The sequence below is a fragment of the Columba livia genome, chromosome 4 (assembly GCF_036013475.1).
Source record: "Columba livia isolate bColLiv1 breed racing homer chromosome 4, bColLiv1.pat.W.v2, whole genome shotgun sequence".
Lineage (NCBI taxonomy): Eukaryota > Metazoa > Chordata > Aves > Columbiformes > Columbidae > Columba > Columba livia.
In genome coordinates this window covers 55,213,054-55,330,962 of record NC_088605.1, presented here as the reverse complement: position 1 = coordinate 55,330,962, position 117,909 = coordinate 55,213,054, and the positions used below count along the sequence as shown (strand labels likewise).

The 117,909-nt window shown below is 44.7% G+C and overlaps 2 protein-coding genes across 4 annotated transcripts; one reads left to right on the top strand and one right to left on the bottom strand.

The window, feature by feature from the left end:
* Positions 1 to 2,316: 2,316 nt before the first annotated feature.
* CDS1 (CDP-diacylglycerol synthase 1) lies at positions 2,317 to 115,630 on the bottom strand. Of its 3 annotated transcripts, none has more exons than XM_065061869.1 (13): positions 115,385 to 115,630; positions 31,268 to 31,395; positions 28,431 to 28,527; positions 25,699 to 25,796; positions 23,294 to 23,433; positions 21,662 to 21,720; positions 19,437 to 19,519; positions 17,882 to 17,969; positions 17,059 to 17,127; positions 16,103 to 16,255; positions 8,142 to 8,261; positions 6,120 to 6,223; positions 2,317 to 4,959 (listed from the first exon to the last, which is right to left on the bottom strand). In XM_065061869.1, exons 3-13 carry the CDS (start codon positions 28,485 to 28,487, stop codon positions 4,830 to 4,832), a joined length of 1,101 nt encoding a protein of 366 aa, XP_064917941.1. In that variant the 5' UTR covers positions 28,488 to 28,527; positions 31,268 to 31,395; positions 115,385 to 115,630; the 3' UTR covers positions 2,317 to 4,829. The 3 variants fall into 3 exon arrangements, with proteins under 3 accessions (XP_064917941.1, XP_064917939.1, XP_064917940.1); XM_065061867.1 differs by lacking the exon at positions 115,385 to 115,630 and adding an exon at positions 40,576 to 40,891; XM_065061868.1 differs by lacking the exon at positions 115,385 to 115,630 and adding an exon at positions 39,571 to 39,750.
* Positions 57,107 to 62,110, top strand: NKX6-1 (NK6 homeobox 1). Its single transcript, XM_065061866.1, has 3 exons — positions 57,107 to 58,356; positions 59,014 to 59,186; positions 60,219 to 62,110. The coding sequence occupies exons 1-3, from the start codon at positions 57,753 to 57,755 to the stop codon at positions 60,468 to 60,470; spliced, it is 1,029 nt and encodes a 342-aa protein (XP_064917938.1). The 5' UTR covers positions 57,107 to 57,752; the 3' UTR covers positions 60,471 to 62,110.
* Positions 115,631 to 117,909: the final 2,279 nt, after the last annotated feature.

The following is a 117,909-nucleotide window of genomic DNA, read 5'->3' as shown; positions in this document are numbered from 1 at the left end:
AGCAGTTAAATGGGACTGAAACTTCACAGCTTGGCTTCCCTATGAGAATGTGTTGCCTTTTCATATTCGCTTGCAAAGGTTGTGTCTGTGCTAATGAAATCCTAATAATACCAGTCTTTCTCACCTCTTCCTCTAGAGGTCAAAATGTGCCCTGTAATTCACATAACAAGCACCAGTAGTGGGAAGTCAGGGTGTGATACATACGCAGTGGACAATCGTCATGTCTGTAGTATTCGGCAGTACACGCTTATGGGTGACACATTGCCGCCTGTTTCTGGAATCCTATCAGATACATGACTTGCGTCTAAGTTTATGCACTTTGAAATTGCTAAACCATGGAATTAAATTTCTGTTTGATAACTTGAGAAACTATTTGCAAGATACAGAGCAAATTGGACCTTAGTTATGTGCAGGTTCTACCCTCTTTTCCTGAAAATAACACAGAGTCTTATATTAATTTTTGCTCCAAAAGATGCGTTAGGACTTCTTTTCAGTGGATGTCTTATTTTTCCATGAATAAAAATCTATATTAATTCTTGAACAAAAAATCAACATTTATTCAAATACAGTCATGTCATCACATTCTGTCACATGTCACGTCTGTCTTGCTGCATTCTATTGCCAAATAATTTTACTTTTTTACAAGTACAGCTACCTGGAGACTATTTAAACTGACTTTTTAATGAACTATAACCAGGGCTTATTTTTGGAGTAGGGCTTATATTTTGAGCATCCTCAAAAATCCTGAAAAGTCATGCTAGGGCTTATTTTCAGGGTAGGTCTTATTTTGGGGGAAAATAAGGGTAGTACAAGCTGGACAAAAGGACTCTGCACAGTGTGGCTCAAATGTTATGTAGGACAATTTAAGTCAATGATTTAAAAAAAAAAAAAACAAACAACCAAACAACCAAACCACTATTCTCTCTGCCACAACTACACAAACAAGGATTACGTGGCTGTCAGGCCAGTTCACCACCCTACCAGTATCCCTGAAAGCAGCTCCCTCCAACTGCCTCAGCAAGCATTACTTGAGAGGGTTTTGCCTGTTGAAAGTAAAAGTTTACTGTTTCTGTGCAAGTAGGAGTCCAAACCATTATCTGTCTAGCAGGAGAAAACTCACCACTGACTTTCCCGTTCCTTTTCCCAGAACAGAATCAGGAAGCAGATGCTGGCCATGGGAAAGCTCCCTCTGTGCTGCTTCTTTAGTTTCCTAAGGTTCAAGGAGGTGTGTGGTACAGACACGATCTGCTGATGGTGAGTGCTTAACAGATGTTACAGTCTTTTTTATAATTCAGAAAAAAGATGCATTTGTTACCTGGTTTGTATGAGGCTACAGGAGATGAAGAGCCTCAGATGCAAGATTTACAAGGGAAGGAACAGGAAAACATGGTAGAGACAGCTGCCAGCTACTGCCCCACCGTCCCCACACACGGTGAATACTGACAGGCCTGGGCCAGCAGTGTGGGGAACAATGAACAGGAAATGGGGTTCCAAAATGAGAAAATTTCACAATGTCCTGACACCAAGAAAATGGAAAGATCACTTGTGTTTCTAGAGGCAGAACTTGGCAGGATGGGAACAGCTGTCAGTGAGTTCTCCCTGAGCAAGAGCTTTGGTCTCAGCATTGTTCACCCTCTGCTCTCTGCCATTTCTTTGCAGATACCTGCAGTGGAAGCAGGAGGGACAGGTGGTGGCCGGGAGCAGTGGTGCCATCCTTGTGACACAGCAGAGGCCCAGGCACTGGAGGATGTCCTGTCCCCAGGAGTGGCCCTACAGCCGGAGCTCGGCCACTGAGCAAGCGCTGCGCTCACCGCGGCACCTCTAGCTGTTCGGTCCAGATAAGTGACCTCTCAGTGGTTGTGAGCCACAGGGCAACAAGAGAGCCGGGATCAGGCCTTGGTGCCTGTGGCAGCCTCTTACAGTATGTCAGTGGAGTGCTGTAGTGGCCACAGGCAGCAGTGTTTTCTACACGGAGGAAAGTCATTGCAGAAGGCAACAAAAATGTCATTTTTCCACTCTGAGAGCTACAGGTGACCGCAGTGGCCAGACAGCATCACAGGCTGTGCGGAAGGGGAAGCACACGATGCTGAAGTGAGCACCTTTTGGAAAAGATGACAAGTTTGCACGTCTTTGAGGATGGCACATGTCGTACAAATTGCAGCAACAGTGGAGGACAGCCTGACATCTTGAGGGGAGGAAATTAATAGCAGCCTTTGCTATTAGGAATGCAGCTTCAAGGAGTAATATGAGAGTATAAATTCTTGTTAAGAAATCTCCACCCACTGTGCCTGCTATAGGAAATACAAGACAGGAGGATTTCTGTCCCAGTTTTATTTTTTTTTTTTTTACAACACCTGCTTCAATGAAAGATTGAAACAGTCAAGCTAAAATAGACATTATATGAGCATACCATTTACAACATTTACATAATATACATACTTTTTTTTGCTTAATGGGTAGTTATAGCAACTTGGAACAAAAGTGCAAGTGAAAAGAATCACTGGTGTAGAAGTTGAACTTTCTTGTTGATCATGTTGCGATGCTTGAACTAATGGAAGTAACAAGTGGGGTAAATGCGCTTCATAGTAAGCAAGTGTAGTTGTCACTTCACAGTGACTTGTCCTGCTGAGCTTTATTTACACCAAAGCCTAAGCCAGCAGGAAGCTATTACCTGTCCAGAAAAACTGGTAAGTGAGTTCACAAGCGATCCCTTCTTCATTTTAACATTAAACAGTAGAATCGCAGCATTGTACCTTCTATTGTGCAAATAGTCATTAACTTCAAATGCTCTGTTGTATTAAATGCTAAAATATATTTTCACTTCCTTATTATACATGCTATAAAATTACACTAAAAAGTTCAAGTTTCCAAAGTAGCAATTACCTTTCTATAAATATATTTTTTTTAATACCCAGGATAAGGATATACCAGCTCCAATACAGCTGTGTTTTTTCATAAAGGATCTACCGAAGTCCTGTACATAACCAAAGCCCCATTTCCAAGTCAGTTTTCCAGGTATGCTACTTTAGTCACCCTCTCATTTTCCCTTCCCCTATGTCACACTTCCTGGCAGGGCTACCTTTCAACCTCTGCAACGACTGAAAATTGGTTCCCTCCAATTGACAGCACAAGTCACACGGCTACCATTGGAAACGCAGCTGGGGACATTTTTCACCTCTTCAAGTGTTCCTTCAATACATTACCGCAGTCTCCAGGTCAGCTGTAGGAAGTGCCACAGGTAATTTAATTCTATCAAATACCTGACATGAACAAGAATTACTTTAGACCTGGATTTTGTTTCCTGTACAGGGATGTTTTTTCATACACGAGCTGTACACTTGCTACTGTGTCCTAAGTGCAAAACAGTGCATGGGGCTCTCAGCTGCATGACATGCCACAAAAGCAGTCTGAATTTTACAGATCTGGCCTATCACCCACCCTAGTGATTTTCTCCATGGTTTTATCCTCAATTAGCACCACCCATTCAAAATTTTCACCTTTAATATATCTATACATACAACTTTTAATATTTATATCTATATATACACACATATGTGGCATATAGTACCTTCACCGCAGGAGAAACTTATTTACAATTGATTGGAAAAATTAAATTGTATCAAGTTACAGTATATCAAAACAAAATTGGCTTTTGTGCTTTCCATTTGTACAGGAATCATTTTCATAATTTCAGAAAAAGATATTATTTTTATTTGCATCAAGACGTGTCCCATGATGAAAAAAGTCAGAAAACAGCTAGAACTGAGAATTACAGAACATCAGCTTTCCTCATATGGCCCACTAAGTCTACAGAATAGCTGCTTCCTATAAACATTCTCCATTCAAATGCCTATGTGGTTGCCCAAGCTTGCATGAGGATCCTCTTAATAAATAATAACAGGCAGCAGAAGAACCATGTGTCCTGTCTTGCACTGTGCACATTCATGAGATTAAAATTTCTGCCTTCACTGAGTAACATGTTAATAACAAAGCACTTAAACTTCACTTTTTACTCAGGACCTCAAAGTGCTTTTAAAAAGAAGGAAACACCCCCAATTCTACACTGTAGTTAAGAGGCACAAGGAATAAGGCTTGAGTGTCTTCAGACACTGACCATGCTGTGGAAACCAAGGGCTTAAACTCCAGATTCCCCCCAATCTGTTTACTGGGTTGGAGAATCCCATTTTGAACATGAATTAAAAAAAAATAGCAGCCGCACAGCCCAGCTATACTTCAGTAAAGGTACTTCTCTCTTGAAAGCATGAAATAATTTTGTAAGAAAGCTGTTTAATTAAAAACAGAGCTATGTTTCACCTTCATAGTGATTTAGTAAATACAGGTAGTCTGATACAGCAGGCTCTAAGTACCTCTTTGACTGGGCTAAGAAGTATTTGCTGGCCAATTGTAATTTCTGCACTGGGCTACATAAAAGACTGACTACTTGCCTCATCTGTTTATGCTCCAGTAACCACTGGAGACCTAAATAGTATTGCTAAGACATAAAATATTAAATAACTAATTAAAAACTATCAGTGATTTTTTTTCTTTTAATACAAAACCTGTGAGGCTGGGTGTTGAAGGCAGACGGCTGCCACCCACTTCAGGAACTAAAATATACAGCACGTGTACTGTTATTTTGCAAGCATTTTAATTATGTTAGGAGTAAGGGATTTTCTGTGTCCCAATAGGAAATCACAGCATTCACGTTCATTTTGGCAAACGTTCACCTCTTCCAGACCACGAACTACTCTTCCTCTATGCATATTTGCAATGCTTTTCCACAGGCTTCTTGTAAATAGAGGTTTCTTCTCATCCTCTGTTCTGACAAACTACACCCTCAGAGATGGCTGCAGGATCCCTTTTTCAACAAGGTGAGATTTCAGTATTTTATACACACTTAGCTGTTGCTCTGGCTGAAGTATCAACAGTTGTTTCAGTAATTTGCTGGGATTCGGACCCCTGTCAATGAAAAAATAATATTTTTTTTGTGAGCAACAGCTCAAAAAACTTTTGACAGCTTTCTGTTTTCCTCTTGCTGCACAAGCAATGCTTTCCCTTTTTTTGGGGACACAAAGATTTGGATTTCTCCAAGTCTGTCCCCTCAGGATGTGTGGATGAGTATTACTGGCAAAGTATTCTCCTTAGCTCAGTCTGAACGGAAACTAAAAAGCATTTTTTGTATTTGCTATCAAATGTGGATATTATAATAAGAAGGCTTATGACAAATAAGATTAATTGATTAGCCTTAATCACTGTAATCACATTCTTCAACAACAGTTCTCTTTTATTTGATTATCTGTTTCCAGATAAGCTGTGTACTATTGAACTAAATGGAAAGTTGGCCAAGTTGGAAAAGAAAACCACAAATTAAACCAAGCTTTTCTAATAAGAGTCTCATTTTTAGCTAGTCAGTTATTTACAGTCTGCTTTTAAGATGGACCAAATATGAGGCAAAGAATCTGTTGCTGATTAGGCACCTAGTAATTATTTAGCCATATGCATTTACAAAACTAAGGGCGTGCATCAGTTTGGGCACCTACGGTCCCTTACCTTGATCCCCCCTGCCCCAGGAACTGAAATGACTGACTGTTAAGAGAATTGTCATTCCCATTGTTTCTTCTTGAAAGCTGGTGTGGTTCAGGAAAAATGGGCAGTATTTTTAAGAAGTTGCCTCTTCTCTCTAAACACAGTGTTTTATGTTAAGCAGAAAATCCCAAGCCAAGTGACCGAGAAATACTGAAACTTATGAGAGGAACTGCAGTCTCGTAACCTACATGCTCTTCAGGAAGGTAAGCAAATGCTGCAGAAACCCTCCTGTAATTAGTAAATTCCAGAAAAACTCCCAAGAGGCTGCTACACAAAACTTTCTGGTATTTAGGTTACACAGGTTACCTTTAACAGCAGTCACAGAAACATTAAGGTGTAGCTTGAACCTTACACAAATCCTAGGTGGTGACATATGTTTCCTTGATATTTCTGTATTTGAAATATTTGTGTAAATCAGATTTAGAAACCTGCAACCTCTGCCATGCTAATGGTACAGAACATAACTAGTAGGAAGTAACTATGGTATAGCTCCCATGGAGGCTTAAGTAGTGAATATTTTTAAAAGCCCATACCTTATGAAACTGGTGATATAGACATGAACAAAAGTGGCCATCAAGTATTGACAATCAAAGCGATCCATTATCCCACCATGCCCAGGGATTGTGTCTGCAAAATCCTTTTGGGTGTGAAGGACAGGAGCAAAAACAAACAAACAAAAAGACACATTAAAAAAATCATGATCAGTAATTCAGATGGAACACACTAATGATGTATCACTTGACAGCAGCACATTAAGGCCTCAATTAATCTACAGTGATGCACTGAGCCAAAAGTTATTAAGACCCTACTTTGTTAAAGAAGTTTTTAAACTGCAAAGGTGAGTCAAGCGGTAAGGAGAAAAAGAAGAGATGAAGCTATGTGTCCACAGTCACACCCCAGAGGACAGCAGTAGATCAGGTGCAGGTTTGCCAGTACTGAGTACACTTGTGTGCGTTCGTTCCATTTTTCAGCAAGGCTCTGGAGCTAATGGCTGCCATTTTCTGCCTCTGCAGGATCCAGTTCTCTTTAACACTTTATTGCTCTATCCTCTACTGGTAGCAGCTGCTGCTGAAGCACTTGCTAGCAGGGAATATATATTTGCTACAAGAGATGCAGTAACCTGCAGACTCTTTCCACTGTCTAACACTGGCTTTGCAAGTTGTACTGCCCATTCGCCATTCTTTTTTGCTGGCTTCTTGGTAACCTAGTTAAAAAGCCATAATGTGTGCATACCATGTAAATATATTTAACAGAATCAAAAAGCCCTGAGGTGAAAAAAATTATTATCGCTACTTAAAATATTTCTGATGCAAACAAGGCTCAATACGCTACCTTTGTGTCACCCAATCTTGTCTGTAGAACAGCTTTGTCAGTCAAACCACCCTTATACATCCTTTTTGTCATCCCTACTCACTTGTGTACTTGCTGGGTAAAAACTCTGACCTTAGTCACACGAGTTAAATCAGTTCTGTGCTGATGCCACTCCAGCCCTCCAGTGATGGGTCTAACCTCACCTATGCGCCTTAGGTCACCACCTTGAGGCCCAGAGTATTATAAAAACATCTACTTTTTTATGTTCTACTTTAAGTCCTACTTTTCAGAAGCTTTTTTTTTCTCCCTCAAAAGCCCTTCTTTACACAGTCTTTTGCTACCTAGACATACAGGTTTGACAGTGCAGGGGCTGTATCTAGCAAAGTGCCAGACAAGCTGCTCAGACCGGCATAAGACAGGAAAGTACAGGCATGTGTACGGGAGTTCAGCACAAACAGAGCAGTTTGTATCCTTCTGTGAAAAGCACATGCCCAAACCAGTGGACATAGGGAGCAAGACCAACAACAAGCAACAGGATAAGAATCGCAGCAGTCCTACCAAGACACACAGGAGGTTGGGAGAAAATTTGGGGCTGTCCTCTTCCCATACTCCTGCTGCCACTTAATGCCAGCCAGCGACAACACTTGCACCAGTGACAGTGCACACCTTGCAATAAACAGAAGGCAGCATGTCATGTCATTCGCCAGGGCACGCTCTGCTTATAAGGCGGCACTGTGTTGTTAAAGGCAGACAAATGTCTCATGCCGTGGGGAACCTGACACGTCAGCAGTTGTGTATGACACAAATACTGTTGGTAAAATGCAGCCAGCCACAATCTGAAGGGTAAAACGCTGTCAGTGCTTCCTAGGCATGTACAGATTGCATGTACTTGCCTTTCATGGCAAGTGTAGCATCTGACACCTTGCTTGTCTATACCACCTCAGCAACAGGACTCGGAAGAGTAATTATCCACCAGAATATGAAAACAAATTATTCTTAGATTTCCAACACTAAAGGCACACGTTGATTACACAAAGTTTTAACAATAAGACATACATATATCTCATAAAACTAAGTACTGCTGCTGATACTAATAAATAGCTCAAACATTATTAGAAACACTAGGTACTACAATCAACAATTAAAAACAAACAAAAAAAGCCAGAACACACACCTAACCCACCAATTTACCTAAATCAAAGACAAAACTACACCAAAACCAGCTCACAGGAGTGATTACCCACCTTGATTTTGAAAGCTCTTTTAAATCCACTGGCAAAGAATCCTCCAAATGGCCCAATTAATGAGGCAAATGTTGACAGTGCAATGCTGTGCATCTGAAATGGGTACATATTCACTGTCTCCTACAAGAAAAGTAATCAGCACTGTATTCAATATGTTTGATTGTAAGCATTTTAAGCTTAAATATTTTACAATTGGGCTGTTACACAGCAAATTTCTACAAGGCTCCAGTTTTCCCAGCATAAAGTAATACTGTAAAGAAAGAAAAAGTAGATATACTGTAGAAAGCTGCTGAAAGGTCTACTCACATGAACAGGAGCAAGTATTTGGGGTTGCTAGAGCAGTTAACTTTAACAAATGATGTGGTTTTCAGCCAATCCCTTAGTTGATCATAAGGTATACAACTACTAATCCCATAATGAACGATAGGACCCTCCAGTCTTTCCTGGCTCTGCTTTTGGAGCTCCATTTTCTGTAAACAAAGGAGGTTTCCACAAATTCCCAGTACTGCTCTAGAAAGTGGCCCAATGCTCACCACAAATGTGTCACCTTCACACAATTAATTCAATGTCACTTCTTTCAAGTGCTCTCACGAGATAGATATTAATTTTGCCCTAGTCCACCATACTGTCACCTTTGTGTACATATAGCAATAACGGGAGATAAAAGGTTTACCTCCATTGATACTTCTTGGCTTGCATTTAAATATATATTGTTCCCCTCAGCATGTTCAGACTTGTAATTTGTTTTGAGCCATTCAAATTCTTACAGATAAAAGACATTTCACTGGCAACAGGTGCCTGTTATCCTTTCCAGCTGAGATTAGAAATAAAGGTGTTATTTTGGTTGGGGTGTTTTGGGTTTTTTGTGGATTTTTTTGTTTGTTGGAGGGAGGGGGGGTGGAGGTGCACATGTAGTTTTTTCGTGTTTAGTTTGGTTTTGTTTGGTTGTGTGTGTTTTGTTTCTTCAGTGGGGTTTTGGCACTTGTGTTTTTTTGGGGGGGTGCATTTATTGTGACTCAGCTTGGAGCACTTTCAAGTCAATGGCGCAAGCTCCAGCCTTTGAGGGAATGCAACGCTGGCTGCCTTCCTGAGAGCAGAACACACCTCTCCAGCAAGTCTTGATAAACACTGTCTGTAGCTGAAAAATCCTGTACCCTGCATTTCTGATTTGCGTCACAGCTGGCCAACACCAATTAACTTCTTAACTGCTTTGTGCAGTTATTTTAAAACACCTTTCATTTAGGCTAAACTATGCAGTTGGTCAAACAGGAAAGTTGTTGAGTTGGAACTGTTAAGTCAATTTTGTCGGGAGAATACAATGCTTGACATCTTTTGACACTAAGCCAAATGTCTTGTGAACATAACATCTGGTCATATTTCTGAGAGAGAACATCAGGAATCAAGTAACAGAGGGAGGAAAACAAACCTCAAAACAGGCTGCTGCCCAAATAAGCAGATTCAATTTGACTTTCTATAAAGTGTTTTAAAACTAATTGTCTCCTTAAGGCTTGTCGGAGCCTGTCAAAAGTACTCCAGAAGTGCACGTGGAACTACCAACTCTTTTTAGGGTTAACTGATAGCTCTCTATTAGACTGGCCTTCTCCTTGTCCTTTACCAAAATACATAATGTAAGATTTCTCTCTGCTCAGTCCACATTGTTTTTGTGCAGAAAAGTACTTATTAAATTTGCAATCAACTCCGCAGACCCTGAAGCAACAGTATGTGCATTTGGTATGAAAATACCAGAGCTCCTCCTAGATATAATCTTGCTTTTCAACATACCAACTGTAGTCATTAATTGCTTTTAGTCTTAGGTTTCACTGCTGCAGTTGCCAGTTTGTGTCTTCTTCTTGTAACTATATCAGCTTGCCCCTTGGGTGTTATACCCACATAACCCCAGGTAAAGCCCACTGCCTTAGTACTGTGCAACCAATATGTGCTGGGCCACTGCGCAGGCAAGGGGACCAATGCAGAACCCACTTGTTCTGTGTTTATCCCGGTCACCTCCTCTTTGCCCTAAAGGAAAGCCAATGACAGACTGCTTGGTTTCTATCTGGTATTCTCTTCCCGTTGGAGTGCCTCTGGAAGCTCTGATTTTTACAGTAGGGTAATTGATAACCTGTTTTCTGACAGGTAAATATGTAACAGCTCACTTAAAAGAATTTGCAGGCTGGGTGTGAGGAAAAGGGTCAGTGACTGCATTACATGGCACTAGTACCATTACTCCTTTTTCACTCAACACTAACACACAAGATGCTATGTGATGAATCGCAGAATCACAGAATGGTTGTGGTTGGACGGGACCTCTGGAGATCACCTAGTCCAACCCACCTGCTAAAGCAGGTTCACCTAGAATAGTTTGCACACAAATGTGTCCAGGTGCGTCTTGAATGTCTCCAGAGAAGGAGACTTTACAACATCTCTGGACAGCCTGATCCACTGATCTGGGACCCTCAAAGGAAAGAAGTTTCTCCTCATATTCAGATGGAACCATCTGTGCTTCAGCTGGTGCCCACTGCCCCTCATCCTGTCATTGGGCATCACTGAAGGAGTCTGGTCCATCCTCTTGACACCCACCCTTGAGATATTTATAAACACTGATGAGATCCCCTCTCAGCTTTCTCCAGACTGAAAAGACCCAGCTCTCTCAGTCTCTCCTCATAAGAAATGAATAGACTGCAATATCAGCAAGTTTGCTGATGACACCAAGCTGGGAGAAGTAGCTGACACTCCAGGAGGCTGTGCTGCCATCCAGTGAGGCCTGGACAGGCTGTAGAGTTGGGTGGGGAAAAATTTAATGAAATATAACAAGGCCAAGTGTAGAGTCTTGCATCTGGGCAGGAACAACCCCAGGTTCCAGTATAAGTTGGGGAACAACCTGTTAGAGAGCAGCGCAGGGGAAAGGGACCTGGGGGTCCTGGTGCACAGCAGGATGACCATGAGCCAGCACTGTGCCCTTATTGCCAAGAAGGCCAATGGCATCCTGGGGTGTATTAGAAGGGGGGTGGTTAGCAGGTCCAGAGAGGTTCTCCTGCCCCTCTACTCTGCCCTGGTGAGACCACACTTGGAATATTATGTCCAGTTCTGGGCCCCTCAGTTCAAGAAGGACAGGGAACTGCTGGAGAGAGTCCAGCACAGGGCAAAGATGATTAAGGGAGTGAACTCCAGTTCTAATATCCAGCCTAAATTTCCCCTGGCAGAGTTTAAGCCCATGCTCCCTTGTCCTATTGCTAACTGCCTGGGAGAAGAGACCAATCCCCACCTGGCTATAACTTCCCTTCAGGTAGTTATAGAGAGTGATGAGGTCACCTCTAAGCCTCCTCTTCTCCAGACTAAACAACCCCAGCTCCCTCAGCCTCTCCCCATAGGTTTTGTGTTCAAGTCCCTTCACCAGTCGTGTTGCTCCTCTCTGGACCCGCTCCAGCACTTCAATGTCTTTCCTGAACTGAGGGGCCCAGAACTGAACACAATACTCCAGGTGTGGCCTCACCAATGCAGAGTACAGGGGAAGGATCACTTCCCTTGTCCTGCTGACCACGCTGTTTTTGATACAGGACAGGATACCGTTGGCCTTCTTGGCCACCTGGGCACACTGTTGGCTCATGTTGAGGTTCCTGTCAATTGGTACCCCCAGGTCCCTTTCTGTCTGACTTCTCTCCAGCCACTCTGCGCCCAGCCTGTAGCGCTGCAGGGGGTTGTTGTGGCCAAAGTGCAGGACCTAGCACTTGGTCTTATTGAACTTCATCCCATTGGAATCAGCCCATTTTTCCAGCCTATCCAGATCCCTCTGCAGAGCCCTCCTGCCTTCCAGCAGGTCGACACTCCCTCCCAACTTGGTGTCATCAGCAAATTTGCGGATGATGGTCTCAATCCCCTCATCTAAATCATCAATAAAGACGTTAAACAGGACTGGACCCAACACTGACCCCTGGGGAACACCACTAGTGACTGGCCGCCAGCTGGATGCAGCCCCATTCACCAGCACTCTCTGGGCCCGGCCCTCCAGCCAGTTCTTAACGTAGCAGAGAGTGCACTTGTCCAAGCCATGGGCTACCAGCTTTTGCAGGAGTATATTATGGGAGACAGTCTCAAAGGCTTTGCTGAAGTCTAGATAGACCACATCTACAGCTTTCCCCTCATCCCCATCATCAGGTGGGTCACCTGATCATAAAAGGAGATCAGGTTGGTCAGACAGGACCTGCCCCTCCTAAACCCATGCTGGCTGGATCTGATCCCTTGTCCATCCTGAAGGTGCTGTGTGATTCCGTTCAGGATGATCTGCTCCATAACCCTGCCAGGCACCGAGGTCAGGCTGACAGGCCTGTAGATGCCAGGGTCAGCTCTGCAGCCCTTTTTGTGGATTGGGGTAACATTCACCAATTTCCAATCATATGGGACCTCCCCAGTGAGCCAGGACTGTTGGAAGATGATGGAGAGCGGCCTGGCAAGTTCTTCTGCTAGCTCCCTCATCACCCTAGGATGGATCTCATCTGGTCCCATACACTTGTGAGGATCCAGATGGCTCAGTAAGTCACCAACTATTTCCTCCTGGAATACAAGGGGGCTATTTGGCTTCCTATCTCTGTCAACCACCTCCAGAGGCCAGCTGTCCTGAGGGCCACCTGTCTTACTGGTAAAAACTGAGGGAAAATAGGTATTAAGTACCTCAGCTTTCTCCTCATCTTTGTTAACTATATTTCCCTCAAAGTCCAACAGAGAATGGAGGTTTTCCTTGCCCCTCCTTTTGTTATTAACGTATTTAAATAAGGACTTTTTATTATCCCTGACAGAATTGGCCAAATTAACTTCAAATTGCACTTTTGTTTCCCTGATTTTTTTTCTGCATGATCTAGCTATTTCCATAAATTCTTCATAAGTAGCCAGCCCTTTTTTCCACAGTCGGTAAAGTCTCTTTTTATTTCTGATTTCATTCAGAATCTCCCTGTTTAGCCAAGCCGGTTGTCTTCCCCGCCGGCTAGCCTTTCGGCACACTGGTATAGCCTGTTCCTGTGCACTCAAAACCACCTGCTTGAAGCATGTCCAACCCTCCTGGGCCCCCTTGTTTTTAAGCATTGTTTCCCAGGGTATGCTCTGAACTAGACTTCTGAATAGGCAAAAATCTGCCCTCCAGAAGTCCAGTGTAGAGCTTTTATTAATGGCTCTCCTTGCATCTCTGAGTATTGAAAATTCTATTATTTCATGGTCGCTATGCCCCAGGCGGCCTCCAACCACTACATCTCCCACCAGCCCTTCTCTGTTTGTAAACAGTAGGTCTAGCGGGGTCTTGCCCCTGGTGGGCTCATTTACCAGCTGATGAAGGAAATTGTCCTCTATACACTCTAGGAACTTCCTAGACTGCCTCTTCTGTGCAGTATTGAGCTCCCAGCAGATATCCGGCAGGTTAAAGTCACCCACAAGAACAAGGGCTGTCGATTTTGAGACATCTGCCAGCTGCTTGTAGAATAATTCATCTCCTTCATCATCCCGGTTGGGTGGTCTATAACAGACACCCAGGAGGATGTCAGCCGTGTTGGACTTCCCCCTGATTCTGATCCACAGGCACTCAACCTTGTCACTGCTGACCTCAAGTTTAACAGAGTCAAGAGACTATCATATAAAGCCACCCCTCCACCTCTCCTACCCTGCCTATCTTTTCTGAAGAGCTTGTAGCCACACATAGCAGCACTCCAGTCATATGAGTCATCCCACCATGTTTCTGTGATGGCAACTATGTCATAGCTTTCCTGCTGCACGATGGCTTCCAGCTCCTCTTGTTTGTTGCCCATACTGCGTGCATTAGTGTACATGCACTTCAAGTGGGCTGCTGATTTCACTCTTAATTCAGGCTTTCCATCCTTAGGCTGATCTTTGGAGAGCCCAGTTTCAATCCCTTCCCCCTTCAAACCTAGTTTAAAGCCCTCCTGATCAGCCCCACCAACTTATGGGCTATAGTCCTCTTGCTCTCCCTAGAAGGATGAAGCCCATCTGATTTGAGGAGACTAGGTACCATGGAGTTTGCCCCATGGTCAAAAAAACCAAAATTTTGATGGTGACACCAATCCTTTAGCCACCTGTTGATGAGATGGGCTTTTCTGCTCCTCTCTTTATTTAGCTCCTCATCCATCCCAGATAGCACAGGAACTGAGGCAAATATCACTTGTGCTCCCGTCCCATGAACTGACTGACCCTGTGCTTTAAAGTCTTTTTTTAATTATCTTGGCACTTCTTCTATTAATGTCCTCACTGGCAGCTTGGACTACTAACAGGGGATAATAGTCTGAGGGCTGAATTAGCTCCGGAAGTCTTCTATTAATGTCCCTCACCCTGGCCCCAGGAAGGCAGCAGACCTCCCTGTGGGATGGGTCTGGGCGACATACAGGGCCCTCTGTTCCCCTCAAAAGGGAGTCGCCGACTACTACCACCCTTCTTTGTTTTTTTCTTATAGCTGCAGTGTAATCTGTTTTGTAGATGAGGTCCATCCAGGAGGCTTTCCAGGCAGATTTTCTTGGCTGTTCTCTGCCTGATTTTCAGGGTCCAGGGCCTCATATCTATTTGTTAAGTGCACCAAGGCTGGTGATGGGGTTCAAGAGAGGGTTCTTTTACCTCTCCGATCAGGGACCTGTTTCCATTCCCCCCCATCAATTAGGTCTGCTCTATCTGCCTTATGGCAGGAGGGAGAGGGCTTCGCCATCTCCTGTTGCAAAAGGGTTTGACTCCACCAGTCAATTTCCTCTTCACTCTACCTAATGCACCTTAGTCTCTCCACCTCTTCTTTAAGCTCTGCCACTGGGCACAGTAAGTCATTGACCTGGTCACATCGTACACAGGTGCCTCCCATACCATTCTCTGGTACTAATGCCAGGCACAGACACTCTGCGCAGCCAGAAGCCTGGGTGGCTGCATCCTTCTTGGCAGGTAGTGTCTGTGTAGACACACTCTTTGTATTAACAGCAGCAACAGCTTTCCTTTTTCTAGAAACCCTTACTGCCTTTAGTTAAATTGGGGAGAGAAAACAAAACAAAACAAAACACACACACCCAAACAAAAACCCTGACAAGAAAAGGAGTAATGGGTGCAAACTAGAACACAGGAAACTCCACTTAAATATGAGAAGAAAGTTCTTCTCAGTGAGGGTGACAGAGCACTGGAACAGGCTGCCCAGGGGGGCTGTGGAGTCTCCTTCTCTGGAGACATTCAAAACCCACCTGGACACATTCCTGTGTAACCTCATCTGGGTGTTCCTGCTCCAGCAGGGGGATTGGACTAGATGATCTTTTGAGGTCCATTCCAATCCCTAACGTTCTGTGGTTCTGTGATAGGTGCTCTAGGCCCCTAATAATCTTCATAGCCTGCTGCTGGACTCCCTCCAGTAATTCTTTGTCCTTCTTAAACTGGGGAGCCCAGAACTGGACACAGCACTCCAGATGTGGCCTCACCAGGACAGAGTAGAGGGGAAGAAGAACCTCCCTCAACCTTCTGGTCACACTCTTCTTCATGCACCCCAGGCACCACTGGCTTTCTTGGCCACAAGGGCACATGGCCATGAAGAAAGCACAAGTCCCATCCTAACAGCAGTTACACACTAGGTGAAAATGGCGTGAAGTTCTACAAACAAGAATACTCAAGCTTACTGATAATTTGGGCCATAGCAAGCCTTTCCCCGCTTTCCACAAAAAATGTAGATGTTGCTCTTCAAAACCAGGTTTGTCTGCAAAATGCTTAAGTGACATCCATTCCCAGGACAAAGAGAACACAGGCAGGTTTCCGCGGGTGACTCCAGCAACACATTTCAATTCTGCTCAGGTGACCAGCTCCCCCATCTGAGCAACAGGGAGGCTCAGGGTATCAATTCAGATCTCACTCTTCAAACGTTCATGGACCTTTCTAAAAAAGGTTCAGAAAGCCATTCAAGCTGGGAAGTACAAATTCAGTTTTAACCAAAGCCTTGTTGTTCTCCTTACCCATCCCAACACAGCTTGAAGCAATGGTGGCACAGAGTACTTCTTCATCTGAAAGAGTTCTGAAGGTTCACACTCTGTCACAAATCTGTTAGTTTCGCTGTTATATTCCACAGGGCAGACAAAGTACTGATGTTGAGCCAAAAAATAGGAGAACTGAAAAGCAAAACAAAGGCTCCTGAAATAGGCATTTGTTGTTACAGTCAAAAAGCATACCATAATGGATGGCTTTGTCATTGTAAGCTGAGGATAATGAAAATGACTTTAATAACAGAGACCCAGAATTGAGTAAAATTGGGCTGTTAAGTTGGAAGATGCCTCAATGAGGGCAGACAAATGTGGATGTTAATTGTGCTTACTGATGATTTCCCAACTTGCTTTCCTTTTCATATCTCTCAGATTCATCTCTCTTCATGTTTCCACTTTATAAAATCCCAGAGTGTTAGCCACTCATCATTTCTTTGCAGTTCACTTCCCATTAAAACTTGAACTATCACTTTTACCAAGTTCTGCTGACCTTGGTGATTAATTTCTTGTCAGAACAGTTACTGTATGCTGTTACTGTGTTGTATGCATATTGTCAGTGTAACCTACCTGTGGGCATTGTCTCAGGAGAAATGTCATTATGAAGTATATAATACAAAAGTACTACTTTACAAAGCATAAATAATGCTATCAATAAACTTCCATTTCAAAATAAGGATGCAATTAATAGATTAAAAAAATTCCAGATGTAGTAACAGTAGTGGCAAAAATGGTCCTTATAACCTGTTCAGAAGTACAAGGCTTGCCTGGCTTTTCCAGCTAGTTATGAATCAGCTGAATTCTCTAGCCAAAAAAACCTTATCTCTCAGGCTTTCAGCAGTATGACATGACCCAATTTGTCAGTAATTTTACTTCAAATTAAAACAGGAAGTTGAACACTGAATGAGCACAAGGAAAGTCCTGTGGTTACTTACAATAAATCCAAATATAACTGTGGAAAAGAAGCCTCCAATGAACCCTTCCCAAGTCTTTTTGGGAGACAGCTAGGCACAAAAGAGAGAGCATTAGCTTCATCAACTGCATCAGTGAACCCTTTTTTACTATATTTCTGGACCTCATTTGTAAAAACTAAGCTCCTACTTGGGTTTTCAAACTTATGTGTGAAATACTGAATGTCAGCAGCTGCAGGGGATGCTCCTTGGGAGACATGAGCTTCCTACGTACAGGCTGGCAAACTAACACAGCAAATAACTGCAGGCCGAGAGAGACCAGCGTAGGAAACTATTTTCTTCATCAAATTCTACCACATTTTTAATTCAGGAGCCGTTGAATACCAAAACCAACTAAATACCCAAAAGTTAACGTGGCAACATTATGAAAATTATAATTCATGGCTTTCTGTAGGATCTTGCATATTCTTTTGGAACTGGAAGATTACTACTTGAGCCCTTCTCAGTGCTACGTCAACAAGACCAAATGAGGAAAAGGTATATATGACATAGTAGTTTATTTCAGATAACAGTTTCTGTATAGTAAGCATACAGTTAAATCTGCATATGAAATCCAAACAGTATGCAATTATAAACAAAGATGTAATAGGCTCAAACTATATTACACTGTGATATCAATATTACATTCATGTTAATCCCAGTTTCCACTTATACATCTTCAGAAACAGGATAGTCAATTTGGTTTTTTTAGCAGAAAGTATGTTTTCCATAAACATATTTTTGAACAAGTATTGAACACACTATGAACTGTAACAGCTTGTTAGTAAGGAAATGCCTAAGTACATACCTTAATTAATGGAGTTCTGCCAAAGAAGAACCCAAAAATGTAAGCGGTAATATCATTGCAGATGACACTTGAAATTGGAACCAGAAACCTAGAGAAAGACATAAAAAGTTTCATGGAAAAAATCAGCCTGAGCCTAAACACAGGACAGAAAATGAAACAGCAGCATTTCTTTCTGGAAAACTTTTCTAAACTATTTAGAAGGAATTATCTTTCATAACATGTTCAGCTAGTTCCCCCATGAGCAGCATGTTTAGCTATACTGATTTCAGTCTTCAGCCAATCAAGACCATTACAGATTTGTATCCGTTCAAGTTAAAATGATTTTTGGCACGTGAGCCTGAAACAGGAAAAAGCCGGCCTGCTCACATCAGGCTTGAAGACTGGTACTACAGTTAAGAATAAATCAACAGATATAAACATGTTAATGTTATTAGTAACATCAAAGCAAGCAAATTCCTTATAAAGTTTAATGATACCTGAATTAAAAAAAAAAGTTTTCCTTTTCTTCCTCTTGTCAGTTGGGAGCAGCCTGTGTTATAATAGCTAAGTGTTCTTTGCATGCAGACAGCTGCTGAATTTGTTATCCAAACCCTTTTCAAAGAAGTGATGTATTAATGAGCTAAAAGTCCTCTCTTGTGACCATCTGCCACATTGCCCAGTGCAATTAGCACCAGTGGAACTAAGAAATAGTAGGCTAGCAAGACAACTAGGTTCAGTTTTTGGCACGTGAACACAACTGCTATGAAAGAGGTTTGTTTATACAAACTCTGTCAGGAGCTTTGGGTTTTCTTTACAGCTACAAGCACATCTATTCTGCAATCATCTCCCCAGCTGTACAGATATCAGGAAAAGGAGAGCATGCAGTTTTACGTTCTTGGAAGAACACAAATCATCTTCCATGTGCTTCTTCCTTCTTTCCCAATTTGTTATTTACCCTCTCCCTAAAGAGGTGTGAGGTGAGAAAACACAGTCTCTCTTTGAGGAGCAGTTTTAAGTAATGGAGTTTAACTGCATCATTAGAATTTAATATGTCACTGGAAATGGAGCATTAAGATGACCCAACAACATCCAAGATTTCAACTCTTAATGTATTTTAAACAATCTGAATTTATCTAAACAGGGGAGGCATCAGGAAAAGTGGCCAGATTTGGGATTTCAGATTAAATGGTCCAACTTCAATAGCTCTGAGCAACCTGAAGATCCCATGTAATTGAAAAAGAATTGCTGAATGTTCATCTATTCAGTAGAACACTGTGGAAACTATTTCACCAAGCACACAAGTAATCCTATTCCATGCAAGTAAAGGAAGTGGTTGTTCAAAATCATCATAATTCTGGCTGCCAATCTAGTTAAAGAAGTTTCTGCTCCCTCTCCTGTATCCTTTACCTCATTGCTCCCAACTCCTCCGACTCCCCTTCCAGCTGGACCTTACTGCTGCTTTAATTTGTGCTGCTTTAACTGTTCTCACAATTATTCCCTAACCAGATCTGCTATGTAAAAGAACTAACCTTCCAGTGCAATAGAGTTACAAATCAGTTTATTACTGTCCCCTTACCAGATCATGCCTTCAAAGAGATTTTGGATGACAAGATGAGATTGAGTTACAGTGATCAGCAAAGTGACATGAGTCCATGCGAACTGTTAACAATGCAACAACACAACAGTTAGTGAAAACACCGATCCATACACCTTGATAAATACCGGCATGTCAGCTAGAGGAGCTACTTAGGAGCTCGCAGGAAAGACCAGTTCTAGTGATAATGCAAGAGATGTGTGCATACAGTATATCACACGTTAGCTCACTTTCTGAAGCAAGTATTGAGACTTTTAACAGGTGTCCCCATCACTTACCTCCACCCAATAATTTTTTAACATGCAGCTTAACATCTGATTTGATAAGACATACACCTTCAGCATGAAAGCAGCAAAGAAATGTAAGCAATGTGATATTCTGTATATACATATATAACAGACATGTTAGAGCTGTAACAATAAAATGGCGGTGAACAGCTCATGAGAGAGTCATGTTACACAGATGTGGATGTCTCATAACAGAATACCAGTCCTCTTATGGAAATGAAAATTCTCAGGATTAGTGAAAACAAAGTGTTAATTTTTATGTGCATGGTCATTTAAACAGTCATTTTCCTCAATATCACTTGGTTATTATTCTGTAGCACCAGTATACAATAAAGTGGTTTCCAAACAGTTTACCAGTAAAAATTCTACAATAGATTGCATTTTCCAAAAACTTTTAAATCAAGAACTGGTAGTTTCTCTATGAAACACCAAATTTAAGCACTCCAAATGTCTGGGCAATTTAATACTCAGAATGTCCTACATCTTTAATTCTATTATTGTATGTGTTTTCCTACGGCAGCCAGAATCTACTTCCAGTCAAGACAACTCAAGAAGGCTGAAAGTGGGGGTACAAGAACTGACTCAAGGTTTCTGAAATTATTACCTGCTGGTTAATTAAAGCATCTCTAACATTTTTAGTATTTGTACAGTGGAACAGCAGCTGAAACCAAATGGCTACTCTCCTTGTCTGTCCAAACCCTCTGTTGCCACACAGCGGATACATGACTTTCCTGTTTTACTGCAATTCTTAGGTAGTCACACCTTAATGTTTTCTGGGTGGGCTCCAAGTCAGATGTCTGACATATTTTTTTCTGCCTTCTTTCCACAAGGGAAAAAACAAAACAAAACAAAAACCATGTAAAATAAATATATTTACCTTGTGCCAGTCTGAAAATGAGTACTTTGTGGATTAGAGGATAAAGACCACCTCTCCAAAAAAGCTACATCTCCCAGTCAGGCACGTTATCCCACAAACAGACTAAATTCTTTCGAGTAGAAGATTTTTTTCATGCTCATACAGGGCTCAGCTCAGTCCTAGTCCAGAACTAGGGATCCTCACTGGCAAAGTGCTACCTAAAGCACTGTAGAAACAGAGGGGTTAAACTGCAGCTCCGAAGCTTTAGGAAACCTTTAAGGTTGTGCAATGCCCCAGGCTGTTCAAGTTCTTCAAAGACAGGAGCTGTGCTGCAATGCTGCTTTACTGCATTGCTGCTTTACCGCATTGCTTCTAATCATTCCTATGTAGAATGAGGCAGGGGGGCTGGTGGGGTTTTTTTGGGTTTTGGGTTGGGGTTTTTTTGGTGTTTGTTTTTTTGTTTTTAGCTGTGATGGTAAAAAAACAATTAGTTTTCAACCTACAAGATACATAAAAGTTGTTTATATTGTTTATTAGGTTGATAAATACAAGAGATGAAAACACCCGTTTCTTCTAATAGACTGATGATCTATTGAGGCACAGCAGAGCACAAGACCAGAACTGCTATTAAGTGTCACAGAATAAAGCTTCCATGTAAGGGTTAAGACCAACTTCCCTTCACAGCACTTGAGTGGGGCCTCTGCAAAGTAACACTTGAGTCACAAGAGCCACTTCCCAGCTGTGCTGAAGGTGTTTGGCTTCAGCCCTGGGAGGTAGATGCACACCCCTTTCACCAGGAATCTAAAGGAAACACAGGACATCGTATACGCACAGGGCCTCACCAAAGACAGCATGAATTGACTGAAAGACCACATCCTGTGTTATAATAATAATAAGCTACAAGCTGAAGAGATACTGAGCAGCCCAGCACCATTTTCATATTAATGTCCGTTTAAGCACATTTTCTACACCCCTCTTCCAAGCTATTTCAGGAACACAGGGAGATGACTGTTTCTAGTGACATTCATAACGTGAGTGACCACAGCAAAGTGGGTAATACACACCATGTAAAACTGCAGACGATAATGTTTCTTCACTAAACTCAAAACAAACATGCAGAAGCCTGTAAAACAAAGCAAGTGTAGTTTGTACCATCTTATATGTACTTACAACTGAACTGTGATGTAATTCTCTTAAAGCAGTTTTTAATTCCTCTGCTGCTAGGAGCGTTTGCTTGTATTCAGTCAGTGTATATATCGAATTATTCTCATTAGAGCATGAGATGTAGTTAACATCAGTAAAGAGCATCCATTTCATTACTTACAAGATCCCATCACAGGCATCAATTTTTAGGGGAGGAGACCATCGCCTTTAAAAAACATCTCAAGAATCAGGTTGACAAGGTTGTTTTGAATAATTATCAGAAATAATTAAAAGGAAAACGCCAGCCTGGCCCTCTCCTCCAGACAGACATACGGCTGCACGCCACGCAAGGGTGAAGAGCAGCGCTCTTCATGCATGCAGCGCTGGAGAATTCAACTGCCTGAAAGAAACGCAATGGCCCTCAGTTCTGGGGGACTATCAGACCACCTTTTCTGCCCTAGGGCAACCTTCTGCACCAGGAGGGGTCAGAGACCCTCGAAAGACCCTTAATCCTGGGGGCAGTCCCTCAGTGTCCCCACAATCCCAGCGTGACAGCCGCCAAGGGGCTCTGCTGTGCTCTGTGCCCGCTTTTGCTCACAACTGGCTTGTCTCATCTCCCCCCTCTCTGCCCTCTGGCAGTCACAAGGCTTTAGTTAAGTTGGTTTTCTCAGGGCAAAAACAGCTGAAAAAGGTCAAGTTTTGCAAAGCTGATTTCTACTTTGTGATCTCAGCACTGAGGAGAATTTTTATCTGGTTTAAAAAAACAAATAAAACCAAGCACAAAACAGTAGACAGACTGACAGTTCTTCATTAAGATCATGTTTCTTAATATATTTTACAAGTATTTGTAGTATAGCAGTCTTATGTCCCTTAGACAAGCCTGAGTTTTCTACTGATTTAATTTTAGGCTAGAGTAATATTAACCATGTTCCTGAAACCACTGCAGACTATATTTACATGTTCACAAAGCAGTACCCCACCAGACTGCCAGCATATGTTTCTTATTCCTAGAGAACAGGCTTTTAAAAACCCTCTTTCTCTGGATAGGGAGGAAAATCTATCCATGATGCAAGCATCTGAATATCTTGCAGACAAAATAAAGCCACGTGCATTTTGAATAATCATTTTAAAATATATCAGTAAATCTTATTGCTGTAGACCTAGCAGAACACTTGCACAATAAAGCACCAATCCAGCACAGCAATTACACTTACAAATCATCTCCACAGACAGCCAAAATAACATTCCTATATTCAAGTACTGAGCTCCAGTCCTTCAGCCATCAAAATTAATTCATAACAACTTCTCTTGAGCACTATTAGCTCAGTTTCCTCCAGATTATCTACTTGTTTAGGCTTCTTCTCAGTGAATGCAAAATTTGTATTAATCTTTTCACAAGAAAAAAAGAACTGCAAACACCAAATCTCTTCAAATACTAAGAGGAAAAAATAACTGAAAGTGCATATAGCTGGGGAACATATTTTTAGAAACAAATAAGCATAGATACCAACAAAGCACAAAGTTCTTTCATTTTTGCAATTTCCTAAACTCACCTGCTAAATACAGTGCAAAAGATATAAACCTGTGGTAACGAATTAGGAACTGAAGCTGTTCTCTTCTTTGAACAAATGTAGCGAAGTAATCAGCTACAGTCTCTCCATAAAAGAAGTAGTTCACACACAGCAAAAAGTACCTACAACACACAACAGTTAGCAGTTATTTTAACAATATATATTTGTCATTCTTAAAAACAAAACAAGCAAACAAAACACATCAAAAACACCACACAAAAGGAAAACCAGAGAAGTAGAAAAGATGTGTGACATGATTCAACTATAAAAATTCAGTCCTAAACTTCTGGGTCAGAGTCTTCTCTGACAAGTCATTTTTTGTAATTTATTTTTTCTAAAACAACCTCACTAGAAAAAAAACAAACCCATTTTGCATTATGATACAGTTGGAAAATCCATTTCATCCTTAACTATAGTACCAAACCCTCCACGCCTAGGTGAATCCTTTTCAGGTATTCTAGAAATACAGAATAAGTAACTGCTGTCATCAACAATGACATGAGTAGTTCTGCATATTCTTTTCCTATATCCTAACAGGAGTAGTTTGTGATTTCTGCATTACAAACAGGAAAAAACAGGTACTTGCATAATGAATCCTCTGAGGTTATAGGACAGTGAACGTGACACGGGGCTTGAGGATTTGAACATAACCATACTTTTGCCATCTGGCCTGAAGATTCTCGTCTGGAAGAGTTACTGCTACATCTGCTCACTACACACTTCACCTTTTAGCTGTCTTGACCAAATAATCTTACAGGATTAAATCCATCAGCTAATTAGTAAATACAGCTATTACTACAACTTTTTCAAAACGATTTTGTGGGAGTATGTCCACACCCAAGGTTCAACTGAGGTGAAATGTCACCTTCAGCCATCTCTTTTTGAAGGATCTTCAAAGAAATTCCTTTCAGTCAAAATGGTCAGTAGGCAAGTAATTCTGTGACAGGTTTTCATACAAGCTACTCAGCTTTCTTGAGTTAAGTCACAAAAAGATCCTCAAATTCCAAGGCAGCACTCAAAAAAACCCAATAAATAGCACTAAGAGATGCACCTCTCTAGGCAACATGCTCTTCAGCTTATTCCCAGTCAGCCACGAAAGATAAAAAGCTTGTAATTCAAGACTGGCTCCCGAGATACTCTCAGAGCAATCAGTACTCATTCTCCTCTAACAGATGTTAACGCTCACCTTGCGAGGCTTCAGATCTCTAAATAAACCAAACAGGTGATGTTCAGGCTACCAACAGGATTCTCATCTCACCGAAATGTCTTAATGCAATAGGTTGGACTGAAAGGAGCTTTGATGTGAACTAGTGTGGCAATGCAAGAGAGTTGATTTTGAGCTCCACATGTGAAAGTGGCGGTGGTCAACTGCCCAAGTAGACTAAGTGGTAGATTGCACACCTCCTCCTCCCAGCATTTTGGCAAGACTGTAGAATCATTCACATATGAGTCTGCTCTAACTGTATATCCAGAAGCCATGGGGTAAAGCACAGAATAGATCAGTTCCCTGGATAATCCAGGAGTGAGCAGGGGTGAACTGATTAGCATTTACAGAGAGCCAACAGCAGGTATCCACCACATTACACAGAAAAGTTTCTTCTAGAAGTGAATAAGCAATGTGACAAAGGCATTTCGATTCCTTAAAAATCCAATCCCAAACCAAAATAACATAGGTCACGTCTGAAGAACTATCTCCTTAAGCACTTAGAGACTACATGTGCCCAACACCTTTCTATAACACTGACTCTAATCAAAAAGCCTTTCTTTTTCCTCACAGAAAACAGAAGAATCCATTTCTCCTGTTCTGTCCAGCCCTATGTAAGCTGGACATCGTCACAAGTATACGTTATTTGCCAGAAAAATTAATCTTATCTTTGGCTTTCAGAAGATTCCCCAACACTATATTTACACAGTCCTATGATTAAGTGCACCACTGGGAAGGATTTAAAACTTGTATGTGATTATTTTAAATCTGTGTGTGAAGAAGAGACTTTAAGGTACCTGTTCTATTTATTTATTGTGCAAGGTTAACAGCCAAAAAAAGCCCAAACTAAACAACAAAGCAGTTCAGGTAATACAGCTTAGGCGATTGCTTGGCTATGCACATTTTTAGATAGCTTATACATGCTCAGTTCTGACTTAAAGCATATATGCATGCATACATATATGTATACATATATAAATATTTATAACAAGGAAAAAAATGGAATTGTTTTGTCCAAGTTCACAGGTGGAAGACAAATACAGGATCTTGTATTAGAGACAGATGTCAAGTTTTATGGCTGCACACGACCTACAAAGCTATCATTCCACCATGACAGGATCTGAAGAACATGAAGACCGAAGTTTCATGTCTCTACTTATTGATGTTCTTGATTGCTACTCACCAGCTGAGGGATCTAAACCATGGTAAATCATACGAGTGGTACACTCTGTAACCTATAGTAATGATTTCGTGGTAACACTTCACTTGGATGCTTAAGACCTAAAATTAAGAGAAATAAACACTATGTAAACATGCTGCAATTGTTTCTTAAAGGCAGTTAAGTGCTACTACAACCTGCATTAAAGGGAAAAGTTATTCTGGATTCAAATTCCACGCAAAAACCAGACAGCTTTAAAGCAAGTCCAAGGAAAACTAAAGCTCTGTTTAAACCCCTCAAAAAACTCAAAACTACTCAGCATGCTGAGAAAAAAGCACATTGGGCTGACTACAAGAATACACTAATAAAACAAAGAAAAGCCCCTGACTTTTCTTCATTAAAACAGTTTGCCAGCAGCAGGTCAAAAGTACTTCCTAGAAAGAAAGCTCTTCTGTCTCTTTTGGCTAATTTTGATCTTTAAATTTACTTTAAGAAATACTGTCTAGATCCAATGGAAGAAATCAGCTGTGCAACACAGCTTGGACACCCAGATCTTCCAATTAGCAGGTGTCTCATTAAGGGGAAGTCTACACTGCTAATTTAGCATTGATGATTAGAAGCAAAGCTTGTCTAACCCAGGTCTGAATGTCACGCCCTCCATAGCCTTTTGTTTTGTTTTGTTTTGCTGATCTCACCACTTCAGTGCTTGCCCGTGCAAGCCTGGGAGTACGTCCCATCAGTCTTGGGGCTCCCAAGGACTCTCTGCCAGTTTTGCCGAACACAGTCAGCAGGCAGCTCGCCCTGCCCCGATATCAAGCGTTGCCAACCACTGCTAAGGCCACTGCTAATCCTGCACAGAGGCAGGAGTAAGGCCCTGGCTGTGCTGACTGTGCATGTCGGCACACTGGGCTTTGCGGTATTCTCTGACTGCTTGCGTTCACAAATACGTTTCATCTTCCTCAACACACAAACGCAGGTTAAGCAATATTACACCACCTCAGTGGTTTCATTTTGAAGTCACCCTACATCATGCTGTTTCTTCTGCTTGACCTACGTTATAAAACTTAAACGCTACGTGCAAGAGTAACATTAAGGGACTGCACCTTAGAGTGGAAAAGGACAATGGGGTCCAAAGGCATTGAAGCTCATGCCTGTTACCTTAGTAGCAGGCAACCATAAAATGTGACTCCAAACACTTCAGAGCAGTCTTAGGGCTCATCCTCCAAACTTCACTGGATTACCCTTCCTACAAGTTTCTGGTCATTTACAGTCTCAGTATTAAGATTTGGTTTGATATGAAAATTCTTGTCTAAATGTAAGCTATTTGATTCCAGTGAAATGAAATAATTTGTTAACAAAACGGTTTCTTCCTTTCATTGTTATTTTTTATATAGTCCCACGTCAACTTGATATACAGTTTATTACATTAGAAGATTGAGTTATTATGGCACAACAGAGGAAGAATTCTATTCCAATTCTGTACTAACTTCAATTACTTTTTGGTTCATCTCTTGATAGCTTTGCCTGTGACTGCAATCTCCAAGTATGTCGTGAATATACTGAATCACACCGCAAGCTGCTTGGTTTATTTTTGTTCCGGTCATCATCATCATTGTCAAGTGTAACAGGCTATAAAAAAAAAATCTCTCCACAATGACCTGCACTTTAAAGTTGTTTTGTTTTGGTTTTTGTGTGGTTTTTTTTGTTTGGTTGGTTGGTTGGTTTTTTTTTTTACACACACACAAATCTTCCACTAGTGAAACAATGAATTACTAGTTTGCTATGTCATTCACCTGAAAACAGTAAATATAAACCAGACTAATTCAGATGTGGAGAATGTAATGCAGACCATAATACTGGTGAAACAACATTCCAGTCTGTTGAGACAATATAATCCAAAAGGAGGCCATGAAAAATGAAATTTTTAAAAAATTAAAATCACATTTTGACAGACAAACTTACAGTCAAAAATCAAAGCAGTTACCCAAAAGTACTAAATTCAGCCATAACCCTGCCTGTTATTTGCCATGACTAGGAAAGATAATTAAAACATTATTCAGTAAAAATACGAGCAATAAAAATGATGGAAAGAAGCAGTAAAGGCTGACTGAGTATGTAGGATATATAAACATTATTATTATGATAGCTGTTCACCTCATGACCTAAAAATGCACTTAATCTCTGTACCTCGGAAGAGATCTCGCTCCTTTCTACAGATAAACCCAAGGCCACAAGGCAGCCCTGCAGTGAATTAACGGAGTAGGCCCGAGCAAAGTGACACTCACAGACAGCAGACAAGAGCTGCCCACTTGCCTCAGCCTCAAAAACTAAATTCTTGTGTATTTTTGTTGCTGTTTGTTTGTGTTCATTCTTGTTTAAAAAAAAAAATGAAGAAAAAAGAAAAGAAAAAAATAAAGAAGCAGCATAAACCACAAAGAATTTAGCAGTAGGTGGTATGATGAGAACTGGACAAGCAAATGGACAACAGTAGTTTCATAAACTTCAAGGTAACAATTTTTCAACTTACAGTTACTTTAATTCCTACTTTAAAAATATATTAATTACAGTATATAAGGAGTCCTTAATCCACAAGGCCCAATTGTGAACCTGTCCAGTGTCCTTCAAAAGTATTTACATTCACACAAATGCGAGACAAATTGCTCTGAATTGTCTGTGCAGTTTGCTCCCAGCTGCCTTATGCATGATAAGGAGATGAAGTAAATCTTCCACACCAGAACTCTTTTAAACAAACTTACCAGAAGCATCAGCATAAATGACCCCAGGTATATGATCAGAAAAAACCCAGAAATCATAGCTAGAGTGAGAATTCCACGAATCCACCAATTTTTCCATCTATTAAAAAAAAGAGAATAAAAAGCAACCAGTTATAAATGCAAATCAATGCCACTTCCTTTGCTAACTATAGATTAAAGTGTATTAGAAACAGTGAGAGTTCCAGAAATTTTCGTGCTTAATAAAACACATAACAAGAAACATAGAATCAACCAAATATCCAACTAAACAGGACACACAGTAAAAGAAATTAAAGTTACCACCTTCCTTCTCCCATGCTCCTCCCTGCCAAACATCATTTGCAACTAAATGGATCAACTCCATATTGAAGCTGCTATGAAAACTCATCAGGACCCTCAAAAAGCATTGCAGGATCAGCAAGACCGATGGGGGCCCAGCCAGGTACAGGCTTGTGCATGCAAGAAAGGCTGCCAGGGAAAAAGCACACAATTCTTTGAGGACTAACAGCCACAAAATGGGTGATCACCGACTGTCCGTATTTGCCAGGCAGAGGGTGACCTATTGCAAGTGTCCTGTGCTCTTGCGAGCACTAGAGCCAGGACAGGGAAAGAAGTGACAATGAGGGGTGATGGGCCAAACTAGTTGTACTCATCTGCCCTCGTATAGCTTTGCAGCTGCTTGTGGCTACCTAAGGAAAGCAGAATAGAAACTCCTGTTACCAGGAATGTCTTCAAATGTCTTTCAAAGAATAAGAGTCTCTAAACCAAAACAAAACAACACAACAATAACCAAACAAGAAAACCCCAAACCAAAACAAACAAACAAAAAGGGGGTGTGTGCGGGGGGAAACCCCAAACCAAAGCAAACAAGAAACCCTCACAACACCGCAACTGGAAGGTCTTTTGTTAATCCCCCTTTCTCTAATTTGTACAATAATCAAAAATGTTATTTCCCACCTCTCCCCCCACAGAGGCCAATATCAGGGTGGGGGGGAGGAGAAAAAAAGAGCCCAATTCATTAAAAAAAAAAAAACAAAAAAACCAAAACCCTCATCATACCCACTTTCCCAAGAAACTTTTTTTTGCTATCAGTTGTCTTTATTTTATTATTCATATTACTTTTCAGTAAGTTTTTCTCCTCTTTTGCCTGTGTCTTTCACTTCAAGAATTTTGCCTCTAGAAGTAAACTGAATCAACTAACCATGAGTTACAGTTAAACACAAAAACACCCTAGTGTGGCTTAAAGAAATTATTTCTAATGTTTTGCTTATATATCAGTCTTATGCTTCATTGCTGTATCGGAAGATACACCTCATTCAGGGGACACTATTAGTTTTGCTTCATACTCCAGTTTTAATGTAAACATTAATTAAACTTCAATGTAACTTTAATTTTCAAGGATGTTATTCATTGGGAGGTTAATGGCAGCTAAAGCTGCTAATTGGATTTGCCTTAAGCATCAGAACAAAGGCACAACAGACTTTATCGCAACAGATGCTTTAAGTTCCTCTGTGACGGGTGCTGTAGAGTAGCAGCTTACTCCTATGGGCATATCTATTGTAAGCAAGGCTCCTTTAGCAAGAATTCAACTTCCCTTAAGAATAAGGTTAAAAAACAATGCAGCATCTTGAGGGTGTTGACCAGCACAGCCCTGGAAAAACAGCTTGGGTCAGACAGACAACAAGCTCTAGCATCTAGGAAGGGCACCTGACAAGTTTATTGTATCCTAACTCTCCGCTGAGAAGTTAGACATACTGTTTCCTCCAAAGGCCAAATACAAAGAGACACAATATTTTTGGTAGTTACAGTGCAACTGTGCAACTCACTGGTGTTGCACATTATGACAACAGCTCTGGTAGGGCTGCCAGTGGGTCATTTTGAATGCAGCATTCATACAGCAGTAAGAATTTACTTTTGCACTCAAAGCACATTTGTGCAAACACTCCAATAAAGAATTTCAAGCATGTGAAACAGGAAAGGCTTCGCCTGAACCTCTTAGTTGCAGGCTTGGAGGTATCACCATGCAAGTGCCCTTTGAAACAAGCCTGATTTGGAGAACTAAGTCTTCCACAACATTTAACATGGTAAGCGAACTCAGAGAGAGACAGTAATTAGTTACTCCTTGCAGTGTGATGGCAGGAGAGAACATCACATTCTGCTCACCAATTATGCAGTTTTGAAACATTCTTTTTGAAACCTGGGAACAATAAGTTTGTTTATAGCTACCAGACATCACAACAGAAACAGACAACAGAAGGAGCAAGTCAAAAATCTGGAGTTTCACATTGTTATTGGAGATTCAATTTTTTTTCCAAGGACTTGGTAGTTTTTAATCACGGTCTGGATCAGAGGTCCTTTTCCTGTCCCTTGAAAGACCTAAGTTGCGACTAAAATATACACTGTATATTGCTCCATTTGTTATGCTGAGCATAAGGTATATATGATACACACACTCATTTTACTACATAGTTTTATTGGTATGTGATTTATCCCACACCTAAATGCTCTTTCATCACACTAGTGAAAAATATGTAATGCAAATCCCCATCTCCAAAAGGATTGGACTGATCAAGTGTTGTAAAGGGACTGTATAAAAATAACATTATATCAGGAATTTATTTGTTAGCCTCCATGAACACGCAGGTCCCCATGATTATCTGTCTACCTGTACACATGCACACACCCTCGCACTTGCAAGCCCTAAAGCTCCGGTGAACAGGGCGTGGAAGCAGAAACAAAGGTTTGAACAGAGACAGCAGGAAAAAAAAAAAAAACATTACTATAAAAGGTAAGGAAAAAAAACAAAACTGTGTTGTATTTAACTGTTTGTTTCACTATACCTGGCAGACAAGCCAGACAAAGCCCTTTTGAGGATTTCTGGAGTGCTGTCTGTTGGTGGAGGAACATCGGAAACATCTGAATCATTTCTAAGATCCAAATCCACAAGTCTTTCTTCCAAATCCACTTCCTAAGACCAAAAAAATATATTAGAATATTAGTTATTATTAATATTAGTTATTATGTCAGCAAACAGTATTCGAAGTCACAAACATTACTTTAGGAACTGATAATATCTGCATTACCTTCCAAAAAATAACATAACAATGGTGTACTAGTGAAACTGTAGCTTTTGTAGGAAGCAAATGTACCACAATAAATGTTTATAAGACTAGTACTCACATGTTGTGATATTACCTGTTGTGCTCAAGAAACTTCACATTCTAGGCACTTTTTTGACCCACATACAGTAACTTTTAATGAAATTAGAAGGGTCTTCTGGTGGCTTACTGTCACATTAAGGAAAAAATAATAAATAGACTGCATGAAAACACCGTCTTTTTGTACAGTGAAAAGGTCACCGGCACAGGCTCGTACATGTGTATACCAGGACTTGAACCTCCCAGCTTGAAAAGAACAATCCAAGAACAAACTTAGAATTGACCACATGTCCTATGGACATGGTATTATTCAGAATAATTTCCTGTATGACTCAAGACTGCAGTTGTTCCTTCAGCACTCACTAACAACCGCTCAGGAAGACACCATCCACACAGACTGTGTGTCTAACCCAAATGCAAAACAGGCAGTACACACTTTGGTGACAACACACAAACTGTCACCAACAGTCAGAGTAAACCATCAAGACTATTTTTCCTTCAGTTAAGGCTAACGCAAAAGGTGCTGATAAGTTACTTCACTCATTCTGATGTTACAAACCCTGCACCTCTGGGGATTCAGAAGGTTGTGAGGTGTCCTAGCTCAGTGTCCTGCTCTCTGACCTTCCTCCCGACCTTCTTGACTTGCCTCACCTCCTTACAACCTCAGACGGCTCGCAACCTGCGCTGACACCTCAAGTTCATTAGTGCTTAATGATTCTGGGGACTGTGAAGCAACTGTGCTCCAAAGCATTTCTCACCACCGCTATACTGCCATGTCCCAGTCTCCTCCTCTTTCCAATTTCCCCATCACAGGTCTTGGTTGTTTCTCCTTGATCAATTTCCACGAACGAGACTGCTTTTCTTTCCTACTTTCCGTAATGATTATATTGTCTGCCCTTGTTCTGAGTATTTTTGGAAGACGGCAGAGGCGTATATTTCCTCTCACTCCCTCCACAAGACACCACGGAAATCAGCAGGCTAACAACGCCCAGCCATCGCCTGGTTACTCTGTCTACAGCCCACCGCCTTTTCCCCTCGTCTGCTGGCCTCTTGCAGGAAGTTGCACTCGTGTGTAAGCCCCGCTGCCCCGCCTGAGCCCTGTGAGCAGCACCGGCGGAGCACACAGGGCTCGGCAGACCCCGCCGCGCCCGCCCCCGCCCCGGAGCTGACCAGGGTGCTGCACCGCCGCTCCCGCAGCCCGCCCGCTCACCTCACCCCGCTCCCCGCCGGACGCGGCTTTACGCCCAGGGAACGCACCGGCTTTTGCATTCTTATCTTTTTAGAGACCGGGACTGTGAGCTGGCACGATACAGAAGCGCAAGGGAAACGGGGGACAACAGTAATTTTCGGGTTTAATATATTAGGCCTTTATTTTTCTCAATCACTTTAGGTCCCACACACATGCCCAAGAGGAAATTCTTGAATAGATTTCACATCATTTACTTCTTTGAAACTCATGATTAATGCTTCTCCTAGTCTTTGAAACCACACAGTTGCATAGTTATTAGACATTGTCTACAATTAACAGAAGTAAAAAAATCTAATACTCTAATAGCAGTCCAAACTTCGCAAAGTCTGTCAAACACCCGAAAAAGCACATAAATAAACAAAAGTTACTGTGCTTGCAACCTTGTTTCTTATAGTTTGCACCACACTGTAGGAAATGAACTCTAGATGTGACAGTGGGAGGACAACAAGTCTTCCCCAAAGCCATGTCCCGCCCTGTGACCTGCACTGGAGCACAGCAAGCTATCCGCACATCTCCAGAAGATGCCACTCCCTGTGCAGATGATGAGCAGTAATCCTGGCCATAAAACCATGACTTACTGTCTTTAATATTAATCCCTGTTTGCACATGGCAGAAATGTTATCTCTTGTAAGCACTCAGAACTAGGAATACCCCCAAACATTTCTGGTGCCATTTTCAGGCTTTTGATATTACAGAAAAATTATTCCTTAATCAATCAGTGTTTAAACATTAAAAACAAACAAACAAACAAACAAACAAACAAACCACACTTAATTTTATCCCTCTGACATTTAACACACAACTGTTGTGCACCTCATTAGAAACAATGTTTTACATTTTCTGTTTCCAACATATGATATCACAGGTGCATGGCATTTTTCAGAGTATCTGAACACCTTGAAGGCGTCTGTGATTATCCAATGTGTTTTTCTGTAGTTTATGCTTGATACTGCTGCAACTGGGAGCCTGGCTGGTGCAACCTCAAAGTTGTATAGCACTTGGTGCATTTGGTCATTTTTTAGCTACACTAACCTGTTGGAGACCAACCACCAACTATAACCGCACAGAACCACAGAACGTTAGGGATTGGAAGGGAGCTCTAAAGATCATCCAGTCCAACCCCCCTGCCGGAGCAGGAACACCCAGATGAGGCTACACAGGAATGTGTCCAGGTGGGTTTTGAATGTCTCCAGAGAAAGAGACTCCACAATCCCCCTGGGCAGCCTGTTCCAGTGTTCTGGCACCCTTACTGAGAAGAACTTTCTTCTCATATTTAAGTGGAACCTCCTGTGTTCCAGTTTGTACCCATTGCCCCTTGTCCTATCATTGTTTGTCACTGAGAAGAGCCTGGCTCCATCCTCATGACACTCACCCTTTACATATTTATAAACATTAATGAGGTCTCCCCTCAGTCTCCACCAAGCTAAAGAGACCCAGCTCCCTCAGCCTTTCCTCATAAGGGAGATGCTCCACTCCCTTAATCATCTTTGTTGCCCTGCGCTGGAATCTCTCCAGCAGTTTCCTGTCCTTCTTGAACTGAGGGGCTCAGAACTGGACACAGTATTCCAGATGTGGGCTCACCAGGGCAGAGTAGAGGGGAAGGAGGACCTCTCTCGATCTACTAACCACCCCCCTTCTAATACACCCCAGGATGCCATTGGCCTTCCTGGCCACAAGTGCACAGTGCTGGCTCATGGTCATCCTGCTGTCCACCAGAACACTTCCTTCAACTTCAACTTCCTTTTGTAACATACCTTAAAAATGACCTTTAGTATTTAATTTTCCAGTTAATTGCTATAATGGCCACAACCATTTCCTGGACAAGGCATTTAATTTGCAAAGTCAGAAGTCAAGGAGGAAGTTGTTCACTAAAAGCTGGCAAATTGTCTTCTGCAGCATGAAGTGCTTAGAGAACCCCACCACTGGGGGACAAGACTTTCTTGTTAATCATTTTCTTAATTATTTTACACGACTGATTGTAAACATTCCAGGTTATAGCTACAAACAACAACAATCTTTAGGGAAGGAAACACTAAGTTAACCATTACAAAAGCCCTCAAAAACCCAAACAAACAAAACCCAAGAGTGTTTCTACTTTGCTACTTCAGCTTGAACTTGTAGATGCAGTTTTGGAGTTCAGTATAAAACCAACCAGCCCTTCCTTCTCCTGCTCTTCAGGCTTGGGATTTGGCCAAGCTGAACACACAGTAACAACAAGGACCTGTGAGGGGTATTAACTGAAATGCCCTGAGTTTCATACCATGAGCAGATATTTACAAGGTTTTCAAAGATTAATTGAAAACAGAAACGGAAATTGAAAGCAGGAGTGACTAAGACACCTCTCAACTACAACTCCAAATGAAATGTTTGATTCGAGGTGTTTTCATTTTTTTCTGGGGTTCTCAAACTGCAGGTGCCAGAACCTCTTACATGCATGACACGTGCCCCTCCTGCCTCTTTGGTTCACATCCCAAGTGTCTGTAGCAGGTAGACGGTGCAATGTCACTGCCTTGCTGCTCTTCATCTGAAGACACAAGTTCCTCAAGGGAACCTGTCTGATCAGCTCATAGAATACAAGCTGAGATGGTGCAGGACTAACAAGTACAGGGAAGAAGGCAAACATGACAGTTATTCACACATTACAAACAGCTCAGTACACAATAAATGTGCTTATCTGACACACTACAAGACTCAGGTTTCTTTTTTCATTTCCAAAGTACCTTGAGACAAAGGTTTATTTAGTTGTAGGGTTTTGTTTTGTTTTAATTTTGATCTTGTAAAAGACTTCCATTCTTAAGCTAAATCTTCTATACAAGACTATGTACACTTGGACATACAAGGAGGAACTAAAACAGTCAGAAGCCTGAGTCTCCCTAACAAGAGTTCAAAACGTGTAACATCTTGCCACAAATGGAGCTTCCGTGTGGATTTCTGCTTGCTGCCTACTTCGCAACAGCTACCAGAATACAGCTGTGTCACGCAGAAAAACTAGACATGTCAACCTTTCATCATCTAAAAGGCCATAGACATCTGAATTGCTGTTTTGTACCATACGCTCTCCACTACAATTAACACGCGCTGAGTGAGCCACGCACAAGAATCACTCTAGTTACAAAGGCACTTGCAGTGTTTTGCTTGCACTGCATTTTTTCAGGACACAATAAGGAACTCCCAAGTAGACCACAAATATGCTTTTCTTAGAGAATGCAGCCTCATCTACACAAATAGCAACTGAGAAAATGAAGATGTTTTCCAATAGCTAATGTAAAAAAAAAAGGGGGGGGGGGGGGGGGAAGCATGCTGGTTTGACTGAAAATGAGTTAATTTTCTTCATGCACTTAGAAACTTTTCTTTTTCGTAGCTAGCATGATCATTGTTTCAATTTAGTTTGAGAACAAGAAGATAACATCCTGGGATAGAGTTAATGTTTTTCTTCAAGTAACTGTCCAGTGGTTTTTTGAGTTGAAACATAGAGAATGTAAGAGCTTGCTGTTATCTAAGTCGATGTCTGGGAGCCAAGGCCTTTCCGAGCGCTCTGCCCGCAGGTGTGAGGCAGCTGGGAAGGGGGGCAGAGATGGGGCAGAGCTTGATCCAGACTGATCATGGAGAATATTCTATGCCACAGGCATAATGTGTAAGGAGAGTCGGGATTTACCAGCTAGGGAGATAGAGATCCATTCTGTTTCTGCTCTGTTTCGGTTATGTTCAGGAGTTCTCTTAGTTCAGCCTTTTGCCACCCTGCCCTTTTGCAGAGGCCTCTGGGCCTTTCTGCCTTTTTGACTTTTTCTCTCTCTTTCCCCAGGATCAGCTGCTTGGGACCGGGGTGCTCTCTTACTGGGACTGGCTGCTCGGTGCAGACCAAGTTTGTGAGGAATTGCATTGAGTATCTTTTACTTTATATTCTATTTTCCGTTTTTATATATATTAGCAATAGCAGTGGTATATTAGTATTATTTTATTAAACTGTACTTATCTCAGTCCATGAGTTTCTCCCTTCCCTTTTGTTTCTCTCTCCTATGGAAAGGTAAGCAGGGGTAAAGGAGTGAGTGAGCAGCTATTGTAGTTTAGATTGCCAGCTCAGGTTAAACCTCAACAGCAAGGAAAACTATTTCATTATTGTCATTTTACTGGTATATGTGCTACTTGAAGTAAGTTTTTTCCTCTAGCTCTACCCTTTCTGTAGTGTCTTTCACAAGTTTTACACACAAGTCAGTAGTTCAGTTAGGCAACATTAGTAGCATATTTAATTAGATGTACCTTGATATCTTCCTTGTAATTCTAGATATCAAAGTATCAGAAGATCCTGCATAATGAAACCCTTTTTTCCAAACTGTTGAGGCCTGACATATGCAGAAACACAAGCAAGAGAACTGCACATTCCGAATCAAAGATAGAAACCTATAGATCCTTTATCACCAGCATTAGGACTAATTCACCACCACTTCCAAGAAAACAGATTTGGAAATAGCCAGCCCTTCGGCTACTACCACACTTATAGCAGACAGCACAGAGGTCAGACTTCTCTGTGAAAATTAAATACATCCATTTTCTGGATATTCCAAAAGAAGTAAGTAAAATGAAGTAACTACATGAGCCGTGACAGACTCTAATGTTTCACCACAACCCATACAGCCATCAGGACTTTTCTTTATCTCCAAGCAGGTTTGGGAGGTTTTGGGCATCAAAGACCCACATCTCAAACCCAGCTTCACAGGTCTGAGTAACTTACTGATTCCCTGGAAGGGCTGTCTCACAGAACAGAAACGTTTTTTTCAATGCTGTAGGAGAAACAGTGGTCAGTGATTCCAGGCTTGGTTTAGTTACAAATAATTAACGAATACAGGCACTTGTTCCCACAGCACAGCTAGCAATAAAACACAATTCCACTACCCCCCCCATGTCCTGCTCTGACAACTCTGCACAGTACAAAGAGGAACAACTGTGTGATTACTTTCAGGATATGATAATTTCCTTGAAGCATTTGAAAGCAGTGTAACTTGCATTTTATTATAGTAATGAATACAAACAACCGGTATTTCAAAAGAAGCACGAACACATGAAGAAGATCAGCCTGTAAAACTTTAACTGACTTATACATATTAAGTATTTTAATGCCAAATGGTTCCTCTTACTCCCAAGGCCAGCAGAGTATTTTGACACAACATTCTTAGGACAAGAGCATCTAGGGCAGACAGCAGCAAATAAGAAAGGGACAACTGAAAGATCACTTCTGCATGCCACAGGACAACACGAAGAAACAACAAACTTGTGAAATTGTGAAGACCTATGGAGAAAAGGTATGTTCACAGGAATTTTACAAAACGTCATCAGCTCGACAAGCTAGTGAGCAACTGAAGGAAATCAAACTTGCCGAGCTTGTGAACTTCAGGGCATACCACGTTTCTCCATACAACACCAAGGAAGTTAACTTTTACTTGAAATTCTAGGGACATAGGAATGGCTATCAGTAATTTTTAGTTACTGGTAAAGAACCATGCAAATAAAAGGGAAAAAAAGCTTCACATAGACATATTTAGCATTCGTGGAGTTCTTCAGCAAACAGAGTGCTTCTCTACTTTGGCAAACAAGGTGCTTTAAAGCATGTCCCCTTTATGTACCTGGAAGTCTGAATTAATTGGGTCAACAAGAGTCGAAGCAGAACAATGCAGTTTCCATATGAAAGGAGACAACCAAGTTTTCTCCTTCACTACAAATGAGGAAGAGGGCGATGTTTCTGAGCTGCACGCTAGGAAGCAGTGGAAACCCATTGCATAATGGCTATCCTGAGTAGTTATGAATAAGTTTGGGGTCCAAATATGTAATTACCACACCAAATAGGTCATCCCAAAATAGCCAAAGGACAAGAAGCTATTAACTTTTTGCAGAGGTCAGGCAAGAGATAGAGCAGAAAGATAACCATCTGAGAAGGTGTATAACGTGGCATCTGTGAATCCAAATGACCAGGTGCTTCCCATCAAATCACCAACAGCAGACACTACCTGTGTACTCACGTTCACAACCCAGAACCAAACTGTATTCCACTAAGCGAAAACTTAGTACAAAATGCTGGCTTACAGTTACCAACCACACTCAAAACAGCTTAATATGTAAAATTAATCCTTAATATCACTTGCGAGCCATGACAAGGGTCACTTATGCTGTGCACATTGCAGACAGGTTTAACAACTCTAATGGGAACCAGGAGAGCCTCCAAAAAAAATTAATCAAAAAGTCTTCTGAAGTGTGGAGAAGGCTTTCAGCATCTAACAATTCAAGCAACCATCACAAACATAAGCATATTGAAATTAATCTCCTGGAACCAACATCCTAGTGACATACACAGGAGCAGAGTCCTTTCTGTTCAACACTACCTGAAATTAAATGAAATGCTCCTTTTTGCCAAGACTGTAGAGCAGCTAAAGTAAAAACACAGCAGGCCCACCAGCAAAATCAGCCTTTTCCTCTCTGCAAGTCACATATGTAAACCAAAAAAATATAAGCAAGTTCTAGGTGCACCCTTTTGAGGTCCAGAGAGCAGAGGTTCTGAACAGGAAGAATTCTTTGAAGGCAGCTTGCTATGCACCTCAGAAATGAACCTAGCCTACAAAATAAAGCAAACCAGAATAGCTCCATAGAAAAACAGCTTTTTGTGTAAATTTTTACAAGAAATCATGTTTAAAAGTTAATTCTCCTCTACAGAGAAATACTCTCTGCACAACTACCGTTTAAATATTACCTTATTCCATCGCAGCCCTCAGTGTGGCAAATTTTCAAGTTAATTTGCTTTGAGCTCATGCAACCAAAGCACAGAATAAAATCTATCAAGTTTCACTTTCCAGTTCCTCGCCACAACGCCTAAGGCAGAGTGCACGCTGCGCAGCTTCGACATCATGCAGGCTTAAACAGCCACCGATTTGAGAGTCCTCCACCACATACTGCAAACTCAGTTCAGCTATCAGAAAGCTTTTTTTTTTTTTTTTTAAATTCTGGTTACCAAAATGAAAACATCTCTTTTGTTTTACTCAGAGAATTAGCAACGGTGGTGTGCTTAGCTTTTGTAGAGTTAAGCCCTAACTCCAGAGCGAACAAAAGACCAGCTCTGTGGCTGTTCTGCCGCTATAAAGAACCTGATGCGTAGACTTAGCATTTAAAAAACCTCTTGCCTTAGCAGAAATGCCATACTGTAAGTCCTTTCCGGGCCAGAGGTGAATGCCTATCGCTTAAAAGGCCATAAAGCAGAAACAGTCGCCGGCGAAGTGCTGACACAGCCTTTGCCCGGCGCATATCGCCGCTCCGTGCTTGTCTCGCCGCTGCCACCCCGGCCCAGCCACGCTCTTCCCCTGTCCCGGCCGCATCGGTCTGGGGGTGAACTCCAAAACCCCTCAGCCTGACAGCCCGGCGCCGCTCGGCTTGTGGTGCGGGCCCGGCCGGAGACCCGCCGCTCCCATTTCAGCCTCGCCAAGGGCCGTGGAGGGCGGGACAGTGGGACAGGACACGCGTGGGCCCCTGGCCCCCGCGCACCGCTCGGCACGCCGCCCCGCAGCACCCACGCGGTTCGGCAGCGCGGGGAGGGGTCGGGGAGGGTTTCTCCCGCGGGCAGCGGACACGGCGTGGGGCCGCAGTCACGGCCCGACCATCCCGGGTGCGGAGGGCGGGCCAGTGCCGCTTCCCGGGCTCCGCCCCGACTCCCCCCGCGCACCTGCCCCAACGGCCGCCAACGGCCCCGGCCGTGGGCGCTCACCTTCTCGCTGCCCTCCTCCGCCGCCTCCTCCTCTTCCTCCTCTTGGGCGGCCGCCCGCCGCCGTCGCCGCGCCGACATCGCGCCGCGGGAGCCCAACGTCCGCCCGGCAGCGGGCGGGCGCAGGCGGCGCCGGGCCGATTGGGACAGGGAGGGTGCGGAGGCCGCGCCGCGGAGGCCAACGGCCACCTCCTCCTCCGCTGGGGAGCCTGGCGTTACACCCCCCCGCGGAGGAGGGCGCTCTCACCGCGAACGCCGCCGCCACAGCTCGGAGGCGCGGCCGAACCCACCGCCCCGGCAGCGGAGAAGCCACCGCGTCCCCGCGGCGGCGGCTGGGCCGAAGGGGCGGGGCGGTGTCGCCCAGGTGCGCCCGGAGCTCCGCCCCCCGGGCTGGCCCCGCCCCCTGCGCCGCTCGGTCCGGCGGGGGCGGGAGCGCCCGGCCCGGTGCGCGGTTCCCGCCCTCGATGAGGAGGGACCCGAGCGGGTCATGCTGTCGGGCAGGGGCTCGGTGGCCGGCGGGGGGGTACCTGCAACCGCAGCGCACGCCGGGGCCGCCACCCCCTGGCGTGCCTCCGCCGGTGCCTCCCCGCCAACCCCTCTGCCGCGGACATGGGCCTCAGGGTTGTTCTGTTTCCTGGGTGTTCGAATGGCCCCGGGGTGCTGCGTGCCTGCGGTCCGGCGGAGAGATCCCCAGGAGACGGGGGCAGGCATTTCTACACAGCCCTGGTGTTCACTCCGTGTGGACACCCATGAACAGTGGTGCTGCAGCCCCCGCGGGCACCGCTGTTTGTCTGTGGAGCCCCCACGGGCATTCCCGGTGGCCTATGCAGCGCTTTGCTTTCCTCTGGGATGCTTATGCCCACCCACCGTGTGTCCATTTAAAAAGGCAGATTGGGTGCTTGCCTGGTTCCTGCCCCACCGTGCCATGCACTGGCCCCCTCATGCCAGGGCACCTGCCTAAGGCTTCACAGTCAAGAAGAATGCTCTGCAAGGGCAGTCATGCACACCTCATAACTGATGCTACACCATCAGCTCTATCTTCCTCTCAAAATAGCCACCACTCACTGCTGTCTCAGGAGCTGTGCAGAGGATGGGTGTGAAAGGCACACAGAGCCCTCTTCACCCAAGCTGCAGCCGTGTGGGATACAAAGGGGTCAGGCTGGAGCAAAGCCTCCCTGTCCAGAGACAAACAAGTCCTGCTAAACACCCTGACCTGATGTGGAAACCACACCTGTCTGCTGAGACTTGGTGTCATCCCAGCCCTCTGATCCCATTCAGGTGACTGAGACAGAGTACCTCTCAGCTCTGGCAAGCTGCTGTCAGGTGATCCAGAGAGCAAATGCCAGCTTTGCATCCCAAAGCCTGCTAAATTCCTCTGGCTGCCCCATCGCAGTCCCTGGCCTGCTCCCATGTGTTTGTGCGGCTGCTGACAGTCTGGTCACAGCAACAGCTGGCTGCACCAGAATGTTCCTATGAAGACAGTCTAGATGTCACCTCCGTGTCCACATGCTGGCTTGCTGTGTCTGCAAACATGGGCCAACGCCTCTTGCAAACACAGCGTCTAGCCATGTCTGCTGTCATTTATGTTAGCCCTCTGGTGACTGGTTTCACCAAGTTTATTTCATGATATAGGCTCATTACGTAAACAACACTATTTATTATGTACCTCTGAAGATATGCCCGGCATGTTTTCAATGGTGGCTCCGCAGCTCTGGAAGTTGGAGTGACCTGCTGTGAGTGGACATGGATTATGGTGTGGACAACCCAACCCTGACCTTGCCACCAAGAAGCATAGAGCCTCCGGTGTTCAGGAAGACCATCCATTTCTGTGAAATGCTTTACCTGAGGGCTGCTGACAGTGCCAGGAGGCAGCGTTCCTGCAGTGTTCCCAAGCACATGCAAAAACCTGGTGTGCTAGGAGAAGGACGGCTTCAGCAGAAGGCAAACCAGAGACCCAACACCAGACCAGACAGGCCGCAGAGGCACAGCTCCTGCCACCGGGTCCTTTACAGACAAAGGTGACAGTGGCAGCCCACCACTGACCAGCAATATGGCCATATGGCCTGCATCCTCCAACACTTCAGTCTTACTAAGTGTAATTTTAAATGTAATTCTCCATAAGTGAAATACTACGGGTGGAAATGGGGTCAAAACTCATGTCTCCTTTTGCAGCAGAAACCTAAACCATACGGGGTAAGTTGGGCACAGAGCAGATCCCAATGGGTAACAAGGCATCCTTTCCGCTATCTCCTCTTTCAGTAGGTTTCTACTATTGAGTTTTCCCTTGCAAGCATTTCTCCAGCAAAGCTTTCAGAAGAAGCCACGGTGTCCCCTACTTCAAGCACAAGATGTGCATTTATTCTGTTGGCTCTGCAATGGGACTGGCTGTCTAGAGGAAAGAATAATAATTTCTTTTTTCTGCACAGAGAAACTAAAAAGTAGCTTGCCTGGTCTCCTCTGCTTTGCCACCCGTGGTGGTGTGACACTTGGAGCAGATATGCAGGCTGTTTCCCCTGGCATGCAGATCCCACATGGGAGTCAGCAGCCCCAGGTAGGGTGGACACCAACTACCCTACAGCCACCACAGAGCAGCTGGGTCTAGCTAAAGAAGTATATAGTCCTTCCTGGTAAACCAGACATAACAAATGCAGGTCTGAGAAGGACTAGATGCCGCCCCTCTGCCACAGAAAAAGCCCTTCTGTGGTTGACAAGACAGAGACAATGCTTCAATACCTGCATAAAGATCATTAAGCAGATCTTTATGTCCTGTCTGGCAGAGGAGAAAGACCTGGCATTTTTCCTACATCTTCACTCCTTAACCTAAACAGTGAAGGGGAAAAGAATTCACTTAGAAAAACTTGGAGGAAAAAATATTTGTTCAGCAAAAGGTGTGATGGGAGAAACTAACAATAATGGCAAAGGAGGAAAAGGTGAAGTTACTTGAAACATATTAATGAGCAGAGAGAAGCACAAGAAAATGAGTCACTGCATTTTGGGAATAAGGAAGCAAGCAGTGGATGACTGGTGACAGTGGGGTGAGGGAATGAGAAATCTTCTGGGCAGGGCCACCAGGAGAGAGAGAATGAAAAACAAGGACCAGGCTTTGGCAGGATCAGGTGGGAACCCAGCCCTGGCCTTGCTTGCCTTCTCTTTCCCAGCCGGGTGCTCTTGCTGCTGCCACACACCTTTTCACCCACAGGAAAGAGAGGAGGGCCGGTGAAACAGCTGTAGCACAGCAAAGTGTTTCAGGCCTCTCTTGCCCAGAAGATCTAAGTGGCAGGGGGCTTAGAGAACAGGCAGAGCATGAGAGCAGGCTGTCCTACTTCTCCGTTGCAGCCCCTTGCAGTCATTGGAGCCCAGCATGTCTCCTGAGTCGCAAGCTGGTTAGACTGGTCGGGTGGGAATTTTCCGAGTCGACACCCTGTTACTCAGGTTCCTCTGAGGTAAGTAACTATGCTGGCTGGAATGCACCATCACTTTTCCCAACTCCGTGACCCCACGTGGTTTCACAATGTGTTACAGAAACCTCCATGTTCTCTGCACACAAAGGTATTAGCATGTCAGCCACCGACTTTTCTGATATGCAAGTATTAATATTATTACCTCTCTTGTATACAGGTTCAGTATCCTGATCTGTAAGACCTCAGAGGCTTTTGTTGCTCTGGCTTCCCTTTTGCCTTCTCCTTGTATTCCCACATGTATTTAATAGCCCAAAGCTGCCAGCAAACAAACCAAACCTTGGTGACCAGGCTCAATGTTTTCTGCAGCACAGAGAAGCCCCTAAAAAGCACATCCCTGCCCTTCGCCCCAGTGCCCAGAGCTAAGGAGCACTGCAGGTACCCGCAGCAGGCAGATCTGCATTGCTTGCTTAGCCAGGAGCTGCCTGCCCTCCGTCTGCCTCGACCTACCTACAGAAGTGGGAGTTCTCTGCTGGCAGATGCAAAATTAAAGCCCTGACGTTAAAACAGTTATATAAGCCCTGTGTTAAAGCACTTACACAAGCTGCATGCAGCCTCCCAACAGCCAGCCAGCCGGCTGGGGGCTGCTGCTCTCTCTGCTGAGCAACAAAAAGCCCCTTTGCATGAGAGAAACAGAGCAGGGCTGCTTCGTTGCTGCTGCAGCAAGAGCAAATGGAAGGAATGGTCCCTTGTTCACTCTGAAGTTGAGGAACATAGGGTACACAGCTCAAAACACATGCTGGCAAGAACAGCACGTCTGCAGACACAGCACTGAGGAGCCCTATTTGTTGGCGGTCTTGGAAACAGAAGTTTTTTGCAGCTTTGGGGTTTTTAAAGTTGATTCCTACATATGCACAGAACAAGTGAGACAAGTGGAAAATGTCAATACCTACTGGTCACAGACAACAATGTCCAACGATGTCAACAATGGCTCGGTATCCCCTCAGATAATATTAATTAAGAAAAATATTTTAATGTGCTGCAGTTAATCTATTTATAAATTTTTTGCATCCCTAGATTATTATAAAGAGGATAACCCCAAGCCAGAAAGAAGTAGAAAGAACATCAATACATCAGCCTCAGATCATGTTGAGTGGTTTTTTTCCAAAGCACAAGGCAAACTATTAATATCCTGCGCTCCCCTGACAAAACTGAGAGCTGCAAAGCACTGTCTGGCACTCACTGCCTTGAGACTGCACGTGGGAGCGGGATGCGGGAACCCAGGTGCTCGGGATATGCTTGAGGCTGAAATTCCAGGTCAGAAGCTTGATTAAACAGTCGGTGCACTCTGCAATGAATCCTCCTGCAGCTCTGAGCAGTAGACCCAGGTGCAAAAAAAAAAGGAAAGCCCTACTGGAATATAAGAAGGGTAAAGTCAACTGAGAGGCTGCTTTTCCCCCTCTAAATGGATACAGCATTAGCTCTAACACTGTCTTGCAGGGTTTAACCTGAGTCAAAAGCTAATGATGCTTTGTCAAGACATCCTGAATAAAGCATAAATATCTATATTTTATTAATTTAAGTTCACTGACAGCGCTGAATTGTTATTCTGTGTGTAGTTAATATGTCAAGTAATCTGTTTACATGTGCTGCTCTGGCATAAAAACTTCATAGTCCCTGGTATTCGTAGTCGAGAATTATTTGCTTAGTACTTGCACGCTTGAACTTTATAAAGTAGGCCGCTCATATGCCAGAAAAAAAAAACCCTCAAAACAACAAAACAAACTGGCCTCATTATTTACGAATTAAGTACCAAAGTCTGAGGAACATAATTTAGTGACCACTGTGAAAGGTTTGGCTGCAGAAATCTTTGCCCCAGGCAGCTGTCACCTTCTGTTTGGTCCAGGTGGCTTAGTATTGCACATCCACTGAGCTATTCTTGATCCTTCCTCCCTACCATAATCCCTGGCATGCTCTTGCTTTTTCCCAAAAAAACGGTTCATACGTGGTGGGTGTTTGGCCACTGTTTTCATGTAAAATGTGAAATTAGTTCTTGAACTTGCTTATTGCAGCTGTCTGAACATGCCATGAATCTGCAACACGCCCTTCTTGTGCTATTTCACACACGCTCTACGTTAGATTATCCACGCAAATCCTTTCTTTTAATGCAAATCTCTGTTCAGAATACCACAATTTATCAGTTTGCAACTCTTCACTGCTGGCAGGGCTACCTTTTCCAAGGAGCGTGTGGGCATGAAAAAAGGTGGCAAGAAGCCTGTTTTTGGACAGGACTGAAGAGCAAACCACTCTCCATAAAGTTGCATAAGATACTTTGAAAAAGGCCTCACTAAATACAGAACAGCTCCTTCAGGCAACCCCCCAGCCGGGGCTTTCACATGGCAGTTCACGAGCATCTTCAGAGTGCTACAAGCCTGGCGAACACTCGGGGTGCAGGTACACCTGGTCCCTAAGAGGACAAGGTGGGGAACCCAAAACCCGAGCCTGCAGCAGGCAGGGCAGAAGGGAGGAAGAGAAGACCTGTTGCCTCCTGCAGAGCCCTAACACTCTATTTGGCAAAACCACCTTGGCAGGAGAAACTTGGCCAAGCAAACTTCTTGCACCCAGAGCACTTCTCAGCAATTTCACTGGACGCAGAGACCATTTATGTTAAACATGGATGGCACCAGCTTTAATACCACACGCACTTGCCTCTAGCTGCCAACTATCTTCATCTGCAAGAGATAATCCCTTCTGCATGATCTCAAGGGGACTGTGCTAGTACTCAAGCTTTATTTTTTCAGTGTCAGGCCATTCTGGTTCTTTCTAAGTAACTGGGCAGACCACAAAGCTCCCTGTTGGCTGCAGTCTCAGGGAAGGGACATGCTACTGCACAACCAGCAATACCCCATTACATCCCATTGCAACAGACATGTGCTCCTCCACGTGCCAGATGTGAAGACAAGCCCCCGTTCCATCAGTGGGCATTTTGCCATCTTCTCCCTCCAAGGCAAAAGCCATTCTGCAGTTTCAGCAACATCTTTTCCCATCCTCAGGTCAGAGTAATGTTTCCAAGTGAAGTATTTACTATTTACTTGATTTGTGGTCCACGGAGCATGGCTTGCATTTCTCTCTGCTTTCTGTCACTGGATTTGCCCCCCTCTTTTTTATACTGCTTTCAAGGAGTCTTACGTCATTTAATTTAATCGAACTCTAGTATTATCCACCCTATTACTCTCCAGTTCATAAGAAAAGTGCATCTAAGGTATGAGTAGGCATATAAGCATTGATTTTTAGAAGTTTATGAAATATTACTGTGTTTTGCCAGCAATACCATCTTACTATCTTATCTTAAGGGACAGGCAGAGCATTATGGCAGGCTCAGAGTGTATTTTTTAAGTGGCAAGCAGTCAGCAGGATGCAATTAGGCCAAGTATTACAGTCACGATCTGGAAATTTTGCCCTGTAGAGTCCTGGTTTGCTGCCATTTTATTGTGGTTGTCTTCAGACTGAAGTACATCTTGTGCTTTACAAACGTGCTTCTACATATTCACTTTGGTGAATTCTCTGGGAGTTGTCTTCTAATGATGCAATCATAAAAATACATTAGAAATTATTAACCAGTTATACCTTCAGTATCTTTGCCATCTTTCTCCAAACCTGTGAACTGGAACTGTGTTACAAAAGACCCTGAGGTCTTTACTAGTAAGACACACAGGTCAAGGTGTCTTCCCCTAAAAAGAGCCAAGAAAACGCAAGCTAGAAAAGACAGTGACTCAAGGCTTCTTCTCTTTTTTTTTAAAAAAAAAAAGTTTTTAGGAATGTAGTCGAAAGCTCCTCAGCAAATCTTGGCTAGTGACTTCTGGATGTAGGCCACAGCACTCCTGTGCCTGGTCTCACTCCTAGTTGCCAGCACATGTGGGCAGATGTCGGCAAAGTGGTTATTTTGCCTCTTTTTCTTACCTGGAGGTGCCAGATTTGTGGGAAAAACACTTCATCCTCAACAGACAGCTTCTTCTAGAGACATACTCTGTGTGCCAAATGAAGTTGGGGAAGCTGGGGTCAATCGCTTGTTACCTGTCCCAAAAAGCCCTCATTGGCTGCTTGTCTCATGCTGAGATCATGATGAAGGAGGGATCCACAACAGCAGAAGGATTGGGTACCAGCTGCCCAAAAGAGGTGCCAGTCCTACCTTTCATCCTTTTTAGCTCCCTCTGGGGCTCTGACCAAACTGGTTGGCCCTCAGCCATGTACAACTGGAAAAGCAAGAGCCAAAATGGGAATGGAGAACAACCACAGCAAGTGGCTTTCCACCACTACTTCTACTGTTGAACCAGTTGGCTGCCTGCTTATCTGAAGCCTGCAGTGCAAAGCCAAAACAAGAGAAAGAAGTCCCAAACTGTATCTTTAGGCTCACTCTCTCTCTGATCCAGGTTTTCTTCATGCAATTGCAAACTACGGAATTTCTCCACTTGCCAATGCAAGAAGACGGACCATCAGCCAGCTGCTCTATCCACATGCGCGAAAGGTACTTTCTGAACAGCACCCTTCATGCCACCATGACAGCTAACCAAAGCCAAAGTACTGGCAGAAGTTATTTCAAAATAGCAAATCATCAGTAAAACATCTGGAAGCAGAAGAGACAAAAAGCCTGGGTACCTTACTGCAGTCCAGCATTCCCTGCTGCCCTGTCTCAAGTACCACTAGAAGCTCGTGCAAGTGGCAGAACATGACTCCTATTGGCATTACTGGTTACGACAGATGAGAAGGAAAGCAAGAATGTGACCCGGAGCAGGAGCTGGAAGAGATAACTGAGAAACCTGTAGAAAAACGAGTGTTTTCTCTGTGGGGCAAGAAATGGTGGCATGCTTTACCCCAGGAGTGTTTGGCAATGCCACTGCAAACTGAGGTGGAAAGTTGGATTCAAACACTCACAGTAGGAAATTGGCCCTTCTGGGTGCAGGATTTTTAGCAGTCTTCATCTCCTATCCTTCTCTAAAGAGGGGAAAGCACAAGAAAAAAACAAACAAAAAACCCAACAACAAAACACAATAACAAGACACAATAACAAAACACAACAGAGCCCTGAACAACCCTTCACTCCTAAGTATTCAGCTTATTACGGAAAAATCAGGCCATCAGTCTTCCTGCTTCCCATGGCAGTTCCCAGGCTCCACAGTATTCTCCCCACTTTCCACTGCTGCCTCAGTTGCACGAGACACTTCATCCTCTTCCCTGGAGTATGGGGTTGAGCCTGGCAGAAGTCACCATGGCTCCTGAGGCTTCTGAAGATGCTGCTCTGCCCTCGATGCCACAGCTCTTGCAACCCCTGTAACAAAAACCCACACAGTTGTCGGGGCCAGTAAGGCGACTTGTGATTTGCGGGGCTGGATGGTGTCACACATCAATGGGTGGAAGAGAAATAACTCCTTTCTGCTCTTCAACCACTGATTTTGCTCCAGCAAATATCAAGGAAACTGGTGGTGCACACCTAAAGTAATGGTGCTGCTGACAGCTGTGGCTCCATCCCAGATCAGATGCTCTTGTCCCTTCCCTTATGGCACAGCAGCCCCTGCTGACACAGGGCAGGCAGAAGCATCATATTACACAGGATTACACAAATGGGTTTGTATCTTCCCTTATATTCTAACAAAATTACAAAGCAAGCAGCCAGCCTCTGTGCACAACATGACACAGTCATGTTTTATGGTGGTGGGAAGGAGAGCACAGGGTCTGTTCTGCTGGGGCAAAGGGCCTGACCCCGGCAGCACAGTGGTATTTGCCAGTCACTGAGACTAACCAGCTGCTTGGCCTCTTGTCAGTGGTTTGTGTCAGGCCAGAATTGGCACGGCCAAGACAGCGGAGCCTTGCTGAGCCCCTGTAGACTCAGAGAGGAAGGGAGGCAAGGGTCTTGGAGAAAGAGAAGCTCAGTGTAAACCTGGATGTGTTACAGTGATTCACAAGTGAAGACCTTAGAAGCGGCAGTTCAGGTAAATCTCATTATTGAGACAACCCCCCTGTACACTGGCTAAGATGGGTGCAAGAAGCATCAAGCTTCCCCCCCATCTCTCTTGCCTGTCCCTGAGGACTTCTCTCTCCCAGCCTTCCTCCCCGGGAGGCTCGCCCAGGAGAGCCGGGTGTTTGAGATGGTCCTTGCCGCTGCGGGGCTGCAGGAGAGCTTGGCCCCACCGGACCCCTGGCCGGGGTTGCTGGGACCAGGGCTGGGACTGGAGAGGGAAGACAAGTGAGGCCGTGGTTTCCAGCGGGGGAGAGCCAGAGCCGCCGCCGGGAGAGAGCTCCTCGCTAGGTGGAGCTGCCGGAGCGAGCACCGCGCCGGGCCCGGCAGCACCCCCGGGAACCCGCTGGCTCCCGGGGAACCGCCGGAGGCCGCCCGGGACACACAGCCCCGCACTCCGCTTCTGCCCCTCGGCGTCGTGCTGCACGGAAACTCAAGCAAGCAAGATCTTTTCTTAACGAAGTCACGTTAGGCAGTACGCTGCTGTCAGTAATTTTCTCTGTGATTTAGTCTGAATCTTCTAATCAATGCAGCCCCGCCAGCCTTCGATGTGATGGAAAATGCTGAAATACGATTTTCTAAAAATCATAAAAATATGCACATGATAGCTAGCGCTGCCACTCTCTCCCTCCCATCCCCATTTAGATCATCAATTTAACGATTTCCAGTTCCTTGACATTGGACCACCCCGTGCCAACAATTTCTAAGCAAAGCTCTCTTTGCTGATTTCCATGGGGGGCTGCTTCAAGATTGATGGCCAGCGATAGACTACCGTACATATATTTGTCTCACGGAGTGAAAGAAACTGTATAAAAGCTCCAACCATGCCAGTTAAATTTCCATACACTTTTGCTGTTAAAGCGAAACCTAAGTAAAGCCAGACATTAGCTTTAGCCTGACAGTGTACCTGGTTGTCCACATTGAGAAAACGTACATGTGAGTGCCAGGGCAGTGCCCGGACCCACACCCAGCACCTGCAGCCGTGGGGACACTCGCTGCTGTACGCATTCTTGAGTGGCCAGACTGGCCAATGGGAGCCTGGGGATGATGGGTGACTGCTTGGTCTAAATTGAGACATTTATCCGCACTTCACATGCACATATACTGCACAGTGGGAAAGTTCTGTGCAGCACTGAGCAATGGCAGGAAAAAAGAAGGTAGCTTTGGAAGGGTGGCACCTTCACAGCCCTTAGGCAAAGATAAATAAGGGAGATGGAGCACCAGTGCTCCTTGTCCCTGCTGTCACACGTCTGGCCTACAACAGGTACCTTTTGGCATGAAGGTTAATAGCAGGTTTTCAAAATAGTTTTCTCATCTGTGTATGCTCAGCCACACGTGTCTGGTCTTCATGGGCTTCCCCAAGCCCACCTGGAAATAGAGCAGGCCACTTAAAAGTACCCATGTTGCAGACTGAGGTGGGCATAGGCAGCTGCAGTCCCCAGGGCTGCTGCTCCCATTTCCATCATGGGCACATCTGTGCTAGCTACAGCTTTTGTTATCACCATGCAGGAATAAACTAACATTATGACATGGAGAAATACGTTATGTGCTAATTACTTAGGATAAATGAAGCCCCAGTAATCAGTAATGCCATGCATCTACTGTTAGCAGGGCTTTGGTGACAGAGTGGGCAAGGCCCAAGCATCTGAAGTCTCCCAGAAATTAACATTGGTTTTAATGAGCTACCTATGTGGCATTGGAGAGGAGCCAGGATGCTAGCAGAGTGCTGGGGGCACCTGCAGTGTGCCCCTGTGGCCACATTAAATAAATATATAACACTTCAACACTGGAGCATAATGGAGATTTGTGGGCTGCCTTTGGAAATGTAGGCTGGACAGACTTCAGGTGAGACTTGTACTGCTGAGAGGGAAACATGCAGTGAGGGCGGAGCCTGAGCAGGGCACAGGCCTGGGGTGGGAGAGGAATGGGGAGTGAGACTGTCAGGAATGGTCTCTGGTGAACCTGTGGATGCCGTAAAGACGGACGCTCTGCTCTTGTAATCCTCTCCTCCTGGCTTTCTCCCAGCAGGGGTCAGGCTGGACCAACAATCACAAATCAAAACTAAAAAAAAATACTACTCTGCTCCAGCAAATGCTCCAGAAAGGAGAAAAATATTTCGCCTTACTGCATATACAGAAAATATTTGAACATCTTATTTAAGAAAAGAAAAACAAATACTGAAACAGCAAAAGAGGTGACTGTAAGCAGCAACACCCTCCTTTTCCTTGCAGCTGTTTCAAGGAGATGATGACCAGGTCCTGTTTCCACTTATTACAGCCTCAGCCTCTGTTCCCAGTTATTCTGGATACAGAAATTTGACCAGGATGTGGGGACTGCAGAATTACAGCAACAAAGTGACATGAGCATGTCCTCAGAAGTGACGGGAAGGCCCCAGGGAAGGCAGAGCTTACAGAATCCGCCACCGGCTGCAAAGGGAAAGCTGTTACCCACAGAAAGCATTCCTGTGTGGTCAGACCAAATAAATAACACAAAGTGATATCAGTCCTAGGTTGATGTCCCCGGTAAAACCCTCAGGTAGAGCAGACAGTGTTTCTTGGCCTTTGGCACTCTCAAGAGAAACCCAGAGTGCCCGCAGTGGGGCCCACAAGGCGATGCCTCTGCCTTTGGCTGTCACCAGAGGTCTGCAGGCAGACGCTCTGGGACAAGAATGCTAAAAAGCAAGTGAGATGTATCCAAAGGCCTGGCTCACAAAAAATTTTCTGGCCAGCTTTGTCTTGGTTTATCACCTAGCGAGAGAGGACACAGAGGATGGCATTTCATGCGTGGAATTTTAATGATAACTTTATTATATTTTAGTGTATTATTGGCTTGCGATTTTGTAGTCTTACAAGAAATTTCCGTTTCCACATCTCCATTAAATGTCTGATTCATTTTCTTGGCTGGTGGTAATGCTTCAAAGCTACATCACTAAAGAATCAGTGTTCTGCATTAGATAAATATAAGACTGAGTGTGATTAACCTATTAACTATTTTTAATTAGCTTTTACTGTTCTGCAGATATTCTGTGTTTTTGAGGAAGCAAAAAGAGAATGAGTGCATGCTCATGCTATAGAGCTATACAGAGCTAGCATATGGACTGAGATTATTCATCACCATTGGCAGGGGCCCTGCTGTATGGAATCTTGCAACAACATCACTATTTTCCTGCTAGATTGAATGCCATAATGGACATATTTGTGCCTGAATTATGGACAAGAGTGAAAAATTTAAAATCTTTATAGCATTTTTATGCTTTGCCTTCCTTTTTGGTAATCAGATCTTGATTAAGAGTTGGAATTAGCACCCAGAAGAGCATTTGGATTTCCTGGCTCAGTTCTTTTCCACCATGTAGAGCAGACAAGAAATTATTCAGTGGCTTTACAGTTTTGCTACAACAAAAAGGTGTCTAAATGCCTATCCATCACTTTAAGAAAGTAACTGACTACTTGCTTGCAACGAGGAACATACAGCAACGGCAAGGCATTTTATTTGCTAAATAAAGTGATTACTTGATTCAGGTTCTTTCCAGTATTCCCTCTAGTAGTGTCACCCTTATTCCCTCAGCCCCAGACTTTCTGTGGGAAGGTGTTGTCCTGTACTGTCAGTAAATCACCAGACAATCAACCACCCCTTGCTCGTGATGAACAGTCATTAAAATAAATAAATAAATAAATAAATAAATAAATAAATAAATAAAAAAAATAATAAAAAAAACCAAACACAAACAAAAAAAACCCAGGAGGTAGCAGATCTGCTCTTCCTTTCCCTGCCCGCAGCCAGCCAGAACCCTCTCCTGCTCATGATGACTTCTCAGGGCAAAAGCTGGCCAAGGTGGGGTCCCCGGCATCTGTCCCCATTGCTGGACGGCTGAGAGGGCTCTGGACAGGGCAGAGCCAGCCCTCCCTCAGAGCCACCACCCTGGGCACGGCCGGACACTGCAGCTGGAAGCGTGCAGGGAGCTGCAGTTCAGGTACCCGTCTCACCAGCTTGAAGAATATCTGCCCCTACTCCGCCAGAGCACTGCGGACCTTTTAATTCCAAGCTCACTAAAATGTGCTTGTTAGTTTGTTTGTTTGTTTTCCTTTCAGATATGCTGTGATCATTCCAGCCAACGTGAATTTCAGAGGCACAGCTGCTCCAGCACTGCTTCCTACGCCTCGGACGAGCAAGCAAATAACAACGTTTTTTTCCAACAACGTTTCTTCTTAATTCACGTTTCTTCTTCTCAGCCGCTCTGTCTGACTGGGGTCTCCATCGCAACTCAGCCCCCCTCCCCGAGGCCCAGCGGGGTTTCCGCGGGAGCTGCCCTGACCCCCTGGCTCCCTCGGCGGCTCCTCTGTCTTTTGTTATTTAACTTGGTAGTTGCTTTATCTGCAACAAGGCGGTGGAGTGCTTACGGATCAGATCTAGTGAAATGAGTGAAATGCGGCCAGGGATGAACGAACAGGCTGCAGTGACTCCATTCGGTACTGGCCGGGGCGTTTTGGGGCCGCTGTTTGTTCACCGCATTTGTGAAGTTTGTTATTCGGGTGCATTTTACTCCCGCTGCTCAGCTGCCGAGGGGGACAGCACAGTCCCCGGCTGCCGTCTCGGTGACTTTACCTGCCCTCGGCTCATGGAAAACAAAAACTGAGTATGGGAAAGCAACTAAATGTTTTCAAATATTTCTGGGTGACAGTTATTAAAGACGCACAAGAGAGCTAATGTTGACGGCTGCTTTTGAATGCGAACTATTCTCAGGGACGGGTCAGCCCTATTGGCGCCATGTCACTTGTGATGTTATTTTTAGGAAAAGAGTTGCATGAGGTGGCCCCCAAATAAACACTCTTTTACAAGATGCCATTCGTTCAGTATAGAAAGAAGGAAGGAGAAGCGGTTTGTGCGGGAGGGATTGATTCGATTTTTTTTCCTTAGAACACAAGTCCAGAGAGGTGTTGGGCGGTGAACTCCCGGGTAAGGAAGAGCGGAACGAGCGAAAACAGCCGGTACCGCTGCCCGGAGCCGGCGGGCGGTGGAGGCTGAGCGCTGCGCCGGCGCCGCCCGCTGCCCGAGGCAGCCCCGGGCAGAACGGCGGACCCGGGCGGAACAGGAGCTTCGGGCAGAACAGGAGCTTCGGGCAGAAAGTGAGCAGGCGTCGGGGCTGGCAGAACCGCACTGCAGAAGGCATGGGGCGGCTGGATCCGTCCCTCAGGCCCCGGTTCCCGCCGCTAGCAGCGCGGAGCGCGGCTGAAGCTGCCGCCGCTGTCGGTGGCCGCCCCCGCCGGAGCTCCCTCGGGGCGTTACGAGGAGGGTGAAAGCGGGTCTGGGGCTGGGGGGGAGTCCCTGGCCTCCCCGTCCCGAGTCACACCGGTGCAAACCCCGGCCCTGCTCCGTCTGCTCTGCAGCTCCCCTAGGTGCTGGACACACAGCGGGACCGTCCCGCGCCTGCCTCTACGCTTCCAAACCCCGGTTAATTTTTCTACCCCCAATTAAAATGCAAATCGGTGGACAGGCTCCCCCCTCCTCACGTCCGCTGCCCGAGCCGAGCTTCGGCGCGCCTGGGGCTGCCGCGGCCGGGCGCAGAAAAATTTATTTTTTTTCCTTTTCAATATTTAAGAAGAGATCCAAGGAAAAACAAAAACAAAAAACCACGAAAACACGAAAACAGAGAAACCAAAATCAAAACAAAAAACCCGAAACACCAAACCCAGAAACTTAAAGGTGAGCTTCTCGGATGCGCAGTTTGTGTGGCTATACAAAAGTTACAGCGATGCAAGATCCTGCTCTACGCACCCTTTCTTCAAATGATTTTTTTTTTTTTTTTGCTTTGTAAATCAAAGTAAAACAATTCCGAGCAACAGGAGATATCGAGAAATACACAGAAGCACCGACGGAGGTCGAGGACTAACATGTTTCTGCTTTATCTCAGATCCGTAATTAAAAAAAAAAAAGAAAAGAAACACACCAGCCCCTTTTTTCACGCTCGGGGAAACAGAGCTCCCTGTATGGACACAAACTCGGGCACAGGGTAAAATTGTTTAGGGTGATTTTGCAGGGCTTTTTTTTCTCCGTGGGACGCTCTTTAGGGGCCACCTGGGATTTTTTCCACTCCAGCCCCAGGCGCTGGGGATGAGTGTCGCGGGGGCCTCGTTACCGCGGGTGTGTGACATCGGACGGTGGCCGGGCGCCCTGTGGGGCTGGCGAGAGGGGCCGGCGGGAAGAACATGCGGTTCCAACCTGCAGCGGGTACAAAGCACCCACGCAGACCCAGCGGCGGGCAGGGTCGGCACCGCTGCAGAGGGGTCCCGACGGCTCCGGAACCGCGGCGGCAGGGAGGCGGCACCGGGGACAGGCCCGGCTGAGACTCGAGGAGCTCCGCTTGAGTCGTTCCCGGGGCAGAGACAGAAGGAAGGAGGGAGGGAGAGAAAGACAGAAAGAGAAGGGAGGGAGGGAGGCAGAAAGGGGGTGGGGGGAGAGAGGAAGAAAGAGAGGAAGAGAGAAAAAAGAGGGAAGGAGGGAAGGAGGGAAGGAGGGAAGGAGGGAAGGAAGTAGGAGAATAAGAAATATATAAAGAGAACAGAAGGACAAAAAGAGAAAGAAATAGAGAAAAAAAGAAAAAGGAAAGAGAGAGAAAAATGGAGAATTAAAAGAAAGAAGGGAAATAAAGAGAGAGAGAGAAAGAGAGAAAGAGAGAGAGAAATAAATAAATAAATAAATAAATAGATAAATAAAGAAGGAAAGAAAGAAAAAAAAAAGAAAAAAAAAAAAAAGAAAAAGGCCTGAAAGGGAAGAAGAAGGTGGGGAAGAAGAAGGTGGGGAAGAAGAAGGTGGGGAAGAAAAAGTGAAGGAGAGGAGAGGAGAGGAGAGGAGAGGAGAGGAGAGGAGAGGAGAGGAGAGGAGAGGAGAGGAGAGGAGAGGAGAGGAGAGGAGAGGAGAGGAGAGGAGAGGAGAGGAGAGGAGAGGAGAGGAGAGGAGAGGAGAGGAGAGGAGAGGAGAGGAGAGGAGAGGAGAGGAGAGGAAAGGAGAGGAAAGAAAAGGAAAGGAAAGGAAAGGAAAGGAAAGGAAAGGAAAGGAAAGGAAAGGAAAGGAAAGGAAAGGAAAGGAAAGGAAAGGAAAGGAAAGGAAAGGAAAGGAAAGGAAAGGAAAGGAAAGGAGAAACTAAAAGAAGAGCAAAGAAGAGAAGCGGAGTGCAAGACAAGACCGAAGTTGGCGGCAAGGCGGGCGCGGCCCGGGTGGGCAGGGCCGGCTGCCGCCCCGCCCCCGCCCGCCGCCGCCGCCGCCGCGCCCGCTGCCGGCCGAGCCCCCGCTAAAGGAGGCAGGGAGCGGGGCAGCGCGGCAGTGCGCCCCGAGCCTCGCCCGAGCCCTCAGCCCCGACAGCCGCGCCGGCAACCAGCGGGAGCCGCGCCGGGAGGGATGCGGGGCGCCGGGGAGGAGACAGGGGCGGTAAGCACGGCCCCCACGCCGCTGTGAGCCCCCAGCTCCTCGCAGATACAGAGAGAGGAGATATATACGTGTATACGCACGGACTCTGCGCTTATACACATATATATAGATCCACCGACAGCGGCACCGCTTTTTTCCCCGGGAGCGGCCGCCAAGGCACAGCCCCGATGCCCGGCGGGGCGGCGGAGCCGCCTTTCGGGCGCGCAGGACCCTGCTAGAGGCGGCGCCCCCCTCGGGCTGGATGCGCGGCGCCGGTGCAGGCGGCACCCCCGGGCCGGCCGCCGGGGACCCCCGGCGCTAGGGGCTGGCCAGGCCCCCCGCCCCGGCCCGGCGGCGGCGGTGCGGGGATGCTGGCGCTGGGGCAGATGGACGGCGCGCCCCGGCAGGGCGCCTTCCTGTTGGGCAGCCCGCCGCTGGCCGCCCTGCACAGCATGGCCGAGATGAAGGCGCCGCTGTACCCCACGTACCCCCTGCCCGCCGGGCCCGCCTCCTCCTCCTCTGCCTCCGCCTCGCCCGCCTCCGCTTCGCCCTCGCCGCCACTCGGTTCTCCCGGCCTCAAGGCGCCCGCTGCCGCCGCCACGGGCGGACTCTCGACGCTGGGCTCGGCCCCGCCGCAGTTGTCGGCCGCCACCCCGCACGGCATCAACGACATCCTCAGCCGGCCCTCCATGCCCCTGCCGGGCGCCGCGCTCGCCTCCGCCTCGCCCTCCGCCTCCTCGGCGGCGCCCGCCGGGCTGCTGGCCGGTCTGCCCCGCTTCGGCAGCCTCAGTCCCCCGCCGCCGCCGCCGCCCGCCCTCTACTTCAGCCCCGGCGCAGCAGCCGCCGCCGCTGCCGTGGCCGCCGGACGCTACCCCAAGCCGCTGGCAGAGCTGCCCGGCCGGACACCGATCTTCTGGCCAGGGGTGATGCAGAGCCCGCCCTGGAGGGACGCCCGCCTCGCCTGCGCCCCCCGTGAGTATCCAGTATCGCGGGGGAGCGGGCGCGCGAATCCTTGCCGGCAGTCCGGTCGCGGTGCTGGGGAGTCTCAGCGCCCCTGCATCACGGCCAGACCCTCCCGGCCTCCATCTCCTCCAGGTCCGGCCGCCGCCGAGGGCGCTGGCTTGGCTTCACTTTAAAAAAAAAAAAAAAAAAAATTAAAATTTATTAAGCGTGCTTTGCTTTTATCCCTCCCTTTCGGTCAGCGCGAAATCCTGTAAAATGTCCGTTATTGCTGGCAGAAAGAGGAGCCCTCTCGGAGGAAGGCGGTCGCGCTGCAGCTGCTTTCACCGTCCCCGCTGGGGAGCCTCTGGGCCGGAGCTGATTCTAGGGGCGCGCACAAACTTTCCCTGAGAGGGACTTTCCGTTACCGCTGGCTTATACCGACTGCAGTTTTTCTGGAAAATGATATCGTTTGTCGGCTCAGATTTTCGATCCTTAAAGGAAAAAATAATCAGTGGGAGCCGGGAGGCTGGCGCCGCCGCCTCGTCCAGGCAGCAGTTTTGTTACAGACTCTCCCTTGCAGAGAACCCCCACCGCGTCTGCCAGGGTCGCTTGAAAGCGAAGCGGTTTCCCAAATCCGTAAATTAATGTGTCATTCCGTGCCTTCCCTCTTTCTCCCCCACCTGCTAGATCAAGGCTCAATTTTGCTGGATAAGGACGGAAAGAGAAAACATACCAGACCCACTTTTTCTGGCCAGCAGATTTTCGCCCTGGAAAAGACTTTCGAGCAGACGAAATACCTGGCTGGCCCGGAGCGAGCCCGGCTGGCCTATTCGCTGGGAATGACGGAGAGCCAAGTCAAGGTGAGAGGAGCGGCTGACGCACGGAGCAGTGCGGGGCAGGGGGAGCGCGACCGGCTCCCACCAAAGGGCCGCGGGAACTGGGCTCGTCTCGGGCGGCTGGAGCTGCTGCGGGGCCGGGGCGGCAGACCCGCAGGCACACGGCGAGGGCTTCCCTAGCAGTTACCGGCAACTTACCGTTCATTACCTTACTGGCGGGGCTGAGAAGGATATTTTAAAGCGTATCTTATTTAAAAACCCAAGAAAGACTGAGAAGCCGGATGCGTTCAGCCTGAACGCCACGGGGGGTGGCCGCCGGGCTGGGAAAATGATGGGGAGCTTGGGGTCAGGATGCGTCTCTGGACGCACCTTACACAAAACCGCCTTGCCGAGACCACGCACCTCGCTCGTATTGTCCCACCCCAAACTCTCCGTTTTAGTTAAACTCGGACCTGTGGGCAAAGGGGAGGTGTGAGGAACTGAGAACGCGGGCTGAGCCCTCTGGGAACAGCCGGACAGGCATTTGCAGGGATACATGGCGGTTTCGTCCAGAGGGGCCTCTCGGTGGTCCTCACGCTTTCAGACTGATCTAGAGACTCTCCTTTGTCACTGCAAATGTCCCAACGGCTGCGAATAAATTATTGTAGTCCCTACAATGAAAATAACCCACTCCCCTAGCAGGCCCCTGCTAGAGAAGAAATGCATCTGGTAGGGCAGGGGTGGGTTGGGAAGGACCAGCTTGAAATGTGTGTTTTCACCTCCGGGCGGGAGGGGAGGGAACGCCCCGGGCTCGCTGTGGACCTCGGGGAAGGTAGGGGTGGCTGTTCGCCCGCGCTGGGGGGGCACCCGTGCTGGAACGGGTGACTCAGGCTGCGGGCAGCGTGGTGCCACCGGGTTCGGCTGCTTTTCGTTGACGGGGAAATTGTCTCCTCGCTGTCGAAGCGGGAGTCACTACCGCACGGGGCAGCGGGGCGGAGGCGGCCCGAGGCGAGCGGCCGCGGGTGATGAGGGTGGTGGTGACGGTGCTGGTGATGGTGACTGTGCCGGTGGGGACAGGTCTGGTTCCAGAACCGACGGACCAAGTGGCGGAAGAAGCACGCGGCGGAGATGGCGACGGCGAAGAAGAAACAGGACTCAGAGACGGAGCGGCTGAAGGGCGCCTCGGAGAACGAGGAGGAGGACGACGACTACAACAAGCCCCTGGACCCCAACTCAGACGACGAAAAGATCACGCAGCTGCTGAAGAAACACAAGCCGGGGGGCGGCGGGCTGCTGCTGCACCCCCCCGAAGGGGAGGCCTCCGCCTAGCCCGCTCCGCCCGCCGCCGCTTTCGGAGATGTACAGATCTATTTTTCTAGACTCTACGCGCCCGGGAGAAGGAGGAGAAGCCGGAGAGGGAGCAGAGAGGACTGCGGCGGAGCGGGGCCCCAGCGGGCGCGCCCGTCCCCCGGCGCCACGTGTTATTGTAGGGTCGCAGGCGGCGGAGAGCGGCGGGGGCTGCCCCGGCCCGGGTCCCGCTCCCGGCAGTGCGGCGGCCGCCTGTCGCCGGCTCTTTGTAAATAAACCGTGAGTCACCCGCGACCATAGGCGTTCCTTACTGTGAATATTTAAAATGTAAAATACCTTCTTTTTTTGTACAGTGGGGCCTGGGGGCGCCGTCCCCCTGCTCCGCGCTCGCCGCCGCGGCCGGGCGGCACCGGGGGCACCCCCGGAGCCCCGAAACGGGCGGCAACTGGGCCGCCCAGAAAAAAAGCCGCCGTGGCTGCCACCGGCTCCTCCCTCGGGCCGAAACTGCAGTGGGCCCGCGTGCTATTTATTAGTATTTTTGAAACACTTTCTGTTCCGGTGTCGTGCAGAGGGAGGGGGGAGAGGACGAAGGGACAGAGTTTGCTTTCACTCACACCGTTTCCGATCAACCGCGTGTTGAAAAAGTAGCTGGTGGGAATTGTCACAACCACTTTCAGTCAAAATATAAAATTCATTTAGTTGCTGTAATTGAATTTAAAGTGTGTTTTCTTTTGTATCATAAGGACTACTATAGAATGTAAATGTTTTCCCTTTTTTTTTAAGCTAATAACGATGATATATCGTGATATAGCATCTTAACATTTATTAATTTATATTAAAAATAATTCGGTTTGTAAAGAGAAGTCCTTTGCAAGACCAGTTAAATGTAATGCACTTTCTGTTAAAAAAACAAAACAAAACAAAAACAAAACAAACGATAAATCAATTAAACCAGTCTAAAGACGTCTGCTGCCTTCACTAAAGGGTAGAGATAATCTGATCCCATCAGAGATTAAATAATGAAACCGACGGAACAGGAAGAAAAAAAAGTTCAATCTCTTGTTCAGTTTCAATAGTGGGTTTTTAATTTGTTTTACATTTTTAAATTATTATTATTTTTTAAAATATATGGAAGTTGTCTACTTTGTTGTGGGGGTTGGAGAAAGATAAAAATAAGATAAGCGGCGGCTTGTTTGGGGACAGGGCTGGAGGCTCCTGCCCTCGCCGGTCCCTCTGTGAGTGGGCAGGCAGCTTTTCCACTCGGGCCCCGGAGCGATTCGCCTCAGCTTAGATTAGGCTATATTAACTTTTTAAGCGGCGAGCAACAGAAGCTGTTATCGAGGACAGAGTGTTACCGTTATTATGGAAAAGCAACTGCTTTCCGAGAAGCAAACGGCGAATAAAATAAGATCCCGGCTAAGGGTCTAGAGTAGTAGTTAGACCCAATACCGAAACAGCTAGGTTAAATTGAAACTCATTATCTGGACGCGATCATTTCCATATCTAAACAGACCAGAAACAATCGTTTTTTTTCCCGGGTGCGGCAGAGCAAACACAAGTGCCGACGTGAGAGAGAAAGGGGCGATCAAATCATCAAATCTGGGGGAAAATAAATAAATAAATAAATAAGTATTCGTCCATCAATTTGTGAATAATTTTCTCCATTGGAAGGAAAAAAAAAAAAAAAAAAAAAAAAGAAGAAGAAAAGCAAAAGGCAGAGCAGGATTTTATTCCGCTTTCGGTTTAGAAAATGGCCGGGTCCGGGAGGAGGGAGCGAGTCCCGGCGCAGCTGCCCGGGTTCTCCCGGACCGGGCTGCTCATCGCTGCTCACCGACCCCTGCCCCTCCCCAATCTTTCCCGGCGAGTTGCAAAGGCAGGCAGGGAAAGGGCGGGCGCTTTCCAGGGCTCCCACACGTATCTGCCGTCTCTCGCCCTTACGATTTCCCCGCGGGTTTGGCGGGGCCATGAGAAATAAATAAATACACGGCGGGACCGACCCTCCCGTGTGCCCCCGGGCCGCCGTGACCACCGCTAGCCCCGACGTACGCTGTCCCCTTTTCCAGCTGACTGCAGCCCGACCGAGGCTTTCCAGTCAATTTACCGCTACACAGAGACCCAGCTGGCCACCGGTTGAAGTTGGCACCGGCAAATTGGAAACGGAAAAGAAAAAAAAAAAACAAAAAAACGACAAAACCAAAACTGCCCAGCTCTGATCGCTTGGTTAGGTTGGTTTTGTCTGGGGCGCTGGAGAAAAGAGCAGGTTATTCACATGAGCTCACTGGCCTCCTCTTTTTCGGACAAGTTTTGGAAGCCAAATCAGGCTCGGCGGAATAGGCGCAGCCTCCCCCTCTTCCAGGAGAGGACTTTTTTTAGGAAGAGATCCAATAACTAATCTCGGGACCACTGCCACGGGAATTGAGGCGAACAATTAGGAGACAAAATGTCAGCGGGCTTCACACGGCGTGAAGCTTCCCCTGTGCGTGGGGCCAGGCCGAGATCAGCCGCAGTTTCTGTTCAATCCTTCAAATACGGAGGATTTTGTTGCGTGGCCGTGAAAATCACGGATAATGATATTAGAAGTACTGCACAACTACATATACAGAAGCACTCGGGCCAGCAGAACCGCTCCCCGGCAGCCGCCCCGCATTCAGGCCTGAGCCGAAATCTCCGCGGGGAATACGCGACCGCGCACACGCGTGGGGAGTGATGGGCGCCGTATGCGCGGCCGTGTAGCAGGGCGGGTAGTCCTTGGCTAAGCGATGAGAGACAACCGTGGACTGGGCCCGGCAGGTCCCTTTGAGAGCAGCTCTTGTTTTTTCCTTTCTGTAAGAGAGCCCTAGGGGTTTAAACTCCGTTCCTTTCCGCCTGCGTGTGCGGAATTTTCCCGCTCAGTGGAAATAAAGGCGGCTGTTTCTGGGTTTACCCTGCCATGTGCCTTCTCTGAGGCACAGGCGAAGGAGATACCGCGGGAAAAACCCGGGTTGTGCAATCCCAGGGTGCCGAAAGCATCCTTCCCGCTTTGTCGAGCTATTTCACAACTGGAACCCGCTGCGGTCCCTTCTCCAGCCCCAAAGAACATCACCGCGGGCGGAGGAAACTTTTTTGCCTGCAGAAAGGAGCCAGGCGCAGGTCACCTCTCTGCGCTCCGCAACAGCCGTCGGCAGGGGGGGGCTTTGGGGAGAGAAGGATGGAGAGAGGGGAGGCATGAGATGGGAAGTGGGGGACCGGGGCCGCCCAAACGCCTGTACACCGTTCCCGCGGCCACCGGCCTGCAGTTGCTGCCCTGCGGGAGAGATTATGTTTATGGATGCGGGACAAATGAATGCGGGCAGGATCCGCTCCGCCGTGCCACAGTGGCCGCTTACCTCGGGGCGTGTGCGTACGTGGGAGGGTCCCAGTCCGCATGCCACTGTCATCCCGACCCCGACAGGCCCTACATCAGCGCTGTTACAACCCCGAGGCCCTCAGGCTCCTTCATCCCGGCTGCGACCCCCACCCAGAGGCCCCAGCGTAGGCAGCAGGCAAGGCAATGCCCGTACCCCTACCAGAGGGACGGCCAGACCGACATCCACGTTGGGATAGCCCGGCCATTTCAGCGAGTGCTGACCTCTCCCACCGTTGCGCGTTTTACGACCTCCTGAAATCCCATTATCATTCATCACTTCTAGGTGATATTAATTTTTAACGCTTCTCGTTTCAAGTACACGCTGGGTTCGCCCCGCTCTCTCGCTATTTGACGCTGCGATGTCGTTTCGTGCAAGACTTTCGTTATATCCGTGCCAGCCGCCCAGGGGCTTTGCTTTCAGCACCCTCTCCCTCAGGACAGATGGGGTTTAAAATGGGGGTTCAGCCCATCCTCCCACGGTCCCCCCGAGCTCCCTTCCCGTATAGGAGCCTCTGAGAGAGAGAGACAGGCGCCTGCAGAACGATCCCGCGTTCAAAGCCGGCGTCGCTGCTCACACATAAAAAGTAAGATGAACTGCTCCATTCTCATTGCGGTTCCTCATTTACCTTCTGCACCGATAGGTACTGTCTAGATACACGTTTCTGGCAGCGTTTACCAGCTGTCTCGGACAGCGCAAAACATCTGCCGGGGAGCGGGAGGCTGCCGGATGCGCTGCCGCAGGGAGTGGCAGACACCCCCAGCCTGCCCGCCGGCCGCCCGTTATCGATGAGGACAATGTTTTTCATACCCGAACGATACGGGGCAGGCAGCACCGCACCGCTCCACACGCCCCTGGGGGTTTAAGGTTTGCCCGGGGATGCGGGAGGCAGCGCGGCGGGGCCGGTCGGCACCCGCGGGCTGCGGCGAGAGCCTGGCGCTGGCTCTGCGGCGATAACCCGGTGCCACACGCCCAAGTGCATGCCTATAATAACGTCCTCGATCATTTATTAGAATTCGTGTCAAGCAAGCCCATATAATTCATCTTTATGCAAATACATCAATGTCAAGACATTAGTGTATTGCTAGGGTTTTTTTATTAAAGTGCATTCTTTTTAATTCAGCTCAGTAAAATACGAGCCCTATTGCTCAAGAATTATAGCAACTATTACAGTAACATATGGGCAACATGCACTCAGAAAATAAAAACCAACAGATAAAGTGGCAGGGTCACAACGGGGAGCAAACACTTAACAAAATGGCAGCGGGGTAATAGATTTTCCTCCCGCGCCCCCGGCGCTAGGGTGCCAGGAGGAGCCCGCCGGCGGGATGGCGGGGCTGCCCTGCCCTGCGCAGGGACGCCGGAGCCGTCCACGCCCGGCCTGGCCTCGGTCCCTTCCCGGCGGGGGCTGCGGGAGCGGAGCCCTGCCCCGCCGATACGCACCTCCGCGCCGAACCACCCCCGCAGCGCTACCCCGGATTTAATGAGAGAGTTGCCCACATCCTCATCACCCCGGCATGGTAATTGAGCAGATCTATTAACTTGTTACACTAGATTTGTTTAAAGAGACTATTACACAGTCATTTAATCAATTTGTTACACTGGAGGTCCTGACTTATGAGACACTTGCCGTATGATTCCTTAATGACTGAATTAATTTGTTTTAATAAAACCAACATTGTGTACAAGCACATTTCGAGAAATGTAATTTTGGAGACGGAACAGTCCAATGCTTCATCTGATTAGGTCTTTTCTATGGTTTATCAAAGTCGGGAGTTGCCGTCATAAACCGCATGTATGGGGTATTTTTCTTTTTTATAGCGTCATTAATTTAATATGGATCATTAGTTCTTTATACACATGCATGTTCTGACAAATGTACCCAATGAATAATGCACCTAATGTGTTTGGGCTCAAATGCATCACGCCATAAACAGAAACTGCCGCAAAATAAAAAATAACAAATAATAATAATAATAACAATTAATATCACGGCCTCTCCCTTCTTCCCCACCCAGCTGCGTTTTGCAGCGGAGGAGCCGGGGTGCTCCCCCGCCACGGCGGCATCCCCAGACCGGGCTCACTGCGGCGGGAGCGCAAATGGATTTACGGTGAATTAAGGTTATCCTGAGAGCAGATGTAGGACAAGAAAATCGGTTTTGCTCCTGATGGAAACTGACGTGTGCGGAATAAATGTAAATAAACACGAGGCTCCCCAAGAAAAGGAACTTGATGGTATCGATTATGTAAAATAATCGCCACATTACAAATGTTAATGTACTATGTTAATGTACTACAAATAGCAGGCGTTTAAGGTCCGACTTTGCGCAGAAGAAGGAAGGCGCAGTCTCGAAAAACGCTTCGGAAACCGGGACGACAACAGCAATACAGACGACGCTAGTGATGGTGACAACAACTCCCGCCGCACCGCCACACTGCCGGTGCCCGGAGGCGGCGGGGCACCCACGGGCGGGCTCGCCGTGGCGGCGGCCGGCAGGTTTGTGAAGGATCGCCGCTCGGAAAAGGGCCGGAAAGGCGGCAGCGATGGTGCTGCGGTTGCGTTTGGAACTCTTTACCCTGCAGCATATTTGCTTAAGTCATTTCCATCAGTGACCTTTTGATCCAGGGATGCAACCGGACATCTACTTCTTTTTACACATGAGCGTGTATTTCCCGGACCCCAGCAGAACATAAAGCTCAGCCCAAACCGTGACGCTGCTGCTACAACAGGCACCTTCTGCCCCCGGAGTGAGCAGCCGTGAGAGCAGCAGGCGGCCTCATAACTTCTTCTGAAAGTAGTAACGTCAGGTACAGAGCCCACTAAGTGGCATTTGTTTGCCTACTGTGATGTTTTGTGCATAGCAGAACTTAAAACGAAAACCAGAAGATGCTCACTGCTGAGAAAGCACAACGAGATTCTGAAAACGCATCTTAGAGCAGTTTTACATCCTCCTCGCACGGCTTCTCACAGATAGGCTGCCCTTTATCTTCAAAGCTACATCTTCTATCCCTTCTAAAAACGTAGGCAGCACATTCACCAGCAATATATGCAGTAGGTGTATTTAAGTAAATGGATTCGACCTTTTGCCCATTTTAACAGATGCTGCTCCCGACCACCCCAAAAAGCTTGTTTAAAGTTAACAACATTAAGCATTGGAGGTCACAAAGGCCAATTCAAGGTCATTTTAATTCTGGCTAAAGGTTAATTAGATCACTGCATTAAAGCAAGAATAGACTATACTCAACTTTCCCCTAATGAGGACAGACAGGTTTTTTTTATATACCTCTTTCCTGCTCCCATTATGATAAGGATATAGAGTATATATCAGGGAAGAAATCTTGTTGTCAGTTCCACAAATCAAGTTACAGGAGCTCCTCTGGCTTTACACTGGTAAGGTGTAAATGCAGCACTTGGTCTGTTTTAATCCTTTTTTTTTTTTCTTTTGGGAGGTTGGACATCTGGATCTCCTGTTACTCTTTTTCCCTGTACCGCCACTGAGAGCCCAGGGTTGTTCTGATCTGCCTTGAGGAACACCGGTCTCAATGTCCAAACGCGCCTGGCAGAGGTGTGATCCTGTGAGCTGTCAGAACTTGTAGACAGAGAGGCACTTGCCTGGGAATGATATTCAGATGCCAACAAGTCTCATTTGAAAAAATATTACAATATTGTACTTATGAGTGCTGAACCAAACAGGAGAGCAGTTTCCAATTTGGTGTTACTGAGCTTTCATAATATTAATACTTTGCGCTCTGCACCTGGACAAATCCAATTTTTTTTTTAAGAGTTTATTTTTTATTTATTTTATTTTATTTTTAAGTCTAGATAGAAGAGACCATGGCAATGAGAGACCCAGGTTCAAGCCCGATTATACCTTCTGAGGAAAAACAAGGACCTCTACCCGCATCTCCTTCCTTCCAAGCAAACTGTCTGCTGCTGGGCTGCAGGTTGCTCTGGTGTGGACTTCTCTCTGGATGGAGCTGTTCAGCTTTGAGTCAGTAACTACATCAGAACTGAGCAGAGGCCAGACGTCTCTTCTTTTTAGGTAAATACCCTTCCTGCTGGGCGTCTAGCTAAACACGACTCTTATCCCTCATCTCTTTCTAGATTGGATGTGTAATTCCAATCTCCTTCCAAGAAACTTTCTAAGGGAGAGCTTAATCCAAATTACAGTTTCTAGGGGAAAGATGTGGTTTGTCAGACAGATACTTTCCCAGCAAAAATCTGTTTTGTAAGGAAAATTCCTAATTAGTTCAACATCTACATTTAAAATAATGCCATAACATAAGGTTACAAATTGGGCTTCATATTGATTACTACACTACAGGTATTGGATGAGTCACTGACATGCAGGGATAATGGTCTTACATTCCCAATGCTACCATTCTGGCAGAACAATTGCCCAAGACCACCAGGGTTGGACATGCTCCAAATATCCCACTCTGACTTATTGCAGGAGTGTGACCAGGGTCAGCAGGAAAGGCAAGCAATCCCAGTGCCAAGAGGCACAGAGACACAGCAAGGTGTCAGCATGCCAGGCAAGTCACTGGAGAGAAAGAAGAGAAAAAAAGGGAGCTGGAGGGGTTACGCGCCAGACAGAAGCACCTGGTCACTACTGTTATTTTCAGCTTGAGAGCAGGGAACATGAAAGGCACAATAATACCTAGTGAAGTATTGAGAAAAGGAGCAGCCTAAAACCAGCCCCATCTTCACATACCTCTGGATGCCAAAGACATCTGCTGAAATCAAGACTGGGTTGTTGGCAAAAGGGCAATATGATCAGCAAAAGGACTACATTTATTGGATAGATTTATAATGAATAATTCAAGCAGTTTTACATGGAAGAGTTTCATTTGCTTGGCCTGTTCTCTTGGGAGTCAGTGAGGCTGCACCACCACACGTGGTGGCTTGTTTTGGTTTTTGTTTCTTTTGTGTGTGTGTGTCTGTGTGTGTGTGTGCGTGTGTGTGTGTGTGCGCGCATGCGTGTTTGGTGGTGTGTTGGTTTTTTTTTGGTCTTGATACAGTGGTTACAGACACTTACGGCTTCCGAACTACGGCACAAAACATCAATAGGAAAGGGAATTGCTCTTACAGCATTTTTGGGTTTTTCCTTGTATTTTAAAATGTATTAGTTTATCAAAACAGTGTTATTCTCAGTACAGGCTGTTGGCCTCCTGCTACTACTGCACATTACATTACTGTTTCCTTGACCTTTCTTAGCAAAACTACCTGTTGGATCTCACACTGAGACTGTCTGTGCGCAGACTGTTTTGCAGAGTAGAACTAGCTCCCGACTGCGTCATCTGCCTTCTTCCCCAACACTTCCATCTGGACTAATTCGAACACACACTTGCTCAGTTTCTGGTTTTCACACAGGGCAGGCGGATTAGACACAAGCCAAAGATTGTACCACCACTGGACTTTCCCGCCCCAGTTTCCTTAGCTTATCAAGAAGCTCACTTCAGTATTTTTTTTTAAGTGAAATGCTGTTCTTAGGCAATGGCCCTCAGGGGGAGGAGCTCTACAGATCATCTTCTTGCTCACTTCCTGAAGAGAAACTCATAGAAAACTGCATTTCTCGGTTTCTCTCTTGGTTTTCTGCATTTTTTTTCACAGTACAAGGTTTTCCAAATTCTCACTAACTTCCATAGTTAAACAAAAATGTATAACATTAATACCTGTAATAGACAATTGTGCAATAAATTAATTAATAAGCCAAGTAGTCATGAACCTGAACCTCTGCTAGGAGAAACTACTCTTGCTCTGTTGAGTCATCCACTGAGGGCTTTGGCAGGTGTCTTCTCTGCTGGCTGACAAGCTCTTGACCAGATACTCCCACAATATCTTTGTATTAATAATTCTGGCAGAATTTTGTCTCCCGTTGGAAGAAAAATGCCCAGGTGTGTGCATGTATATATGTATAAAAATAAACATTTACCTATCTAGGCATATCCCTGTACGCATCTTTATTTGAATAGTTGTTAATCCCTGACATTCCCCAAGGAGGCCACCAGAAAGAATGTCAGGGGCCCTGCTCATAACCCAGCCGAATACCTGACTATTTAAGGTACTCTGGAGCTGCATGAATCAGAAAGAAAACAGCTCCCCCTACCCATTTTATTAGAAGGCAATAAAATCTGGTGGTGTCTCATTAAATTTAATGAGCCTTCATAAAAGAACCATTACACTGTGGAGGTAATGAAAAGAATAACTATGATGGTTAGTAAATAAACCAGCAAGGGTGATACTATTAGATGTCCTAGATACCTACCAGGTATTGAACAGGTAAATGAATATCCGAATGAATTATGCTGTCTTATACTGCCCCTTTGCAATCATTGATATCTTCTTCTATATCAGTTTTGAGTAATTTCTTTCCTCTCTTTGCGTATGACATCACTGCATTTGATGCAATGACATTTGCCTTTGTAGTGCTAGGCTGGTGGGCTGTGTAAAATCTTGAACAAATCACCGTGCGGAAAACCTTCAAAACTAGATGTAAATTTTCACATGTGGCCATGGGTTCTGTGTCTCCCCATTTCTGAAGCTTCTTTTAAATGAGTCATCATTTTTTAAAATGTCACTGCAGAAGTTTCTGGGACAAAAATCCTCAGTTGGTCTAATTCAGTGTCATAGAATTCTGCACATTCTCTAATCACAGCAACAGATACAAGCACTAAGGATAAAAAAGGTGGTCTGAAGCTCATGTCTTTTCTACCTCTCTCATACATGCTATGGAAATAAAAGAGTTAAGCTAATTATGGGATCATCTTCATTGAGAGTTTATGAGGGCCCATAAAAAAGCAAGAAGAGGGGCCAAGCAGAGGCTAGCATGAAACTCCAGAAGGTTGCTGCGGGAAATGCGGCTTCTGCATTTCCTGCTTCACCTGAAATGGTACAAGGAAAGATTTCAACACAGTGGGACTATTAATGGGAGCAAACAAGGAGGATCTGATCTGTGAGCTCATTTCTATACCTGTGCTTCCTTCTGAGACTCATCTTGTTCCTACCGAGATCAACCATAGGATTATTACTACTTCAGTAAACAGACACTGCATGCGGGTGCAACGTGTCAGAGATGTCAACATTTACAGGGTTTATTTCTGGGTTTAATTGTGAAACCCAAGTACAAATACTGAAGCCTAATCCTTGTCTACTTTTTTTTTTTTTCTCACATGACTGTGCCATTCAGGATACAAAGAAGCTGAGTAACGATGGGGCAGAAGTTGGACTCTTCCATGTGGAACATTTATTGAGAGATAATTCTTTTCCAGAAGCTCAGAGCTTGCACCTCAGTCATGTCCACAAAAGATTTTAAGAAATGTGTGCAGTTCTCTTTTGGGATGTGCCAGTCTAACCTAAAAACTTCTCAAGGAGGCAATGTTTGAAACAATCTGTTGGATTTTGGTCTGCACACCTGCCTGGCTGCTTCTCTCCTGCCCCAGCTGAAGGGGATACAAATCTTCCCTATTTTGCTGCTCGCTCACCCAGAAGAAAGAGCAGAGCAGGACCATCCCACGGCCTGTTCTCTCCACACTCCTGCATGCATGCTTCTAGGACAGGACTCAACATGAGGGTACAGCACCACGCACCTCTGGGCACAGACTTCTCCATGGGGGAAAATCTTTGTACTGATTCAGCAGCATGGAAAGTGATCTTAACAGTGAGCTCTTTGCCTAACCCAGAAGCCCTTTCTTATATCAATTCAGTCATTATCGTTATTTTATGGTAGAGGCAGCGCAATTTTTGTTGAATTATAAATATTGCAGATCTATTTTTCACTCCCCTTCCTCCCCAGCAGTTCCCAAAGACATGTAAACCCACAGTGTGATTGCTCCCTAATCTAGTGAGGTGATGAAATGGTGCCAAAACTCTCATTGCAATTTCATTAGCATATTCATGAGTCGCACTTTTGCAGTGTTGCAGAAACAACACAAATTGGTTTGTGAATTGTGAACTCCCCCTTCTTTGCCGCCGTTGTCGTCTCTTTCTTCAGAATCACAAATTGCAGATTAGCAAGGCAAGCGTGCTTGGCTGACTTTTGAAACACGACCCCTGAAGTTTGTTAAAGTACCTCTCTGTTTTTTGCTGTGTTTTTCCCCCCCTTGCCCGGCATTTGTGTGCGTGTGCTTTGCAAAGGGAGGAGTGAGCAGCAGTGCAGTCGCGGGGTTGCTAACTGCCATCCTGACTACCCTGGTTCACTGCCACAGTTCAGTTTCCTCACCAGTAAGAAAGATAAGCGTGTTGCTTGCAAAAAAGATTAAATGCAACAGGCATAGGCAGCTCCCATTTTTGAATGAAAGGTACCAAAGAACACAAATTGTTCTGATATAGTTTAAAAGCAAATGTGACTTGCGTGAGAGCTCAGCAGGATCAGCAGCACCCTGCCACAGCAAGGCCTCCTTCCCCTGCCCTGACAGCTACCACAGATCTCCGAAGCTCTGGTGTCAACTTACTTGGAGAAATCCCCTCCTTTAAGGTTGAAAGGCAGGTGAGTATGGGCCAGTTGCAAAGATGGCAGCTGCTGTGGAAAATGTAGCAGCCTTCATGGGGCCATTGGTGGGCTCCTAGGAGGGATTACTTGGCACAACTGCCACGTGGCCTTAGCAGACAAGTACTACAGCTATGGAGTACGTCTGTACTGGCCACCTGTTCACCACGCGGGTGGTGCGATGTCATGCAGGGGACATGATCTGAAATGAAAGTTACCTGAAGCAAGGGGAAACATTATTCCACTTCATCCTAGGCCTTGCATAAAATAGAAACAACAATAAAAAAACCTAAACACATTGTAAGAGCACCCAGAGGGGTTGCATCAGATACAGATGATTATGTCCTCCTGCATGCAATGTGATGTTAATAACACAGGAGACCCTGACTGGAACGAGAGCTTGAGAACCATGGAGGGCATGGGGTGCTGCACAACCCTCTGCCTCTGGCACCTGTGACAGGCCCATCTCAAAAGCCTGGCACCAGCTGGTGCTACCAGTGCTTGGCAGGGATACCTAAAATCAGCAATTAGTAATAAAATAAGTCTATATGTATAATTCATCAATTAGCTGATTTTACAGTATCAGCAGGTGGGACACACTCCTGCAAGGTCTTCACTGACCCTCCAGCAAGGTGTTTGACACGTATAGGGGACACCTGTGGGTCACAGCTCATGGGATGGTTTGTCTTTGCAAACTGCGACAGAGCTCAAGGTACAGGTCTCTCTGCATGTTTTGGTTTGATCCCAAACCAAAAATACAAGGGGCTTAGCTAAACACCATGGTGCTCAGCTGAACACAATGGATTATGCTGGGAAAAAGCGTTGCAGATGACACACGAGAGCCTGCCTCACGCTGAGTGACTCCGGCGGCACAGTCACTAAAGCACACTGGAGTATGATACCTGCTCCCTGAGCACATGCACCTGCAGCTGAATTTCACAACAAGCAGGCAGCTTTTAAATACATTCCGCTCTATCTAAACATCCAAATGGACATATTTTTTAGCTTGATAGAGGCTGTAATTACATCTCTAACAGGGAAATCACTCTTGTATCCATTAGATGTTATTCTGGTGCTGCATTTGGAAAACCTGAAGAGCTCCCGAGCTCCACAGCAGGTGCTGGTGAGAAGGGGAGGTGTGAATGCTGTTTCTGGGGGGGCTTCTTACAGCTAATGGTACCCTTCTGCACAACCCAAACCTGTTGGGAACACTGGATGTGAAATACATTTGAAATGGCAGACTTGCACATGGAGCTCGATTTAATGTTTCTTTGGAAAGATCACTTTAGACTCGCATTGTTCACATGAAATAATGAAACGTTACTGATTTAATTAGAGCTCAGTTTTTCAGCCTGTGCTTTCTGTATTGCTGAAATTGCATTTAGCATGGGACAAAACTATCAATAGATAAAGCAATTTAAAAGACACAGCTATAGAATATATTCCCTTTCCCCTTTTCTTTGCCAGTTTCTATTCATTGTTCAATTCAAGTATGGAAATAATGTTTGTCAAAGACTTCCTGACATATGAATTCCTCCAAAAAAAAGAGGCAGAGAAAGAAAGATTAAAAAAAAAAAGGTAAGGGCATCTCCTGCTTGTACTCCTAACCCATTTATGGTACAATATACAGATAATCCAATCTACCACTGGAAACAAGGTTTGTGCAGTTATGCTCCGCTACTTCACAATACCTCACTTAAAACTTGATAGTTTTCCCATATTTTCTTTCTCCTTGAACTGACAAAGTAGATCGGGCAGGTCCCAGTTGATGGAAATAACTGTTGACTCCTGAGCATTAGCTCTCTGAGAAGGGCCATGAATTAAATTTAGGGAAAACAGGAGGTCGGCTTGTGAGATCGCCACGTATCCCTGAGGGCAGGGCAGGACAGCAAGTCCCACTGCTGGCCCCCAGGGCAGGACAAGAATGGGTCAGGGGTCTGACAGCCACTGTCCTCTCAGTCCAGGCAACACTCCCACCAAAGAGCCAAATGAACACAACCACAAGTGTGACATTTGGGTTTTGCTCATTCAGGAAAAAAGCCTGAAATACCATTTTTGCCATTCAATTAATAGATAGTTCTTTCATTGCTAGTGTAGATAGGCGATTACTACAGTGCACTGGTGACCCAGGAATGGATGCTCAGCTCTTGGGTAGGATAGCTGGCAGCAGGTACAGTGATTTTGACCTGTAAACTCTACCAGAAAACCAAGACAATTCTTTCACTTTTCTAGTACATATTCAGGCACAAGCAAAGCAAGTTACATCTCAATTCAAGGCACATGGGATAAAAACTGAAATATCCCCACAAACTTCACTGATGTAATAATGTGAATAGTGAAGTGAGTCCAAATGTAGAAAAAAATCCCCAAGGTGTAAAATCCTTGAAAACTTCCATCCTTGATTCAAGGATATAATCTGGTCATATAGCATATCACCTATAGTGTCATCTCTGGCAACAAAGTCAGCTCATTTAGACAATAATTTATCTTAATACTGATATTGATGCAAGAATGACAGCACCAGTTGTGTCTCACTACCAGAGTCACAGGACTTTTCTGTTGGCATACACAGGGAGTAAGGGGAGCTTTCTCTAAAGCAAGTTTTTTTTTTCATCGCCTTGTTTTCAGTAAAGAAGCCTTTCCTAGCAAGCTGACATCCACCCTTAAATTACTTCCCTGTATAGTGTCTGTCTTGTATAGTAGGTGACTGCTCATTTCTCATATTGATTTACACAAGGCAGGGTAGTGAACATACAATTAATAGTTGACTTCATGGGAAGCCAGCTGTTAGCCGCATAATTTACAATGGGAACAGTTTAAGAAGAATTATACTTGTAGAAACTGTATTTCTTAGTTTTAGAGGTCAAATACAACTTCAACTAAGGTTCATAGCAACCCTAATAGATTGAAAATTATGCTATATGCTAATGTATACAGCCACAAGTTTCATGTATTACTGCAAGAATCACTTTTATGGGACACGTACTTCTTAGTACAGGAACAGGTATTTTCCTTAGGCCAAATCAGAAATAGTGTTGTTAAATCTGCACATTTGTCTCCTGAAATAGGTCTGAATTCATGTGGCATCAGCCCAACAAATTTTCCTTTCAGAAAAACAAAAACGCCCATTTCTAAATCCTACTGGAGTTCAGTGTCTTAGTTGGTTCTGCTTTTGTGCTAAGAGGGCACTGAGGGTCATACCAGAGGAATGGTATCAATCCCCAGCCAGTCTGAGTTTCAAATACAACTTTCTGTGAGAACAAACTTGCAGAGACTTAAATAAGCGCCCTTCTCTTCAGAAACAATGAGTACCTGCAAATAAGCAATGTATTTTGTTTTGACTTTTACTTTTACAGGATCTGAGATGCTAAAAGAAATATTTTTAAGAACATCCTGATCTTGATGTAAACCACAGCCTCTGCAGTTGCTCAGTGCAGCTGAAAACCCTCTGCCCAGCTCCGTTTGCCAGGCCAGGGCAGGATCTGGGATGCAGCATCGCTCCACACATCACTGTTTCCGTAGGAAGGCACTGGATGCAGGGGTCAGAAGGACGCCTGTGGGCAGTCCAGTCAGACCACGGTGCAGAGGGTTTGCTAGCCAGCACCACTCAGGTCCCCTCTTTAACAGCAATATTAGAGACTTTTCAGCAACCTGCCAGTTAAAAAATTATTTATCTTTGGATACAACTGAAAGTCCACCCAGATGTGATACAGGTTCTGTACTTTCAAGAAGAAATATAAGTATTAATTACTTACTGCCTTTCATTATTATTACACGTATTTGTCCATACATGCAAAGAAATAATAAAATGTGTCTTGTATACAGCAGAAGCCACACGTGTGTGCTTATGCCCATGTGCATTTGTATGCTAACAAAGATATCTACATTCACGTATGCATACATACATGTATACACAAGAAACAGAAGGAGAACATTTCAGGAAATTATTAGCAAGTGCAGAAGAAATAGCTGGTTTATTCACCATGCTGATCCCAAAACAAAATACAAGGACAGGCTCACATTCCACAGCACTTTGTAAATACCAGCTAGTAACTGTAAAACTACCTACTGCAAGAGCCAACCAGTATGATAATATGGTTTAGGCAGACACAAGCCAATGAAATGAGATTAAATGCAACACTTTCAAATATGTGCATGTGAAGCCATGGTCTTCAAATCCACTCTTCAAGCCATGCTTACAGGAGGAGGCTTGTTGGAGGCCTTGCTAGAAATATTGGATATTTCTCTGCCGTCTGCACAACGTAAAGAAATACTAATTTCCTATTTATTAAACCAAGCTGTGTTGAGTGGTTCATTTCTGGACTACTAAGTTAAAACAATGCATACTTTGTATCGCTTCTTTTTAAATATTGTTGGTGTGTATATGCTGAAACACATTCATGCAACAGAGCTTAGTTCCTCAACAGATTAATTAATTTATTGATGTAGCCTTTCTCAATATATCAGTTCAAATATTAAAGACTCTTTAATTTGCTGATGTCCTTCAAACTAAAACTTTATTTCCATGTCTTATCATATCAGGAATTCATCCCAGAGGGTCATGTGTTAATATTTTGTGTTTGTTTTGAACACACCTTCCTCAGCCTCTGTAAACAAAATTAGAAAGTTAAATGCTCTGCACTGTAAATAAACTGACCTCCATTCCCAGGTCTGATAACCTAAGGGTTGCCATTACTTCACACATTCTTTTTCCTGGTATCATATATGTCACAGGGAATATTGAAAAGAAGATAAGAGAAGAATGCACCTTTCCCAGGACTGAAGGCCAGCACCCTACACTTGGGCAAGCATTCCTAGGAAATGAGACATGGGAGAATCTCAGAGGTTGCAGAAATCTAGCAAAGAAAACCCCATGATCCCAAGTTACCTAACACACCAACCTGCTCCCTATGCAACTTTTCATCCTGGGATTTTTAATGTGGAAGATAAGACACCTGTGTCGTCCCAAAGGACCTGTCATGCACTGCAGGGAATGGAGACCAGGCTTTGGCATTCCCTCAAGCAGCTGGGTGCTTAAACAACTTCTTTGGTGTGGCTGTTTCTGGAGGTGGTTTAGGAGGAAGAAGTTCTGCCCTGAAGGACCGGGGAACACCTGAAAATTCCTAGCCTCATGTGGTATACTCAAAAGTGCTGGACATCTTGCAGGAGGTTGGAATCGCTGTTCATGCCTTGTGGTTCACCCCAGCTGGATTTGAACTCGGGGGACATTGTGAGGCTTGTCCATGGTCAGGCTGCCTCCATGGCAGCATTCATTTGTTAGCCGTGCTGAGGGAGATGTCTTTTCCCACCATCAGCTGTTTTCAGAACTAAACCAGCAGCACCATTTTCCATCAGTTCAGATGGCTCTGGCCAGGTGCACAGAGATGAGATCAGAGCATTTGCCAATGTTACTAGTTTGCATGAGAGAATTATGATCTCATTAGGGAAAATTCCAGCTTAACATCACTTATACGTGGATTATGTCAGCTAGTGCCAAGATCCATGTTTACCCAAACCTTTAGGGCCAGATCCAAACTGTAGAGGTCTACCATTCCCTTGTCTTCAGTAAGACTCACCCACAAGCCAGCTGGGGCTCTGAACATGCAACACCAATGAGCATTGCAGTGACTAACACAGGGCTGTGCTAGAAAATACAACTCTAGTAACAACGGTGCTTGTTTTGTATTTGCCTGCTGTACTGGTTTTGTTTTTATAAACACAGCTCACTCTTCACACAACACCAGACCCAAAACTCCCAACTCCTTTGCCTTTGGGCACCACATAGTTATCAGGCAGGGCTAAGTTTTGGCAGCAACAGCCTGAATTCTGTTTGCATCAGTGACCCACAGCAGAGGAAAATGCTTTGTGAGGATGACTTCTTTCCAACACATTTACTATTTCCATAGCAGACTGAAAAATCCCTCCATTACCCTTACTTTGCAGTACAACTCAGACAGGAGTTTAAAAACTCAAAGAGAACAAATCCTGTAAAACCCACTTGGCTCCTTGGAGGAGTGACTTGGCGCCTACAGTGTGTGCCCTGTGCTGCTGGCTGCCAGTGTCCCGCGAGGCTGTGGGACAGACAACATGGCCAAGTGCAACGGTCAGAATAACAAATAGAGATTCCACATGACTGAAAGAAAAATTTCTCAGAATTAATATTAGGATGAGCAGCACTCTGGGTCACAGGTTGAATTAACCCAGAAGGAATGGAGTATGATTTTAAATAACTTTTGCACTGTCTGACTACAGCTGAATGCCCCTGCTATTTGGGGGAAAAATATGTGTGTTATTGCTATTTATATCATTGTTTTTGCATGTTTAACAGTGTTTCTCATTAAAGAGTTTAAACCTTGAGGCAACAGTGAGAGCCAAACCCTATACAACCAGTCTCTTCGTGACTTTGGTGGACTTTGTATCAGCCCAGTTTGATGATAAAACGTGCTGCTTGTTCACTAGCTCCATGCTTACAGTGTCAGCCTCTGGGAAAGAGCATCGTTACAGGATTACCTGGTAGGTTGGAGGATGGGGAAGGATGCAGCTGAGTCTTTATTCTTCTGCTTTGACCTAGAGCACTAAAAGATTCATCCCTATTTCTGCTTGGCTTATGAACAAGAACATGAGAAGGAAGATTCTTTCATTGCCATGTAAGGTTTCTGTCAAGAAGATGAAGCTGGACAGAAAAAGAACCAGGTCTAGAAAGACCTTTTTAAATCCTTCTGTCCCCCTCTCCAGAAGTATTTCATTTGAGGCAGAGAGAAGAGACAGCAGAGGTGCTGAGTCAATAGGAGATTTCTTGCTGTGTCCAATGGATGCTGAACCAACTCCTGTTTGCGGGTTCATTTCAGAGAGGCTTCCCTTTGAGCAAGAAAATGAGACATGCTGTGTTTTTGTGTCTCCAAGCCTTACATGGGTTTTATAATCACAATGATTATTTTATAATCATTAACAATGAGAATGGGGGGGATTAGCAAAGGAAAGGTGGTTCCTTGCAAATGAGACTAAGAACTTCAACTCAAAACCAGAGTTCCTACACTCCAATTTATGCTGGCTCCCTGTACATGGCTGGTAAAGGACTAAACTCAAGTCACCTTCTGAGCAAAGAAAATTAAATGCAAACAACCCGACAAATGCAAAAATTATGGCAAGACGTTGGAGAGAAGTGAGGTTAGCATGGTCATCAACCCCTTTTGGAAGCATGTGGTGAAGAGACACTGAGCGTTCACGTTCCCTGTCGCTAAGACAAAGGGCAGCACAGGCAGGGGTGCAGGCAGGACATGCTAACAAGGGCAGTAATGACCAGGGAGCCACCGGCTTCAAACCGAGCTGTGGATCATGGTAACAGCGCAGGAGATTTCCCTGTCTCTCTCTCCCTTTTCAAGATTGATTTTCTTCTGATCGTTCAATTGTTGTTCATATTACAGCATCAATGCTTCCCCCCGCTGACTTACAATTGATCAGGGCGTATGCTTCCTCCTAACCCCGGGTTTTCTTTCTCCTCAGCATCCAACCTCTGTCTTTGTGTAATGGAAGAGAAATACCCAAAAAATTTACACAGGGTTTTGCTAATCTTGTCCACTTGTTTTGCTTTCTCCCCTGGCAACAAAAGAGTTGTCAAAAGTAATGTTTATAATAATTTAACGGATTATTTGCTTATTAGATATTAATCATTCTGCTGCGGCCAGGGTCCATGCTCGTGCTCCTCTACTAGAACAGTGATTCTGATCTCAATTAGATTATGTCTCTCTCTTTTACCTCCCCATAAATCATTCCGGCAAACTGAAATTAACAGCTACTGGAGCGCATTAATAATCTGCCTCACACATTGGAAAATGCATTAGCCGGAACCCTCCCATCACTCTGACTGTTAAGCACATCATTTTGTTTATGAAATATAAACATTTCATGGAAGAGCTCTCCCACATTTCTCTGGGCCTTGTGACAGCTAAAATGATTGCCCACAATTGCCAGTCAGTCAAGCGCCCAAATAAAGTTTGTTTAAAGCCATAGCTCTGTGACTGCCCTATTTTCTCAGGCATTAAACCCACCACATTTAAAATAAAATTCCTCTTTACCTGAGGAGAAAGGAAAAAGAATAGCTGTGTATCTGTCAGCATTGTGCAGAGACAGATGTATGGTTTGCAAAGGCTCTAAGGTTTCAGTATTTGGTTTTGCTTCACGTGGGAGGAAGTGTTGCCAAATTCTCTGCAAAATAAAACTCCAGAATAATTATTTTAAGGCTGATCTAATCACAAGGTTCAATTTCTGACTGATATTCTGATCAGCATACTGATTCAACTTACACTTTAAAAGTTCAGTGTCTTATTATAAAGCATGTTAAACTAAAACAAGAGTTTCATTTCAAAATGAGATGAAAATGCAGCATGCAAAGAACATTGCAGCAAAAGAATATTATGACAACACTGGGCTTTCTGGTAGTTTTATTGCAATGCAAAAGTCAGCTGATAATTAAGTTGCTTCCAAGCCTGCTAGCAGCACAGCTCGGCAGCAACGCTTCCACTGCAGTGCCTCTTCCACCCAGCTCCAGTTTTCAGATTTGCCACCAGCTGGGAGTTCGGGATTTTATGTCTCCTTTGCATGTGCATCTGGCACCCCAGGAACACAGGCAGATCTGCAGTGATGGCATTTCTCTCTTTCTGGGAAGTGGTAAGTCCAAGTCTTTTACAGATCACAGGTTGTTTTCATTTGATTTTGGAGGAGTTTGCCCACCAGCAGATTACCTTGAATACAGTGATAACAGCACTACCGTAACCAAAAAGGTTTGATGCTCAGCTACTGCTAGAGTGAAGACCAGATAGAGTAAATTAAACAGCAAAACCCAGAGAACGTACCATTGAAATATAACATTAAGTCTTTAAATTGGTATTAATATATATAGTTTACAAGAAATTCACATCCATCTGCTTGCAACAACAAAAGCAGAATGGCACCTGCTCCATGAAAGATGACTTCATACCTGACTGCTAGGTAGAATTAGGTATTTTACTTCAAGATAAGCAAACTAATACTAGTGACACCACCTTCACTTCCACCTTTGCCAAAACTCTTGACCAGAAAATGAGCATTAAAACAGTAATTAAAGCAGTTAGTCACCTGTGAGCACCTGTTTAGGAGGACTGCTGTCCTCATATTCTCCCCATGTCTATCTGGAAACGAAGTATCCGAGGCTCAGACTGAGCAAGCTTCTTAAAATGCACATTGGCTCTAAGCTTGGGCTTCTGGGAGCGTGTTGTCCTCCTGAAAGCCAGGCACTTGCCTGTGCCCCTTGCTGAATCAGAGCTCATGTGAGTGTGGCTGCTCGGATATTGCTATGAGAACCGAGTTTGTGGCTGTAAATTCCTGGGGGTACAGGCTGGGTTGTTCTTGCTGGCTACGGTCGTCTGTGCACTGATAAACAATAAATAATCGTAATGAATGGCAGTATTTTTTAAATATAGGAGTGAGCCCATTTAAGATTTAGCTGAGTTTTGTTTATTATTCTCAAAATGCATTCACGGCACATAGAGTAATGTCTCCAGAGGGCTGTTCTGCCATAGAATATTATGTGACTCTCTATCAATAAATGACACAGCTTTTTACATGTTTTAAGTAAAAGAAATAATTGCTGCTCCTTGTGGAATTAGGCAATTAATTGCCCAATTATTTTGTTAAGTGTCACTACTAAAAGAAAACATTACTGGAGCTTTATGGGCAAATTCTCATTTGAACTGCAGGCAAAATTCTGGGAAAAAGCATGTATGCTGTATATCTGCACCACACCGAAGTACTAAACTCCTAATAAAAATATCTTTGACTTAGGGAAAACTAAATTTGTTTATTTATCGGTAGCTCAGTCTAATTTTTCCATACTTGCATTTTTGCTGCCTCATCATTTCTTGTATCTCCCAAACTGCCTCCAAGGTGTTGCCGTGCATCTCGGCAGAGCCAGGCGGGCAAAAAGGAAAGGGTGGCTTCTGCTGGAGGCGTGCATTGAGCTTTTGTAAAGCACAGGGCCTTGGAGCCCTGCAGTCATGCGCACACTGTAAAACATGTTGTGATAAGGAGCAGAACTGTAGCACCTGCAAGGTAAGTAAGCATACAGCATCCTTCCTAGCACAGATTTACCGCTGGCAGCTGGAATTTGGGTCGCTCAGTATCTCAGGAGAAGTCGTAGTATTGCCATAAGCTGTTCACTCCTTGTAGAGATGCTGTCTCAGAGGTCTCTACCAAGTTACTAAACTTCCTGTCATTAGGGATAAAAATGAAGGCACGGTCTGATCTGTTGTGATTGCTGCCAGTGACAGCAGCAGCAGCTGCCTCCAAACATGTTATTGAAAGTGCAAGCCCAGACTACAAACTGCACCTTCCAGTGTGACTGGCCTTCTTTCAGAAAGGACAAGCAACCCTGCTCACTTGACAAGAAGGCTGGGATGAAGAAAAACAGAGGGGGATAATGCTATCATGACATCAAGTCTGACCTTTCCTGCAGCCTTCCTGTGAGAGTCCATGCAAGCACCAAGAGGAATTTCACACCTCACCTACAGACCACACCAAAATTGATTCTCCCTATGGGTGCATTTCAGGCTGGGAGAGGCAGCCAGGCCCATGAATCCAGCCCATGGTTACTGAGAGGGCTACAGATGGAGGACTGTCAAACAATTATCTTCATAAACCCACCAAGTTTCATCTTAAAGCCAGCCAGGGCTCAGTTCCTCATTGTCCCATTGGAAGACTCTTCCAGAGTCTCATTCCTCTGCTGGTTAGAAATAATGTAATTGCTTAAATTTATTCACCATCAGTTCAAAGTCTTTTTTTTTCCTGTGTCAATATATTGTTCTTAAGCTCACAGAGCTCTTCTTCATTGGGCAGCTGGCAGCAAATTTCAGTGTCTCTGAACCCAACAATGTTTTGGAGACATAAGGATTAGGCAGGGGCCAACTGCAACAGCTTCAGATGTCACACAAACACAGACAGATCTGGTTTGCTATATTGTTACAACTGTTAGACCATGTTACCAGACACTGCCTTATAACTTGACTAAAACTCAGCTCCATTTTCTAAAAGCCTCCAAGGGAACAAGTTTCGCTTGAAATTCTGGGGGAAATTTTAAGTTCAATATTAGTGCAATGAGAGACTATTTACTCTAACAAGTCCATTGCTTACCCTCAGAAAGAATGCTGGGGAAAGGTCACTACAGGTTGTATCATTCCATCTGAAGCCCCACACTTTAAATAACATGGTTAGAAGTGACAGACATCAGTGCTTTATTCCATCTCCAACTAAACTGAGGTCAAATTATCTTTTCCACAGCCTCCTACCTGCTGGGTAGCAGACAGGCACGGCTTGCTGCAGTCTGTTCCCACTGTCCTCTCCCCTCCAACTCCTTTCTGTAGTCAGCTTATAGTTTAACAAGTAGTGCTTGCTTACTATTTATTTTCCTTCTGCTTTTCTAGATCTGCAGGAAGCTTTTGAGAAATGGCTGGCACTTGATGTTTATCAAGGTTTTTCTCTCACTACACAGGAGAAAGTATGAGGGACATATTTCATGATGAAGTAGGTTTCTAGTTAACAGGACAAAATGAAAGCCAAGCCATAGATCAGCATAGTATGTCAAAAGAGAAAAGAGTTCGATTTATTGTAAAAAAGATGAAACAAAACAAACAAACAAAAAAATAAAACACCAAAAAAAACAATGCTGGAAATCAAGATCCTGATTTAGGAAAGTACTCCAAGATGTGCTTAAAAAAATCAAGCATATACTTAAGTCCTACTGAAGCTAAAGTGTATCATTATTTTTTTCCATTAAAGATTACAACTTTTTTTTTATTCAGACACGTTGGTGTTGCACTTAATGCTATGCATGCTACATTAATGGAGACAGTGTGACATTTCATGGCCCTTGTAAAATATTCTGCAAGCACCGAGGACAAAACATAACTTCACAAATATTTTCTGAGTTGCATTAACATCAGAACAGTAGTAAACAGGTCATAGGGCTGCAATATGCACAAGGAATGGAGCCAAAACCCCAGCGTACAGTCAGGTTTTTATTGCCCGATTTGACCCTGAGAGGTTGAGAAGAGCTTTGTGCCTTCTGAAGCGAGCAAACACCGGGGTCACAGAAGAACCATGGTCATTGTGTTGGTTTTTACAAGGTAAGGGGTTTTTCCCACAGGAAAAACTTTGCCTGGAAGTTTCGCACTTCATCACTCTGCGTGTTGTCTTTGTCAACCTGAGTATTTAGTGTGGAAAACGCAGACCACAATTTTCACAAAATGTGCGTTCATCACTTTAGCTCTTTTTTGTATGCACTGGTGGACTTAAGGTGTGGAAGACTTCAGTGAAGATAAGAGCTACCAAAAGCACACTTTAACCTGCTATTTGTAAACAAATACAATGATGAGCCAAAGGACAACAGCTGTAACTTCAAAGGAGTCTATTACTAACTGCATATACCACAACAGCTACATCTGCCATGGAAATAAATAGAGTTTGATATAACTGCAGCAGGATGGGGAATTCATAGCAGTTTATCAGCAAACAGAAATATATTTTGATTTACAAGAAGACAGTAGCTGAAGTAGGAAATAATTCTTCTAGCTCTACAGAGTACCCAAGCCCAGTATAGAGAACATGATCTAGCAATGGTTTTCAAGAAACAAAACAAGTTGCAGGCAGCTTTCTCCTGCCAGGCACTCTGAGCTGTGGGGTTGTGTTTTCTAGGAGGATGCGGTCAGTGGATAAGGGTGAACAGATTTAGGAAGAAAAAAAAAAAAAGGAAATGGCTGATTTACAGCATCTTCCCATGGCATGAAAAATATTTTAAAACTCTTTGTATCTTCTCACCACCTCTGTGGCTGCAAAGGGTGTGATTCAAGACCATCAATTTTCAGCTAAATTAGACCAATATATACCTACCAGACTGCTGTCCCTATCGCAGCAGGATCTCTTCCAAATATTTTACTCTCTATTTTTAACACTGCTTGACAGCCATGGAGTCAAATAGGATGGGAAAAGCAATATCTGCAGAAGGCTTAGGCTGGCAAGGATCACACATGGCTGCATCTCTCCCTGTGCAGAAGAGAAGAAAAGCCCATATTCACAGTACAGATCAGACGATCACCACTGCAGTAATTCACATATTCAACATGCAAATAAATACCTTCCCTACACAAGTTTCTGAGCTTTATATAATATAGAGCTACATTGCAAGATCAAAAGAATTCACGGTAGCATCCTTCACAGTGGATGCTCACATGTGACGGGACTTGTGTCTGGCCCAGGCTTCATCAAAGAGGTGAATTAAGCAAGAAGTTTGTGCAGAGACATGGCAAAAGAGGCATTTCCCTGGCTGTTGGGGACCTGCACCACCTCCTGCCCAGGTGCTCAGCCACCTTCTTCTCATCGTTCCCCTCACACGAAGTACAGCCAGGGCCCTCACTGCAGGATGGCTTTACCAGCACCATCGCCTTGGGAGACCTCTCTAGGACACTGAACTTCTTCAGACCTCCTCTCTCACTCCTTCCCCATGACTGCTCTGATTTATAGGCTTAGTTTGGCCTCATATGATTTAATAGGATGGATTTTTTTTTTCTTTTAAATTTATTGCCAGTGACTAGGTGTCACCCAACATTCAACCAAACAGTCCATGTGCAGTGTGGGGCTGTGAAGTACGCTTGCCAAGCTGGAGCCATGCTTTAGCAGAGAAGCTCATTCAAAGCAAAGCAAGAAATCCGTATTCCTACAGACAGAATTACACCAGCAATTACAGTTGCTACAGCAGTTCTGGCTCAGGACTCCTCCCCAAGACCTGGGAACACAAGAACAGATTTGGTGTTTGCGACTTCGTGTGCAGGCATGGAGGAGATGGAGCTAACCCGGAAACTCCAGCATTGCACTCAAAGCATTTTCTTATGGAGGGATAATTGGATATGTCCCATTTCACCTGTAGGCATTAGCTGATATGGACACAGACAACTCTGCCCCTGGGCACTGATAAATAATCCATCTTTGCCTTTAGTAGAAGCACTAGTGGTCTAACCACTATGGAAACTATCAGGACCCACATCCAGGTCCATCACTGCTTAGTAGGTGTAGCAGTAAGATTTCAACAGTGTTGGGAAAGCGCAGCTTTGTTACAGGTTGCATGTGTGTATGTGTGTGCGCAGGCACACTGAGCTGTGCAGGGACATGTGCAATTACACCAGCAGATCTGCTCTGTGCGGTCCCACTGTGCTTATTTTAGCTGCCATAAATAAAAGCATGAGCAGAGCAGTGCTACAGAAGTATTTACAGAATAATTTTCAATTGCTGACACCGCCAGGCTAAGCACTGAATGCTAAAGTTTATGATGTGTAATGCCTTGGGCTACTACGGCCCCAATTTGGACAAACCTGCCATTAACACCCGTGTGGCAGTTATTTTACTGGGGGTGACAGATTGTGAGGTAGGGAGAGTAATTCAGACTATTACCCAGGTGAAGGCATGAAAGCTCAGTGATATATGAAGACCACTTAAATTCATTGTATCTTGTACATCACATCTTTGATAGATTATAGCTGTGGCATTAAAATGGAAATGGTTTCTCTGAGGCCTGACAGGGGCTGGGGTGACCCGTGACCTCCCTCTGAGGAATGTGACTGACCGAATTATCAGTTAAGAGAAAAATCTATGGGGAATAGACTCACAGTGATGGAGAATCCACCATGCATATATATTTTTTTTAACTTTTGCTTTGATTGAAAGCTGTGGTACTCAAGCATCCCCCCCACCTCCTCCTCTCCCCGCTCGCCCCCAGCCAATCCCAGACTCCTCCACTCCGATTTCAGATCAGCCAGGCCCCCGATATTGATTGAAAAATTGTTATTAGAGATAGTAGGTCTTCCTGCATGCTGCCTACTGATTTAATTTGGAAAACATTTAATTTTATGAAGCGGTAAATGATAGTGGCACGCTCTCTCGTGTTAGGGAGCAGCTGGCTCTTTAGCTGTTCGCCGTCACTACTCCCAGGTGTCCTCTTTGCAATCATGTGCTCCCTTCCCCTTTGCTTAACAAGTTATTTCAATTTCTAAACGAATGCTGAACAAGAGAAAGACAACATGCAAATTGAGATCCGAGCCGCCATTCACACATGAAAAAGTTCCCCTGGAATTCCCTCAACTCTGCCCGTCCCTCCTGCCCTCCCTCTGCATCTGTCAGGAAAAAACAGAGCCCTTGTTCTCATCAGATTGTTTTTACCAATGACCTGACACCACCATCTATAATTAATTACATCATTTACATTAGACTATTGACTAAACAAATACATAAATCATAGGCAGAGTCAATAGACGCAGACATATTTAATCATGTTCTAAATAATGATTACTGCTCCCATAATGCAATAATTATTTTCAGCAGCTGACTTGAATTAATCTTCTGTCAAAGTGCCATCTGAAAACGGAGAGCGGACCATGACGAAGATGAAAGCAGCAGCCCTGGTGATGGAGAAGCCATCTAGCACCTCACCTTCACTCTCCCCATCTCCCTGCCTGCCCCTCCATCCCCAAAAAGTCTGCAGGTGTTGGGTAGTGGAGGATGCTCAGCACCGCTCCAGCCAGCACCCCCACCTGCTGGTGGGGAGCCCTGCCAGGCCCCCAACACCACACCGAGCATCCCATGGGGCCAGCCCGGGCCCCTACTTGACTCACACATGACTCAGTGTTCCCAACCGGCACAAGACAAGCTCCTATTTGCTCCAGCGGCACCCAGCACTGTCCCACTGCATCTTGCAGGATCGGGGTGCTGCTCAGGCACCCCTGCATCCAGTCAGCCTTGGAGGACCCTGGTTTGCAAGAGGCCAAATGTATCTGAAAACCAGACTGATGCGACCCTGCACAGACACAGCTCTCCACAGAGGCTAATGCAATTAGGGTGAATTTAACTCTCATTTACTTAAAAGCATTTCAAAAGGCATTTCATTAATTTGCAAAACACACATCTGGTCTATCGTGCAGATCCGGCTGGCACGTTTCAATCATGGCCTGTTTTCAAAGGGCCTAGAGAATGGTGCTGTGCTCCTCCCCCTTGTCTGCGCAGCAGCCGAAAGCCTCCTCCCAGCAGAGTCCATCCAAGCATTGACCTGAACAGCAGGAGGACAGATGCCCCCAGATTCCCATCCCCAGTGCTTAACTTATGGTGCCATGATAATGGAAGCACAGTATTTACCAGAGAGGCAGGTTGAATCATTGCAAAGGTGACTATACCTCCTAGTAGGTATCCTCAGAGAAGGAAAGAATCCCCATGCAGGTAAGTATTATAGCATCAGAAAAGGATAACCCAGGTTTGGGGTTGGAAATCCCCCAAGGAGGAGCTGAGCCTGTCTTGATTGTGGTCCCTGCTTGACAACTCACACCTCATGGGGTGATAGCTCTGTGTGAGAGTAGCAGGGAATAGGATTTCTAGCTGGGACAAGTTTGTGTAATTTAGGGGTTTCTTTATGTTGTAGCTCCTACAGTCATCTCACCATAGCGCTTGTGCGCTGGGACAGAAATTACTCTGTACCCTATGCTGGATGAGGATTCAACAGTTCTGGAAGAGACAAACTCTCCCACCCCAGGCACTATCCATTTGCTAACAGAAAGGAGTCAGCACGTCTCTAAACTGCCCACCACATAGTTATTTTTTTTTGCCCCCCATCTTCTGGCTCTGTCAAGATATTACATCCAGTAAGTCTGATCCAGCAAAGCCCTTCTTCTGTTCCAGAGTGTCAAGCAAGTGCAACAGTCAACACCAGATAATCTAAGATATAAGAGCATCTAGGAAATTCAATTGTAAAAAAATCAAAGCCTCCATCCTTTTCCTGAAATAAATTTTAAAAATGGCAAACTTCAACTCTCAGATTTTAATTTCCCAAGTAGGAGGTAATTACACCATACTCTACTTAATACCACTATCATCATACATGTACAGCTGATTCTTCCTCTCAGTACACGCTTGCCATAATACAAATCTAAATAAGCCTGAGGAGACATAATGAACGACATTTGGATGTATAGCTTAGTGTTCATAGGACTTCACAACACAGCACTTTTGAATGCTTTTCTGAAATAGAAGAATTGGGTAGACTACACTGAAATATTTATCAAGGATAATGAAAAAACAGCCATCAATGACACTGTTATAGTTTGGTTAATATTGTATGATGAGTGTGTTATAACCATAAATAAACAATAAGTATAAATGATAGTGAATATAAATAATAATTAATACAAATAATAAATAATAAAATATAAGATCAAGAGGGTGATATGATAGAATCAGGACAGACATCAAACACTAAAAGGTTTTCCCTCCAACTTCTCCATCTCTCAGGAAGCGCTCAGAGTTGATATTGTTAGTTCTCTCTCAAAGCCAGAACAATGCACTACGCTGTGCTTCCTTCTTTTTCAGCATCCACCAACAGCATTTCAATAATATGCTATTGAAATAAAAAATAGAAATCTTGACCTTCTAGAGGGCACAAACCTTAACTGGGCCACAGGCACAGAGGGAATGAACCAGAAGAATGTACTGTCAATAATGTTATTTTCTTTCCTAGAACTGAAAGGAAGGAGTTTGCGTTAGCCATCTCTAATTGCAGTTTGCTTAAATGCAATCTTCAGTCTCAGACTTTCATCATCGGGGAAAAGAAATACTAAAATAGCTTTATTGGTTGTACATGTAAATCAGTAAATGCAGAAATGAGGGTGAGAAGCCTTCCAAAGAGAAAACAAAGAAGACAAGAGACAAAAACATTCCTGGGGCTAAAAGCCTGATCTGGATGGGGACATACGAGGCAGAGATGCACCCTCTGGGTTTGGTACGTGTTTTACACGAAAGAGGGGGAGATTCACTCAACTCTCCCAATCTCCTTCTCCATCAGTAAAATAGGAACACAAAATTCCTGATGCCTGTCTTGTTTCTCCACATTACAAGCTTTCATAAGAAACAATTTAGCATTGATGAAGACAGCAAAACCCAGCAGAAATGTTGCACACAGCAGCAGTCACACAAGGCTGGACTGCAGTAACAAAAATCAGCTTCACCACTGTAACCCAATGAGACTGATGTAACACCTTCCCCAGAAAACTCTCTCACTCTTAGTGTGCACAGAAACCAGCATCACCCTTGGGAAACTCTCTGGAGGTGCCCTCTCCTTAAACTGGTGTTCAGTAATAAGCGGGCACCTTGACAAATTATTGGCAGGATACTGGTGGAAGTTCACACGTTGGAGGCATTGAATGATTGCTCAGGTGCTTGTGTGTTGAAAAACATGAAATATTCCCAGGAAGGAATTCACATTCACTCCCTGTTTACCTGATGCCGTAGCCTTCTGGATTTATCTTATCTAGGTAACCTGCTGTGTCACCCCCAAAGGCCATACCTTAATTACATCATAATGCCTGGGCCTTTGAACCCATTTGTTATCTTGGGCCACTCTTCTGGTCCCCCTACCAACCCAAACACATTTGTGAATAGTAGATGGTTGTGGAGAGGCTGCAGTGCAGATGGAGACTTTCTCAGGGATGTGCCTTGTCTAAAGAAGTTGCTCAAAGCCAATTAATCAGAGCTATGACTGAATTCAGATGAGAAATGCCCTGCTTAGGAGCAAATTCTTCTGTGGTACCCCTGTTACTCCTCACTAGCAGGCTTGTCCACACCAGGGGCAGGTAAAGCAGCCAGCAGCACATCGGTCATACTGGCTCAGGCAGTATTACAAGGCACTCAGGTGCTGTGTGAAGAAAATATCCTTTGCAGAACAGGAATCACAGTCACACCAACTTCAATCAGCTGCACGAGTCCTACATATCTTTTTTGGTACTTCCCTTCTTGCATCCCTCTTTTACTATGTCAGGTTTAAAGCACTTACCTTTGCTGTCCAAGCCCTGCCCTGTTTCCCCACTAAGTTGCTGTCTCAGGATGCCAGCAATCTGGTGTCCCATGCACACCTGTCACATCCCCAATTTCTTCTATGGTGATCCCTGAGCTGCCTGGAGTTGAATACTTTACCTTTTCTATTTGATTTTAGAAGTACAGTTTTTATTTTACACGTGTCATTGAAAGGATTATCCACACTATCTTGAGACTTTTTTTCCCAACAAACAAATCCTTAGTAATTTCTTTATAACCTTGGCTCTGGAATGATGTTTACTAGGGACTACTTCTCTTTGATTTTTTTTTGGCTTTACAACAACTCGATTTTTAAATGACTTCTCCACTGAGCTTTGTTTTTTCAAAGCCAGAAGAGAAGTCATGGCCAAGCTCTTATTATTGGAGACATTGGCCAAGAGCTGGAGAAATGTTCTTGCCTTCCTGTCACTTGAACATTATCCTGGGGGAATGGTTGCTCACTGGTGCGAACAGCAGCACGGATATCAGCTCGTAGCCAGCCCCAAAAATCTTTAATAAAGAAATAAGGCTCACTTATTACAGACAGAGGTAAGCAGTCAAATGATAAGGTTATTTATAAACTTTTGTTAAGTCTGTCATTTCTGACTACACTTAAAAATAACCTTTCAAAATTATGTTTCAGGAACACAGTCAACAGTAAGGCGAGCTGGTCTTTGGCTTGATTAGATTTTGCTCCCTTTACCTTGATGAAACGATGCCTTATTAGCATTCCAAAATGAGAGTGCGCTCTAAATGTAAGTGGATTTTAATACAATCTTTTTGAGGAAATGTCAAACTGCATTGGGTACGTCTCCTCCCCCCGACTTCTCTTCCCCGAACAGCAGAGTTCAGCAAGGAACTGTGCCAAAATAACGAGCGAGGGATGGGGGAATTTCAGAGTCAAGGTAAAAGATGAGAAATAAATTCTGCCAGCAGTAGCATTGCTCTAGATCTGCTATCACCTGCTTAATTCAGTGCCTTTCCTTTGTTTTTTTACTTGTGTAACTGATAAGGTTTTGGCTCCATGCATGGCTCGTAACTACTCAATTAGTACTGAACAACACATATCAAAAGCTGGAGGCTTTGCTGGTGTAAATCGGTACCAGCACGGCTGGAGTAGTCAAGCTAAGCAGTTGTGCACCCTGCTTTATTTGGGATTACTGAGTTGCGCACATGTGGACTTTAGGGAGGTTCGGGGGCCCCTAAAAATGGTTGCCCAAAGTTACTGAAGTCTGAAGTAAGAAAAAAAAAAACAAAACAACAAAATAACAAATGCACACCTAATCTCGAACAGGCAAAGCATACCTGCTTAAATTAAATTAAACATTAACATCGCCTGCTTTAGAGTTGCACCGTGATCATAATATGTGCACTGTTAATGAACCGCAATTTATTTACACCTCAAACAAAGAGTATCCTCACTGCCCTAAAGTAGTTAAATTGCCCTCTTCCTAGTGAAATTTATTGCCATTTAAACATGCCAAAAGGCCATTCTGCCGGTCATTACAATAATCTATCATTTCTGCAACTGCTGGTATCCTGTTCTGTGGTCAAATTCAATCTGAGAAGGGTCAACAGAATTTTTCCACCAAATGCTTCCCTCTTGCCTGTCATCAATTTACTTTTGTCAACAAAAAGGGCATTACTAGCGAATGAAATAGAAGATCCCCTTAAGACCTCTGGCAAACAGTGAGAGTTTCTCTGACGTATCACATCTTTTGTGCTTGCAGATGTACATGTGAGTGTGTGTGCTGGGACTGTAACTGTACCAAACACACAAACAGGAATTTTGTAGCTTGTCAAGCTTGTTTTTCTCCAATAAACATTCACATTTCTAACTACTGTGGATAGTCAGACAGTATTTTCATTTTTTTCCTATGTGAAAATAGTTTTGAGAGTGTGTTTTCCATCAGGAAATTATGATTGTACTAATAACTCAGCTTTTTGTCACATGGCTCTTCTGCTTTTCTTATGCAGTCAGAGCACATACCAAGGCTCGTCGCACCTCATGTCGCATGCACCTGGTAGTGATACAGTTCTAGCAAGGCAAGCAGACGAGGACAAGAATCAGCTTGGAAAAGCCATCAGATGACACCCAAAAGTGCACTCTGCTATTTGATGCTATTTTTGTTATTCCTCGAGTGGGAGTTGCTGCCATTTCAGCTGGTACAGCAAAGTGAGTTACCTGCTGCGCATGGCTGAGGCCATTAAATAGCGACACGCACACACACACATAAAAGGTTCAAACCATCAGTTTATGGAGGGAAATCCAGTTTCAACCTGCCACTGGCTTGGTTTTAAATTGCTGATATCCCTGCTAGAAACACAACACCAAAAACTGACTTCATGATATGCGCTGGGGAACACTTGATTCAATTGAGAGCACAGCTCAGTTTTGGCTAGATATCTAAAAACCATAGGGAACAATCTAGTGCTGTATAAAACAAAAATATTACTATGAATAAAAATACCAGAGTGCCCTTGAAAATTTTTTAATATATGGGTGTCAGAAAACACAAACTCAAATTAACTCAATCAGGTCACCATTATTGATTAGCATCCCCTTTGTGTAGTTGAAGGATCCCAACACTGTAGCCTGTTCTTCTAAGCACTGTTAAAGACTTTGGAGATGTTACTCTACCTACCCCTTGTCACAAAGTGCTAAGAGACTACCTTTTTAATACACATATAAACCTCAAGTAGCTAAATTCACAGGCAGCAAAGAACATGGATTCTCTTGGAGCAAAAAATAATCTTTGTACTCCATCTTCTGTCTCCCACATAAATTCCGTGGCCAAATGATAGTGGATTTTTCTTGGGAAAGTTCTAACTGATATAGCATGTGGGTTTTTCCAAAGCCAAGCACTTTCCATGTACTATCAACCACAAGAGCATTCAAATTAAGCCTTCAAGACAACGTCCAGATCAACTAACGAAGGGTTTTTAAGGGTGAGAGACAGAGAGAGTAACAGTAACAAGAGGATATTTTTTCAGAAAAGAACTATGTGAGCTTTGCCCAGTTCTCTTCTTCAGACTATTTTCCTGCATGTGAATATTCAATCACCAGATGCTACTTCCCAGAAGCATCAGTTGGATAACAGTGAGAATGCTGAAGATTTTGAAAGCTGGTCCATCTCATCATTTTGTATTTGTACAGAAAGCCAGAGGCCTTGACAGGCACATTCAATAAAAACAAAACTCCATGCTCAGAGCCAAAAATTCACTCACTCTTGTTTGAGCTTTGAGGCAAAACCCTCTTTCAAAGAGCCTCCAAAACAATTGTGTCAAAGTTATTCCAATGCTAACAACTTACTCCAAGAAAATTAAATCTAAGGTGAGGTTGAGAGGTGTTAAAACTTAAAGACCATAAAAATATATTGCCTGGCTTAAACAGAGCTGAATTTTCTTGAGCTGGCTGCAGTCCTCAGCATTCCTTCTTTTGATTTTTAATCACTTGGAAGCATCCGTGTTATTTTTTCTGTGATGGAAAGCTTATGAAATTTGTTCCCCTGTTTGAATATGATGCAGGTGAGGAGAACAGCCCATGACAGCTTATAACAATTACTTGTCTTGAGTTTTAAGGAGAAGAGTTGGCCTGCAAAGCAACACAGAGGAGAATAAAGATATGTGAGGTGTTGCTCTTTCTTCAAGTGACCTACAAATATTCCTTGTCTCTGTGCTCAGGGAAACAGCTTATGTGTGGGCAGAGAAAGGAAGGAATAAACAAAGCTTTATTTCCACCAGCCCCATTGTAGCAACCAGGAAATCTGTACTATTAAGTAGGAACAAGAGGAACAAATGAACCGATTCTCAGTACAGGCCAGGTTTGTCTTCCTTTCCACTGTAATGAGAGAGAAATCAGGACAGGCACTGAGATTCTCTAAACCTCTCTGCATGGGTATTGCCCTTCAAAGCATTAGGCAAAGGCATCATTTGGACCTTTAGAAGCAACTGTTGCAGCAAAGAGTAATACTCAGGCCAACTAGGTCATCTGACAAAATGGGGCCAGTACATGAAGTTTCCGTGCCCACCCACATCAGTGAGACCTGGGCCAGGGCCTGTGTGATATTCTGACCACATGATGAAGCTGTAGACCTTGGAGCTGCACAGAACCCCTCTAGCTCCCTTGTCTTATCAGTTACCAGTACTTTTGATATGAGGAACAGGAACTTTTACTACTTCTATAAGTCTCACTGCAAAAGAGAAACTTATTATAAACTGAGACAATATCCTTTTTCATAGGAGAAACTTGCTGTAGTTTTCTGCATCTGTGTGCTAAAATAAGCTGGTACCATCTGCTTCCACCCAGGAGACATCCAACCTCACAGAGCATCGCTCTGCCATTTCCCTTGCTCTGCCTATCCAAGGAGCAAGAAGCTGTGGCTCCTGCTTGCCCTTACAACCACTTTTTTTTACCTCCTGGAAGGGACTGCAGCTCCACAGAAAACATTGTAGGGTGACCCATCTTTATCGCCTCGCAAGTCCTGTCCCCCAGAGGACAGGCTGGGGCTCAGGTTTGCTGCTGTCAACTCAACCGGGGCAGATGTTCCTGGCCAAAGGGCAATAACAGCTTTGGCCAGCAAAAATCAGATCCATCACAGCTCCCCTGGCAGAGCCAGTGCAGCTTTGCAAGGAGTTTCTGTACAGATTTGCTCCAGGAATATAACTCTGTTCTGTGTGGAGCTTTTGCTCTGCTCCATCTCTGCTGCAGTGGTTTGTCTTGCTTCCACATCACAACTTTTGAAAGGTGAATTAATGTGAAAAGCAGAAAATTGAAGATATTACGAGAACTGAAGGTGAGCACCAAGAATTTTGTTTCTGTCAAGTAGAAAGACCTCTTCCATGCTCATCCTTGCTTCAGACATGAAGCATGAGATGAATTTGGAAAAGGATTTGTGTGCGAGGGCAAATTCTCAAGTAAGAGCACTTCATCCCAGAAGCAATTTACTTCACCAGTAAATTTTCAGCATTTCCTGTGTCATTGTTGAAGGTGCTTGTGTCTGAATAAGAATTTTGGTTTTCACACAGGTCAGGTTTCATTTTGTGGCTTACAAATGAAATGAGATCCTTAACTGTACACACCTGGCATCATTCTTAAACTACAAAATGAATGGGTACCTTGGCAGTCAATACTGAAACCAGTACTATGCAATCAGAGCAGGATGGAAATATGGACTGTGTGGGAGGGAAAAACATAAGTACAAATATTTATAATAACTCGCAATACAGTTAAAATCATACAGCCCATGATGGCCCTATCTAAAACTCAAAATCAGTTGAAAACATCCTTGCACATTCAAGGGTTCTGGGTCATGTTTAGTGTCAGTCTTGTTTTACAAATTCTGTGGCTAAACAGATCTTACATTATGTTTCAATGTTTTTGCCCTCAAGGAGGGTGGAGTGCTAAACAGTGTTTGCCAAACAGCTCTGGGTACTAATGTTGCAGGACAATTGCCCTGCTGGAAGAATGATCCAGCAGCACTGAAATTTCTTGCATAACGAGAGGAGCCAATAGAAGGAAGCAAGATATTGTCACAGTCACACAGATCACAACAGATCACACCGAGTATGTTCAGTGTTGCCAGATTATATAGTCCATTTACAATGGTTACTTTACACGAGTTTTCCTTTTTTTATTATGAGAAACAAGCAAAAGTCATGGCTTGGCATAACAAAATTTTAAGAGGAAATAATTCCAGTTTTTTGCTAATAGGGAAAACAATGACTTAAGTCTCTCTGTTTAATATCAAGAAGCCTGACTTGAAAAATGAGCCAGATAAATGTATTGTATTTTGTGAGAAAATATTTGCAATTATTCATCCATATTTAACAGTTTAAAAACATAAAAATAACCTGTTCTATCACACCAACTGGGCAGGGTTAAATCCATTAAAAATATCTGACATTAAAGGGACTGAACTACCATCACTCTCTATGAAAACCCCATGCCTCATGTTTTTTGTCACTGCTGTCTGGGCTGTGACAAGCATTGTGTCTCAGGCAAAAAGACAGCAATAGCACTCGGAAGTGCTTGGCACAAAACCACATCTGATACTGATCATATTAAGCGTTTATTTTGTTTCTTCTGTGGATACCCAGCAGCTGTTGAGACCTCGATTCATAGTAGCCTTTGCAAGCATAGAATGGCCCAAAGGGGCAATTGGGCAGTCAACCTCTGAGAAACTCTGCGTATTATTTTCCTATTGCTGAGCTGAGAACTTCAGTGTGACACAGCAGGGCGTTGTGGCTTGTTTCAATGCAAAAGACACTATTAAAAAAAAAAAAAAAAAGTGCAGGGCTCTGAAGCCTCTGGAGTTCAAAATGGTGCTCTGGGCACACGTAGTGATGACAGGATTAGCAACAGTTCCTCTCCATGCAGTGAGTACTTGCTGGGTTCAGTTTTTTCTTGATGCCTCTCATGGTGCATTGTGAAAATGGGCACATCACATGACCCTAATGGATTACTGTCAACTCAGTAAAAAAGCTGTCCTCCTCTTCCATGCCTTCCTCGGCTGTGAAATAAGGAAACATTTATTTTGCTTGTGATTCCTCAGACTCATTTCTTCTTCCCTTGTGCACCTGTTGGGAACTGCTTTGTAAGAGATCCACTTACAGATGGGATTTCCACCTCTTCATAGGCTGAGAGATGGCTTTCTTTACAGCCTGGATTACCACAATGCCAACAGATATTTAAAAAGGGTGGGATGAACTGGTTTTCTGGAGACATTTTTCTCCCTCTGCTGTTTGGCAGCCCAAACAACAAGGTAAGAGATGAAGAGCAGAGAGGCTTTGAAGATGTTGAAGAACAGCAAAAGAAAAAAAACCCACACCCTTCCTTTATTTTTCAAGTAAGCTGGTGACAGGGTAGTTGATCAGATGGACTGTCTGCTCTGATCAAGTCTGACAATTTCTACAGTTTTATCTTCCTTCAGAACAGAAAGCCAGTCTGAAATGATACTGGCAGGCAAGACAGCTTCCTGAAACAGCCAAGGAAAACTAATTTCCAGTAATTGGCACATCAGTAAATTATTTTAAAAAAATATTGGAATATATTACAATTTTTCTAGAGTTAATAAGTCAATAAATTAAAATATTCTGCTATTTACTTTGACTCCCAAGCAGCCCTTCCCATGCCAGGTGCAACTGCTTTTTGCCTGGCAGTGAGTTACAACACAAGGAACCCCTTTCCTCTCCATTGGGAAAGCCAGGTTTTTCATGTGTTCGATGAGGTTATTCACTGAACTCCTCCTTTCTCTCTTTCTGTCTGCTACTATACTTGCTTTTGATGTTTCTGAAAAGTTACTCTGTTTTCTCCTTGCTGGGCTGAGCACAGCTTGAACCACATCCAGGAGCTCTACTGTGGGTGATTGTGACAACCATTCTCATCAACACTTGTCCTAACTTCTTCAGGTAATTACATTTTCTTGTAGTTGAGCAAGTTCCTACAATCCACTGTCTCAGTTTCCCTGTCTGTAGCTCTTAATAAAAAAAATTAATGCATTGAGTGATATCTACTGAGTTTAAGAGGTTGAGATCCTACTGATAGGACCTGGTAGAAAGAGACAGATAACAACTGGAGATACCTCAAATTAAAATATGCTGTTTGGAATAGAGAGGTCAAGAAAATTGTGAGGTTTTTTGCACGCGTGTGTGTTTTGTTTCCCTCCCCTCCCCAAAATAACGTTGGGCCAATTCTAAGAAAAGGAATTTGAAAGTGTTCATTCTGCAACTCTGAGATCTTCCCTGGGAAGGTGAACAGTAGAGCTCTGAGAAGGCACAGTGGTGAATAGGGCTGATTCTCTGTGGGCTGGCAGGGAGGGTTGCACCTGGTTGAAAACCTGTATTTTCCCCTCCACCCCCTCAAAACCAGGTGGACCTAGAGGCTATTGGACAGTTCAGTTTGCAGTTGCACAGTATTGCTCTTGCCCTTCTGTTTCTATCAGCTGGCAATGCCTGTAGCTCATTTTTAACTACAAGGTATTTTGGCATTACATCTCACTGACACCACCGCCCCCTCTCCCACATGGAGTTCTGCCACAGGCACTCACAGGTATGAGGAAAGAGAGAGATGTTATGTTTTGCAGTTCATTAGATGCCCAGAAACACCAAACATTTGCATGCACAAACAAAACCTGTTCACTTCAAAGTAACATAAACAAAAATGCTTCTAGGTACTGCTACTAGATAAGCCTTGTATGTGGAAACTCAGAGAAACTAAATGTCCATGTTGTTAACATGGTACAGATCTCCTTATGGACAACATGATTTTGACGAAAAGTATTTTCAGAGTGAAAAAAAATAATAATGAGACCTAGATTCACCCTTCAGTATGTCCTAAGGGGCAGGACTTGGCTGTGCTGCCCCGGGAAGCAGGCAAAGAACAAATACATGATATGCACAGATTAAAATTAGTTGACTAAAGCGGGTGTCAGGGTGTCCATGTGACAAATCATCACCTTGCACAACAAAAATGATTGAAGACTCATGAAACGGCTCCTAAGCACCCAGTTTCAGCTGCAGGTTTTAAGGGGTAAACATGGGTTTGGCTTAACACAATGGCCCATAAGCTGCAGCAGCTCAGAAGTCACTTGTCTGGCAGATTAGACCACTGCTGTGTGATGGCAGCCTCTCCCTCCTACTGTGGGTAGCAGCATTTGAATCACTGGAGCTTAGTCCAGGATTACAGGCATGTGAGAGTTCCAAATCACTTGCTCTCCTTGCCTCCCTTCTGCTCTGTGACCAGAAGAGATTACATTACATCTCCAGGGAATGGGTTATGCCCAAGGCCATATTGTGAGGCAGTCATGAGTCAAAGTTGGCAATCTTCCCTGCCAACAGCCAATAATGCAACCAGCACCTCCTCTTTGCTTGCCCCAATGGCACAACAAGCAAATGGCCAGCACTTCTTCCCCAGGCCCAGCTCACAGCTCTGAGAAGGTCCAGGGAGGAGAAGGGGAAATGTTTTTTTTTTTTTTTTTCCTGTTGTTCAGAACAGAAAAAATAAATTCAGTTTCATGCAGAGACCCTCTTTTCCACAAAAGCACAAGGAATACCTGCAGACATACTCATTTAGCTACGGGAAGAAAACAAGCCATGGCAGCAAGTAGACCAGCAAGGGCTGCTGGTCCTGCACACCTGCCTCTCGGCAGAAGTGGCAGCTTCCAGTATGGGTATGTGGAGATGACTCTCTTCTTGATGATGGGCTGAAGATCTCAGTATCATCTTGTTTCTCCATTGCTATTAGCTCCTAGGAACTCACCAGCTTACTATTAATATATATCCTCAGCAATGCTCAGCTCAGACATCTGTATTTGATGTAGAAATACAGTATTTACTATGAAGCTGACACTTTGTGTTGAAAACCAACAGCACTGGCTTTGAAGACTAGCTTTGAAAATATAATCACTTTCAAAGACAAAGCCAAATCGTAGAAAAAAATGGTGCAAATCTAGCTCAGACTATGAAAGCTTTGGACGAGGTCTCTCACAGAAATTCACAAAATCTTCTCTCAAGACCAGCTGTCTGACCACCTAGCGCAAGCCCTGCCAAAGGCCAGAGAAATCCCCACAGGATCCTCTCCACTTCCCTAGCCTGGGGTTCTCCTGCACACCATGCCCAGCCCAGCCAAGACCCTGCCCAAACACGTGAGCATCACCATCCGTACCACCACATTGTCAGAACAGTGATGGTACCTTGGTTAGTAATTGATACTTAATTAAATCTTTGTTGTCTAAAATGCTTCTACTCCTCAAGTGAGTCAACTTCTGACTGTCCTGTCTTTGTGGCTTCTTGTACTGTACCATTCTTTCAGAAACTTACGGGCGAATATTTCTGTACTGACTGACAAGACCATAGCAGTGCCCATAATTAATGGTTTATGTATATATGTTACAAATTATTTATTAAGGCTTAAGTCCTGCAATTAACATCTGCAGCTTGTTAGCTATATTTTAATCAAGTGTAACATATTATGAAAGTACACTAGTGTTGTTTTTGAAATTTTTTTTATGATTATTACACCGAGGTTTTGTTTTGTAGTTTAGTTTAGATACATTATTCAACAAAAGCAATAATTACGAGAGTAGATAAGGTATACAACTAATCCACTTAATAAAAATTATGATTGCTTCATATACGATTGTGCATGTATAGGCAAATACTTGGTCTACTATATACTCTAAACTTGTACTTTATTAAAGGTCCTCTATTTTCATTTTTTCTAATAATGTTAATTTGGCTTTGCAGATTAATCTCTTAACATGGTGACACTGTTTCTTCTAGAATATTAATTTCCTCTGAGATACCTCTTCTTAAAATTGTTGCAGTGGTATTTATTGGAGTCTATGGAGAAAACCCAGCAGCAGTCTGTGCAGCACAAGGGGGTTCCAGTCAGCAGCCTTGTCCTTGTCTTCATGAGAACGCAGCTTTACAGCTTCTGACTCTGTTACTGCAAAATTGCAAAGTGACTCCTGACACTGAATATTCTTGCCAGCTACCCATGTGGTTGATTCTACCATGTTCAGACACTTCTATAAACTGAAAGTAAGGATACCTGCCTAAATTAAAGCTGGAATTTGATTGCACCAAGCCCTGTTTCCTATTGTGTTTGTCATGGCCGTCTCCAAGGTCTGAACCTGCTGGTCCTGAACACAACAGCCAGAGCAAGTATGTCCAAGATGACAACTCCATTGCATTTCAACAACATCACTTTCCCTGCACCATGTTCAAGCCACTGCTGCAAGTGCACAATGGACAGGGGGGTGGAATGGCATAGCGAGTATATCACTCCAGTTAGCACATAGTTTTTGGATGAGCAGCATGGGAAGATACAGTGGAAAGAAGACAGGGTGACAGCGGCTACAAAATACCGACATAGACCCACACTCCTAATTTTGAATACTGCTGTGATTCTCAGAGTTAGGCACAAAACTGAACTTGGATCACTAATAAATGACATCCAAAATGCCATTGTCATCTCGGCATTTTGCTATGCAGATAGGGTTGAGCCTTTTGAGCAAAGCAGCATGCTGCCCTCCACAGAAAGCCCTGTTTATCACTTGGAGATGCAATAAAAATAACAAATGTCCAGAGTAAACCTAATTCACTGTGCTACTTAGTATTTGAAATACATAAATATGTCAAGCAAAAGACCTCTAATAGACCCTTTTATCCTGGTAATAGTGTACATATAATTTTCCTCTCATTAGTACAAAAACTACCTAGGGAACTATCGGCCCATCCTTCATCCATTTAATCTGCATTAGTTTACTTTTACCTTGTGTTTAATCTGCTTTCCCTCAAGGTATTTTGAATAAATCAATAGGAATACATGATTGTTTAATGATTTTTAGAAGAGCTCCCTTCGACCACAGCTGCATGATTTAGAATGACTCATTCCACTTTTTACAATTGATCCCGCTGCGCATGGCCCATCCATTCCTGCCATGTCTGGCCGAAGGGACTGGGAGCCCCGTGAGGGGGGTCTTATGGGGGACAAGGGGGGACCCCGAAAGCTTAGGAGGAATAAGAAGGGAGGCAACAAAATATCAAAAATAAATGCTCTTAATTCTCATCAACAGGCTCTGGCTCTCTAATGTAGCTCAGCACTATAACCTGGTCATGCCTCTCGTATACCTGGGCTTTGGGTGCATCACAGTGCCTTGCTCTTCAAAGCACTCCAAGGGAATACAGATTTTGTGTGAGGCATGAAGACCCAGTTTGGGTGCAACAGGAAGGACTCCTGATACTAGGATTTTGGCTTCTGCTTGCTGAAGCTCAGTGTACAACTCAAGCTTGGTTGCTTAACAGAGGCAAAGCCCTTCTGTTTTGATGTACAAAGGTACAGTCACTTCAAGCTTCTGTCTGTTTTAGAACCTTGAAGCCATTTTGACCGTGTCAATAGACCAGTGAAGAAGAAATATCACTGAAAAGGGGTGTTATACCTGTTTATCCCATTCACAATGAAGAAGGTGTGGTGCAACATGTATAAAACTAGGGCTGGGATCAAGGGACTTTACAGCTAGGCACACTTCTGCCATTGACTGTTGCCTGACATGGGATGTATCCCCTCAGCTCTGTTTCTCACCTCAAAGTTGTCCAATCTTATTTCAAAAGGGCATACATTTCCTGAAAAACCTCCAAACCATATTTTAACAGAGGTCTGAGCACAGCAGAGCCCTGCTGTGTGTTAGACCCTTCAGACACCTGATAAAATTGCAATAGGTACAGCATAATCTTATTTTACCTCAATCATTGAGAGAACAAACCAGTCAACAAGTGCCCAGCCTAGGGCCCTAACCACATTCTTTTTCCAAGAGTGGGCCTGATATCCCTTTGCAGAAGCTTTTTGGCACACAGCCCTTTCCCAGCTCTGACACCCATGTCCAGTATGGGACAAAACCCATTTCCCTCTCTTCAGGGATACTTAGCATGTAGTCCTTTCTATAAGTACAGAAATATCAGGCAGAAAGCTATCTGAAGTATAAAAGCATCCACACCATGGCTAGATAGACAAACAGCACCTCTTATATACCTATGTCACCTACATAAAGGTACAAGCTCCTGCTGAGGGTGATACGTACGGAAACTAAGATTTATAAAGACTGGTCTAAACTCCAAGCCTTGTGTGGTCCTCCCAGGGGTGGTGGCTGTCCTCTGCCAGTCCCCTTTCTACTGGGTCTTGCTCCACTGCTAGAAATGTGTCAGTTCTGTGGGGTGTTTTGAGCTGTCTGCGTAGGGGACAACAGTCTGGGAACTACAAGAGAAGTATCAGTAGTATCACTAACCAGCCCAACCTTTTAGATAGCTGTATTAATAGGACACCGAAGTCCACAGAACCTCTCTTCCTCACAGCCCTCTCTCTTTTAAATCATTGATGAGTTCTGGATCAGGACATATAAAAAAATTCAACAGTCCTGTTAAGACTAAGTTCATCTTATTTCAATGTTGGTAAGCTGTATCATATATGGGCACATTGGCAGATAAACCAGCATTATATCAACACTCAACACTGACACTGCTACAACACTAAAGGAAAAATATTGCTAGTTAGCTCCAATAAATTAGAAATTTTATTTGGTTTGGACACTGAAAGTTATTGACACAGCCTGTCGAAGCACCTTACAAAGTGCCAAGGTACAGAAGACATCACAGTTTATGGTGAATAAACTGTTGCTCTAGGGTTTGTAGTTGACTGCAGTCCAACAAAGACTGTCAAGAAGGTTGACAGCTGAGATCTGGTTTAGTTTTTACTATTTATTCTATTATCAGCTTCCTAAATCAGTTCCTAATGCTCTTTGCAAGAAGTGAGGACTTTTGTCCTTGTGTAAGGATCTCTTGTGTAAAGATCAGAATGGCATAATGCTGTGGATACTGAAAATCCCTGGGAGTTCAGAAGAGCTACCTACTCTCTGCACTGGAAAACTGTTCTACACATCAGAGGAGCATCCTTGGGGTACAGGAGGCGGCAGAGAGCAGAAGCCATCATTGGTTGCTGTGACTGCTCACTCTCCTCAGCTTGTCTCCAAGAAGAAAAGGCGATTTGAGGTTTTAGGAAGAGAAAGTAGATGTTTGTGTCCACATGAAAATTTTAACAAGATGCTGAAAGGGTCCTTGATGGTGGTGGGATGGGGAGGTTTGATAACTGCTGCCAAAGAGCACAGTGGATGGAGAAATCTGGCAACCAAGATAGATCTCTGACGAGTCCACTCTCAAGCGTCCCAGGACTGTACCTGCCATAAGGCAGCACACCTAATGACTGTGCAGGGGAAAACTCTGTGCGACTGGAGCAGACGTTACTCAAACTGCCTACAGACTTCCCATCTCGGGCTCCCTGACCGGGCAGGCACAGTTGTCACCTCCAGCAAACAGTGATCCCCTGCCACAAGCCACCTCTGAACTTCACCAGAGATCCAACACAACAGAAGCAACAAGAAAACTCTGTTTTTGCTTCAGATACCCTGCCTACAGGTCAAAGCCCCTGCCATAAGCAACAACACACCCAGTTCTTCTACCTGTCACCCAAAGGTTCAGACTGAGGTTCCTCACCCCAGTAAATATTGGTCATATTTTAACTGAAAGAGAACTTGAACAGCTCCTGACCCAGAGCCACAACTAGCAGATTAAAAGCCAGGTTACTGTACTGGCAGGATAATCCTCCCCATCCCCTAGGGCCTGGCGACTGAGCTCAGGATACCTGGCACTGGTGACACACACAGACTCCACAAGAGACTAAGTGATGCTCTCAACAGACGAAAAGTAGAGGGGAAAAAGCATCTAGCATTGAAGGATTTGCATTTTCACAAATGAGGTCCAGAAATTATTGTCCATTGTCACACAGGAACAGAAGAAATGTGAAAACTTAATATGGATATTCCGAATTGCAGCTCTGCACCTTAAATATAGCCTCCCTCTTCCTCATGTATACGTTACCTCTACATTAAAAAGCAATTACTGAATAAGACATAAGAATCTTACAACTCCAGACATACACTCAAATTTATAAGTCTATGAATTTTCTCCTCTCAGAAGCACATGGAAGAAATTATTTTTCTTAATAGTAGAGTAAGGTAACATCTGAGGTGCATTCTGTTTACAGACACATTACTTTTTGGCAATTTCAGAACATTACATCAACCACATCACAGTGTCTTTTTCTAACTCTCATCTAAATAAAAGATTTATGCTTTACTGGTTGGCCAAATGATAAAAATCCATTTATATCAGTAGAACCAGAGTGACCAGCCTGCAGCTGTTAGGGGAGAAGGGAATGTCTTTGAGAACAAAATATTTATGAGCTGAAATGGAGAGAATGATTTGCTGATTTTCGCCCTCCCTTTGTATACCCTCTGTCTGTCCTCTAATGACTTACTGAATTTTTCCCAACCTCATTTGGTTAATATTGCTCCTGATATTTTTGTTCACCCTTGAACTAAACATAAAATATCATTTTCCTGTAGCACACCCTTGTAATACAACCCCAGCATCACCAGGCATTCCAAGCAATCCCTGTAACTATAGGCTCCCATGGATTTTAAAGGGCCTTAAATCTCCATCAAGTAAAAATATTAATATCAGCAACTTAGACTCTAAAAGTTCATCTGATTAAATTTGCAATAAAATAGGCACCATGGAAATGACTTCCCTGCTTTACTAGCATTTTCCGCTACTGTGCCATCCGCATTTGTTGTTTATGAGTTAAGATATAACTGGTTTAGAAGTTGTCTAATTATCACTGCATTATTTTTTTAAAATCAGCATAAAATATGTGCCAGTGCTTGTGACTCTGAGATCCAGCTCCCTTACTAACAGCAGAAGCATCTAACTAGAGCAAGGTGTATTTATCTTCTCTTCGAAACAGCCCAACACATAAAAATGCACTTGGTTACGACCAGCTGTGAACTGCAAAAGTAGAAACCACCCTCCACGGCCTGGAACCTACCTTGAAAAATCCTGCCCTAATTGGGGTGCCCAAAAATAAGCTGGTGAGTTCTTCCCCCAACCTAGTCATTTAATCAAACCTAGCAAGTTAATCTGTCAAGCTTTTAGTGAAATATGCTTGTGTCCCTGAGTTGATAATATGTCAGAGGGGCTTTCAGCTTGTCTCCAGGATTGCAAATCCTTAGACTATATATGCTTTTGCTGACCCTGACAGCTCTTTGGAGCAGCACTTGTTGGCTGTGTGTGTGGGCAGCAGCCAGCACGGCACTGGTGCCACTAGGACGCAAGTGAATATTAATAACTACCCGGAGTACATCTGCATTCCCTCATTAGGAGCTAAATACGTTTGTGCTTGAGTTGACATGACTGATGGAACATCTGACTCCTGCACCTAATGTCATCTCCATGGCAGGCTTTAAGGAGCAAGTAAACTACCACTTCTCTGCTCACTCTGTCATTGGTCATTTTCTCTACTTGGGCTCCCAATATTGCCAGTTTTAGAAGCTCAGATATCAGCCCCACAGCTCTGGATTTGCTAAAGATTTCCAGAAAACAGAGGAACAGAAACTGGCTTGCTATTTGCACGCAAACTAGCCTGCAAGCTTCTAACTGTGGAGGTTAGATCCTTAGCCAAAGTTTGAGAGATCATGCAAGAAGCACGAGTGTAATAAGCTGTGGGGCATATCAGCACACTATGGTTCTTCTCAATCTTCCTCTCTGTGGATTTCCAACAGAGAAAATTTAGTAGAGATGGATCTGTATGGGCAAACCCTCAGTTGCCATGAAACAAGGATTATAACAGAATAATAGAATGGTTTGGATTGGAAGGGACCTTCAAAACTCATCTAGTCCAATCCCCCTGCCATAAACAGGGACATCTTGACCCAGATCATGTTGCTCAGAGCCCCATTCAGCCTGGCCTGAGATGTCTCCAGGGATGGGGCACTGAAAGGCCGCAATAAGGTCTCCCCAGAACCTTCCCTTCTCCAGGCTGAACAACCCCAACTTTCTCAGCCTGTCCTCACAGGAGAGATGTTTCAGCCCTCTGATCATTTTTGTGGCCTCCTCTGGACCCTCTCCAACAGGTCTATGCCTTTCCTGTACTAAGGACACCACAGCTGGATGCATTATTATACAAGACTTCTGAGCCACCAAAAAGCATAAGTAATTTCCAGACGTGCAAAGAGGAAATAAACATTAAATAGCAATTGTTTCATAGTTGTTTTCAACTCAAAGCACAGTTTCCCTCTGGCCCCCACCAGGTAAACTTCTGTTCTTAGTAGCAAACCAGAAGCAACTCTTCTGACCTTACAGCAGTGCAGATTTAGTAGTTCATCTTGCTTTGGACCAACAAACCCAATATCATGATAGTTTCCCACCTGTTGCAAAGAACAGAGAGGAAACCAGTCTGTTACTGTGAATTGCACCCTAAGGTAACGCCTCGCATAAGGCTGACGTGTCATTGACAAATGAAATAAGGTGCTATGCTCCTGGGTGCTGTCTTGTCCATCCTGGAAAGCATTAATCCTATTAATTGCACATAAAAAGTCTGGTAGCAATTCTACAAATGAGTAAACACAGAGATAAAAGTGTAATCGTAGTAGTACAGCAAATTGGATTCAGGTCCTCATTGAACAATCCTGTTTCATTTCAGCAATTTTATTATCACTGTTACTGGAACAAATTACTTTATTAAACAGAAGGGGCTTTTGTAAAAGAATTTCTTCTTGTGGGCAATATCATGAAGCTCTGTAACACAAAACCAGCAATTACACTTGTCAGGGGATTTTTAAAAGCCATTTCACTAATGGCTTGTGACAGGTAAGACTTGAAATGTCTATTCAAGCCTTCTCTTTGCTATATAGATATATTTTGTCAGCACAAAAAAAAGCACTTTTAGTAAAATGTATGCTTTGGGAAGGCAGTGATTTTGCTGAAATCCTGCAGAGTCAAAAGGCTTGGGGTGGGCTGATATGCAGGATGAGGGGACTGAGCAAGACTCCTGGTTTAAATTAGGAATAAAGTCTGATGACAATTACACAGCAGCTGAGACACACAAATATCTGGAGCAATCAAGACTAACCCCATTGTTGGAGAAAGTACAATAGAAAAGACTGCTCTGCTGCAGCACCAAGCTAAACAGGGAGCCAAGGTGGCCTCCAGCTCTTGTTAACCCTAAATGGAAAAAGTAAAAAGCAGTTAAAAAAGAGAGGTTTGCTTTTTAAAAAAGAAAAGAACAAGAAAGGCAGTTTTCACATCAGGATGCAAGAACTGTCTGGATTTAGAAAATGTTTCCATCAAAGACAAGTTATCAGGCTCAATGCAGTTGTAGTTGGATGACCTTCAGTGTCTAGTGTGTGGTGGTGGTGTTTGTTTTTTTTCCCCAATGCAATTCTGTATGCTATATCATTTATTATGCAGAAACAGAATGGTTGGAAAAATGCTGTCCTGACTAGGCACACTTGGACAAAAGGCTGCAAGATCTACAGAAAACAAATATCCTATAAACAAAAACACACACAAAAATATTTTAAGTACTATTAAAGACTTAAAAGGAGTGACAAAGAGCTAAGTGCTGTAACCTGTAGGCCCTAAGGTCTACCTTTACCAAAGATATTAGGAGGCTGATACCTCCATGAATTGGGACTGACATTCCTCAATCACATCATGGCTTTGACAGTGTCAGCCAATAAATAATGCCTTTGTTGTAGTGAGATATTGGACAGTTTTCCCTCTATTCTCCAATGATCCTCATCCTCTCAGACTTCCTCCATGCTTCTGGAAAAGAGCTGGCCACGATTTGACTCTATCGCTATGCAGAATGGGTAAAGAACAGAAAGTCACAGACCACAAGTGTAACTACACCCCCAGACATAAGAAGACCATACCCACTCTTGGGTGTTCCACCTCAGAGTTAACGCAACAACACAAGAGACTCCCAGATGGCCGTCAGACAGGGCGATGGGATGCTATTTTGGACACTTCACCTTTGTTATGCTTCATTCAGAGTTTGTCTTTTGTGCATGTCATGAAGTAAAGAGTCCAGGAGAGTCAATATAAATCCCGATATTCTCATTCCCCATGTACACAGCTATTTGGAATCAATAGCTGGGGTTCCTAAGGACTGATGTGGAGCTCAGCTCCAAGATCTGTGCACAGCTCCATTCAGCCCTGGTGTCTCCCATTTATTCTTAAGCCCTCTAATTCCAAAAGCAAACTTTTTTTTAAGGTCATCTCACCCCCACTTCACTCTCACACGCACAGTTCTTCAAAAAGGAAGGCCTGCACTGGCCCTGTTTACTTAGAGCACAAACATATTCAGGCCAGTGATGTCAGATTAAAGGAAGAAAGGGGAGAGAAATCAAAGCCTCTAAACTGCACATAAAAGGCAATCACTGGCAACCAATCTGTTCTACTTCCAACTCTTTGCACTTTATGAATAAAGGTCAAGCTGGTATTGGCACCCAAATGTTAATGTTCTTATAAGGGTTTAAGCTGCTTTAACAGCTGAATAAGTGAGAGTGATCTGCAGGGCCACACCTAATCATCCCCTTACAGCAGGGAGCACCTCTGCTTCCCAGAGCTGGCTGTCCAAAGGGGAGACCTACAAGAGCAAATTACTTGCCAATTTTGGCCTAAAGAAGACCTGAGGATAACTAGCCCCTTTCCACTTCACTGTTATTCTTCCATATGCTCTGCCTACTGGTTGCCCTTTTACCTTCACCTATTTTGTTCTTGTTTGGCTTGTTGGACTTCTTTCTGGCTCTGTAGCTGTGGCTTTTGAGACATGAACTGGTATACAGAAAAAGCATACTCAGATACTTCCCAGCTCTGACTTTCAAGAAGTTCATTTGCCTTCCTTGTCATTTTCTTTTTAAAGTGAAACACCTTGCTCTTTTAACCACTTTTTATTTTTCCCATTTAAGGTTAACAAGGCACAACTGTCCATTCTCCACTTCCAAAGAAAAAAATTATAGGGTAACTGGCAGTAAGACCTGATTCCCAGTTTTCTTTCAAAAATGATGATACCACCCTCTCTCTATTCAGAAGGTAACACAGCTCTCACTTTTGCAGAGGTGCCCTAGCTATACTGGAAATACTCAGCTCCCAAAAGCAGCTATTAAATGATCTCACCTAACTCTCCAGGCAGCAGCAGGGACCTAACAACTTCATGTCCGCACTTCCAAGTGGGCAGCATGCTGAAAGAGCTTCAGGGTGATTCAAAACACCAGCTCACTGTAGCAGATGCCTCACTCAGCAAAGGAAAAGAGGTTTTATTGAAGAAAGAAAAAAGTCAATATTTGGGATGTTTTCATAAAGTCAGGAAGAGTGCACAGCTAAACTAATTCATGTCTGGCATTTACAAACAGTAACTTGATCTTTCAGCTGGTGCCCTTGCCAAGTCGAGCAGTTTTCAAAAATTAAATTTTTACAAAGGTGAATTTAGTGCTAATGAAATTGAAAGACCAGTAGCAATACCTTGTGCAAGGCAGTGGCCTGGCAGGCTCCACAGGAGCTTCCCTTCCTTCTGCTGACAGAGCACCTATATCCTGAGCTGTATGAAATTGGTTGCTCCAGTCCCAGGCCTCACCCTACCAGGACAGTTGGCTGGAACTGCTTTTTAGAGGTGCAGTGAGAGAAATCCAGTCATTTAACAGGTTACTTAAGGCAAGCTCTCCAGCACTGAGCGAAGTTACACGTTACACTATTGGAGCTGAAGTAGAGAAGAAGTTACCACTGAACATGTCATGCTCTAACCTGGCACCGGGGTGTGGGGCAGCCAGAGTTCTTGCTGTCCTGTACTGCATTTCTGCAATACTAACTGAAAAGGGACAGAGGCAGGCCCATCAGCAAGGGTTCAGTCAAAACCTGAAAACTAACTTATGAACTGTCAAGGTGAAACAGGGATGCTTTCCTGAGGCTGAGCAAGTCCCAGAAGCCATAACAAAAGCCACCCCATTTACAGTGCTGCTCTGCTAGTCCTCCTGTGGGCAAGAACGACCCTATGTAGGAACTGCCTGATACCAGCCTGCAGCACCTCCAAGCCAAACCCTACTGATCCCAAACAGCTCACTCCTGGTGAGCAGAGTCTCTCCCGCTGGCAAACGTCTTCACAGTACGTGAATTATTTTGTGTCAAGAGAGGATTAGGGGATATTATTTGAGATCAGTTAACTGGCCAGACTCCCAGAGAAAGCTCAGCGTTGCAGGTCGGGTCCTTCCTACTTCAAGAAGGCTGCTGCATGCAGTCAGCACTCTCAGGGTCACCCTACGCACCACTGCACCTCTTTGCAGGAACCGATTTGTTTCTGAGGCATTTGCTTTCCATAAAAGCTTACGTTCCTGTTCTTTTTTTATTTGCACATTTATAGTAAAGAAATCCTCCGTCTGGAGTTCCCTCCTCTTACCTCCTCTTCGCACAAACTCAGCCAAGTCCCAGCGCCACTTCGTATCTGTTGAACTTGTTTTCCACATCATTAACTACAATTACCTATCCAGCAAGGGGATTAAAAAACAAACTCCAACTTCTGGCTCAGGCAAAGACACAAAGAGCAGCGCTATTTGCATATGCCAGCCGCCTTTTCCTTACGGACTTCGCAGAGCTAGGGATCGCAATTAAAAAAGTGTGAGGAGAAGAGAGCGGTAGAGAAAAGCAGGCGCATCGTTAGGATGCAGGCTCCCCCGAGAGAGAGGGGGTCACTCCGTTGCATTTAGCGGGCCCCGGATCAGGCCCCAATCTCCTCTCTGTGTTCTGTTTTGCTTCCCGCGCCCCCCCCTCCCGCCACCAGGCTGTACTTCGGGGGAGCCTCCCGGGTGGTCCGGGGGCGGCGGGGCCCGGCTGCTAGCGACACCCCGCACCGGGCAGCGCTCGCAGGGCTGCGGCCGGGGCGGCTCCCAAACCAGCTCCACAGCCCGCATTTCCATTTTAAAGCCCCAAGTTGGTTAAACACACACATCCCCCCCGCCCCTCCCTCCCCACCCTGGCGTTAAGAAATGCAAATGTGGCCAATCCTATTTTATGTTAAAAAGCGAAAAACATTTCAATGTATTCTTGTCTTGTATGACTGGCTAAGAGCCTCTAAATCCCCACCATTTACCAAATTAAACTAATTGAAAGAGCTTCCAAAAGCCACATCTGTAGGCTGACGTCTTTCCCTGCCTTTCGCTTTAGGCTGAGGGAAACTGTTCTCCATCCCATTGATCCCTGAATAGTCACGCCTGTCAGGAAGCCACATCAACCATTATCATTCTAATTTTACTGCCTTTCTTGGTCCCTAATCTAATTTGCAATGATGCTTAAGCATTTCGCAAGGCCATAGCACTTTCTTCAGAATTTCAACAAGAGCATTAAACCCCCAATTTACATTAATGAAGTGCACATTTAATTAGGGGAGAGGGTAAATGGAGGGCTCTTCAAGAGCAGTTTGTGTGATATGATAGGCACTTGAAAAACGAAGATGTACCTGATAAAAGACTCTCCGTGTAGCCTTCGTGCTTCATTTCATTTCTCAGTTTCCTTCCCCGCTCCCACCTCTCCTTGGCCCCAGCCAGGCCCCCAAAAACACGGACACCGAGACCCAGAGACCAGGGCCAGGCAGCGAGCGGGGGCAGCACCCCTCTGGTCCAGCGGGATGGCCGGGTGTGCGCCCCCCGACATGGGAAGCTCTGGTTTTGTGGATCAGCTGTGCTTCAGGCCCCATCCTGCAGAAACCTTCCCGAAATCCCTCTCCAGCCATCCCTGTGCTTGCACACACGCCTGTTCAAAGCCACTGACTTGCACCCACATGCCACCAAAGCACCGCTCAACCAGATGCCACTCAGAAAACGGAACAGAGGACAGGTTCCAGTGTTTAAAGATCAATGTAATACATGTATGTGTGCAATTTTCTACGGTTATACTCCTGTTACACCCTTGAGTGGCAGGAAACTCAAATCTTCTGAGCACCATCCTCTCAAACCAAGGGAGGAATGAAAAAATGAGTGAGCTGGCAACTTCTCATTCCTCACTTCCACCCTGGGTGCTCAATCCGGGGGCATGGGGACTTTGCTGAGGTCCAAGTCCCTGCTCTGGGAACATCCCCCTCGCTTCTCCCACTGCTCCAGGCAAGCCAGCATGTCCTAAAGAGCTTCCTATCGTGAGACATTAACAGGACACACGGGCTCCAAGTCACATCTCCATTATCACACTGAGCAGAGAAAATACCTCTGGAGCAAGGCTTGGCAAGTCACACGGCATTTTTCTTTATGTTTCTAAAAGAGGAGACAGCAGAGATGTAATCCTCCTAAACCTCACAACATTAGCAGAAAGTGCCATGTCAACTAGCCCCGTCTCTCCTGGTGTCCTTGCCACCCGTGCTCTCCATGCCAGAGCAAGCACAGGACTGGCATTGCAGAAACAGCTTCTAAGAAAATGGGAATCAAGAGCAGCCTCTGTGATGAGTGGCAGGCCATCAAGAATTAAATACTTAAATATCTCCTTAAAAGAAAACATGAAGCAGTTTAATATAAAATAGTTTCATAGAGAAGGCTTATATGAAAATTTTCTTCAAATCGAGAGCTGTTCTTTGTGAGCTGTATCAACATCATGAAATGTGACCAAGGACAAGAGCAGCAAAGATAACACTTATACAACAGCGAAGACCCATGCAAAAACTGTTATAGCAGATAACACAGAATATGCCATAAAATAATCCCCAAACCTCTGACCAAAATATTGTCAAAGAATCAGCCAAAGAGAAAATGTAACAAAAGAGCACACACAGGCAGATATATTACTGTGCAAGTGGAGGAATCTGAAAAGTAGAAGAAAGGAAGTGATTTAGAAATAAGTAAGTAGCTGACAGAGTGAGAGCAGAGTGATTTCTAGCAGCAAAGCAGCAGGAGATGAGCCTGAAGAAGGCGAGGATGAGGGTGAGGGTGAAGAGGTTAAGCAGCAAAGAATGAAGACATGAGAGAAACACGAGAGCAATGTATCGCAGTTACACAAAGACTGTTATGTCAGCTGAGATACTTTGGGGAGCCACATTTTAGCTGTAATAGCAACGCAAGCAAATATATTAGTGTTACAGGCTACCGCCAAGAACTTTCCCACTGAATTACACCCCCCCCAATGCTTTTTTCTCCAGCATGCAGTCCTCTCCCCTCCCACTACAAACAAGGCTTTGATGTTTCGCTTTAGATTATCTCCTTGGCTGAAGTGGGAGCAATGCAGCAGCCACAGCAAAACACTGGACAGCCCCAGAGACCTCACAGGGTACCCAGACCAAATCCTGTCTGCTGGGATACAGGATTAGGGTCACACATCTAGGGTTTGTTCCACCTGCCTTCTCCCCAAATCCTCAATGTGCAGCAACACCAGTTCTCACCCAGAAACAGAAACAATAGAAATGAGGCTGCACTGCCCAGAGTGAAAAGAACAGCCCAAAAATGCAAAACAAACCCAACTGTGTTCAAAATGACTTGGGAGCAACACAGCGTGCACTTAAACATACCACACTTGCACATCAGCCATATCAAAGTGAGTCCGTGCCAACATGGTGTTCAGGCACCTCTGTCACCTGGACTCAGCACCCTCCTCCTCACCCACTGCCCTTACTCACTGTTTGTTGTCTTGCTGAGGAAAAAAAAAAAGAAGCCTGGGTGCAAACACATCTCTCCCTGCAGAGCTATATCTTACCGAAGTCTTTTTGCAAGCAGATCAGTCCCCTTCACCTTACCAGCCACACCCTTCCTGCTCCTGGATCACTGCTGAAATAACCTCCAGGACCTGCCGCAGCCAAGCCTCCTCACGCAGGGCATGCCAGGTGGGCCAGGTGTGCCTGTGATGAGCTGGTGGGACTGCAACAATCATCAGCTGCTACCAGAGGAGAGAGGGACTGATCCCCCAGCACAAGGTACAGCTGCAGCTTGTGCCTACATCCCGTGGTGCAGCGGGGTTGGCTGGGTACTGCTAACTGTGAAGCAGTGCATGCCAGCTGGGGTGGGGGTTTGTCTGGCCCTTCTCAGGATGCCAACGCTATTTTTGCTGTCTCAAATTTCACTTACAGACCAGGGTAGCACTTCTGTGGAAGAGACAGTGCGGGGAGGGGCCAGGGGATTTTTCCAGGAGAACAGGCAAACCCCAAAGTTTTTGTGAACTTACTTCAAGGAGGTGTTGCAGCACAGGAGCATCTTGCTTACATTGGCTGGGGATATCCAAGTTTCCAAACTTGGATGATGCGGTCCAGACGAGACCTCATGTTTAAACACTTCCTCAGTAGATCAAGGTTTGGTTAGTGTGATTCTGGTGTTACGTTTGTAAATTGGAATGGAAGAATTTGTTTTTGTTTCCAGGAGTTTATTATAAGCACAGCTCCAGGGCAAGGGTCATTCAAATCCTCTCCTGTTTCGTTGATGTTGGTGTTGTTTCTGCTGCATTACTAATATAAGAGGGCTCACCCCAGGTAATAAGACAAAGCAAAAGTACTTGGCTAAATTCTGATTCCCCCCTTCTTGCTGAACTGTTATAAGAACTAGAGGACACGTGACATGGACACACTGGATGTGGATAATATGAATGAAACACAGACCTGGTGCTGCAGTTGCCTTCTTTCTTGTGGTGGCTCTGCTTCACTACTTCGAGCTGTCATCCCTCTGTGGGTACTGGAAGGGAGTACCTGGGTTTGGGCTGCCTTGCTTGGCAGCACTTCAAATGAACGCTCCTCAGTCACCATGTTAAAAATGCTTCTGTCCGTCCTCTGGAGCAACCAGAGCAGCGCACAGCAGCTACTCACCTCACCTCCTTGTTTCTCACAGCTGGGATGAAAAGCAGGGCTAAACATCGCTGCCATTAAGTGTCACTGTTATTCTGTGACCCAGAGAGAGGCTGCTGTTTGTACTGCACAGGTGAGTGCTTTGGATCTGCCAGCATCCAGCAGCACAGATCTGCGTGGCATCGCTTGTCCTTTCTGGCACCGTCCTGGCCAACTGAGCAACCCTGGAAGAGCCACACAGAGCAGCTCATACCCGGCCCTGCCAAGGTCTTTGTTGCCTGTGTTCTTCCTGCTTGCCATGGGAAATTTGCCTCACAGGGTACCCTGTGGGGGATTTTTGGCCCAGGAGTTGGCAGAGTCTTTGCTTTACAAAGGACCATGTTGTTGGGCCACACCGCCATCCATCTGTGCATCCAATGTGTTGCCTGTGGATGAGGATGGAGATTTCTTATTGCTGAAAAATGAAGATATTAGACTGTCTTCTTTTTCGTCCTTGCTTTGATTTCGTGGCACGTGGATTGCTTTTTTCCAAAACTGTGAACAAAAGGTGCAGCAATGTAAAAAACATGAAACCTTTTTTCACGCCTTTTTTTTTTCCCAAACAGTTTAAAGGGATTTTTTATTTTTTTTTTTTTTTCAGTTCACAGCAGAGGAATTTGGCCCAGTTTCCTTGTAAATAAAAGGCTGGATTGAAAGCATGTTTGTATCCCCACTCACAAGTAGCACATGAACAGCAGGATCGCAGGGTTGACGTAGTATGGAATACCATTTCTAAACAGAAGAGTAGCATCCAGCAGAGTTATTGAAGCCTGGATAAAAACAAACCAATTAAGGTAGAATCAAGCAAGTTAGCACAGAGCAAGAGTATAAAAAGCAAAAATGAAAACAATGAATTGCTTTATAAAATGTCAAGATCTGGGAAACTGTTCACTGTTTAAAACATCATTATACCTTTCTAGTCACTTGTTCATGTAATATGTTAACAAACTGAAACTGTTCTTTTTTGATGGCCATGTGAATGAGATCATGTCATAGATGGCAGCTGTGCTAATTCATCCATGCCAGCAGCCTGTCTGCTGAAATGATAGCAAGTTTCCTTCAAAATTCCTACAGCTGTGCTAGTTTTGCATAGAAACCTCAACAGAAGTCCCCCCAAAATGAAGAAGGAGATATCAGGATTTTGTAGGCTTAAAAAAAAAAGTCAAAAGAAATCTCCATCAAATAACTTCATACATATACAAATAATACAATACAAATAATACATACATACAGAAATAATACATACAAATAATTCTGGGTGCTATTTTCCACATAGTATTTACGAAGCATCTGAATGTTATGCTAACATAAGAGTGCCTTCCAGCAGACCAGAAGCTTTCTGAAGGCCTAACACCCTCTTATAGTTCTATTTGCTCTGTCTCAAGAACACTATGTCCAGTTTATCTCAGTTTAACCTTACTTGTTACCAAACCACACTTACCTACCAGAGG

Bases quoted from the DNA above. Each gene is read 5' to 3' on its own strand.
- CDS1 (XM_065061867.1), bottom strand. From the start codon at position 40,653: ATGTCGGCGCGGCGACGGCGGCGGGCGGCCGCCCAAGAGGAGGAAGAG. The intron at 25,797-28,430 runs GTAAGTTTGTTT...TCTTAATTTTAG, and splicing joins CATTTATGCTGATGCTTCTG to GTCTTAAGCATCCAAGTGAA. The intron at 8,262-16,102 runs GTAAGGAGAACA...CTTTTCTTGTAG, and splicing joins TTCAAGCTGTGTTGGGATGG to GAGACAGTGAATATGTACCC.
- NKX6-1 (XM_065061866.1), top strand. From the start codon at position 57,753: ATGCTGGCGCTGGGGCAGATGGACGGCGCGCCCCGGCAGGGCGCCTTC. The intron at 58,357-59,013 runs GTGAGTATCCAG...CCCACCTGCTAG, and splicing joins CCGCCTCGCCTGCGCCCCCC to ATCAAGGCTCAATTTTGCTG. The intron at 59,187-60,218 runs GTGAGAGGAGCG...CGGTGGGGACAG, and splicing joins TGACGGAGAGCCAAGTCAAG to GTCTGGTTCCAGAACCGACG.